This window comes from Tauraco erythrolophus, chromosome 13 (assembly GCF_009769465.1).
Source record: "Tauraco erythrolophus isolate bTauEry1 chromosome 13, bTauEry1.pri, whole genome shotgun sequence".
Lineage (NCBI taxonomy): Eukaryota > Metazoa > Chordata > Aves > Musophagiformes > Musophagidae > Tauraco > Tauraco erythrolophus.
In genome coordinates, this window is record NC_141477.1 from 10,937,016 (window position 1) to 11,044,202 (window position 107,187).

Below are 107,187 nucleotides of genomic sequence, written 5' to 3' on the forward strand. Positions count from 1 at the left end.
TCAAACCTGCTTTTGCTAATGTAAGAAAAGTGAACATGTTTGGGCTTACCAGTTTCGGAAGCTCGTTGCTCTGAAAATAGCCTTGTGCTTGTGTAATTGCTCCTTAACATGGTTCAGTCATAATGATCTATGTTAACTTGAAAACTGGGGCCCCTGCTAGCCATGGTAGTTTCTGAGGTGGTTGTTTGGGAGAGGACATAGGAGCCATTACTCTGGCAGATGTGAGGGGGTGGTGATGAGCAGCTGGGATAATGTCAATGCACAGCTTGCTGAAGCTGGAAAAGGAAGTGAGGGGAATACTGCTTGTGCAGACAACTCTCTCTTTGCTGGGTGAGATTTGCACTCCAGTCGCTAGCTGCGGAGTGTTAATCTCAGATTTGTGAGTGAGTTTATATTGCCTTAAAGTAGGTGCCTGGTGCTTGTGTGTGATGTGTTGGAGAGCAAACAAGTTGTCTTGGCATGAACTTTGTGCTGATGCCAAGGGCTTGCTGAAAGCAGATTGTCTGTCAGTTCACTCCTGAATACATGTCTGGAAATTCCAGGGCTCTGCAGATGCACTTTTGCATTGTCAGTCATCTGCCCGCACAGAGCAAGCGCTGGAGTAATTCTGCCATTTATTTACGAAGTGCTGTTTCCTCTAGAATAGAATAGAAAAGAATAGAACAGAATATTTCAGTTGGCAGGGACCTACAATGATCATCTTGTCCAATCTGCCTGACCAATTCACTGCTGACCAAAAGTTAAAGTATGTTACACAGAGTGTTGTCCAAATGCCTCTCAAACACTAACAGGCATGGGGCATTTACCACCTCTCTAGGAAGCCTATTCCAGTGTTTGACCACCCTGTCAGTAAAGAAATGCTTCCTAATGTCCAGTCTAATGCTCCCCTCATGCAGCTTTGAACCATTCCCACGCATGTCCCATGAAGGACATGGACCAGTTGGAGAGGGTCCAGAGGAGGGCCACGAAGACGATAAGAGGGCTGGAGCACCTTTCCTATGAGGACAGGCTGAAAGAGTTGGGGCTGTTCAGCCTGGAGAAGAGGAGGCTCTGGGGTGACCTTATAGCGGTCTTCCAGTACTTAAAGGGGGCCTACAAGAAAGATGGGGAGAGGCTGTTCAGGAGGGCCTGTTGTGATAGGACAAGGGGTAATGGTTTTAAAATTGAGGGAGGTAGATTCAGGTTGGATATTAGGAAAAAATTTTTTACCATGAGAGTTGTAGAACACTGGAACAGGTTGCCCAGAGAGGTGGTGGATGCTCCATCCCTGGAGACGTTCAAGGCCAGGTTGGACGAGGCCCTGAGCAACCTGATCTAGTTGGAGATATCCCTGTTCCTTGCAGGGGGGTTGGACTAGATGACCTTTGAAGGTCCCTTCCAGCCCTAACCATTCTATGATTCTATGATCCTATCACTGGATACCAGGGAGAAGAGATTGGCACCTCCCTCTCCACTTGGCCTCCTCAGGAAGCTGTGGAGACCAATGAGGTCGCCCCTCATCTAGTCCAGATGATGCAGAGTTTGCTCAGCAGATATCCTTGCACGTCTCGCCTTTCCTCCAGCTGCCAGACAAATGGCCCACTGGAGCCCGAGAGAGACTGAACGCTTTTCCTGCAAGTACTCTGTGCCTTTGTCCTTGTTTAGGCTGGCTGGCAACTAAATACTACACAGCTGCTCACTCACCCTCCTCCACCCCCCTGGGACGGAGAAGAGAATTAAAGGTGAAAAGGGAAAGAGACCCACGTGTTGAGATAAGAACAATTTAATGCTACTACTAATAATATATGAATATATACATATGTATAATGATAATAATATATACAAACAAGTGATGAACAGTGTAATTGCTCACCACCCGTTGACCAAGGCCCGGCCCGTCCTGGACTAATGATCCCAAACCAGATAAGTCTTGACACTGCAATCCCGGATGAGCGAGAGAGAGAGAGAGCACACCAAGAGTCTGAGAGTGAGAGCCCTGGAAGAGTAAAGGCCCTTCTTTCGAGTTAACCCTCATCTTTATGCTGGGCGTGACGTTGCATGATATGGAATACTCCATTGGCCAATTTAGCCCTCAATCCTAAGTCTAAGTACAAACCATAAAGAGAGTTGTGGACCCTCTGTCCTGGCCATGCTCCCTCCTATCCTGTTGTGCTCTTGCACGCTGGCAAGAACATGGCAAGATGCAAAGTCCGCGAGGCCTCGGTGCCAACTACAAACATCAGTGCGCTGCCAGCGTTCTTCTCAGAGCAAGTCCCAGACTAAATCCAAACACGGAGCTCTTCTGGCTGCTGAAAAGAAGAGCTGACTCTGTCCCAGCCGGAACCAGGACAGCCTTTTGGACGACCCGGGCCGCGGGGCCGTGCCGTGGGTGTGCTCGGAGGAGAGCCGCCCCTCGAGCTCCCGCGGCGGGCTGCGCGGGGCGGGGCGCGGTGCTGAAGGGACAGCTCCGCCCGGCCCGGGGCGGCGGCGCCGGCCAGCGGTCCCGCCCGCGCTGCGCGGGCCGGGGGCAGGCAGGGCCCAGCTGTTGGCAGGGCCCTGGGGCACTCGGCAGCCTGCCCCGCCCCCCCCCCCCCCCCCCGCCCCGGTCTTCAGGGAGCAGCACGAAGCACCGCCCCGCGTGGTCGGTCCTGCCAGGCTGGGCCAGGCACATTCGAGCTGGCATGGAGCGATGCCACATCCAGCTGTGGCAGCGTGTGCAGCGACCCCATCGCAGGGGCTTCCGAAGTCTCCTCAGAGGCTCTTTGATACTCCAGGCTGGGTCAGGCTCTCTTCCTTTGCTGCCAGGTGTTCTGGCTGGGGAGCAAGCACGTGTATATCCGTGCCAAGGCCAGGGCACTGTGTTTGCTGTTTGGACAGTGGTTCTCATTAGCCTCTGCCCCTACAGGGAAGCATTTGTAAATTGAAACTGTGCAAGCAGCAAGGTGAGGGAGAGAAAAGCTGCTGCTCTTTCTTCGTGCTGGGGTCAGGGAAGCCATAACATGAGATAATCCAGATTATTTCTATCCAGAACATGGCACTAAATGGCCTACTTCTAGCAGCTATCCCTGAGCTACATGGAAATCCAGCAGCCCACCAAGAGGCTGCTGCCGCCCTCTTCACAGCCAGGGATCTGTCCCGGCAGAGCCTCTTGCTCACATAGCAGCTGCTGGCTGTGCCACGTGGCCATGCCTCAGCTTTCCACCGGACTCCTGGGAAGCAGTAAGTGGGAAGGTCAGTCAAAATCTAGACCAGCTCAAGGTGAGCATGTAGCCACTCCAAAAGATCCCAGGCTTTCAAGCATGGCTGTCCTTGGGTCATCCTTGGAGGCCATCCTCTGTTTGCATTGGCAGTATTGGGTGCTGACCCCAACATTGTCCCTGCTGCAGTGCTTACTGGCTGTCCTTCAGCAGCATCACCAGTCTCAGCTCAGTGACACTGAGAAACCTCCTGCACTTTTTGAGCTTTTAATGCTACACAGGAGTTGGAAATGAGCCAGGTTATCTCACCTGCCAGGTAGTATGCCTTCTGGAGCCAGGCATCGAACAACGTGCTGGCATTCAACAACAAAAATGTCTGGAAAGACTGAGGTATGGGCAAGGGAAAGGTCTGCTTTGCCCCTGGTGTCCTTCCCAAGGCAGGCTTGGCTCCTTCACGAAGGACTTGTTAAAGGCCATTGAGCAAATGAGGACAGGCCATACTGCAGCAGGAGGCCATTGGCACCGCTGCAGAAGTGGCACTTGAAATTGTCTGTTTCTAGGGATTTTGGGTAACATTCTTATGTGCTGAATGGGAGCTCTCAAGGATCTTGGCACGTGTCTGGGAGTTGTCGAAGAGCTTCTGTCCCACATATGTTCTTGCAACATTGAGGAACTTAACTGACATTTTTCAGGCAGTCTCTCATCCTTTCCCCAGGGCAAAGGATGTGCAGTGGCATGTTTCATAAGCTTCTGATGTTCAGCTTGCTTTAAATATTGGTGGTGCTGTGGGTAGAAGTTAGGAAAGGCAAGTCACAGGGATGTGTCTTGCACTTGAAGCAAGGGGTGAAGTTTGTGACTGTTTTTCCTTCTGTCCCATCAGAGTGACTGGGGTGCCTAGCTATTGAAGGTGCTGCAGATATGCCTCAAGGAGGAGTGTGAGATGGGGGACACAGGATTCTGGGGGAGACCTCTGCAGAGTGGAGAACAGATGTGATGGTCTCCATGGTGCTGGGAAGTCTCCTAAGTGTTCCACTCTGTCAGAGAGTCCTAAATGCCGAAGGTTTCATGGCGAAGGTGGCTATAGTTTGCCCAGATGGTGACGAGTGTTGAACAAATGAGGGCAGGGACAGAGCTGCCAGCCAGGGTAACGAGAAGTGTAGGAGACTGAGCTGGAGGGGATGCTGAGGGGTCACTTGGTCAATCCATTTGCCATGTAGCACCCTTAGCAGATATGTATGGGGTGCTTTAACTTTTCCTGGTGTACACTTGACTCTCCTTTCTTAATATGAATGTGCCTCCTACCTAGCACGAAGTTCAATGTCAGGCTGTTCTGACCTTTTTTGCAGTGGCCTTTACATGTTATAAAACTATGTCCTCTGACTTGTCTTGTCTAGATTAGCCCTTTTCCAGGGTTTTGTCCAAGGCTTTTTGGTGATCTTGCTGGTGTCCCATGGCCTCTCTCAGTTGGCCCAAATCTTCTGGGGAGTGAACTGGTTCTCTGGGGGAGCACAGTATAATTACTTGATGTGCCTTTATGAGCTGAAAGGAGAGCAGAGTAATTACCTGATGTGTCTTTATAAGCTGGCCTTTCACACATCCTACTGTATTTGCCTTTTTTTGTGGCAATGACATGCTGGCTCACTTTCAGTTTGTACTCCCCTGTAGCCCTTATGACCCTCCTGGCAGAAATGCGGCTGTCTTTTCTTCTGTAGTCTGTTTGTGCAGTTTTTTACCTCCCAATGACTTACAGTCCTGTCCAACATCTTCAACTCTTTCTCTAGTCTATTGGGAGCATGTCAAATTCCCATCCTGGCCTCTAAATGACTGAGTGTAGTGTGCAGATTTTAAAACATACTCTATTCTGTCATTTAGATCATTCATGGAAAAGCAGAGCAGTAGCAGCAGCAGGGCAGACCTTTCTTAAACCCTACTTGTCCCCTTTCAGTGTAACTGTGAGCCACTGGTAACCATCTATTACTGTAAACCAGCTCTGTGATAGACCTGAAATCCTGGGAGTTGCTCACACAGTGCTTTGAGATGGGGAAACATCTGCCTGTGGCATGGATGGATAACCTAGGGTGTGTCAGAAAGACCCACTGGGCACAATCCGTAGCACATAACCACTAACTTTGTTCTGTAGTATTATCCTCAAGCATCTACCCAGGCCACAAGCATCAGAGGGTGTGAGCCGAGACCTGCTGGCAGAGGGATGCTCTTCAGGAGCCACCAGGTCACATGGAAACAAGCATGTCAGTCCAGTTGTGCTGCACCTTCTGTGCACTTCAGGGTTTCCAGCGGGTTTTCTGCAGCGTTACAGGCTAGGTGAGATAGGACCCGAGGTTGGTGGGAGCAGCAGAGGAGAGCAGCTGCCATAGTGGGGAGCACATCTGGCAGGTGCTGCTGCCTGAGAGCTGAGCATCAGCCTGAGGTCCCAGAGCACAGGCTGGTGGAAACTTTCTCACCCTGGGGAACAGGAGACAGAGCTTTCTCATGCTGCTTGCTGGGTGCATGTATGTGCTGGGGTGTGCAGGCTGGCACCCAGCTACCTCTCACCATGGTACAGTGGGGTCAGATGGTGAGCAGAGCTGCACAAGATAGAGTGAAATGGGACATCCTGTCTGCTTGTTGTCAGGAGATCATCTGTCCATATCATCCATCCATGCCAGCCAGGCGGTTTCAGGTCCTGGTCTGTCCTGGCTCTGGACCACACAGGACATAGAGCCACAGCATCAGTATGCTGAGCTTGGGGTTGAGTCAGCATGAGTGCTCAGGGGCAGGAGGCTGGACCCCTGTGAAGGGTCCAAGACAAGGGCAGGCTGCCTGCTTGCATCTCCTTGGCCGTCTGCCACGGAAGGTGCGGATCCAGCTTGTCTGGCTGGTGTTGAGATGCCTGACTGCGCATCTGCGAGGGAGGCTTCCAGAGGATCCCGCCCACCCAGGTTTCCATGGAGAGTGTCTCCTTGTTGAGGAGGGAGCCGTCTGGCAGACAGTATGGCTGTGGAAATACCGATAGAGCATTTGTTTTCCAAAGCACATGAATGACATCCGTAACAGCTAGCAGCCTCACTTCCTCTGCTTGCTCCACCAGCGGTCTGGCAGAGCGACCTGGGATGCCTGCGGTGTCTTTATTCTCCCAGCTCCTTGCTGTGCACTCGTCTGAGCATACCCAGTTTGGCCGTATCTGCCCAGCCTGGCCCAGTTTCCCTTCCAGTTGGCAGGCTCAGCTCCTTCTGGCACAGGGCTGCAGGGAGGCAGCAGCCATCTTCGCTGGGGGATGCGTTTGGCTTCACTGCTGGAAGGAAGAACAGGAGTGCCGTAGGCAGCAAAACCCGGGGATGTGAGGGGAATCGCTTCCCTGAACGAAATGTCCTTTCTCAGATCTCCTGGTTATTTTGCATGCTTTGAAAGACCAGGGGGAAGCTTAAGAGCTGTTGAGGCAGCAGGCAGCGATGCAAGGCGCATGCAACAGCCCCCAGTGAAGGGGGCCGAGCTCGGGTTTTCATGGCCGTCTGTCAATGTTAAATTAAGGCTAAATTCCCATCCTAAATGTTATGTTAACATGAAGTTACAGCAGAAAGCACAGAGCACAGAACAGCAGTATGAGGGTATAAGATGTGTTACAAGGGTATTATAATAATCCCAAATAAGGCATTTGAAACCCAGGGAATTCCAGATTTAGGGTTTGCATCATTTTGGGGGTTTGTAATTGAAAAGCAGTCCAAATATAGGAAGGCATGTCGCTGAGATTGTTTGGGTGCCTTTATTCTGTGCTGTGGGGACATGGGCAGATGGGGGAAAAAGTCTTTAAAAAATGATAGAACCTAATGTGGAATTACAAATGTTAAAATACCGTGATCTGATTTTTGATCAGCAACATTTGATCAACAACAATTTGAGCGTTAAGGCATTGTGGCTCTCCAGGGTAATGTTAAGAGATGCTGGGTCTTGACTGTGTATCTCCATATCTGGACTAACGTAACTCACCTCTGTGCCTGATGCTTCATAAAATTCATAATTTGAGACAGTTGCAAGTCCCGTAGAATCATTTTATTCAAGTTAAGGATGTGTACTCGGAACTTTAATTCTATCTTAGCTTATGTTTTTTATCTTCAGATTTTCATGGTTTTTAAAAGCTATTAAAAGAACGATGGATGAGGATTAAACAAAAACCCAAAGGAATATCACCAACATAATTCTGAAGAGCTGTAACCAGAAGCTGATTTTTGGCTGTGTTTTGTAAAAAGAGATTCCTTATTGTGCCAGGACAGGTGGCTATGCTGGGTGTGCAGTCACTCTAAGGACACAAAGTGGGTGGTGAATTCAGCCCTAATTTTGCGGTGACTGGTATGCACAGCCCAGCTAAGCAGCTGTGGAGCGGTGCTGCCTGGTGCCATGAAATTGCTTGGCTGGAGGAGTTGGTGGAGCAGCAATGCCCATGGCAGTGTTTGGCCACAACCCCGAGGAAGCTCTTGAGTTGGGAAATCGACTGGTAAGCCACTGCTGGCAGGGCTGTGGTGTTCCTGCGGAGGGAAAATGATGACGAGTCAGTTGAAATGGCTCTGCAGGGAGTTGTGGGCACCATCATAAAGACTGGAAGCTGCCTGTAGCTTCCAGTTGTCCAAATTAGATATGACAGTCATTAATAATTTGGCTTTATCTTAACCTGGGATACCCGAAGGAACCTGAGCCGAAGATTTGCACTGGGCAGTTTGCCTTCCAGCAATATCAGGCAGAGTGGTGGATCTGAAGCATCTTTGAGATCCCACTTGGGAATGCAGCTCTGGGGGCTCCTGGGCCATCATCGCACACCTAGGATATTGCTGCTAGGCAAAGGTCAGTTCTTTGCTGAAGGAGGAGCATTGCTGCAAGCAATATTAGATGGATGATTGTTTTCTTCCGGAGCTGGAGGCAGAGCAAAGCAGCTGAGGCTCTGCACTGCAGAGGCAGCTCCAGCAGTGGTGGGGAAGAACAGAGCTTGGAGTCTCTGGGTGCCTCAGCTGTATTTCTGTCCCTCAATACACCTTTCATTTCTTAGGCTTAGCTGTTTGGGGGATTATGCAGCAGTGTTGCGCTCCTGCTGGGTGTGTTTCTGTCACTGCCTGGTGAGGCAGGAGGAGGTGGAGGTGAATGATGCACGGAGGTGATGGGGGTCAGGGGTAGACCAGGATCAGCCCTGGTCGTGATAGCTCAGCCCTCATGTCATCCCTCTGGATGACAGGGCAGTAGGTGCGACTGCTTCTCCCCATCATTTGTACTACCCTCCTTGTCTGGCATTAGTTGCGGTCCCTCCATGGGTTCTGGAAAGGTGCCTGCATGCCCCGCCCTGCGAGGCCTCACTGCTCGGGCAGGCTGGATGCAGTAACATGATTTTCTGGGCCGTGTTTCTTATTATGCCTGTCATACCCTGATTTCCGAGCCTGCTGTGTTCCTTGGGCATATCAGGAGGGCAGGCATAGCACAGGTCCGTTTCCTTAATGACCAGCAGTGAATTGCCTGCGCATGTGCAGTGTAGATTTGAGGTACCCTCCGTGGTTTTTGGTTTGGGTTTGGGGTTTTTTTGTTTGTTTGTTTTTTTCCTGCGGATTTTCCTCGTTGGACGAGGTGTTCTCCATTCATGGAGTCCCCGCCCAGCTGAGCCTCCACCAGAGCTGCATCCTCCCATCTGCATACAGCCCTTATTTTGTGCTCCAATAATTCCAAGGCAACTCTGCTCCCCTCTGAGCCTGGGAGAGATTTACCGGGTGGGCATGTGAGGATGCTCTGGGGCAAAATGGAGGTGCCTCACCACCGCTGCCATCTCTCCCAGGGTAAGGACACGTGGCTGAGCATCCTCTGACCCACCATCCAACAGTGCCTTTTAGCGGGGACCGGGCTGCAAAGCCGCCTGCCGAGGTGTGGAGCCGGCTGCTCCCGCCCGACTGGGGCGAGGGCGAGCACCGGGTGAGCGCAGCCTCCGCGGCTTCCCTTGCCCAGGTGCCCAGGGAGCGGCGGGGGAAGGCGGGGGGGCCGCTTACATAAGCCCCGACTGCGGCAGGCGGGGCGGGGAGGTGAAGGGCAGAGCGCTGAAGATCGGCGCTGCCTCCAGCAAGGGCTGCCTGGCGCAGGAGCGCTGCTAGCTGGCACATCCGCAGGGCCCCGGCCGCAGCCGCTGCCCGCCCCGCCTGCAGCTCCCTCCCTGCCCCGCGGAGCCCGCGGGCAGCTGCCGCTTCTGCTCGCCCACCTGCCACCAGCCGCAGGGCCACGGGAGCAGGGCTCTGCCTGCTCGGGGCTCGTTCGGCTGGCCGGGAGGCAGCTGGGCAGGGAGGGGAGGCAGGGAGGCTGCGGTGCTGGCACAGGCACAGGCTGCCCAGAAGCGCTCTGGCTGGTCTTGTCCTGCCCACCCAGCAGCCGGGTTGTGCCTGGGGTCTCACCGCTGCCGCCAGCAGCAGGTGGAGGGAGAAAGCTGGCTGGAGTGTGTGGGCGGGCGAGATGGGTGTCTGGGTAAGACACGCGGGTCTGATTTGGTGGTGTCTGAGGTGGGGTGGTGGCACACAGACGGGGGAGCAGTGCTGGGATGGAGCCAAGGTGAGGAGCACAGACTGTGCAGCATGAGAACACAGGTGGCTCCTGCTCAGCCAGGCGGGGAGATGTGCCAGTGGGCTCTTGTGCAGGGGCTGTGCTGGGCAGCAGTGATGCCTGACAGTGGGGAGGGACAGTGGCAGGGAAGTGGCACTGTCCTGTTTATCGTGGCACCTGTAATCTGCTGCCAATACCCTTCTGCAGCATGGCATAAGGGCACTATGCTGCCACACAGGGCGGCTGCCAGGCTCACCCTGGCAGGGCAGGAGCTGGGCTGGTGCCCAAGTGCTAGGGACAGGCTCTGCAGGCATGGACAGATGCAGTCTATGTGTCTGCATGTGCTCTACTTGTGCGGCCCGTGCTTGCCTACTCCCAGAGCAGCCTGCCTGGGCGGTAGCAGAGCCAACGAGCACCCATGGCTGGGAGGGTTTGGCCAGGGATCCTGGCTCCTTCTGCACTGCAGCTCTTCGACTCTTCCCAGAGCAAGTCTGCTGTTAATTCCCTCCATCTCTCCACAGTATCAGCAATCCCCTCTGGGCCAGGCCATTGGAAGGTGGGCAGCAGTGGGCAGCTGGCAGGCTGTGAGAAGTGGTGGCACATCTCCTGCATCTGTGCTCCGACTCGCCTAGCAGAAGGTGTGGCTGGGCTGCGTGCTCCTGACTCCCAGCTCTCCTGCTCCGTCTGTTCCTGGTGGGCAAATCGGAGGCTTGGAGTGATGGGGATGCCCTGAGCCCTCACCCGAGGAGCTTCAGGCCTGGATGTTGGTGCTGCTCCTCCTGGACGATGTGGCTGATACTCTGGAGAAGTCCTCTTTTGCCCCCTGTTCTCCAAGTGCCTGAGCTGGTGGCCGGCTGGGACCTGCGTCTCACCCTCTGGGTCCTGAGCTTCGCCTCAGCGGTCGTGCGGATGGAGGGCCAGGTCTACTCGCCGACTGTCAACACACACTATGGGAAGTTACGGGGGGTGCGTGTGCCCCTTCCCAGTGAGATCCTGGGGCCCGTGGACCAGTACCTGGGGGTGCCCTATGCCGCGGCCCCTATCGGGGAGAAGAGGTTCATGCCCCCTGAGCCGCCGCCATCCTGGTCGGGCATCAGGAATGCTACCCACTTCTCGCCGGTCTGCCCCCAGAACATCCACAATGCCGTTCCTGAGATCATGCTGCCCATCTGGTTTACCTCCAATTTGGATATCGTGGCCACGTACATCCAGGACCCCAACGAGGACTGTCTGTACCTCAACATCTACATTCCCACGGAGGATGGTGAGTCCCCGCCGGGGTGCCTGCAGGAGGGCAGGGAGGGGGCTACTCTGCTCCTCCCCAGCAGTGGTTGGTCTCACCTGGGTGTTGTGTTGGAAGCATGTAGTTGTGGACCCTGCAGCATGCTGTCTGTTTGTGGAAAGCTTTCTCTGGCCACGCAGCTCGTCCTCTTGCCCTCGGCTACCATCTCTGTCTCGCGTGCTCCTGCTCCTCCACGCCTCCTGGCCCCCCCCTCCACCTCCATGGCATCATCACGGGTTCCTCTCTTGTGTTGCAAAATCTGAATCCGACTCTCTGACTGCAGATCCACAGAGCGACAAGCTGGTTTGTGCTCCCCAGGCGCCGAATGCCAGGTTCTGTCTTGAGTGGGTTCGGGTTTGTCGTTCCTTCCCCCTTCCCACCCTCCCCAGGTCCATGCGCTAGTTGTGGGTGTGGGCTGCGGCTGCAGCTGGGAGGAACACTCTCTGCCTCTCCCTGGGGAGATGCTCCAGAAAGGAAGGGACCAAAGAGCCCTTTTCTGGGCCCTGGTACAGATGGAAGGTTGGGGGCACCAGCAGGCACATCGCTTGGCTGCTCCCTCATCTGCCGGTGGGACGATGGCAGAGTGATGAGCCTGGGGTGCCAGGGACCTGCGGGGCACGGTCCTGTTGGGGTGAGGCTGAGTGGCGCTGAGTGCCTCCTTGTCTAACCTTTTCCTTTGTAGGAGATCCCACCTGAACTGTAAGTAGAGGGCAGAGGAGGCAGAGCCTGCCTGCATGCCCACCCCAGCCTCACCGCAACAGGAGCCCTTGGGGATTTTCAGTGGGCTAGAGGGACCCACAGTGGGTCTGCTGCGCTTGGTGGAGCAGCGTGGCCGGCCAGTGGCTTCTCCCAGGCCGGCTGGCTCCACTCCTCTGGCCCTGGGGCCCTTGGCCACGGGCTGCATTGTGCCTTCCTTCCTGCCCAGCACAACTGGCCCAGAGTTTTCCTCCCACAGCGACGCTCCCTCCCCACCTCCTGCGGTCCCGGGGCGGCGGGAGGGTGGCAGTGTGGTTGTGATTGCATGCCCACTCCCGCCAATGGAGCCTCCTGTTATTTTGTAGTCTTTTATTCATTTTACAGTAAAACGGATTTCCAAGGAATGCACCCGAAAGCCCAACAAGAAAATATGTAGGAAAGGAGGTATGTAGCAAGCCGACCGGCAGAGAGGCACAGAGAGGAAAGAGAGAGAGAGTGAGAGGGTGCCTGGCCAGCCCGTGGCATGCTCCTCCGGCACCTCTCTGTGCCACCACTCAGACTGCAGGCCCTCTGAGCAGCCCACCCTGCCGTCTCCCACCTCGCACTCGAGGAGCCCCACGGATTTTTCGGCCACCTCCACTCCCCAGCCAGGGAGGCTGGGAGCGGTGCTGGCTGGGAGCACAGGTCTGGGGTCAGGTCAGAGGAGGATGCTCATGCTGCTCCAGGCCTTTCAGAACAGCTTCTCCCAGGCTGAGCCTGTGCCCCTGCCTTCATCCCACTGGCACCAGCTGCCTCCCAGCCCCTGGGTGTGAGAGGGAGCCTCTGATGGTGGGTAGTACTTAAATGCACCCATCTCTTAGGGGTGCATCCCACATTAGGGGTGTATGGACCTACTCAGGGAAGCACCTGTATGATGGAGGACTGCAGCCCATGCTGCGCTGAGCTCTTCCCTGTTGCATCCCTGGTCATTTTGCATCCAAAGGTCTTTGGTTAAAAGCATAAAACCTCCCCTGGCTGCGTAAATGCTGCCACATTCTGCCTCAGCTCATGGTCCTGCCAAGGCTGCTCCCTGCTGCTCACACCCCCATGCCTCTGCCAGCCCTGCCAGTGAGGATCTGCTCTCCACCTCCTGGCACAGCATGCTCCCTGAGCTCCAGTCACCCCTCAGGCATCCGAGCACCTCCAGTTCAGACACATCTCTGCTTTGCCTTGCCTCCATCCCCAGGACCATGCAGGGCTCATCCTGCTGCACTCTGGGGCAAAGGGAGCATCTCAGCCCCCCTTACCCCAAAGTGATCCTGTGTTCCCAGCCAGCCCCAGTGCCGCAGGCTGAGGAGTGGAGATGTGCAAATGGGAGCTGTCTTGGCTCCTTGTCGCACACGATGCTTTGCCTGTCCCACCGCACAGCCCCCTTGCAGGCAGGGAGAGCCTGGGCTGCTCTGTGCATCCCAAAGTTGGATGTGCAGGCAGTTGGGCAGCCAAGCTCTTCTGAAAGGCTCAGTGCAGGCAGGGAATGTCTGGCAGGAAGGGGATGCCACCCTGGGCATCCCGTGGCAGCGGGGTCCCTGCATCCCATCCTCCACCTCCCTGCGCCCCTGGGGTTGGCGGGGCTGGCACAGCTGGGCTTGGAGGTTTGGGGAGCACTTTCCTTCCAGCCATTTCCCCCAGTCCTGTTGTTGGGTTTCTTTGCTTTGCTTTTCCTGTTGCTGTTCTGGCTATTCACACGCCATCTCTCTGAGTGCCAAGGCTGCCCCTGAAAGGGCTGGCGCATTAGGGAGTCTCCGCACACTGCCTCCGGAGCCGACTGTGCCAGCAATCACCAGCCACTTCAAAGCGCTTCCTCTGCCGGCCCTCCCACTGGCTGCCAGGGCTGGCAGACCCCCGCTACCTCAGCCCTGCAGCTGAGACCAGGAAAGCAGGGTTTGGGTTATGGCTGGAGAAGGGGGACAACATAAGGCACAATGAAACACCTTGGGCGTGCTCGTCTCTTGGTTTTCCCTCCCCACTGGCTCTGCCCATGGGCAGAATTTCTCTGCAGCCCATCTTTGCTTGCCTCTGATCACCTCGTGGAGAGCTGGTGGGGGACGTGCCCTCTGCCCCTGCTGGCCTCTGCTGACTCATGGACCAGCGGATCCCCAGTGCCAGCCATTTGGGCATCTAGGTGTGATGTGCTGGGAATTAAAGCACCCAGACACTGGTGCTGCCCTTTGGTTCCAGTCACGACTCTGGTGCCCATTGGCTTGAATTAATTGAGTCACTTGTGATGAGATACGGAGACTCCTCTGCCCCTTGTCAGGTATCCTGGTTTAGTAATGCTTGGGTTGAGGATAATGTACCTGCAGTGCTGATTTCCTTGTTCTGCATGCCATTAGTACCTTGGCTCATTCTGGAATATTCTTGACTATTATTTCTAAGGCCACATATGAGCAGTGAATAAGCTCTCCTCTTGCAGAGCCGGCAACTGTGCAGTATTTTGGTAGTTCAGAATGCCTCAGCTCCCACCTTATCAGAGTTTTCATGATTTCTGCCACCCTAAGCTCAGTGTATTTCATAGCAGCCAAAGGGCTGAGAATTTACCAGAATTTATCCCTGGGACAGAAAAACGTCCCTGTTTCCCTGCCCAGTTGCCCATGATAATTTCCTGTATGGAAATTTCCTACATGCCAATCTCCTCCATACACATTGGTCCCTTTTCTGGGAGCAAGGCAGCGGTGCTTTGAGAATAATTAGCCATGCATGGTGCTGGGGGAGCTGACAGTGCTAAGGCTCATCTGAGGCTCAGGTTTTGCTGTGAAAATAGTGCTGCCCACCCGAAGAGCATGTACACACACACAGAGTACAGTACCTATGTGCAAAATGCATCTCTGCCCTTTGTTTATGCTGCCAACACTTCCAGCCTGTGCTTGGCTGCAGTGAGTGCTGGGATGCTTTCCCCTTCCCTTCGCCACCAGCCTGGGCAGGCCTTGCTAGAGGGCATAAGGAGGTGGATGTCATTTTCAGAGGGGAAAAGCGTGGCTGCCCTGCATGTAGCAGCCCTCCCCACTTTTTACTAGCAACTGTCCTAATCTCTCTGGCTGGGGCTGTGCAGAGTCCATAATGCTGCAGAGACAAACGTGCCAGTCCAGCGTCTCACTCTGCCACGCGAGGGTGGCTGGAGCTCCCAGCAGCTCCTGGGCTCAGTCCGTGCGTCGGCTCTCTGCAGGAAAAGCATAGTGATTTCTCCACTGCTCTCCAAGAAGCAAACTTGTCTGAGTACCGGCTGAGGCTTCCCTACAGTTGCACGTCTTCTGCAGTGCTCCCTTGCTGGAGGGCTTCTCAGCAGCCTCCTGCAAAGCCTGCTGCTTTTCAGAGCTGGCTGGGAGCAGACCACTGTCCTGATGCTGCACTTCGTCTCCAGGTAGTGATTTGCAAAGGTGAGGGTAGGTGTTTGTGCTGGCGGAGGCAGCAGAGTGTGAGAAGATGCAGTGCTTTTATAGAGGCCACTCAAGGATGGAGACCACTCCCTTGCATCACTCAGGGATAGGGAGGGGCAGGGCAGCACCAAGGTGCACTGCAGTCCTGGAGCAAAGGCTGGTGGCTGGAGGAGCTGCCCGACACAGGTCCCAGGGCAGCTGCCCCTGCCCGTAGGGTTGTGCAGCAGCAGTTTCAATGGCTGTCATCTGTCCTGGTCCTGTTCCTTGTTGCTCCTGGAAAAGGACCTGAGCCCATGTGGCCACCAGCATGTGTGTCTCTGGGTGCATGTGCCATCAGACATGCTGGCAGCACTGCTGTGGGCTTCAGCTCCCTGTGGCATCGCAGCTGCTGCGTGGGAGTAGGTGCCCCGGGGAACTTGCACTGAGGAGATGGTGCTGGGGCTGCCTGCAGCCACCCTGAGCAGATATTTGGATTTGGAAAGGTGTGAGCTTAGGTTCCTGCTCTTCTTTTATCCATGCCATGCTGAGCGTGAGGACTCCAAGGACCAAGGCTCCTCGCCCTCCTTTATCTCTGTTTGCATCGGTGTCAGTGCAGTTGGCATGGTTTACTTAAGATAGCATAAATCTGGCGTGAATGCCCGTTTCAGGAAAAGTGATTTTATTTTTTACTGAACTTGATCTTAAACCTTCCTAGAGCCTTCAGATAACAATGTATGTATCCTTCCTATCGGCCTGAACAATGTCACTTTGCTGTCAGCTTAAAGTGAAGCAGCACAACAGGCATTCACACTGGGTTAATGGAGGGAGTTTCTGATGGATAAGGAGAATAAAAGACACAAGTCCTTTTGGTTTTTCCAGCTGTGAATCCACAAACTTAAACTCATCCTCATGACAGTAGGTACTGTGGGGCTCTGCGTGGTGGCCTTTGCCAGTGTGGAGGAAGATCTCCTAGGATGGGTGTCCTTGAACATGGCATTAACCAGTGGAGGGAGGTAATGGAGTAAAGTGCAAGGGACGGGTGAGGGAAGTGAAGCTGTAAGTGCTCTCATGAGCTGTGGGGCATCGGTGGGTTGTCATGGAGATGAACAACATAGCAAAAAGCCCGCTTGGTCGCAGCAGCCTGTTTTTGCCATAACCCCAGTCACCCTGGCACTTTCCTGCCAATGAGGAGGCTCATGCTTTGCATCTGCCACGCACACATGCCACCACTGTTCCCCTTCCCCCTGGCCTGCATTACTGCACTCCTGCTTTGCTTAGCTTCCCAGTGCCGCTTTCTACCGTCCCTGCTGCAGTGCGTGAAGTTCAGGTTGCTTTAGGCTTGTCCCAGCCATCCCTAACCCCTGGGTTGGCAGCCTCCAGCCAGATCCCCCCCTGCTCAGGCAGGACAGTTGCTCAGATGATAGGGCTGTTGTCCATTGCCCTCTCTTACAGTCTGTCAGCTCCTCATAGCCAGTTCCTCCATCCCTGTCTGCATGGAGACCTTTGTCCCCTGAAGGAAACCAGACTGGAGGGCTGCAGCCCAGCCGGTCCCAGGGCTTTAACAGCATCAGGGCCCTCAGCAGTGGAAAGAGATCTCCAGCTGCCTGTGATCAGCTTCCCAGCTCTGAAACCCAGTGCAGATGAAGCCTTGCTGCCTGTGGTCTCCATTAGAGAAAAATCCCTGTCCCTGAGCAGTACCAAGGAAGTTGGCGCATAGCACCAGTTAGCAAATATTGCATGAGTACTTTGTCGTTTCAGTGCTTTCTGGGCTTACAGCTCTTCCTAATGAAGATGCAGCAGGTCAAGCTTGCAGCCTCCTGCAAACAGGTGGGGCAGCCACACGTGCCCGACTGAGTGTGCAGCTGGCAGATGGGCTGGGGAGGGAGCGCACGGCAAGGATGCAGCAGGAAGTGGGGATGCTGGGGCTGGGGTGAGAGCTGGCAGGGGTGGGAGTGGCATTGGGTGAAAACAGGAGAACAGTATGAGGAGCTCAGGGGATGACTGGGTGATGAAGCAGGAGAGGAGGCAGGGCTGGGGCATGGAGCGGGTAGGTTGGGAGGTGAACTCCGAGTTGGAGAACGTCAGAATGACTCTGGAGACCGCCAATCCATCCCTGCCTCACGCAGGAGCAGCTCTACCTCACCTCTTCCTGTCAATGTGTCCCACTTAGTCTTAAACACCTTCCCAGGCCTCCTTTTCCAGCACTTTCCTACCCTTTCTGCCAGGAAGGTTTTCTTCTCATCCAGCTTCAATCTGCCTCATGTAGCTCTGGAGCTGCTGGTGCTCTGTGCAGTTGAGAGGGAGTTGCTTTTCCACCACGCCACTTTGCAGTGGCCTTTCATGTGTCAGAATTCTGCTGTAGCCCCCATCACTCTTCTGCTCCTGGGATTTGTGTGACCCTGCTTCCTGCAAACTTTTTTTGCTTGCTGGATTTTTCTAGACTTCTGGTTGTTGCTCCTCTGGACTTCTTTGAGCAGGTTGTGGCTGCTTAAGACATTGTGCAAGTCTCTTGCCCTGATGGAGCTGCCCCTCTCACTCCCCCATCACAAATTTCTTTTAAAGTCAAATCCTATCCCTCTCCATGCTGCCATCTCTGTTATCCACTACCTGTGTCACCTGTGGGATCCCACTCCCAGTGTGGCAGTGAGGACAACTCCTTGATTTCGTCTTCCCAGCCAGTTTTGTACTTGCCTTGTCATAGTTTCATCCAGCTGCGGGACTGCCCCTCGCTCATGGAAGCTGTCCTGGAGACTGTGCCAAACCCTCGCTGCGGTGGCAATGGGGCTGGCTGGTGATAGCAGCAGGGCCGAGTGCCTGGCAGGAACTTTGGAGACCTGTATGTGTCGGGGAGGTCACTGGGCAGTGTGGACACAGCATTAGCAGTCCTGCCTGGGGGAGACTCTGATGTCACCTCTGAGGTCACTGTCACCAGGGGAACTTTTTTGGTGCAGGCATTAGGGAGTAGAGGACCGCAGGTGCTGGTCTGCAGCTCTAAGGGGATAAGGAGCACACAGCCTCATCCTGAAATTTGGGGCTGCAGGGCACAGAGATGGCACCATTCGACTTTGTGCCCACAAGGGTAGGCAGCTTTTTGCAGCAGCAGGGCCTTGGTGCAGGTCTGCACTGCTCCCCGTCAGTCCACAGGCCACCTCTCCCGGCTCGTGCTGGCTGCGTGCAGCTCAGCAAGAGCTGCGCTTGGCGCACGCCATCCGCAACAGCATCCCACAGTGCTGGGCTGGGCTTGCTGGCCTGGCCTGTGCCCTGGCACCCTGGATTTGCTAAGGACCATGCAATGACTGGAAGGTGTTCAGGATATTACAGAAAATGATATTTTTTGGGTTCTGCCTTGGTCAGGGCAAGCTGGTCGGTGCCTTCGCAGTCCTCAGCGAACCATGCAACTAGCCTTTTCAGAGTGAGCTGGTACAGGACGGAGCCGAACAGTGCAGGGAAGCACCTGTGGCTCCCTGCAGTGTGCCATGGTGGTCTTGTGCTGTGGCACCAGTGGTTTGTGGCGTAGCAGTTCCAGGTACAACAAGGAGCTGTGCACTGCATGGGGGTGATGGGCAGGACCCCGACTGGTGATCAGTGGCTGCCCAGCGCAACCCTTCATGTGGACTCTGCTGCTGGCCGGGGATGGCTGTCCTCCGTGGCAGCAGAGCTTGGAGCAAGGCTCCTGCTCGCGCCTGGGCGGTAAGAGGGAGCCCTGCCCCAGCACGGGGAGCCAGGAGTGTGCGAGCAGGCAGGGGCCGGGCTGGGCTGCAGGAGCATCGGTGAGTGCTTCGTGAGGCTGATCTGCCACCAGCGCTGATGCTGCCCCAGGCCCACACTCCTCCCCACCACCCTGGCACTCCCTGGGGAGTATCTGGGAAGGGGATCCAGGCAAAGCGGCATCCCAGTGTGGCTCCTGGGGGAGTCCTGCCTGTGCCTTATGCCACCCTGGCTCTGTGAGAGGTGCAGTGTGAGTAGCCAGCAGTGCTGTGGGGTGCAGGCCTGGCCCCACCGTCTCTGCTATCATGCTATTTTTGAATTCTCTTTTGTTTTTTTGTGTTTTTTTTGTTTTGTTTTGTTTCCTTTTGTTTTCCGTTTTGTTCTGTCTCCTCGTGTTTGGTCCCTAGGAGCCAGCGCTAAGAAACAGGGCGAGGACTTAGCGGATAATGACGGGGATGAAGATGAAGGTATTTCTGTGCTCAAGGCTGCCACTGCATGACACGCAAAGCAACTCCGTTTGCCCGCCATCCACTGCCATCCCCAGGGAGCCCCGTGTGTGTCCGTCTGCCACACCGGGCCGCTGCGCGGGGCGGGGGGCAGGCTGGCTGGCTGTGCAGGGCGCCCAGGCCCTTCCCCTCCTCGGGACGGGGAGGGAAGCTCATGGGGGTTTTTCGCTTTAGGAGAAGTTTGCTCCTGCTCCGCTTGAGTGAGGGCAGCGAGGAAGCATGGCAGCTTGGGAGGAGAGGAGCCCTTGGGCACCTGGGCCCATTTCACCCCGAGCCCAGTCACATCCCACCTCCAGCCTCATCCCTCCAGAGTCAGTGTCATGCAGCTGGGAGCCGGTGACCTCCCCCTCCACCTTTTCACAGCCACACCACAGGCACCGCTGCCGGGTGGCTGTGCCAGCAGCTTGGCACCTTTGGCATCCGCAGGGTACCTGGCTGTGCCCAGGTTGGACATGTTTTCTGTTAACTTCTCTTCTTCTCCACCCAACACAAGGGAGGTCTTCCTTGCAAGCAGAGCATCAGCACCAGCCAAGGCAGTGCAAGTGGGCTTTCAAGCAGATGTGATTCTAGATGTGCACCAGGGCTAAGCAAGCTGCAGAATAAGCTATTTTTAGTAAAATTGGGTTGTTCATCTGCAGGGTATGGAGTCGGTATGTTTGGCTGGAGGAATGTAAAGAGGAGGCAGGAGGAAGGGTCAACCCGGGTGCAGCCCTAACGTGTCAAGGACAGTAAAACCTCATGGTGTGCAGGAGTCCCAGGGCAGCTTGAGCATGGCCTGGCAGATGGCGTTTAGGATCTGGGAAACAGATGAAAAGCGTATTCCTTGGCAGTACCAAAACCCCGTTGTTTTCTCCCAATAACCTGTGCCCCAGGATCTCTTGTACCAGGGCGTAAACTGGCATTCAGCGTAAGTGACTTGACTGTGCTAAATCCCTGCACGCTAAAATGGGCTGCCGTGATTAGGAGCCGTTTATTCCCTGATACATCTTTGCACATTGCTGCCATTCTCCCGTGAGGGTGTCCCTTTGTGTGTCGGGGGAACCGTGTGGCAGGGAGGAGAGGACATAGGCACAAGCACCAACGTTCCTACCCTTTGCATTTCAAGCAGGTGGCCCTGGGAACAGTTGTCCCGCAGTAGCTCTGCTGCACGGGCAGTGTCTGTCCCAGAGGAGCTGCGAGTGCTTCTTACTCCCCAGGTCTGTGCGTTTGCCTGGCTGCATCCTAGCAACAGGAAAAGAGCCGGCACAGGTTTTGACATATCCTCATTCTCCTGGAGGGAAGAGGTTTTCTATATGGAAGGGAGACCACCCTTAGCCATGCTGCTGGCCACAGCTGGAGGTGGGGATGGCCAGAGGTACCCGTCAGCCTGCCCTGCAGCCCCCTGCGATGGGCAAGCTGCAGGGAGGAGAGGATGTGGGCAGGGGTTAGGTGGGTGCGAGGGAGCGCGTCTGCCCCAGCTGGGCATCCCCACTGAGTTGGTGTGGCTGTGCCCCCGAAGTCCCAGCCCCACAGGGACCATGGCAGGGGCTCACTGCCAGGATGGCATGGTGCACCGGTGGGGGAAGCAGGCAGAGAGCACCAGCTGGCCAGGGCAGCCGAGGCCAAGCAGCCCCGGCAGCTGATTCCAGCCCACCCAAGCAAGGCGCTGGGTGTGAGTGACCACAAGGGAGGGCAAAGTCCATCGGTGCTGGCTCACCAGTCCAGGAGAGGGCTGGGCACTGCAGGCATGTGGGACCTGGCACTGTCTCCACAATGGGCACCACCACCTCCTCCTTGTGGTGTGGGCGAGATGTACCAGGAGCAGAGCATGGGTGTTCTTCCCTCATACCCAGGCTCGGCTCCATGAGGGATCCCAGGCCAGTGTGGCAGAAGGGGCTGGACAAGGCCAGTCAAGAGAGGGAGCATGGCTGCTCCCTATCCCGTAGGCTCCCACAGTCCTTCTTCCCCGGCCCTTGGGGTCCCATTCCCCATCTTCATTCCATGCCTTATGCCCTGTCCTTGTCTGGATGCTGTGCTCACCTCCTTGAAACACACACACACTCTTTGCCTCATCACCATGTCTATGTCTGGGCATTGGGGTGCCATGGGTTCACATCCAGGCAGCCGGCAGGTTTCTGCTTTCCCAGAGCTATGGGAAGGGAGGGTGGGAGAGTCAGACATTGGAGCACCCATCAGTGTCCCCCCTGCCTTCCAGGTCCTGCACACCCCCCCGTCCCTGCCCCCCCACAATGCCAGCTTCCAGGACTTCCAGAGCTGAGGGCTTGGGTCCAGCCAAAGAAGAGACATTGGGCTGCATCCTGGGGCTGGACTCTGCATCTCCCAGCTGCAGCAGAGATGCCACTGGTCTGGCTCCTGCACACAGCCAGAGCCTGGCTCCAGGGAAAAGCAGCTGGGTCCAGCCAGCATTTCTCCCACATATGCTGAGACCCCCAAGGGGACAGCAGTGTGGGGACTGCACAGCAGCTGCTACCACCCAGAGTGGGGCTGGCAGGGTTGGTTCAGTGGTGATTGGCTTTGGAGGTCCATGCTGTGGGCCCGAAGAGAGCTCTGGGTTTGGCTTCTAAGTGTCCTCCCTGGTCCTGGCAGCTAGCATTGCCCTCATCCTTGGTCTGCCTGTTGGGCAGGGTGCTGTGGCCATTGGCAGGGTCCTGTGTTTAACCACCTCTCCTTCCAGACATCCGGGACAGCGGGGCCAAGCCGGTGATGGTGTATATCCACGGTGGCTCATACATGGAGGGCACGGGGAACATGATAGATGGCAGCGTCCTGGCCAGCTACGGGAACGTGATTGTCATCACCCTGAATTACCGCGTTGGAGTGCTCGGTATGGGCTGGCCAGCGTGGGCTGTGCTGCTAGCATGGCCAGGCAGCGGGATGAGCCCCCACGGCCGACAGGGCTTGAACCAGCTGGGAAGGGAGTGGGGGAGGGCGTGGAGCCCAGCAAGATGGGGGCTGTGCTGTGGGCACTGTTTCTGCCCTCTGCCCTGGCCACTGAGCAGGGTGCCACGTGGAAGTGCCCCCAGTGGGCGGTCACAGAGTGGTCTGGTTCCTGGCACCGGCTCCCCCCCAGGCTAATTTACACAACCTGGCTCAGCTGAAAGCAAATATTGGTCTACTATTAAATAAATAACAAACGTGCTTACCTAGCATTTCCTCCTGAGAGAGCTTGGAGCAGTGAGCTGCCAGTGGGTACTGCCTGGCTGCCCCTGGGGACCCAGCAGCTCTCCCGCGCTGGGCACAGGCTGCCTCCAAGCCGCTTGAGCTGCCCATCATGGCCTGGCTGTCTGCAGAGGGGGGTCATCGAAGGGTGTTGGGTGCCGTATAGAGGAGGGTGGCAGTCCCATTTTCATGAGCACTGGTGACCTAGAGAGGTGAAATGGGGACACAGGGTCAAAAGGCAGTGCGGTACCCTGTCTGCTGCAGCAGAAACCCCTAGGAGGTAGGACACAGGAGATTTGCCTGGAACGGCACTGCTGCCTCCATTAGCAACAGGGAGAAAAAGGGGTGCAGGGGCTTGGGGAGAGCTGCTGGCAGGACCAGCTCTTTTCCCAGCCATCCAGCCTGGCATGACAGTCTCCCTGGGCAGCTGGGATCCCAGCTGGTACCCTCTGGCAGCCTCTGGACCCCAGTCTCTTGGGGAAGATGAAAGTTACCTGGCAGAAAAATGGGCTTTTCAGTACAAAAGAAAGCCTATTCAAGACCTTACAATGTTAAAAAGATGGATAGGTGCAAATTTAAGAGACATAAGTCACAACATGAAATAAGACTTAAAATGGTGCCATCGTCATCTCCATTGAAGTGCTGCAGCGCACCCAGCCAGAGTACCTCTAGTGCTCTGGAGCAGTGCCGGAGCCGTGCCAGCGCCGCTCCCTGCCTGCCAGGGTTACCTGCCTGGATTTTACCTCAGGACCATGGATTTGGCTTCCTGCTTTGAGTCAAAGCAAATGAAACACTGATAGCTTATCTTAGGTGTTCCCTTTGCTATTGAAAGCATTTCTCGGCATCTTCCTCACTGAGAGCCTTTGTATTTTAAGCTTCAGTCAGTTCCCCTCTGCCCAGCCCACCTCCTCACGTTTATAGAGCCTCCTCCTGGCCACACTAGTCCATGGAAGCTCCCCTAGGCCTGGGGAAGGGGGGTGGGAGGTCAGGACACCCCCTGCTTCCTCATCCCTAACCAGGCTCCCCTTGGCCCACAGGATTCCTGAGCACGGGGGACCAGGCTGCCAAGGGCAATTATGGGCTGCTGGACCAGATTCAGGCACTGCGCTGGGTCAGCGAGAACATCGCCTTCTTTGGGGGAGATCCTTTGCGGATCACTGTCTTCGGCTCCGGCATCGGTGCCTCCTGCGTCAGCCTGCTTACCCTCTCCCACCACTCTGAAGGTAGGTGCCAGCTATGCCCAAGGATGCTGCAGCTGCAAGTGAGCACCCTGCTGATGCTGACCTGGGGAAGGGAGCCCACCTGAGTACCACCGGCCACCCTAGCAACGTCAGGGCTACTTCTTAATTAGTCACTGGTGAGAGCTTGACCCAGGGCCAGGAAGCAAAACCTTCTCACCATGGGCAGGGAGAAGCCAACGGCAGAGCATGTGGGAGCCAGGGATGGAGCTGGAGCTCCTGGTGCATGGGACTGCAGTCCAGAGCCAGCACCTGGGCATGGGGAGAAGTGGGGACCCCTCCTGCAGTGCCCTGCTCAGGCACCTGGGCTCACTCATGCAGGTGTGGAGGGAGTGTAGCACATCATGCAGGGCACTGGGAGCACAGATCTCACTCAGTACTAGGAAAGGCATTCATTCTGGAATAGAGGGGAAGCCAGACCTGAGCCTGGGGAGGGATGGAGGGCCCCATCTTGAGAGACCGGGAGAGCTGGAAGTGCTGCGATTAGCAAAACACAGGTGGAAATGATATGATTAGTATCTGTAAATATAGCAGTGTTTACTCTAGATAAAGAAAGGAATTATTTACGCTGAAAGATTGTGTTGGTGTAAGAGCAAATGCATGTAAACCACCTGCAAAGACATTTACATTGAGCATTGGGGGAAAAAAAAATAACCATGGGAGTAGAGGTGTTCTCAATAAACTTCCTAAAGGAAATTGCAGGAGCAAAGCCTAAAATAGATGTGGTCCACAGGGGACCAGCCTGCCAGGGACTTGGTCACAGGGGCTTTGTATGCACTTCCAGTGCTGTGTCCTCAAGCGTGGTGCAGGGGAGAAGGGGATGTGTAGGGGCAGCAGACATAGGCATGAGTCTGCACCTCAGAGACACACACAAAGTTGCACTTGAAGCCATTGGGAAGAGCTGCAGCCCTGATCCACAGCCTGGGAATTGCATAGGAAAGGAGACCTTCAGAACCTCAGCAGGGCTGACGGTGTGGTGGAGGTTGTATGAGAGGAGACTGGCACTGGCCAGGGTGCCGGCAAAGTTGGCAGCCTTCCTCCAGCCCTGGGAGCTGTCAATGGACTTATTGCCCCACTATTCAAAGCAGGAATGATTTCAGCCCAGGCTGCTGCGAAAGTGGCTGCACAAACACCAGCATCATGATGTGCTTGGTAGTATTGGCTGTGGAGGTTTGCAGGTGCTGCAGGCAGCATGAGTCTGACGGTGGCTGCAGTGAGAGGTGGCAGAACCTGTGCTCTTGGTGGGGAGTGAAGGGCAGCACCTCACTGAAGCCAGACCTAGCACAGGGCTCATAGGATGCTGGCAGTTCACCATGGAGTCAAAGGCAAGCCCAAAACAGGTCTCTTCTCCCAGATTTGTCCAGCTGCCCTTTTGGTTAAACTTGCCTTATTCCAGCAAACCACTTGCCCTGCAGTAAGCCCACCCCCATGCAGAGACCCATCACCGTGCTAGGCTCTGCTTCCCATGGTTTAGCCTTCTCCAGGGACAAGAGTGGGGCTGACAGGCTCCCCATGCCTCCACACCCATCTCTGCTGCCCATCAGGGTGCCCAGTGGTCACAGCTGGCTGCCAGCCTCTCCTCAGATGGGCCAGTGAACTGAAGAGAACAGGCTGAGACATGCTGCCATGGCCCATGGGATCAGAGTATGCAGAGGCATTCCAGAGCCTCCTTGATGGTGCAATATCCCAAGTGGGCTCTGGAGCCCACTCATGCCCCATGCTCCCTCTGTGCCAGAGCCTGTGGCACAGCCAGCACCAACCCAGCCTGTGCAGAGTGCTCCTGCTCTCGGGGTGGCTGCTCCCACCACTGGGGTCCCCTTGGTGCCTCAAGGACTAGAGCTCTGGGGGATACTTTGCTCCACAGACCCGATAACAGAGGCGTGTCTGGATCTAGTGGGCAGCTGCTTCTCAAAAGCCGGCAGCTTGGGCGCCCCCACAGTAAGTCCATGGTAGTCCCTGATCTTCCATGACTGCCCGCAGCTTGCTGGCTCTGCTGTCACTGTCGCTGGTGTCCCGCCATGTTTGAGTAAAGCAGGGAGAAACAAAAAGGCAGGTAAAGCTGAAGTGATCCAGCCCTGGCAGCATCTATGGAGCTGCTGTTGCCCACTCAGGTGCTCTGGTCTGGGTAAGCCCCTTTCTCTGCCACCCCAGGGTGCTCAGGACACTTGTGCTTAGTCCATGTTCTTGCCCGAGTGCCTGGTGCCTGAAGTCAGCCCCTCTGTTGTGCTGCTCCCTCTGGGCCAGCTCCTGAGCTAGATGATCCTGGGGCTGTTGCCCCATCCTCTTCAGGTGACTTGGACAAATATTAATGGGTTTTAGACTACTCAAGAACACGGAAAATGTGAGTTATGGCTACAGAGCAGCTGCTGATGTTGCAATGCCAGAGCAGGGCAGGACCAGGGCTGCCCTCATTGCTTTTGAGGCTCCTGGGGGTAGGATTCCTGGCTACCCAGAGTCATGCGGGGCAGGCAGCAGCTCTCTAGCCCGCAGCAGGAGACACTTCTGATGTCTAAAGCCAGAGGATGCTTTGCTTGTGTGAGATGGTAAATTGAGCACTGTGTAGGAAAGGAGCATGGGTAGATATTTGCAGACTTTTCTGAGCACAGGCAGGGCAGGAGATGTTCTGTGGCTGCGGGGACCTGTGCAGGGCTGTGCCATCCCTATGTGGATATCTGGGCAGCGTGGGGCACAGGGATGGAAGTCTTTTACAGGGTGAAAGCTCCTGTGGAAAGAAAAAGGGTTTTCTCTGCCCATATGGAGTGTGAAAGTCCAAGGAGGGGACACTAGGTGTAATGTATTAGTGATGCTTCTTAGCGTGCTCCTCTCCATCACAGCAGTGCCTGGGAGGCAGGTGGCAATCGTGGGGAGGTGCTTTCAGTCCAAGAGTCTCCTCTCTGGGATTGGGTGCTTCTGGCAGGGCAGTCCAAAGGCTGCAGACTGGTTTTTGGGGCCAGATGGTGACACCTCTTTGGAAGCAAGACTGTGTTCTTGGCTGCCCAGGTGGCCCCAACTGTTATATGGGCCCAGGATGGAGGGAGCAGCATGGAGAGAGGCTGGGGATGGATTGGAGGGGCTTCTCTACAACTTTCCAGCTACAAAAAATACTGTCATGCCAGTACAGCACTTTTCAGGTGACACTAGGCTTTCTGTCACTAAGCCCTGCACCTGCATGCCATGTCCTTTGCTGCCCCATCCAGTCTCAGTGCCAGTGGTGTGGCCTTCCCTGCCTTGCAGTGGTGCTGGGTGCCCAGCACCCTCGTTGCTGTGGCAGGGGAGCTGCTGCCGGCTGTAAATGCTGTGAGGCAGGAGGGGAGCGCTCAGTGCTGCATCCAGTGTTGCATCAAAGCAAATGGCCATAAATTGACCTCAAAAAAACCCTGTGCTGGAGCACCCGTCTCCCCAGGGACAGGGCAGCCGGCTCTCGAGCACAATGGGGAAGCTGCGCTAAGACACAGCCTGCAGACCAGGCGGGTTTGTTTTTATCACGTCAAAATAAAACTCATAGTGATCAAGAGCTATTAATTAAGCTGCTAATTTGTGCCTGCTCTGCCAGGCACTGCAAGAGGCAGACGCTGGAGGCTGGTGCAGCGCACACTGTGTCTCACTGCTGGGGAGACCCGCGGCTCCCGTGCCAGCCTCAGCCCTTGTAGGCGGGTGGATTCCTCACCAAGGACCAAAGTGCTGCTTCTCTCCCCAGCTGCCCATTCCAGGGTAGGAGCAGTCGCTGCCAGACAAACCTTTTATGCTTCCTTTGCCCCATCTCCTGCTCCATAGGGGCTGCTGCCCTTCACTGCCTGCTCCGGGGATGCTCAGGCTTCAGCTGAACAAGGCATCCAGCACCCTGCTTTGAGCAGGGCTTGGCCCAGACAACACCAGAGGTGTTTCCAGTCTCAGCTACTGTGCAAAGTGAAGGGGAAATCAAGACCTGATGGCAGCCTGCAGCACCGGGCACCCTGTGACAAAGCCCTGGTCCCACTGCTTGGGTCCGCTGTGCCATGGCAGCCAGTTCTGCAGGATGCAGGGTGCGTTGGGACCCTCACCTCAGAGGGGAACAGTCAGGGAAGGCAGAGCTGCATCTTCCTGCCTGAGACCCAGCAGGCTGGAGGGCTCTGGGGTGAGCTGCAGGGTGATGATGCCTCCCTGGACTGCTTGTCTGGCGTCAGCTGGGTGCTGGCATGGAGTGGGAGGACGTGACAAATCTGGGCTCTCGCAGGCTCCTAGGTCCTCCTGTGTCAGGACGAGACACAGCGAAGGGGATTCCATCAGGGACTTGACCAGCTGTTGGTGACACCAGCTGCCTGTGCTTCCCCAGCCAGGGGTGGGCAGGGACAGAGCCCAGCCCAGTGAGTCTGCCTGGGAAGTGATGCTGCTGGTGGGGAGCAATAGCTGCTGCTGAGATGGCATCTCCTGGGAGCCAGGGAACCCCCATTCTGGCTCTTTGGCACATGGACGAATGCGCAGAGCAAGCAAACCCATGGCCAGTCTCCAACCTGTAGGCTGGGTACAGCTTTCTAGGGCACCGGGAGGTGACAAACAGAACTTGTGACTTCTCTTTGTCCCGGTGCATGGGACTGTACGTCAGGTACTTGGCAGAGTGAGGACTGTGCGTGCAGATAAGAGCGATGGACATGGTGGCTGGGAGCCAGGAGCCTCCAAACACTTCTGCTGTGGGAAGGTGCATGCTCCCCTGCAGAGCAGCATGGCCTTGGCTGCACAGGGCTCTCACACGGGCACTCTGCATATCGGGCAGCCAGGGACAGCCTGTGGCCACCACACTGCTGCACTGGTACTATTTGGGGACCGCCGGAGACACTCCCTCACAGCAAGTGAGCACTGGGGTCTGGCAAGGGCACAGGCAGCACTTGGGGTGCAGGAGGGGGTTGGCTGGAGAGCAGGGACCCCAGGGTGCACCCCGAGCCTGGCTGCCTTTCACCACCCCGGAGGCTCCGCTTCCTCGCCCTTTGTATTCTGAGCACAAGCGCCATTGACATGAGGCTGGAGCGCAGCCACACATTCCTCAGCCTGGGCCAGGGCCTTTGTGGCCCCGTTTTCCAGGGCGAAAGTCCACTCCCTCTGTGCTCCTGGTGGCAGAAAGGCCCTCTTTGTGCCTCTGGCAGCGTGCTCCTGCGGGGCCGGATTGGCACCGAGCAGCCCCAGCTGGGCAGGAAGCAGCAGGGAGGGGGGTGAGGGGGACCCTGACAAAGCGGTGGGCTGGGACATGCAGGGTTAAGTGTCCTCGAGCAGGCGTTAACCCTCTCGATGCTGCCAGCCTGCAGCCCGGCAGCTCTGTGAAGCCGGTGCCACCTGAGCTGGAGGATGGCGCCAAGCTGGGGGCACTGTGTGCCCCTCAGGGGCTCGGGCAGCACATCCTTAGGGTGACAGACAGGATGGGCTGCTCGGGAAGGCCAGGCTGTGATGAAACCATGGCCCCTCAACCCCCGTCACGGGGACAGAGGGATGCCAGGCCATCCCCTGCAATGGGATCCCCAGGGAGCACAGCAGCCCTTGATTGCTGCTGGGAGCACGCACCGCATGCCCAGCTGACACCCTCATGGCAGCCCTGAGCTGAGCCCCTGTGCAAGCCTGGCTTAGCGGGCACCACAGCCCAGGTCAAGGCCAGGAGCAGACTGGAACACTGGGTCCTTGCAGGGGTCCAGAAGCATCGATGCCTTCTCCACGCTGCATCCTGCACTGCAGTGCTGGGGTGTTGGAACAGCATTCACGTTGCTGCAAGCTTCCTCCACTCCTTGCCTGTCTTGCAGGTCTCTTCCAGAGAGCCATCATCCAGAGCGGTTCTGCGCTCTCCAGCTGGGCAGTGAACTACCAGCCTGTGAAGTACACCAGCATGCTGGCTGACAAGGTGGGTTGCAACGTGCTGGACACGGTGGATATGGTGGACTGCCTGCGGCAGAAGAGTGCCAAGGAGCTGGTGGAGCAAGACATCCAGCCAGCTCGCTACCATGTGGCTTTTGGGCCAGTCATTGATGGCGATGTGATCCCGGACGACCCAGAGATCCTCATGGAGCAGGGCGAGTTCCTCAACTATGATATCATGCTGGGAGTCAACCAGGGCGAGGGGCTGAAGTTCGTGGAGGGTGTGGTGGACCCCGAGGATGGCGTCTCGGGCAGTGACTTTGACTACTCAGTCTCCAACTTTGTAGACAACCTGTATGGCTACCCTGAGGGCAAGGACACCTTGCGGGAGACCATCAAGTTCATGTACACAGACTGGGCTGACAGGGACAACCCTGAGACACGTCGCAAGACTCTGGTGGCCCTCTTCACTGACCACCAGTGGGTAGAGCCATCAGTGGTGACAGCCGACCTGCATGCCCGCTATGGCTCCCCCACCTACTTCTACGCCTTCTACCACCACTGCCAGAGCCTGATGAAGCCTGCATGGTCCGATGCTGCCCATGGGGATGAGGTGCCTTATGTGTTCGGGATCCCTATGATTGGCCCCACAGACCTCTTTCCCTGCAACTTCTCCAAGAATGATGTCATGCTCAGCGCTGTGGTGATGACCTACTGGACCAACTTTGCCAAGACAGGGTGAGTGGGGATGGGTGCTGTGCCTGGGGGGTTTGCACTCACTGCAGCTGCACCCCTCGGAACTGTGCGGTGGTGGTGATGGGGTCGTCATGCCTCGTGTGGGACACTGAGCCCCCCGTGCCCAGAGGTCCGTGTGCTGCACCTTCACTGAGGTTGGTCAGGGCATCAACCACACAGTGGGAAGCTGAGAGTGCGGCCAGGCCCCAGGCCAGGCCCCAGCCAAGTGCAGGAGTAGGAAGGTTAGTTGGCCATGGTTATTGTGGGTCAGACTTGACCCAAGGTCGGGGTGCTGCTCAGCCATGCAGGACCTTTCACCAGCCCACCCTGTGCCACCACTGTCAAAGGTCCCCCCAGCCTCAATCCCTGTGTCTGGCTCTCCCTCTCCAGCTTTTCCCAGTGCTAGCTCTGTTTTGCCTGTGTTTTGCAGGGACCCCAACAAGCCCGTCCCCCAGGACACTAAGTTCATCCACACCAAGGCCAACCGGTTTGAGGAGGTGGCCTGGTCCAAGTACAACCCCCGTGACCAGCTGTATCTGCACATCGGGCTGAAGCCACGGGTACGCGACCACTACCGGGCCACCAAGGTGGCTTTCTGGAAGCACCTGGTCCCTCACCTGTACAACCTGCACGATATGTTCCACTACACCTCCACCACCACCAAAGTGCCACCACCTGACACCACACAGAACTCCCACATCACCCGCCGGCCCAACGGCAAGATCTGGACCACCAAGCGCCCTGCCATCTCACCTGCCTACAACAGTGAGAATGGGAAGGAGAAGTGGAGCCCAGAGCAGGAGGCGGGCACCCTGCTTGAGAGCCCCCGTGACTACTCCACGGAGCTGAGTGTCACCATTGCCGTGGGCGCCTCCCTCCTCTTCCTCAATGTGCTGGCCTTCGCCGCCCTCTACTACCGCAAGGACAAGCGCCGACAGGACACGCACCGGCAGCCCAGCCCCCAGCGTGGCACCACCAACGACATCCCCCACGCACCCAATGAGGAGATGCCCTCCTTGCAAGTGAGCCAGGGGCACCATGAGTGTGAGGCTGTGCCGTCCCACGATGCCCTGCGCCTGGCTGCTCTGCCCGACTACACCCTGACCTTGCGCCGCTCTCCAGATGACATCCCGCTCATGACCCCCAACACCATCACCATGATCCCCAACTCGCTGGTGGGGCTGCAGACCCTGCACCCCTACAACACCTTCACCGCTGGCTTCAACAGCACAGGGCTCCCACACTCACACTCCACCACCAGGGTATAGCTGCCCGCTGCCGGCGCACACGCATGCACGCACGCACACGCACGCAGCAGACACTGGCAGAGGGACTGGCAGGGCTGATGGAGCCCCTGGACGGAGGGGCAGCACCCACGGACAGTGTGGCACCGAGCCCGGAGACCTGTGGTGTCCCAGCACGGCTGGATGGCCCGCTCTCCCCCGTCGCTTTTTTTCGTTCCTATCTAACTTTTGAGAAGTGCTTTGACTCTCTCGGCTCCCGGACGGAGGGCCCTGCGGGTTGCCCAGGGCACTGGTGGGGTACAGGGGGTACACGATGTAGCCCCTGTGCCCGTGCACTGGCACGGGCGGGCAGGGGATACCCCGCTGGCAGTGGCCGTGGGGCTCCCCGCACCAGGGCTGTGCCTCCCTGCGGGGTGATTGCATCCCCAGCGCTCTGCCCGCTAAGCACCCGGGGACTGACAAGGAGTTGGGCCAGGCATCCCTCTTGGCTGGTGCCCAGGCATCCCCCAGGCGGCTTGGCATCCCAAGTGCCCTGGAAGAGGCTCCTTCACTGTGTCGAGAAGTGGCCCCAGGCCATGGTGCTATAGGCAGAGGGAGCAGGCAGGGTCCAGAGACCCGACCTCATGCTGGGTGCAGGCTCTGGGGCCGATGCTGGGGCTTGGGGACCCCGAGGACCATGGCAGCGAGTCCCCGGGCTGGAGACTTGGCACCTCTACCCCTCTTTGCGCTGCAGAGAATCTCTTTTGTGTCAGTTGTTTCTCTTTGCAGAGACGTTTTTTAAGCAGATCTTTAGTTCTTTACACACTAACGGAGTCGCCGCGTTTTGTCCTTTGTAAAGATTTTAAAACCAAGTGTTCTTGATATAAAATAAAAGCCAGTTAGAAGCCAGCGTGTGCGCACGGTGCCGGCCCCTTGCAGCCCCCACCTGCCGCAGGTGAGCACCAGGCAGTAGGTGCCTCCTGCACCACGGGGCCGCGCTCTTTTGTATTTTTGATATTCTCCCTCCTCTGTTGCCCGTGCCCACGTATCTCAGCCAACTAGCCTACCCAACGGCCCGCCCGCAAGCACCCCCTGCCCCAGCCCACCTGCTGCCAACACTGGCCAGTGCCACCCACTGCCCCGCGAGGGCATCACCCACTATGAGCACTGTCGGCCCATCCCCATCAACCCAGGGCAGCCCCCCTGGCACCGTGTCCCAGTGCTTCCCACCCTGCCCTACTCCCCCAGGAACATCCCACATCCCCTCACCGCTGCCCCAAGGCCACGCTGTGCCCTCCCTGCTCGCCCTGCTGCCCAAAAGCAGAGCCAGCGTTTTGCAGCCTGTGGCAGGGGTGGGCAGTGCTGTGGCACACCAACAGCGACTGCCTCACACCTCACTCCCGGTGAGGCCATTCCCCTGTTATAGGGTGGCCCCAGCTCCAGCATCGGGGGCGTGCAGCTGGGATAGATGCCTGGGCAGGGGCTGCTCGAGCAGGGCCACTTGGGTTGATGCAGCCCACATGGGGCTGGAAGCTCCTACCCCAGAGCTGCGGCACCCGCTGGACTGATGGTGGCCACCAAACCACACGTGGCTGTGGGTAGCGGAGCTCAAGGTGAGGGGCTTTGGTGCAGCCAGGCGTGGAGAAGGAGCTGCCCAGGAGCCCATGCAGGGCACCCCAGTCTCAGCCTCCCACAGTGGGCACTGGCACCCAGGGCCTGGGGAGGCAGGAGGAAGGGACAGGTCCTTGCAGGGACACCATACCTTGTCCCTGTGCAAGACGGTCCGGCTGGCAGACGCTGCCCGTGCTGGCGGCCGTGACGCACCGGTGCCAGCTGGACCTACTGCCCGGGGCCAGCACCGCCCTGGCCCTGCACCCTGCCACAGCCCCCACCCCGGGCAGGGCTGCAGGTGAGGATGCTTGTTGGAGAATGTATTTATACCGTCACCCGCGCAGAGTAATAAATTCCAAATAAAACAGAAGTGATATTTTTAATAGTGGTGTGTCTTGCCTCTTCTTGGAGTGTGCAGGGGCCAGGGGCTCCCAGGCTGGCTGAGGTGCCCAGTGCTGGTTCAGAGCCACCCTGGCCCTGGCCATGCCTGCTGGCAGAGGGCTGGGACGGTCCCGGTGTCCCTCGCACCCACCTCGTGGGGGCAGCAGAAGGACCCCGGTATCACCCCGTCAGATCAGGGTGCTGAACCCCCAGCGCAGCACACATGCAAACCAGCACTGTATGGCCCGCGGATGCCAACACCAGGTGCCACAGCCTGTGGGCCCCCTCCAGCACTGGCACCCCGTGTGGGACCTCATCTGCCCCACAGACCCCTCTCACCCAGCTCCTCTCCCCACCTTTCCCAGCCCAGCTCCCCTCCTCCAGCTTGCCAACCAGAAAAGCTGCTGGTTTCATTTCTTTTTAATGCAATTTCAACTGGAGTTGCCATGGAAACCAGCCATCAGGCCTGAATGGCCTCCAGGCATCGTGCAGGCAGCAGAGCCAGGGCTGAGGCCCAGCGCCAGGGGGCTGAGGGCAGGTGGGGGACGGGCGAGGGGCTGCACAGGGTGCTGTGGAGGGCTCTGCCCTGCTCTCCTGGGGGCCTCTCGCAGCTGCAGTGCCACTGGCACATGTGACTCCGCCCAGCACTGCGTTCCAGCCCCTGCACCAAACCCCACGTGGCCCCTTGTGTGCCCAATGTGAGGGTGCTGCAGCCCCTGCCAGCCTGTGCCCAGTGTCCTGGAGCTGCAGCACACTGCGGGCAGCATGGGCATGGTCTGGGCACTCCAGCCTGGTATAGCAGCAGGTTCCTCACCATGGGGCAGATGGAAAGGGTGAGGAAGGTGCTGGAGGCAGGCAGCATGCCATGTCATGCCATGCCATGCCATGTTGTTCCATGCTGCCAAGGGTAGGGATGCTGTTGAGTGCCTGGGATAAGTAGCAGCAAATCCAGGCCACAATGGGACTCCAGTGGGCTGATGGGACTCCTGCTCAGGACACAGGGCTGCCTTCCCCTAGGCTTTTCCATGCTGACTGGCAGAGCTGCTTCCTGTGGGCTCAGCTCTCGGGTGGGAGGATGCCTGCCCACCCTGAACCCCAACCCACGGCCCCATCCAGCACTGCCCCAATCCCTGTCCTCTCTGGTCCGACCCATCCAACAGCCCCAGGACTGCAGTCCCAAGGCCCTCCCCCACAGCTGCTGGGTGCCCCTGTTTACTGACCCGCTGCAAGAGGAACCAAGATGAAAACCCACATCAGGCCATGGGGCTAGGTTGCCATGGAAATGACAGTGCTCTGCAGCACAGCTCCAACAGTAGCCACCTCGCTGAGGTGCGAGCAGTGGGGCCAGCCCTGTCTGGTGGCCGGTGGCCCATCCCAGTGATGCTGCCCATGCTGCAGTGCCTAGTGCTCTCTTGAAGGGCAGATGCCTTTCTGCCCTGGAATACGGGCTTGCCCTGCCCTTCTGTCCCCCCTCCTCATCCTTGCACAGCCTCAGCTGCCTGCTATCCCCATGTGCCAGCGCGGCCACTCCAACTAGGACCCCAAGGGCAAGCTGGTGACAGGTGACATGTTGCTATTATGCTACTGCCTTTGCAAAACTCCCAAGTCTGCCGTCTGTCCAGGGTGTCCTTGACCATCAGCAGCGTTTCTTTGGAGACCTGGCAAAGCCCAGGGGACACTGTGTCCCAGAGGGTACGTGCAGTTAACATGTGTGTGACAACCGTGGGACATCCTTAGCTTCAAGGGACATGATTAGGGCTGCTGGCAAAGAGAAGCATAAGGGAATTGAACCGCAAAGTTGTCCCTAGCATAGGGAAGAGATGAGTGACCTGTGCCTGGCCCCTGCTTGCTCCAGCAGCCACAGCCAGCAGGAGGGCAGGGATGCTTCTCTGCACAGTAGCATCACTGGGACCGCGTCCTGGTCCCCACACCTCTGATGCACCCAGGACACAGGACAGCAGACCCACAAGCGGGCAGGACAAGCCGCTGTGCCATGGGCTGCAACCCCCTCCGCCCTGTGCTGCAGCGGCACAAAGGATTTCTGTGCTCACCCACTGCCAATGCCCTTCCCAGCAGAGCTGACTCAAATCAAAGGGTTTTGTCTCTCTGAGGGCAGCAGCCTGGATCCAGGGACGCCTGTGCTGCTGTCACCCTGCACTGCAGTGGCCATCCAGGCTGGCGGTGAGGCTGAGCCATGCATGAGGCCAGCCCTGCCTGGGGCAGGACGGCAGGGGAAAGGAGGCTCCGGGAGTCGGCTCAGCAGCATCCTTTTCCTCCTGGCAGTGGGCAGGTTTTCAGTGATGGCTGGAGCTTGATTTCCTCCATCGCACGGACGCAGACTGATGGGCACGTAGCCGCGGAAACTGTAGTCTGCGGCTGAGCGCTATGTTGAGGTGTTCGGGGCAGCTCCTGCAACCAGAGAAACCCGGGAAAGACCGGAGAGCCCCGCCAGGAGCTGGCAGCTCTCGCGAGGGGCGGAGGATTTAAATCCGCGGGGGATTTAAACGGGCCCCGGCAGCGCGAGCGGCCCAGAGCGCTCCGAGCGGGGCCAGAGTGCGCATGAGGAGAGGGGCCGCCAGTGTTCCCACAGATAAAGCCCTGAGATGTCTGCCCCTGTCACCCGGATGGAACTGGTGAGGCAGGGAACTTCATAGAATCATAGAATCATAGAATGGTTAGGGTTGGAAGGGGACCTTAAAGATCATCTAGTTCCAACCCCCCTGCCATGGTCAGGGAAACCCTCCACTACACCAGGTTGCCCAAAGCCTCGTCCAACCTGGCCTTGAACACTGCCAGCGATGGGGCATCCACAACTTCTCTGGGCAACCTGTTCCAGTGCCTCACCACTCATCACAGAGGGCAGGTTGAAACAAGCTCCCAGACCCTTCTCCTGGAGAGAAGGTGCAAAAAAGATGTGCACAGGTTGATAATCTGCTGGGTCAGGTGGCTGAGTGGCAGGAAACAGTTAAAAGGCCGCACAGTATTAGAGGGGCCAAGGCAGAGATAGGTAAGTGGTTTGAGAACCACGCTCCTGCGGCAGACGCCACAGAGAATGAGGCATCTCGGACCCTGGTGACCCACAAAAGCAGGACTCTTCTTCAGACCCCACCCTCCAGCATTACAACCAAAACCAGGTATGAAGCTTTAACAGTTGTAGACACCTATGAGCAGGGACTGCAAGGAGAAACCATACCAGCAGCACACGGTGGATACCACAAAAAGAAATGGTGAGTGCTTGTAGTGGGTGACTGTTAAGGGGCCCTGAGGTGCCCATCTGCCAGCTTGACAGGATGTCACAGGAAACATGCTGCCTTCCAGGAGCTAAGGTTCAAGATGTTGGCACAGCTTGTCAAGAGCACAGACTACTATCCATTGCTACTCTTTCCTGTGGGCAGAAATGACAACTCAAGTCAGAACCTGGGCAGAATCAAGGAAGACTACAGAGCCCTGGGAGTGCAAGGGAAAAGTATTGGTGCCTAAGTTACCTTTTCTTCCATTTTACCTGTTAGAGGAAAGGGTGCCAGAAATAGATGTATAGTGCAAATCAACTCCTGGCTTCCTGGCTGGTGCTGCCATGACGGTTTTGGCGTTTATGACAAAGGGACATTCTTCAATGACTATAGCCTGTTAGGGAGGGATGGGATCCACTTGTCTCGAAGAGGCAAGGAAATCTTTGGCAGCAGGCCAGCCAACTTTGTGAGGCAGGCTTTAAACTGAAGGACTCGGGGGACAAGGTCTAAAATGGTAACACTCATGCCATTGCATCCAACTGGGGAATAAGCTAGGCTAACTAGAGCAGAGATAAATGATCCTTAGCTGCCTCCCAAGATCAGGACCAGAAGACCAACCACCTCAAGTGTATGTATACCAATGCACACAAGCCTGGGGAACAAACAGGAGGAACTCGAGCTCCGCACCCAGTCAAAAAGTTATGATATCATAAGAAAAACTGAAACATGATGTGACAACTTACATGACTGGAGGACCACAATGAATGGCTATAGGCTGTTTTGTTAAGACAGGCAGGGAAGAAGAGGAGGCAGAGTCATGCTCTATGTTAAGGAAAACCTTGAATGTATAGAGGTCAGCTACAGCGATTGTGGAAGCCGCAGCAAATGCATCTGGGTCAAGATCAGAGGATTCGTCTCCAAGGGGGTTCTTACAGTAGGCATCTGCTACCAACCTTGAAAACAAGACAATAAGGCCAACGAAGCAATATTTAGGTGACTTAAGCAAGCTTGGGGTCAATGGAACCTGGTTCTTATGGGTGACTTCAACTACCCAGACATTCTCTGGAAGAACAATACAGCAGCTCACATGTCATCCATCAAATTCCTGAAACGCATAGAGGACTGCTTCCTTCCTCATGCAAATGTTAGATGTGCCAACCAGGAACGAGGTGGTGCTGGACTTGCTACTCACAAACCAAGAAAACCTGCTTTGTAATATCTCCATTAGTGACAGCCTTGGCTGCAGTGATCATAATACTGTGGAGTTCAGGATCCTGCTGAGCATGCTGAAGGTTAGGGACAAAGATTTTAGATTTCAGAAGACAAAACTTCAGCTCAGTCAGCTCAGTTGGGAGGGATTCTGTGGGAAGCTCCCATGGAGGATAAAGGAGCTAGTGAATGCTGCGAGTTTTTCAAGAACACTCTCCTGAAAGCAGAGAAACACTTCATCCCCTTTAAAGGCAAGGGAAGTAGGGGGAGCAAGAGACCCCCTTGGCTTAACTGTGAGCTTCTAAGTCTGCTGAAAACCAAAAGAGAAACATACCAGACATGGAAGAGTGGATGAATATCTGTTGAGAACTACAAGGACATTGCCAGGGGTGTAGACATGCAGTTAAAAAAGCAAAACGTCAGCTCAAATTGAAATTGGCCAGAGACATCAAAAACTACGAGAAAGAGTTTTTCAGCTACATAAACGACGAGCAGAAACAGAAGAAAATATTGGCCTGCTGTTAAACAGGAGAAGTGAATTAATCACTGACAACGCTGAAAAGGCAGAGATTCTCAACACTTTCTTCACCTCTGTCTTTACCAGCACTGCTGGGCTCCAGGCCTTGGGAACAAAACTGTTGATGCAAACACAGGAGTAATGACTTGACCTCTACAAATTGATGGGCCCTGACAATATCCACCTAAGGGTGTTAAAACAGCTGGCTGATGTCATTGCAAGACTGCTTTTCATAATCTTTGAGATCAGGGGACATCTCAGAAGATTGGAAGAAGGCTAATGCCACCCTCATCTACAAGAAGGGCTTAAAGGAGGATCCAGGAAATTATAGGCCCACCAGTCTTACTTCAGTCCCTGGGAAAGTTATGGAATGAATCCTCCTGGGGGCTATCACAAGTCAAATGAAGCACGTGATTGGGAAAAGCCAGCACAGATTCACCAAGGGCAAATCGTGCTTGACAAACCTGGTTGCCTTCTATGACTAAGTAACCTGCTCAGTTGATAGGGAGCTAGCGGTGGACATTGTCTACCTGGATTTCTCCAAGGCTTTTGATACAGTTTCCCACAGCCTCCTCGTAGAGAAACTGATGTGTTACGGTCTAGACAAGTGGTCTGTGTGGTGAGTGAGGAACTGGCTGATAGGCCACATCCAGAGGGTGGTGGTAACTAGCTCCTTTTCAAACTGGCAACCTGTCACAAGTGGGGTCCCCAGGGATCAATATTGAGCCCAACACTGTTTAATATAGAATCATAGAATTATTTGGGTTGGAAGGGACCTCAAAGATCATCTAGTTCCAACCCCCCTGCCATGGGCAGGGACACCCTCCACTACACCAGGTTGCTCAAAGCCTCATCCAACCTGGCTTTGAACACTTCCAGGGATGGGGCAGCCACAACTTCTCTGGGCAACCTGGTCCACTGCCTCACCATCCTCTGAGTGAAGAATTTCTTCCTTAGATCTAATCGAAATCTGCCCTCTTTCAGTTTAAAGCCATTGCCCCTTGTCCTGTCACTACACGCCCTTGTAAAAAGTCCCTCTCTAGCTTTCCTGTAGGCCCCCTTTAGGTACTGGAAAGCTGCAATAAGATCACTCCGGACCGGACAGAGCCTTCTCTTCTCCAGGCTGAACAGCCCCAACTCTCTCAGCCTGTCTTCATAGGAGAGGTGCTCCAGCCCTTGGATCATCTTCGTGGCCCTCCTCTGGACTCGCTCCAGCAGCTCCATGTCCTTCTTGTGTTGGGGACTCCAGAGCTGAAAGCAGTATTCCAGGTGGGGTCTCAAGAGAGCAGAGTATATAGGCAGAATGCCCTCCCTCGACCTGCTGGCCACGCTGCTTTTGATGCAGCCCAGGATACGGTTGGCTTTCTGGGCTGCCAGCACACATTGCCGACTCATGCTGAGCTTCTCATCCACCAGCACTCCCAAGTCCTTTTCCTCAGGGCTGCTCTCAATCCATTCTCTGCCCAGCATGTACTTGTGCTTGGGATTGCCCTGACCCACATGCAGGACCTTGCAGTTGACCTTGTTGAACTTCATGAGGTTCTCACAGGCCCACCTCTCCAGCCTGTCGAGGTCTCTCGGGATGGCATCCCTTCCCTCCAGTGTGTCCACAACACCACACAACTTGGTGTCATCTGCAAACTTGCTGAGGGTGCACTCAATCCCACTGTCCATGTCACCAACAAAGATGTTAAATAGCACTGGCCCCAGTACTGACCCCTGAGGAACATCACTCATCACTGGCCTCCACTTGGAAATTGAGTCATTGACCACAACTCTTTGAGCGTGACCATCCAGCCAATTCCTTATCCACCGAGTGGTCCATCCATCAAAACCATGTCTCTCCAGTTTGGAGACAAGGATGTCGTGTGGGACAGTATCAAATGCTTTGGATAAGTCTAGGTAGATGATGTCAGTTGCTCTTCCCCTATCCATCGATGCTGTAACCTCATCATAGAAGGCCACTAAATTAGTCAGGCAGGATTTGCCCTTAGTGAAGCCATGTTGGTTGTCACCAATCCCCTTCTTATTTTTTATGTGCCTTAGCATAGTCGCCAGGAGGATCTGCTCCATGATCTTGTCGGGCACGGAGGGGAGACTGACTGATCTGTAGTTCCCTGGGTCTTCTTTTTTCCCCTTTTTAAAGATTGGGGTTATATTTCCCCTTTTCCAGTCATTGGGAACTTCACCAGACTGCCACGACTTCTGAAGTATAATGGATAGCAGCTTAGCAACTTCATCAGCCAGTTCCCTCAGGACCCGCGGATGCACCTCTTCAGGTCCCATGGACTTGTGCACCTTCAGGTTCTTTAGATGGTCTCGAACCAGATCTTCTCCTACCATGGGTGGTTCTTCATTCCCCCAGTTCCTGCCTTTGCCTTCTATGACTTGGGCTGTGCCGCTGGAGCTCTTGCCAGTGAAGACCGAGGCAAAGAAGTCATTGAGAACCTCAGCCTTCTCCATATCCTGGGTAGCCAGGTCCCCCGTTTCCTTTCGGAGAGGGTCTACATTTTCCCTAGATCTCTTTTTATCACTGACATATCTATAGAAGTTTTTCTTGTTGCCCTTCATGTCCCTGGCCAGATTTAACTCTATAAGGGCTTTAGCTTTCCTAACCTGATCCCTGGCTGCTCAGATGATTTCTCTGTATTCTTCCCAGGCTACCTGTCCTTGCTTCCACCCTCTGGAGGCTTCCCTTTTTGTGTCCTAGTTGGTCCAGGAGTTCCTTGTTCATCCATGCAGGCCTCCTGATGTTTTTGCCTGACTTCCTCTTTGTTGGGATGCACCGCTCCTCAGCTTGGAGGAGGCGATCCTTGAATATTATCCAGGTTTCTTGGGCCCCTCTTCCCTCCAGAGCTTCATCCCATTGTACTCTACCAAGGAGATCCCTGAAGAGGCTGAAGTCTGCTCTCCTGAAATCCAGGATAGTGAGCTTACTGTGCACCCTCCTTGCCTCCCTAAGAATCTTGAATTCCACCATTTCATGATCACTGCAACCAAGGCTGCCCTTGAGCATCACGTTCCCCACCAGCCCCTCTTTGTTGGTGAGAACAAGGTCCAGCAAACCAACCTCTCCTCGTTGGTTCCTCTACCACTTGGAGAAGGAAGTTATCATTAATGCATTCCAGGAACCTTCTGGATTGCCTATGCCCTGCTGTGTTGTCCTTCCAACAGATATCAGAGTGGTTGAAGTCCCCCATAAGGATGAGGGTTTGTGAATGTGAGGCTGCTCATATCTGTTTATAGAGGGCCTCATAATTGATCTGGATGCGGGAAGACCTGGATAGGCTGGAAGAGTGGGCTAACAAGAACCTTATGAAGTTCAACAAGGAAAAGTGTAAGGTCTTGCACCTGGAAAAACATCTCCCAGGGGTGCAGCACCGTTGGGGAAGTCTTCTGGCTGCTGTATGGGTTGAATAGAAAGCACATGTATTTCATTAAAACAGGTGCTGTGAGTCACGTTGGTCAGCCGGAAACCACGTGACCCAAGGGTGGTTAAAGGTGGGGCACTCCCTCCTGGGAGGGGGGCATTTCCCTTCAGGACGTTGGAGAGGTAGGAGCCCTTGGAGAGCGGTTGGAAGCCCTCTTGTGGAAAAACCTTCTGAGTGAGATAAAGACTTTCTGATTGTGATATATGAGGTGATCGCAACGGCCCTTTGGGTTGCGACTCGTTACGAGAAGATACCTTCAGTACGTGACAGTCCGCGACACAGCACAGGTTGGGATAGACCCAGCTGGGAAGCAGCTCTGTGGAAAGGGACCTGTGGATCTTGGTGGACAACAAGCTCAATATGAGTGAATGGTGTGCTGCTATGGCAAAGAAACCCAACAGAATACTGGGTTGCATCAACAAGGGCATCACCAGCAAGGATAAAGAAGTCATTAACCCACTCTACTCAGCACTTGTCAGTCCACACGTGGAATACTGTGTTCAGTTTTGGTCCCTGTGATACAAAAAAAGATGTGGACAGGCTGGAGAGGAGCCAGAGAAGGGCCACAAAAATTATCAAAGGACTTGGGAATCTGCCGTATGAGGAAAGGCTGAGAGAACTGGGTTTGTTCAGCCTTGGGAAAAGAAGGCTTAGGGGAGACCTTATCACTATGTTCCACTATTTAAAGGGTGGCTACAAAGATGGAGACTCCCTTTTTACAAGGAGTCACATGGAAAAGACAAGGGGTAATGGGTACAAGTTACTCCTGGGGAGATTCCAATTGAACACAAGAAAAAATTTTCACAATGAGAACAATCAGCCATTGGAATAATCTCTCCAGGGCAGTGGTGGGTTTCACAACATTTTTAAGATTTAACATTTTTAAGATTTTAACATTTTCCCAACATTTCCCAACACTTTTAAGATTCACCTGGACAGGATGCTGGGCCATCTTGTCTAGACCATGATTTTGCCATGAAAGGTTGGACCAGATGATCCACGAGGTCTGTTCCAACCTGGTATTCTACGATCTCTGACCCCAGCAGGGTGCCAGCAGCAGTCTGACCATGTGAACGTTGGCTCAGCCCTGCCCATCTCATTAGCTTGCCTGCGTTTGACATGCCCACGTCCTTGAGCTCTTTGCTGCAACTTCCAACACCAAGCTAACCTGATGATTCATGTCAGGAACAAAGAGCCCATTTCTGGTCCACAGGGTCACGGATGGAGCAGTTTTCTGAGCACTGGAGGCAGCACTGGCTGCAGCTGCTTTGTGCAGCCTGTCCTTGACCGCTGGCTTTTGCACAAGTTTTGCCTGCTGCAAACAGGCAGCGATGCCCGGAGGCCGAATACGGAGGTCAGCGGCAGCCCGGGGCAGGTGAGGGGCCTGTCTGCACTCCTGCCCATTCCCGAGGCTCTTGGTCTTCCCGTCACCTCCCGGTGAGGACATGGGACGGGCACCGGGCTGGACAGCGACGCCCCGCGTTCTTCCTCCCTCTTTCTTGGTTTTTTTTTTTTTTTTTTTTTTTTTTTTTTCTCCATTTATATTACATTTTTTAGGCGGTTTCCCAGGCGTTGAGCCTCACCGGGTGCCGCCGCGGGCGGTTGCGGCCCTGCCGTCCCCCGGCCCGGTCCGGATCGGCCTCGCAGCGCCACCTGCTGCCGTGGCCGGGCGGCGACCACCGCCGCCCCGCTGCCCTCGGCCCCCTGGAGCCCTCCAGTGGCCCCTCCCCCCTCCGGCTCCTGCAGTCCCCCCATTGCTTCTCCCCACTTCGCCCAGCCTACAACTCCCCCGGTGACCACCAATCTGTCCCCCCTGGGACCATTCCCCCCCTCCAAGCCTGATCCCCCCGGCCTGGCCTCAATAGTCCCTTGCCCATACTGCCACCCCAGTCTGTGCCCCGGCACCCCCAAGTGGGGCCTCCATCTGCCCCACCCGCACCCCGCTCCGGGCAGGTCCTCCCGGGCCCCGGGTGCGAGGCCAGGGCGGTGCCGGCGGCTGCGGCCGCTCCCGCTCCCCGCCCGGCGCTGCTGACTCAGCCGGCGGCTTATCGTGGGCCCCGCCCGTCCCGCACACCCGGCGAGCTCCGGCCCCTCACTGCCCACCGCCCCCGCCATGCAGCGGGGGGACCCCTCGTCGCCCTCTGCCGCTCCTCGCCGCCCCACAGTGCCCCCCTGCCATCCTCGTGCGGAGCACAATGGCGCCGCTGCCATCCTCATGCAGGCGATGATGTGCGGGGTCCTGCAGCCGACCCCGGGGCCCCAAAACGCAGGCACGGTGACCACGTCCCGGAACGCTGCGGAGCCACGCGGCGTGCTGGGCGGCAGGACCTTGGAGTGGGCCGTTAACTGGGTTAATCGTTGACAGGCTGTTTACCTTTCCCGGCTGGGCTTTTTACACATGAAATCGGAGTGCTGGTGGCTCCCCCCGGGACCAGTCAGCAGCCTGCAGCAGATCTGGGTGCTCTGGGTGCTGGGGGTGCCCAGAGCTGTTCTCCAGGATGGACACCGGGGTCCCACCATGGTGCATGTGCCCGGCAGGGCACAGGGGATGTAGTGAGGAGGATGCTTACAACAGGGAAGCGTGGCCAGGGGTATCATGGAGCTCCCATGGGGACTATTTTGGGGGGGCTGGCCCTGCCTCAGTGCTGTGGTGGCCCCTGGGCTGTCCCTGGGGGGATGCTTGGCCCTGGCAGTGGGTGCCTTGGGCAGTGTGAGTGCGGGCTGGACACACCTGTGGTGTTTACTTGGCAGGGAGCAAGTCCTGGAAGGAGCAAGGCTGTCGGAGGGGGGGGGGGTGGGTGCTGCGCCAGAGGACAGTATAAAGTCCAGGGTGCTGCACTGGAGGCTGAAGCTGCTGCGGTCCTCCAGAGCTTTCCTGTCCCAGTGCTGAGGTGAGAGCCTGCTGGGCACTGCGCTGCTGCAGGGGTGGCCACATGTCCCCCGGCCAGCGGGCACCGGAGGGTCCAGGGTGGGGGCCACAGAAAGGCTTAGCCTTGGGCCAGGGAGGGCAGAGCCAGGGGTGCTGGCCCACGTGGGGGAAGGGGGGGTGAGGAGCAGAGCGTGGCCTGGACACTGGCCGCCCTCCTTGCACCTTCACTAGAGGTTCTTTGCCCACCACTGTTTCCACAACTCCAGGTGCTTGCACCCTGGGTGAAGGGGTGGAGGTGGCATTTGAGATGGTATTGTTGCACCTGCCACACTGCGGGCCCCCAGCTGGTAGGTTTTACTGGATGTGCTGCTCCCTACCTGAGGCCGTGGACAAAACCTGAGGGACATGGCACCAGCCTCACGGAGACAGGGCACAGTGTGATGGTGTGACTGAGGCACCAGCCTTGAGGGACACGGGCATGGGGGGCATTTGCAAGCACAGGGGCTGTTGCCCTCACCAGCATGTCCAAGCAGTGAGGCAGTGTCAGTGGCCCCTTGTCCCAAGAGAAGAGTGCAGCTCCTGTTAGCACACACTCAGCACCACCCTGGCAGACTCTTTCTCGTGTCTCCAGTGGGACGGAGCATGCACAGGGCAGCTCCAGCACCCTTGCAGCTGTTGCTGCTGGCACCAACCCTCTGGCAGCAGAGCCTCGAGGGCATGGCAGGACTCATGGGGGCTGCACCCCGTGGGTCCCCACAGACTGCTCAGTGCCACACTGAGGAACAGCCAGACCGCAACTCTGGTCATGGTGCCCTGTGCTGACCATGCAGGATGGGCACACAGCTGTGCTCTGCCATGCATGCTAGGGAAAGGACCCCCAGGCACCCTAGGTGGCCGTCCAGCCCCGGCACGGGTCCGGCTGGACGGAACAAGGAGCACCCCATGGCCGGTGGTCGGAGGGGCGGGGCTGCAGCCGTGGTGGGCACGGGGCGGGTGTGGGGCTGGGCAGCGGGAATGCAGCACACAGGCACTTTGTTCGGCTGGGGTGGGCGGAAGTCAGGGCGTTGGATCTGAATGCTAAAGTGTGTTGTTCAGGGGCCGATAAAGGCCCCATTGTATGTAAATAGTTTATAAAGCAGCATATGACTTCCAGTGCAGGGCAGTGGCGGATAGAGACAAGGGCAGGCGGAGCAGAACTCTCCTGTGGGAGACATGAGACCTTAGAGGGGCCATTGGGGGCAGCTCGCGAGGACCCTTCCTCACCGGCAGGTATGCGTCGCCAGGACCCTTCCCACCAGGGGTGGCCAGAGGGCAGGTCCCAGCCCCCAGCTTCATGCTTGGGGTGGGAAGCAGCTCCTGGGGCTGCTCAGTGCCTGTGGGTGGCCTTGATGGGGTGGGGGTCTGTGCTTGGGGTGTGGGGTCACTCCATGCTTCCTAGGCAGGGACGGCTCCAGGGGCAATGCATGGCTGCACAGGGGGTCCTCCCAGCTCAGGGCTCCCTGGCCCCACTCCTATTCTGGCAAGGAATAGGGAAACGAGGGCAGAAAAGCCCATGGAGCTCCTCAGGTTCATCCCTAGCCAAAGAACTCAGTGCTGGGTGTAGACTGGGGGTCCCTGCGGAGGTGTGGGAGCTTCACCTCCATCCTCTGTGGCAGCTGTGTGTCAAGATCCCCGTGGCAGTGTGGGGTGGCAGGGCAGGAGAAGCTGACACTGCAGGGCCAACCGGTCTCCTGCCTGCTCCGGCCAAAACACTGCCCTGAGCCACGTCAGCAGCAGGAGCCATGCTGCCGTCCTGCTGTGCATCCATCCTGCTACCCACCTACTAGGGCTGTGGCAGTCAGTTGCTCCCATGTCCCTGCTGGGGCTGCTGCTACCAGGCCCAGGATGCGGTGGCTCTCAGCCAGGGGCCCTTCCCACTCCTAACACCATCTCTCGCTGCTCTCTCCTGCAGAAGAGAGGAACAATGAACTGGGCTGGACTCTACACGGTGCTGAGTGGGGTGAATCGCCATTCCACTGCCATTGGGCGCATCTGGCTCTCTGTTATCTTCATCTTCCGGATAATGGTGTTGGTGGTGGCAGCTGAGAGTGTCTGGGGGGATGAGAAATCTGCCTTCACCTGCAACACCCAGCAGCCTGGCTGCAACAGTGTCTGCTATGACCACTTCTTCCCCATCTCCCACATACGTTTGTGGGCCCTGCAGCTCATCCTCGTCACCACACCGGCCCTCCTTGTGGCCATGCACGTGGCCTACCAGCAGCACCAGGAGAAGAAGCTGCTGGTGCTGACGGGGCATGGGGACCCCAAGCACATGGAGGAGGTGAAGAAGCACAAGATGCGCATATCAGGTTCGCTGTGGTGGACCTACGTCTGCAGTGTGGTGTTCAGGCTGCTCTTCGAGGCTGTGTTCATGTACATCTTCTACATGCTCTACCCGGGCTACCAGATGGTGCGGCTGGTCAAGTGTGAGGCTTACCCCTGCCCCAACACTGTTGACTGCTTCATCTCCCGGCCCACTGAGAAGACCATCTTCACTGTCTTCATGCTGGTCACCTCAAGCATCTGCATTGTCCTCAACATGGCAGAGCTGGTCTACCTGGTGGTGCGGGCCTGTGCCCGCCGAGGCCAGCACAACTCCAACCCCTCATCAGGGAAGGGCTCCTTCTATGGGCACAAGCTCTCCTCTGAATACAAGCAGAATGAAATCAACCAGCTGCTGACGGAGCAGGATGGCTCCCTCAAGGACATGCTGCGCCGCAACCCCGGGCTGCAGGAGAAGGGAGACCGCTGCTCTGCCTGCTAATGCCAGTGCTGCAGGGGCCCTAGCCCTTGTCCACACCCCACAGCTGCCCCGTGGCCTCTATGGTCTCTGTCCCACGGATAGCATCCCTCAGGGGCCAGTCTGGACCTCCCGGATGGCCAGGAAGGCATCTCGGGCCATTAAATTTTGGTTCTCAGGTGCTGCCTCTCTTCTTTCTGCTCCCGCTGAGATGTGCTAGGGGCTGGGGTGCCAGTGTGGGGTGCCCACCCCTGAACCCCAGCCCAGGTGGGTGCCACCAGGGGCTGTGGGGGCTGCAATGCCTGGGCTGGGCTGGGGCCATGGCTGCGGCACCCTGGCAGCTGGCATACAGAAGCAGTGACCCCTGGGTGGCATTGAGCAGTGTCCAAGGGCTCACGCTCCCCCAGCACCAGCCCCTGCAGCCTCAAATATATTTAGAAAAGTGCCCAAACCAAAAATAGAGGGAAAAAGTTTCCCCAGTGGCCGTTTCATCTGCCAGTCACAAGGAAAGCCAATGGAGCACGCAGCTGCCTCGCGCCCCCATAACCCTGCACCTGCCGTCCAGTCCGGCGCATGGACAGAGGGAGCCGGGCAGACCTGTCTGCACCTAGCTGGGGAGCCGGGATCAGCCAGGGGCCTCACAGCACCCCACACCACCTTGCCGAAAGGCGCTGACAGCGGGGGAGCACCACGCGCTGCCAACGGTGAGGGGTCCCCATGCTGGATCACCACCGTGGTGTCCCCCACGGTGCTTCCAGCGTGCTGGGGCTGCTTTCTACCGGAGGTCTTTGCTCCCGCTGCCCTCCCTGGGACAGATTAGGGGGTCCCATGGGATGCAGGGTGGAGACGCTCTAGGGACAGCCCCGGGTCGGGTCTCTGCATGCCTGCCTGGCCGGGGGTGGGCTGGCGGTTTGGCAGGGGTAGGGTGGCCGTGTCTGGAGGGTGGCTGTCTTGCAGGGCAGTGCAGCGTGTGTCATGGGGGACTGGAGCCTGCTGGGGCGGCTGCTAGAGAGCGCCCAGGAGCACTCTACGGTGGTGGGAAAGGTCTGGCTCACCGTCCTCTTCGTCTTCCGCATCCTGGTGCTGGGGGCGGCTGCTGAGCGGGTCTGGGGCGATGAGCTGTCTGGCTTCTCCTGCGATACACAGCAGCCTGGCTGTCAGAATGCCTGCTACGACAGCACCTTCCCCATCTCCCACCTCCGTTTCTGGGTCCTGCAGATCATCTTCGTCTCTACCCCCAGCCTCGTGTACCTGGGCCACATCCTGCACCTGGTGCATCTGGAGGAGAAGGCACAGCAGCAGGTGGTGGCACGGGCAAGCAGCGGGGCCAGGCGGCAGCGCCCCAGGCAGCCCCGGCTCCCCGTGGGGGACACACGGGGACGGGTCTGCATGCGGGGGGCCATCTTGAGGACATATATCTGCAACGTCGTCTTCAAGGCTCTCTTGGAAGTGGGCTTCATTGTGGGCCAGTATGCCTTGTACGGGTTCCAGCTGAAGCCCCTCTACACCTGCAGCCGCTGGCCCTGCCCCAACACTGTCAACTGCTACATCTCCCGGCCCACTGAGAAGACCATCTTCATCCTCTTCATGCTGGGGGTGGCCTGTGTGTCCCTGCTGCTCAACTTGGTGGAGATCTACCACCTGGGTCTCACCAAGTGCCGGCAGGGTTCAGGCCCCAAGTCCCGCATCTTGCCTAGTCCTGGCGGCCCTGCGGGGCCCCACAGCACCCTGCCTGGCAGTGGCAGCCCTGTGGCTGCTGGAAGAACCCTCCATGGCCTGGCACCCCTGGGGAAGGCAGGTGCATGGCTGGGGGTGGCCAGTGGGTCCCCCGGGAACGCACGAGCAACAGACCTGGCAGTGTGAGCATGTCCTGCTGGGATGCTCAAGGATGGATGATGCACAGGCCACCTGTTTCTGGGCTATGCCAGGCTTACGGCATGCACCCTATGGTCCTCATGAGAGATGGCCATGGCCCCAGGGACATGGCTCAGCTGCTCCCCATGCTCCTGGAAGCAGTGGGGCTGAGAGCAGAGCCAGGCTGGGGCAGGAGCCCATCAGCCCTGGGGGAGCAAATAAACACCCTCTGCACCTCACTTGACTCCTGCTCTGCCCACAGGCACTGTGGCATTGCTCTCTGACCAGTCCATCTCATGGACACACTGTGTGGCCAGGGCAGGGCCACTGCTGGGTTGGGTTGGGCTGCAGCCCTATGGGCAAGGGAGAGGCAGGGAGGAGAGGGGCATGCTGGGCTGACACCAGTGGGCATGGGGTCAGAGGTCATCCCAGCATGCCAGAACTGGCAGCACACCAGGGACCAGACAAGGAAGGAAGCACAGGCAGGCACAGATGGACAGGAGCGTGGCCGCAGTGGGACACTGCCCCTGCTCTCCTGCAGTGCTCACCCTGCCGAAGGTGTGTGGGGGTAGCAAGGGCTGCCAAGTTTTTCGCATCTTTATTTGAAATGAATGGTTTCCAGAGACACAGGGTTAGTCCTACCGCCCTGGCATCACTACAACAAGACTGGTGAGCGGCTCACTCTCCACATGGACACAGAGAACGGATGGCCGCGGGCCAGGGACCAGAACAATATATACAGGCTCAACAGGAGACCCATGTATAGCTCAAGAAAACCGACCAGAACACAGCAAGAGGCAGGAGGCAGCAGGGAGTGGCACAGCTGGAGTCAGGCTCACCCTGGGCAGGGTGCTGGCACCCCGCTGCTTTGGGAGGGAGGAGGAGGCCAGGCTTGCTCTGCCAGCAGCTGCCTGAGCCATGGGCTGGAGCAGAGGGACCCACCGATGGCACCTTGCACCAGTGAGGGGGGTTACACTGGGACGGGAGACAGTGGAGAGAGGGGCAGCATGACACAGGTCCATCTCCATCAGTTTTCCACCGACTCAGAAAACATTGACAAAAATTGAAGGAGGTGGCCCAGCTGCATATGAGGGAAGTGTCTCCACGGTGAAGCCAGGTCTCTGCCCTCACATTCAGGTGCCAGCTCCCTCTGCTTCCCCCAGCCAGCCCAACCTTCTCCCACCCCTGGGAACAAGACTTCCCCCTGATCCAACAGCTCTCAGGCTGCTAGTGGTCCTTCCCCACTGGCTTGAAAACACCAGGCTGCTGCAGCAGCAGAAGTACCATTCCTGCCATGCCACCTGCAGCCTTGCAAGGGGATGGTAAAGGAAGGCGGAATTAAAAGCCTCGGGGCTGCTGGTCCCAGATGGTGTGTTGCCGTATTGTGCAGTTCCTTCCTTGGGGCAGGGGGAAAGGAGGGTATTGTCAGTGCTGAGGGGTGGGGGGGACAGGTCTGGGCAAGAGGAGCTGCCCCGGGGGCTCTGCCACCCCTGTGCTATGGGGACTGGCCCCGGGGAAGACAGCTCACCTGGCAGCCAGTACAGGAGGCAGGGCTGAGCACAGGGACCACGCATGTAGGGGAAGGAGGGGATGTCCAAGTCTGACAACGATGAAGGGATGGCACTGCTGCAGCACCATCCCCTCCTGTGCTGCACAGCCCCTGCCCTGCAGCAGGAGGCAGGGAGAAAAGGCATCCAGGGCTGGAGCACAGCCAGCCTGGCAGCACCTTGCTCTTAGTCCATGTCATCCTCCAGGCCGCTGAGCCGACTGTGCTCCTCGTAGATCTCCCTCACGGCCAGGATGCGGTTCAGCATGCTCTCCAGCATGCTCCGATCCATGGGGATGACTGAGTACCAGAGCGGGGACTCGGCAATGCACGACCGTTCGGGTTGCAGGTAGAAGACATCATTGCGGTTCCGCAGACTCTCGGGACTGTAAAGAGAGAGGAAGGTGAGCCCTGGAATATCAGCAGCTCCAGGGGCTCAGAAAGCCTGTCCTGCCCTCATGGTTATCGAGGGGGAGCTCAAGGCTTGTCACAGCCTCTCATCGTTCAGCAGGATGAGGACACAAACTGAGTCTGCAGCTCCTCACTCTAGGACCAAAGTCCCTAACCAGCCAAGCACCAGGACTCATACTGCACATTCCTACCTGTCTGGAGAGACTCAAGTAATGGAAGGGGCCAGAGAGAAGCATTCTCAACCACAGTCTATATAAGCGGCACAGACCGTGGGCAAAGCTTCACACTCAAATACAAATGCTTGGAGAGCAGCAGACACTCCACAGGGTCCCACCAAAATGGTACACGCCCCTTCTCCAGAGAAAGCCTCACCATTTGGAGAGATAAAACTCATAGAACTTGACTGGGCATCGGAGTGGGTTCATCCTGTTCTCCCGCTGCTCCAGCATTGGTACCTCCTCCTCGCGCTTCCGCTTTCCAGAGCTGCCATCTGCAGATGGACAGAGGGCAAGATCACATCTGGGACCCAATGGGGGAGGCAAGGGGAGGGACAGAGAGATGCTCTGTCAGACCCTACCTCGGCCTTTCTTCTGCTTGGCAGGAGCGTAGTAGCGGATGCTCACCACCTTTGCCAGGCCACGGGCCGTGGTGCACTTGCGGGACTGGCGCACCACGTTGGTGAAGGAAAGCTGCATGTGCTCCTCTGCTGTCTGCAACCCGAAGAACTTGGTATTGAAGAACATGAGGGTGTTGAGGAGCACGAAGGGTGAGTAAACGCCCAGTTGCTTGCACTCCCAGAGATGCTCCTCCTCGACACGTGAGAAAACTGTGTCTGCAATGCACAGAGGAAGAACCAGGTCACAGCAATAGCAGCTTTGTGGCAATCCCTTCACCCTGCCCAGGAAAGCTCACTGCAAAAGACTGATGCTTCACAACATCCCCTTTTCCATGAGGTTGCTTCTCCAGAGCCATTAGCACAGCTAGATGCTGGCTTTGCCCAGCCACGAGCCACCCCAGAGCACAGCCTATACACAGGCCAGAACCCAAACTAATCCTAACCGCTCATCCCTATAGATGGCCACAATGTGAACTCCAGGTCAGTGCTCCACCACACTCAGTGTGAGATAAAGGAAAAGCAGCAGGCAGGACAGACACGGCCAGCTCCTGCCTAGATGCACAGGTCTGGGTCAAACGTCTCTGCCTGGGACAGCCAATATGCAAAGGTGCAGCTGGATCCGTGAACTAACCACTGACACGACACAGCACAGGGAATGCAGCCCAGAGCACAGCATCATGAAAAGCCTTTGCAGAGCTCCAAGTAAGTCTGCTCACAAGGTAGCAGCACAGCAACCCTGGCCAATACTTAGCACAGTGCGCAGGGCTCACCCACAAAGGTGAACACAAAGGCATGGACCAGTATGCCTCCTGGCTTGGTGTCCTCTTTGCCAAAGAGTGGAGACATCACTGTGAAGCGTGGTAAAGATTCAAACTGTCCCAGGACACAAAGCAGCCGTGCTCTGCTCCCAGCTACCCTGACTGTGCAGCAGAAGCTGCTGAGGCATAAAGCAGGCTGACTCTGCTGTTCGTATGGGTCAGTACAACCCCAAGACACAGTGGGACCGTGCTGCCAAGGAAGAGGGTTGAGGCTGAGGGAGCAGAATCAGACGGGAGGATCCAACGCTAAAAGCACCAACTCGGTATATGGGCGGTGACTGAAGGCACGCTGGAGACACATACTATTTGGTAAGATGGTGGGTTGCCAGCCGCTCAAGGATTTGTTCAGCTCCTGCACAAAGGTCAGGTAGTAAAGGTCTGTAAATATATTCACCATACGATTGTTCTCAAGCAGGTACTAGAAAGGACAGAACACAAAGTCAAGAGAGACACAGTAGCACCTGGAACACAAACCCTCCCCAGAGAGCCCAGGGCACACATGCAGAGCATCCCTCTTTGTACAGCCAGAGCTGCAGGGCAGACTCCTAAAACCAGCCACTTCTGAGAGCTGTGAGGAAAATGCTGGGGCACAACAAAGCAAACTTGGTGGTGAAGAAGGGACTGAGTTTGGGGAGATCTCCCAGCCTTCCTCGAGGATGTGCAAGAAGGGTACAACGCTGGGGAATAGCTGCCATCCTACTCGCTGGGCTTGGGAACAAAGACCAAACCAGGTGGGCTGCTGTCCTGAGGTAAGGCACTGAAGGATTGTCCAGTGAGTCTCTCTGGGTTCCCAGAAGGCAAAACAAAAAGTGCAAGCCTCCGTCACCAGCTCTGACCCCCAGGTCTGGCTGTGGAGGACTTGAGGGCCGCAAGCCCTCCCTCACCTGCTGGATGCCAAGGCAGAGGTAATAGATGCTGTCTGGTTCGTAGCGCTCCCCATTGGGCCGTGTTATTTCCTTGACAAACTGGGCCAGGCCATAGTTGAGCTCAGCTGCTGTGCAGGCCAAGATGTCTTCCTTGATCCTCATGGGCTTGGCTGGGGAGACAAATGCGGCAGCCTCAGACAATAGCCTGCAAGGCCAGGAGCATCTCAACACTCTGGCACCCAGCTTCTGGGAGGTTTCTGCCACTCCACCCCATCCAGACAGGGCACTTACGGCCAAAGCGTAGCTCCTCTCCCTTGCTGGTCTCTCCCCCTGCATACTTGGCTTGCACCCAGGACTTCCAGGCATTCACGCCATATGAGTAGTTCAGCACCGTGCAGCTGGGCTGGCTGCTCATTGAGTCCCGGGAACAGCTTTCAGAGAGCACCAGACGCTTCTGCCCCTGCAGAGAGGTGTACTGTGAGACTGAGCACCTACAGATGCAAGAGTCCTGGCCACCCCTCAGACTGCTGACTGCCAGCTCCCTCTCGGTGTGCCTGTGCCAGCAGACTGCCTTCTGCTCACAGCCAAGCCAACCAGGCTCATTGGTTCTGAGGACCACAGGCAGGAAAAGCTCTCACATGACCTGTGGCATTCAAAGCTCCTCCAAAGTGACAGGCAAGTATTTAAGTATTTTCATTCAAGCAGTGACCCACAGGCCAGGCATGCCCTGAAGGAAGAGGGCACAACCTCCCCAGCACACCAAAGCCTCTGGCACACTTCACCTTGTACATCCCAGATGGCAGCTGCCACTCCAAAGCCAAAGAGCTTTAAGCAGGCAGTAACCATGGTGAGCTCACCTTTCGGACAGCACGAGGCAGATCTTGCTCTGTGGACACATCATCTGGTCCCACCAGCCCACAGTCAAAGAGGAAGTCCACACTGGGGTTGATGTCTAGAGGGTCTAAAAGGAAACACAGGCAGAAGGGTTCAGCTCAGACTTCTCATCCTGTCCTCTGTGCTGGCCTGGATCTTGTAGCAAGATGAAAAAGGAACATGCAGCCCAAGGCTTCACACTCTCCACCACTGCCTGGCATGAACTTTTAGCTACTGCCCAACAAAGGAAATACAGCTCTGGCAGATGATGCTAAGCTTTCTCAGACTAACCAGAGCCCCACATTCTCATCCACTTGTGCCAGGCCAGCACTGGGGACAGCCTGACACAGGCATCCCAATTCTCTGTGCTTTGCTGCTAGCATCCTGCCTCAGCACTGCTGTGCTCCTGCAAGTCCCTGCTTGTTTTTCTACCTTATGTCCGCTAATGGACACTGAGCAATTCTGCTGTCTCCCAGGATGTCATGCCCTGTCTAGGTCTGTCTCTTGCCTTGGAGGATCCTCTGGAATCATCATTCAGAAGCACACCAGCGCCATTGCCCTGCTCTTTGTGCTGTTAATATCAGCTTCTCATTCCCTGTTCTCTGCAGACCTGTGTTCACAACAGGTCAGTTAGTCTAGACAAACTCATACTCCTTCAAAAGTGGTGGTTTCCTCACCCCTGCTGCAAGCAGTCACCTGCAAGACTCAGCTCCTGGCCTCAAGCCTGGTCAGTCAGAGGTCATGGGGAGGTAAGTTCACAAGGCTCTTAATGCTGCTGGCAATGATCGGCTGAGGGCAGCAGAAGAACCCTGCTGCAGCATGAGCAGCCCTGCATGCCTGCTTCACCCAGCTCTTACTCTTAGGGAAGTCAGCCTCCAGGTCCTGGCCCGGCTCATCGAGGACATTTGCCATCTTGACAGCCATAGCCAACACATCGTCTCGTGCTGGTCCAAACAGATCACAGTCCTCCAGGAGACCCTCTGCACTCTGGTTACTCACCAGGTCTGCAATGCAAAAGCATATCATAAACCCAACTGCCCAGCTTTCCCTGGATAGCAAGACACTGGATGTTTGTCTTCTCCTCAGCCACAGCCCTGGTCACTGAGGCTTGAGGAATGCAGCCCTCCAAGTAAAAAGACCTGCAAGGTCAGGACTGCTAGTCTTCTGGCTGGGAAGGTGCTTTAGCCAAGAGCCTGAATAGCCACCTGAGTAAACTAACAGTGCTGCACATGTGCCACAAGACTGGCACCCTCGAAAGCGATAGTGGTAGATACTGCTCCCTGCTGCAGCTCTTTTCTCCTGGTACCTCCTCAGCAGAAGTTGAGGACTTGCTTTTTCTGGCTCTCTTTTCAAAGGCTTTGGGGGAACTGCGATCCATGCAGATGCTCTAGCTTCAGGAGCTGGCAAATCCCATTACTGTAGCTGTTGGGCCAGACCAAGCCATGGCAGAACCTACCGCACAGGTCTGAGGAGGCCTTGTCCAGTTCCTCAGCCTCTGCAATCATCTCGGCCATGGCCAGGATGTCAGCCTCCAGGGGATTGGAGGGGATCTTCACCTTCAGCTCCTCAATGGTCTCCACAATCTTATCTGTGCTTTCCAGTGTGGTAGGCAGGAACATTGGCACAGGCACCTGTTGACAGCAGCATACCAGGCAGAAAACTGACACTCAGATGACTGATGTAAAAGGAGAGGCAGGAGAAGAGGACAAACAGAGAAGCAGGGAGGCTGCAGCAAGGCAGGATCAAGACCGTACAAGAACATGAGCATGTGGAGTGTGTCACTTACCGGGACAGGCATGGAGAAAGGCACAGGTACTTTCTGGCAGTACATATGCATAGGCACAGGCACAAAGATCGGGACGGGGATTGGCAACACAATCACCTGGGGCTTCCAGTCAGCGTCTGACAAGAGCAAAAGTATATCAATAAACTTGCTCCCAGCAGCTCTTCCACCCAGCCCCACTACACACCGCCATGTCCCCAGCCATCCAGCACCACAGCCCTTCCAGTCACCAGCTTCTGTGACTCCTGGGCAGAGCTGAAGCAGCCCCAAGCCAAAGAGCCTGTTGAGCCCCTCAACATGAGGGGCTTGTCTTAGCCAGAGGTGCAAGCCCTGCTCTTACGTGGCCCTGCTGAGAGGTCTAGCTGCCTTGCATATGCTAGAGACCACATACACATGCCTGACAGGAGCTACACAGTGGAACCTGCTCAGCAGATAGCCCCTCAGACAAACTGATGATCTCCAGAGCAACAGTTGTCCCACAAGAGGTGGGACCATGCTGCAGTGCTCTCTGCATCTCTCTTTTTGCTACTGATAGACACAGGCTCCCTACCTCCAGCCATGCTGTGTGTGCCCTGCACTGCCCTGAGACTCCTCTGCACAGTACCAAACACGCAGCCACTCTGTACTGCATTTCAAGCTGCATTCAGATTTAGTCTGGAGCAGGGACGTGCCATTTGCCTTTCCAAAATGCTCCTGTAATCCCACAGTTGTGTCTTCTTTTCCTACCTGTCTGACATCCTTTGGACTTCATTTCTATCTTGCAGGAAATGCCTCGGTTCTGCATCAGAGGTTTACACATGGCAGCTTTGTTTTTCCGAGGGGTGGCTGGAACTGGAGGGGGTGCGGGAGGTGGCACGGCTGGAGATATCTGGGCTGAGGAGGTCTTTGCTGACAGCTAGGGAAATGCAGAAAGCAGGAGGTTGGTGTCCACCTAAGGCAGCACTACCTCTTTGCAACCATGGGTAGAGCAGGAGAGACTCCCAAAGCACCTCTTGGAGCCTGGCAGTCCCCAACACACACACACACACACACACACACAGGCGCGCGCGCGCACACATGCTCCCGCAGTCAGACCCAGCCAAGGTACCGCAAAGCTGCGGGTAACAGGCAGCAGGCCTGTGCAGCACCTCGGCAGCAGCCAGCAGGGAGTCTGGCACTGGTCGCTCCTGCCCCACGGGACAGCGGGGAACACAGTGTCACAGCAACTATACCCAGGCACAGGGAAGCGCCATGCCAAGAGGAGCCAGTGCCAGTGGCAGGCTGTTCTGGAGCCCATCATCGATTCTTGGGAAATGGTTATTCTTCCCCCTTGCAGGAGATATGCAGATGCTGCCTTCACCAGCAGCTCTTGACAGCTCTCGCTACCCAGACATCTTAAAATGCACTGGTAGTAGAAGAATGAAATCTCACTGAGCAATAGCAGATCTGTCCTCTCTTTGGGGACAGCCCCTTTGTGCTATCTTGCAAACTCCTACCTCCAACCAGCCTTACCATGTTAGTCTCTGCCTTCTGTGGGGAAGGGGCAGGTGGTTTTGGCTCTGAAGTCTGACCTGTAAGAGAAAGCAATGACTCTAAGTTCAAGAGTTCCTGGGCCAACAGGTCCCACTGCAGGGACTGGAGGTGGCAGCAGCCTGACGGCAGGGACAGGCTCCCAAGAAACTGCTCCTGGCCTCTCCAGGAACAGTTAATGTTTCCACATTCTCTAGCCCTAGCAGCTCAGGAAACACTAACTCCAAAATCAACTCATGTAATTTTGTGCTCCCTTGCAGTCCACGCCATCCCCATCACAGAAGGTCAGGAGAAATCCCAACCCCTTGTAGAGAGATAAATGCAGGGCTCTGTTCCCACCTCTGCCTATTAGCTTGCTGTACCAAGCCATGGCCCCTCCCTGTGCCTCCATCTCCCTGCTACAAATATCTTGGCAAGGTGCTTCGAGATCCCTAGGAAGACAGTGACAGAGCTAGTAGCAGCATTATGAGATATCCCAGAAAGCAGAGAGATAGCTTTGCCACAGTCCTAGGGATGCAGTCCATTCCCCTAGGGCAAGAGGGGATCACCTGCAGGTAAGGGGTGCGTGTGGCAGACAGTCTCAGGTGGTGACAGTATCATCCTGGCTTGGATGATAATTCCAGCTCATTTGCTCTGAAGAGAACCTGCACCCATCTCAAAGGCTAAAGAGCTAAAAGAACACCTTCATTCAAGTGCCCCGTGAGCCCTGGTTACCCATGTGGCTGGGAAAAAGAACTGCCTTCTACAGCACTGACTAACCGTGGGCCATGCACGAAGGAGACACCTGCAAGGAAAGCAGCAGGTCTCAGCACCCAAAGGGAGCGGTGGGTCCATCTGCACTTCCTGTATACAGACAGGCTCTCCAGGAAAGACCCAGACTCCCAAAGGACCAACACACAGGCATGTGCACTGTGCAGATTTCCTCTGTCTCGAGAAAAGGCAGGACAGCTCTTGAGCAACTAGAGGCTCAGCAGGGTCCACTTGTTGATCACTGCAGAGGGATGTATAAATTCCAGTTGGAGGAAGCTCCCTAGCCTGCAGCTGAGCATTCAGCCATAGGATCTGGAACAGTATCAACGGGTTCAAGAACTCCCCCTGACCACCCCAAAGTAGATGGGCAGCAGGTCTAGGTGGAAGACATCAATGGCTTTAATGAGAAAAGACAAGCTATGGAGTATGAGCAGTTTCTGCTGCAGCAGAATCAAAAGCAAAGTAATTGTCCCACAAGCCAATGATTTAGCACTGAGGGAAACAAGATCCTTCTGCACAAAGCTCCATGTGCTACATGTCCAGGCTTCCACGAAAGCTGCAGCTTGTTCTTTACTCTCATCCCAACACCAGTAAGGAGCTGTCAAGGCATTGCCCACACCAAACGTGACTTCTGGCCCTCTGTCCTCTCCAGCTGGATGGCACCGTGCAGAACCAGTTCCCCTTGGAAGTCTTTGGGCACAGTTCTGTGGCAGAAACTCCTCAATCTCTCATTACACAGACTGCTCCCAGCAAACGAATGTCCACTTTTATCATCAGCAAACACTCTTGGGATCATGAGATTGGCAGCAGCCATTGGATCACAGGAATGAATGGTTTTAGGCAACCACTGGCTGCAAGAGAAGAAACAAGTAGTCAGCAACTCTGCTCAAGATGGGCCTGAAATCCAGGTAGTCCCTTGTGAGCTGGCAACACAGCTGCAAGGTCCACAGGAGACCCCGGTGGGACCAGGCAGAAGCTGCTCCTCCCAAAATCTCCTGCACGGCACACTGGGCTAGAAAGCTCTCTGGGTAAGCACACAGCAGGCCCTGGTTCCAGCACCCTTCTTTTGCAAGCTGAGCAGTATGTCGCAGTCCCAGGACAAGGATGTCCACAGCTATCCCACAACTGGCAAGGGTTGGGTGTGCCAGAACACACAGAAGGCCCGGTGCCACTATCAGCATTCACCAAGCATGACAGCTGCAGCTGGGGCAGCCTGGAGCTTGTGCTCAGCCAAGCACTCACCATTGCTGAGGGCAGCCATGGGAAAGCCCATCAGAGTCCTCTGCTTCACAGGGTGCCCGGAGAGGCAGCTGTGGCACGGTGAAGGGTGCCAAACAGCAAAGTTCTTGGGGGCCTCCAGAGATGTGGTGGAGCAGGGAGCTCAGACTCTCGTGGTTGGTGGTGGTAGAGAAGGTACTTCTCAGTCTTGTGGTCCATGGCTCCAAGGAGACAATGGCTAGACGGTGTGAAATATGCTTCCCCCTGGAGGCAGAGCTTGCTCACTGTGCCTGTGTCCCAAAAGCAATGCTGCTGGTCCCTCACAAGGAAGATGCCATGAAAGCAGAGGACAAATGGAACAGCATGGCTAGGTCTGTGGAATCACTTGGTGAGCTACAGGAACCAGCAAGTTTAATGCCTCTTCCTCCCCTGGGCAGCAGGACAGTCTGTGCCCCATCAAGCAGACTCCCCATGGGCACCCTCGTGCCAGCAGAAACCAACAGTTCCTTACCCAGGTTACTCCAGCGTGCTGCCACTTAAGCCGTTGCCTCACAAGGCCTGTTAAGGAACATGATTCTCGGACAGCAGGTTGGGATTCCCCTGGCTGGGGGAACCTCCTGCTTCTGGCAGAGCAGCTCTGCTTTGCTGCCTAAGCAGCACTGACATCCAGGGCTTCCCCATCTTGCAGTCAGCCCGCTGCTACCAGGAGAAGAACCAGGAAGAGTCTGGAGATGGAGGCTGAGGTCTCTTGTAGGAAGGTCCTTGTCTTGGTTTCCTCTCCTTGGTGCACCCCAGTTAGGGTTTTACACCTCATGAAATCCCAGGGAGGGTAGCAAAGCCCTGAGCCGGTGATGCAGGTATCTGTTGAAGCTTGATGCATGGAAGCAAGTCCCACCGTAAGCTGCAGGCATTTTAACTAGATCCCACAGATTACCTAGAAGATCATGGCCTATGGAAGGCCAAGCAGAATGAGACTACGTGAGTGTCCGACGGCCAAGTGATGCCTTGTCACTGTCACCACGAGCACATTCCATCCTGAGGGACCCCAAAGCACTTTCAATCTTCTGTGAGCAACTGGCTCAAGTTAATGATAGGAAATAGGGCAACAGGCAGTGAAAATCTCCTCTCCAGCTGGAACTCCATGGTTGCAGAATGGGGTTATCCAGGACATGGGGCTGGCAACTCCCCAAAGCCAGTCTTTGGGCAAGTGGCAGGACTCCAATCTAACATCGCAAGACAGAGTGCCTCCAGCAGCTCAGTGCTCCCTCAACATTGTTCTAGGTTCAGCTCTGGCTAAGAGCCCACCTACAGCATCATCAATGCCACTTCCTGCAGCACCCTGCATTTCCCTTGAATGTTTCCCATCCAAGCACTGACCTGGCCCAATCCTGATTAGCTTATGAGATCTGAGAAGGTCACAGCTCAGAGGTGGTGTGGGGCTGCAGGTAGATTATCATGCCAAACCATGCTGTCCCCTAACCCTGTAAATCAAGCTCTCCGCTGGCAACATGTGGACGTTAAATCCCTGAGTATCCTCGCTAAGAGTGTGAGCTACAGGCAGCACGCTGGCACCGGCTCCTCCCGTCTGGGCCCTGTGTGTCATAGAACCATAGATGTTAGAGATGGAGAAGCCCCGTTAGGTCCCACTCCGATCTTTCCCCCCCAAGGGCCAGTGCAGGATTGTTCCCTAGCGTCTCATCCAGTCCCGGGCAGGAAGCTTCCACCCCTTGCTGTTCAGTCTTCCCTGTGTCTCTTGGACTGAGCTATGCAGGTCCCCTCCCTCCCTCCTACTCACTGTTCAGCAGGCTCTCGGGCCCCTTCTGCGTGTCCAGGTTGGGCTGGTTCTGTTGATTGTAAAATCGCAGCAGACACTGCTGGTTGCAGAAGTGTTTGATTTGCCCCCGCCAGTGGATGGTTTCCAGCAGCTTCCCCTGACGCTTGCAGGCATGGCACCGAGCTGCCTAAAGCCCGCATCAGCAGGAGAGAAACAACGAGTAACTAACCACACCCCCTCCGAGTGCAACACAACTCTCCAGTGAAAGGTGCACATGGCAAGGCGCTGTGAGCTTCCCCACAGCAGTGCCCTGCCAGTGCCAGCCAGGGACTCCAGCGGTGCAAACTTCTCACAGCAGCACTAGCCACGGATCCAGCACTGTGAGCTTCCTCAGTGCAGTGCTCTGGCAGGATCAGATGGGGACTCCAGCTACGTGAGCTTCCCCGTAGCAGTGTCCCGTCATTGCCAGGCAGGACTCCAGCAGTGCCAGGTTCTCCGCAGCAGTGCCAGCCAGACTCCAGCAGTGCGAACTTCCTCAGTGCAATGCCCACTTATTTGGGTGCCGTGCCCACCACAGCACTTAGCACAAGCTGCCAGTGCCAATACTGACCTTGAAGTACCAGAGCAAGTATTTGCTTTTGCAGTCTTCACTACAGAAGTCCCAGGTGCTGCCCTCCAGCTGCTCGGTGACCGCCCGCTGGCAGGTCTGAGAACAGTAGGTGCAGGTGATGCAGCACAGGCCCAGGTTCTTGGTGAAATCCTGTTTGTAAAGAAGCACACACCCTGCGGAGAAACAATAGGAGTGAAACCTTCCCAGGATGAACTGGGGGCCTCCCTGACCCAAACATGACCACAATCCAGGTCTGCGGAGACAACAGAGCACACGCAACACACTGTAGGGAACAATCCAGCACTGGCCCCTGGGGCTGGGATAAGATGGGACCTCATGGGGACTTGCCATCTCTCACCTCCATGCTTCTAGGAAGAGTCTGACTCCAACCTCCTGTGTGCAGGAACCCAGCAGGCAGGGCAAGGCCAGGTCAGGCCAGCCCAGACGCAAGAGCGTAGAAGTGCATGATGACAGGAGGAGCGGAGCTGCCACCTGCTGTCTCCCCAGCCCCCAGAGAGAGAAAAGCTGTGAGAAAGCCCTCCCCAAGGACACAATGAATGGTAAAGATCTTGCCCTGTGGCCTGGCTGGACAGCAAGCCATCCCCATCACAGTCCTCCCTTCACTGCATGGCAAGGCTCTCGCCCCAGGGCCTGGCTAAGACAGTCTCCCCTCTGTTCCTCTCCATGCTCTCTTCTCTTCCCCCAGCATAGGCTGGCACGGGGGCTCTGCCTCTCCCTTGCCTTCCCCAAGTACCTTCGCTGCAGAAGTTCTTCTCCACTCCAGAGAAGCGGATCTTCTCGTGCAGCAGCTTCTCCTGCTTGCAGTGCTCACACTGAGACACCACCCCACGCAGCCGCTTGAAGTCCTCGCAGCAGTCCTTGCAGCAGAACTGATACACCTTGTCCTGCCAAAGAGACCGCCACGGGGTCAGCCAGCCTGGCAGGAGGTTCCTACACTTCCAGGAGAAGCAAGAGCAAGACTATGGGGCTGAGCCGAGACTACAGCTCTCCTGACACGAGGTTTGGCAGAAGTGGTCTCCTCCTGCCGTTCCGACATCCCGCTGAGCATCAGGAGAGCAGCACTTAGCACACGGTCTCCAGGCACATCTCTGTAGCTAAAGCATTCAGAGCACTGGCACAGAAGGAGCTCTGCTTTGAGCAGGAAGAGGAAGGAGCCCTCCAGTCCTCATCAAGGGTGGCCTCTGCCTTGACATCCCCCCTGGGGAAAGTCCTCACCTGCCAGTCTAGGATCTCCGGCTTCCCACTGAAAAGATTGTGGCAGTAATGGCAGTTGAGGTGGATCCCACCTTCCGGGCTAGTGCGCTGCAGAAGACAGAGACAGTTCATTCAGGGAGAGGCACACAGAGGGCAGTGAGCACCTGCCTTGCACTGCCACCACCTCCTGCCTCCTCCACCGCTCACAGCAGTCCATCTGCCCCTGCTCAGGCCTGCGCTCGCCGTCACTGTCAGTGACTCACAGTCAGTCCATCAGATCATGTCGCAAGCTCCTGGAGAGCAGGTTCTTGAGCAGTTTCACTTTGCTTCCAGTGTACTGGGTCCAGCTCTTCTCAGGAAGGCAAGCTTTCAAGCTGCCACCCTTCTGATTGAAAACATTAAGAGACGGGTGCTCCGCTACCTCTCCTGACAATTTCTCTAAGAAATCTTGAAGCATAGGTGGTTTCTATTTTCAATGTAATGCAACTTCAGAATTCAAGCGGCCGTTCTCATCTCACCTTCCTCTGCTAGATTAAACAGTCATTTAGCACTTGGTGTCTTGTCCACAAGGATATATTTTACAAGGGTGTGTAGTGATAGGACAAGGGGCAATGGATTTAAACTGAAAGAGGGCAGATTTAGGTTAGATATAAGAAAGAAATTCTTCACATTGAGGGTGGTGAGGTACTGGAACAGGTTGCCCAGAGAAGCTGTGGATGTCCCATCCCTGGAGGTGTTCAAGGCCAGGTTGGATGAGGCTTTGGGCAAGCTGGTGTAGTGGAGGATTTCCCTGACCATGGCAGGGGGGTTGGAACTAGATGGTCTTTGAGGTCCCTTCCAACCCTAACCATTCTATGATTCTAAGATTCTATATTTATATAGAATATATAAATAAATATATTATTATTCTATATTTATTAATAAAGTAATCTTCCTGCTTTTCTTTCTGATAACCTCAGACAAGGTGCTCTGCGAGTGCCTCAGTACATGCATTTTTTCAAGCCCAAATATAATTTCTATTTTTTCAGCATACTTCCATTTTTTCTTCAACATTGAAAATAAAGTGGACATTAGATGAACAGTCTTCCTATCTGTGCAACATTCTCTGCTTATATTTGCAATAACTTAATTAATCCTTCCCTCTGTGGCTGCAAACAGATGCTCACACTGAGTGGCTTATCTGCTGTAATCCCAAGGGCTTTTCAAAATCCTTACTTTCTCAGGAGTCACACCCCCACACTACTTGAGTAAGGCTGATACAGGATCTTGCATAGAACTGTGTTTAACTGTGTTTAAGGCCAACTGCAAGGTCCTGCACATGGGTCAGGGCAACTTCAAGCACTAGTACAGGCTGGGCAGAGAATGGATTGAGAGCAGCCCTGAGGAGAAGGACTTGAGGGTGTTGGTTGATGAGAAGCTCAACATGAGCCAGCAATATGCGCTGGCAGCCCAGAAAGCCAACCGTACCCTGGGCTGCATCCAAAGCAGCGTGGCCAGCAGGTTGAGAAAGGGCATTCTGCCCCTCTGCTCTGCTCTCGTGAGACTCCACCTGCAGTGCTGCTTTCAGCTCTGGAGTCCCCAACACAAGAAGGACATGGAGCTGCGGGAACGAGTCCAGAGGAGGGCCACGAAGATGATCCAAGGGCTGGAACACCTCTCCTGCAAAGACAGGCTGAGACAGTTGGGGCTGTTCAGCCTGGAGAAGAGAAGGCTCCGTCCGGGGTGATCTTATAGCAGCTTTCCAGTACTTAAAGGGGGCCTACAGGAAAGCTGGAGAGGGACTTTTTACAAGGGCATGTAGTGATAGGACAAGGGGCAATGGCTTTGAACTGAAAGAGGGCAGATTTCGATTAGATCTAAGGAAGAAATTTTTCACTATGAGTGTTGAGGCACTGGAACAGGTTGCCCAGAGAAGTTGTGGCTGCCCTGTCCCTGGAACTGTTCAAAGCCAGGTGGATGAGGCGTTGGGCAACCTGGTGTCCCTGTCCATTGCAGGGAGGTTGGAACTAGATGCTCTTTAAGGTCCCTTCCAACCCAAACCATTCTATGGTTCTATACATTAGAAGGAGACAGTCTTGTCAAGCAATCCAATGCTTTGCTTTCTATGACTGCCCTGACCTCACCATGAGGGAACACTTCACCAGTTTTTGTTTCATCTGCAAAATTTAATCATGCTTACTTTGACTTTATCGCCAGATGACTGATGAAGATGTTGAACTCCTTGGGCTTAATACTGATCCCAAGAAGCCATCTTGAAACACTCTTTTCAGTAGTTTTTCTTTCATAAATGTGTTCTGAGATCCATCAGCAAGACAGTTCCTAATCCAGGTTATCCATGGGTTCACTCATACATTACAATGCTGATTTTACATGGTAATAACTCATGTTAGGTGAATTAGATGAAGACCCTGGTGACTGGAAAAATGGAAACATTGCACTCAGTTTAAAAAAAGGGTAGAAAGGAGGACCCTAGGAACTACCCACCTGTCAGCCTCACCTCTGTGCGTGGGAAGATCATGGAACAGATCCTCCTAAAAGCTATGCTAAGGCACATGGAGGACAGGGAGGTGATTCGAGACAGACAGCATGGCTTCACCAAGGGCAAGTCTTGCCTGATTGACCTAGTGGCCATCTATGACAGAGTGACTACATCAGCGGGCAACAGAAGAGCCTCAGATGTCATCTACCTGGACTTCCATAAGGCCTCTGACACCGTTCCCCTCAACATCCTTCTCTCTAAGTTGGAGAAATATGGATTTGAATGATGGACTGTTTGGTGCATGAAGAATTGGCTGGATGGGCACACCCAGAGGGTAGTGGTCAACGGCTCAATGTCCAGATGGAGATCAGTGACAAGTGGTGTCCCTCGGAGGTCCATATTGGGACCGGTACTGTTTCATATCTTCATCAATGACATAAGACGGTGGGATCGAGTGCACTCTCAGCAAGTTTGCAGATGACACCAAGCTAAGTCGTGCAGTTGACACACCTGAGGGACAGGATGCTATCTAAGCTCTAGAAGTGGGCCTGTGTGAACCTCAGGAGGGTCAACAAGGCTAAGTGCAAGGTCTCACATATAGGTTGGGGCAACCCCTGGTATCAACACAGGCTGGGGGATGAAAGTATTGAGAGCAGCCCTATGGAGAAGAACATGGGGATACTGGTGGATGAAAAGCCAGACATGAGCCAGCAATGTGCACTTGCAGGCCACAAAGCCAACCATGTCCTGGGCTGCATCACAAGAAGCATGGCCAGCAGGTCAAGGGAGGGGATTCTGCCCCTCTACTCAGCTCTTGTGAGACCCCACCTGCAGTGCTGCATCCAGCTCCGGAGTCCCCAGCACAGGAAAGACATGGACCTGTTGGAGTAGGTCCAGAGGAGGGTCACAAAAATGATCTGAGGGCTGGAACACGTCCTCAATGAAGACAGGCTGAGAGAGTTGGGCTTGTTCAGCCTGGAGAAGAGAAGGCTCCAGGGAGACCTTATTGCAGCCTTTCAATTCTTAAAGTGGACTTTAAGAACAAAGTCCTTGGGGACAAACTTTTTAGCAGTGTCTGTTGCAGCAGGACAAGCGGTAATGGTTTCAAACTAAAAGCAGGTAGATTTAGACTAGATATAAGGACAAATTTTTTTACGATGAGGCTGGTGAAACACTGGAACAGGTTGCCCAGAGAGGTAGTAGATGCCCCAACCCTGGAAACATTCAAGGTCAGATTAGACAGGGCTCTGAGCAACCTGATTAGTTGAAGATGTCCCTGCTCATTGCTGAGGGGTTGGACTAGATGACCTTTAAAGGTCCCTTCCAACCCAAACTGTTCTACGATTCAAGTTTTAGGAAGTTTAACACTGAAAAACTCTACAGCTACCCTGCCAACACCTTTTGTGATCTCAGCGAAGGATTACATCAAGGATTTATTAAAGAACAAACGAACACGCAAAAAAAAAAAAAACCAAAGTAAAAACACAAGAAAAAAGACAAACCCCAAACCCAAATGCTGTGACTGCCAGTAACTAACTCTCTATCTCTGGATTCTCTGTTTCCTCAGTTGCCCAAGGCATGTCATGGCCTAAGTTTCCCAGGTCTTCCTGGCTGTTGCTTTATTCTTTGACAACTGTATAAAACTGATGTTCTTCCAGTTGCCTTTGAATATCACAAATATTTCGCATATGCTGAAACTTAACATCAGAAGATCAAAAACCATCAGTCAAGCCTTTGAGCATTATTAAACATGAGGTACCCAGGCCTGCTGGTTGTAAATTTTTAGACAACACATCCTAGAAGACTTATGTTCTTTGGTGACACCTGGCTCAGAGGGCAGCTCTGCCTCTTTCCACCCCACTACAAGGTGCCCACTGTGCTTCACTAGCTTACTTTACTTTTGCTCATGCCCTCGTAAGGTCACTAAATCCCAAACCACTCATGCAGCACAGCTCTGCACTGTTCTCCTGCTGGGCATAACCTGACGGACAGCAGTGAATCATAGCCCGTCTTATCCCAACAGAGGAAGGGGAAGATAAGGCCAAGACTAAGTTACTGGCAACTACAATCACTGCAACTCTTGTGCTCCAGCAGAGACTTTCTTATTGACCCTCCCTGGGGAGCTTAAGGAAGGTGGAGCCTCTGCTAAGTGTGAAAGGAGGCATGAGCTCTATGGCCCAGCCCAGCATGAAAGATAGTTTCAGTACCTGGAATTTGGTCCAGCAGCTGGGGCTGCAGAACTGGTAGACAACCCGGTCTGTCTTGTTGTAATAGCAGGGTTCAGATAAACTCTTTCTGCAGAAGCTGCAGGGTCTAGGGGGACCTGATGAAACAGATAGGAATTGGTGAGGGCAGCAGCACAGGACATGGGACTGGATTCTGAGGATGGCATGCAAGCTACTCACTCATCCTCAGCCTGTCAAGGATTATCAAAAAGCAAGGAACAAGAACACCAGGAAACTAAGAGCATCAGATTCTGCTAGGACAGAAATGTTAAAACATAGATGGAGAGCAGAGTGGTTCAAGGAAGTGACCCTGGATCTACAGGAATTCGGACAAAACAGGCTGCAGTACCTGCACCAGAGACCATACTCATTCCTGGACACTCTGGTAGTCCATGTAATGGAAAGGACAATGCCAGCACAGTACGGCACTACAACTGCTGCCTGCATTCTCAAGAACAATAATGTACACTACCCCTCAGTATTAAGATGTCTACATGTTGCAAGGGTTCCTCCCTCTCCAAATCTCCTTCCCCTTGTCCCACTGGACTCCTTCTCAGGCAAGCAACAGGCCTTCTTTCCAGTCTCAACCACAAGCAATAAATAGTACTAAGCAAGGAGTTAGAGTGGAGAGGTGACTGATTCCCTGCACATAGGTGCTCTTACCAACCAAGCCTGACTGCTTCACTTTGTGGGAGGTAGTGCAGCAAATGGAGCAGAACAGCCCCATTTTGCCACTGCGATCCACGTTGGGCAGCATGTCGAAGTTCTTGCACAGCGTCTTGCACCACATGCACGGGTAGACTCGAGTGTTCTTCTGCAAACACAGAGCAGAACAGAGCTGCCAGCTTGATCATCAGAGCTGGCAAGGTCTGACCCTCGTATCCCACCCCACTACTGTATCCAACACAGGGCAGCTCTCCTGCAAGGAACACCTGATGCCAGAGCCAGCCTCATAGTCTGCAAAATCAGGTGGTGATAGCAAAAAAGGCTGCCTTCAGCACCTCACCTTCTCATTTCAAGAGTACCCTGGCAGTAATACAGAGCTTGGTGATCCTATCAAGACAGTTAAATGAAGCCTACTCAGGCCACAGGGGAACATATCCAGCCAAGCTTTTTGGGGAGACACCCAGAAGAAGCCAGCCCATCATGCTAACTGCATATACCAGTATCGCTGCACAGTCCAGCTTATCGAGTGCCTGGCCCATGCTCAGGTCCAAGATGGGTCCCATGCAGAATAAATAAATTTTGTTGGCCTACTTCAGTTTCTCCACAGCAATCTCTTAAATGATTTGTCAGCAATAAAAGGCCAATGGGATTCAAGTCACCTGCTATTGCATAAAGTGCCCTGTGCCACATCGAGCAAAGGAGCTGTGTGCCCATGGAGACCCCCCACCTCAGGCAGCTGGCTTCACACACCTTCTTGTAACTGTTAAGACAGGCAGAGTTGCAGAAGCGTTTTTGCTGGCCTTCATGAAAGAGGTACTCCAGCGGCAAGCCCTTGTTGTAGATGTAAAGTCCACAGTAGTCACAGCAGTTAGTTTTCAGCCCCTTGGTGGCCCGGAACTTGGTGAAGCAGGCATCGCTACAGATGCGGTGAACCACGCTCCCATTGCTGACCTCATGCTGGATCTGCAGAGACAACATTGTTGTCACTCCCCCCAGACCACCATGTGCCTCCTTCTGACACACGTGCATCACTACTACCACAGCCCTTGGCATAACAGGCTGTTTCTCTAAAACTCAGGTAAGTGCCATACTGGAAGCTGGTGTGGTCTCAGGCTGGCCTCCTTTGCCAAAAGTCACTGGAGCAATTGGGAGAGTGGAGTGGCAGGAAGCAATGAGCTTCAGGGCAGGGAGAAGCAGAAGCCTTATTTCTTCTGCCAGAACAAGGGCTGGTTCACAGTAACAAGGAAGGACTGGGGAGTGAGCCCAAGCCAGCTCAGAGGCTGAGGATTCACAACACAGGAAACCTGGCAAATGCCCTGTGATGGTCCCAGGCAGGGCCAAGTGCTGCAGGTCACAAGCACCTCACACAGGACATAGGAAGGACAAGGCATTTGTTTACCTCGCCAGGTTTGTGGCAGACGCTGCAGCGGCTGGTGTCAGAGGCATCTGCAAACTGAGGGGCTGGTCTGTGCTGCTGGGCCTCATAGAGGGAGAGGCAGACAGAGGTACAGAACTCATGGAAAGAGCCGCCTGAACCAATCTGGGCAACCACAGAGTCCTTGGTGTTCCAGATCTCCCTGGGGATCAGAAGGGGTTGTGTTAGTGCAGGGACACATCAGTCCTGCCACGAAGGGACAGGATGGCACACTGCAATGCACGGGACTTTCTGGTGTCCCAAAAGCGTGGCAAGAACTGCTTCACAGCAGCTTCTATCCCAGCCCAGAGGGATGGTGCCTGAAAATGGAGCATGTGGAAGGCTGTTTTGAAAGGAGGCTGGGATATGGGGTATTGAGCCTGGGGACAGGCAGGGAAAGGCAATAATGTGAAAGGGGTGTTAGGGTGCATGTGATATGCGGTGTGTGAAGGAAGACATGGGGCAGCAGCTGGCAGTGGGCAGGAGTGATAGGGCTGAATGGGAAGCATGAGGGTCACAGGGATGGAGACTGGCTGGTAGAGGGCTGTGTGGCAGGTGAATGGGGTCACAAGCACAGGAGCATTGAGGAAAGGGGAATGAACACACACTTTTTACAGAAGGTGCATATCTTCTTGCCAGGTGGTTTTTTTGAGAAGGTGGTGAGACAGGAGCTGGAGCAGAAGAGCTGAGGGAGCCCTTTACGCTGGTAGGCAGTTTGGCCCTTCTGCAGTGGGGTTCGGCAGTTGGCACAAGTCATCTTGGTGACAGCAGAGCGGGCAGCCCGCTGTGCCATCTGAGTGCGTAAAGACATGCGAGTTGAGCGCCGGGTACGAAAAGGAACAAAATCCTCATCATTGGGATCATCCACCATTGCATCAGAGTCTTCATCAGAGACTGGAACTGCAAAGCAGCAGAGAAAGATGCACAGAAATCCCACATTAGGAAATGAGACAGAAATCTCTGCCATGAGAGACACGCCGGGGCTTTCTGAGGTCAGGTCCTGGAGTCCCTCTACATGCTTTGTACCTATCTGGGTGGGATGATAAAGGGACCCTTAAAAGATATTCTGTTGGAATTGGAGATGAATCAGGAGGTCTTTAAGCAAACCAGGCTTAAGTACAACTCCTCTCTAGGAAGTCATAATTTGCCAAGGTTGAGCAGAAGCCCAAAGTGTGAACACTTACAGCAGAAAACCCTCCAAGAACCAGTAGACCTTAAAGGGAACAAGCTGTATCACCAGCCTCCAGCACAGGCTGCACAGGCAGACAATGAAGGAGCAATGCACAAATACTAGGGAATGGCGGGGTGACACTCTACATCTCAAAGAACAGAGACCTCACATACTTCTGCAGGAAAATCCAAAAAAAACGCAACCTTCCTTCAGAAGGCCTGCTGCCATAGAGACAAAGGAAGAAAGTTCCTGGCTGAGGAGATAGAAGATGGATTTCCTGGGAACAACCCCGGAGTCTCATCCTATTACTTGGTGCTTGGTGTCCACACACCACTGTAAAAATATTACAACCCTCCCTTCAACCTAAGTGCCCTTGGAAATCAAGGCAAGTACCCCAGGATGAAGACTCATGGGGTGCAGAGACCTGTCTTGTGTAAGTGGAAAGTCTGCACAGAAGTTCCAGAGTTCCAACCATGAACACCATGAACCACCTGCCCACAACGAGTCTGGGCCCCGCTCTCTGGCTGAAAACAGGCATGAGCTACTCCTAGTTACTCACTGCTCTCAGAGGAGTTCACAGTTTCAGGCCTGGCAGTTTCTGATCTTCTGGCTCGTTCACTTCTTTTCTGCTCCTAGAAGACATTCAGCAAATACTTAGGCTAACCATCTGGTAGGACAACAATGGATAAATATCTCAGATCACAATGGAGTTCCAACTTCTGGGATTTGCTTTCCCAATAACTAGGCTGAAAACATAAAACTCCATGGATACCTGGCCAGAGTTGGCAAGATAGGAGAGAGGGGGAAGTAGGTTTATAAGAATGACCTTCCAGCTGGGGGTAGCAGGGACACACTGAAGCCACATTACAGCACAGTGGCAGTGCAGAGATCACTCTGTCACAGAAGACAAGTGAACTCCTTCTCATGGAGTTTGACAACAGCCAGCCACCCTCTATGCTCCTGCAGCATATGTACTTGACTGCACTCTCCTCACCTTCTCAGTTGGCAGCTCGCTTCCCTTCCCAGACAGGCCTTCTCCTAGAATAGAAGCACAGAAGAAGCTTGCATCTAACATCTTGCTTTTCTCCAACAGAAGAAGGTAGGTGCTCTTCAAATGCAGCCACCCTTTGGGTCAGTCTGCACATGAAGCCTCAGACAGTCCTGGCTAAGAAGCACAGTTCTGGTGGTGATCAGACACGGGAAAGTTCCTAAACCCACCATCTATAGTTAGAGATCCAAATACATAGATTGGGAGGAGTTCTGTAAGGGGGAGACCTCCCTGCACGGGTGATGCATGCTGGGCAGTTGCCTCCAACTGCTTCTGACTGAGACTGAGCATCTCCTGAGGACGGTCAGCACAGGCGGAGGGACTTGCCTATTGGAAACACCTTCTGGTGATTCTCAGTTTCAGCAAAGACTCCAGTGATGAAGAGTGTGAGCTAAGCTGATGCACAGCCGCAGCTTTATCAGGGAAGCTCCTAGCTGACACAAACATTGAAAATCAAAGTTAAAGCTATGAAAGCCAGAGCAAGAGCTTGTGTGCACCAAGGGAGCAGCTTCCAGAGCATTACTCCGTGTAAGCAAGATGCTTTTCCCAAATCTAGCCCACCAGTAGCATTGACAATTTCCATAGCAGGGGATGATGGGGTAAGTTGGAGCACAAAACAGACTCCAGCTTCAACAATGTGCAGCAGGATGATCTCCTGAGCAAAACTAAGCCAAGCTCTGCAGAGATAACAACCTACCTGCTGGTGGTGAGGCTTCCTGTGCTTTCAGTACACTACTGTCTTTAAGTGAATTGTTCCTGCTATCATCCCCTTCCTTTGCCTGGTTTTGCTCCCTGGGCTCAGGGGGCAAAGCTGCAGTACTGCTGTCTGGGCTCAGTTCCACCTCTGCTTCCCCTGCTAGCCCTTCCCTCTGCATGGGTGAGCTTTTCCTTGGTGCCTTCAACCTTGTCTTCTTTGTCTGTTTAAGACTGAGTTGTGAGGGCACCACCGGCAGACTTGAGGATTGTGCTGTGATTTCTTCCGAGGCTGGGGCACTGCTGAGGTCCCTGGAATCAGGAAGGAGCTGTTGGGGTGACTGAGGGGCGTTGTCATCAGACAGTGCAGGAATAGCAGCAGCATCATCTTCCTTTAGGTCGCCAGAATAATTTTTTGGTGCATCTTCCCCTTCTTGCCATGTTTCTGGAACAAGGGCTTCTCTAGAGAGGGCAGAGGAGTCCACCAGTCCATCCTCCACACCTTGGGAAGGATGTGCCTTATACAGCCCATCCAGACCCTCCGATTTATCTAGCTCCATCAAGTCAGCAGTCTTATTCAAGTCATCTAAGACCTCAGGTTTCTCCAGCATATCCAAGACACTAGGTTTATCTAGAACAAGGTCGTTTGATTTGTTTAGTTCAGACAGGTTGTCTGCTTTCACTAGAAGGTCCAAGTCCCCATCTGCAGTCATCTGCTTGGATTGATCCCAGTCAGGAGGCTGAAGAACTGAAACTTCCTGGGTAGAAGCTGTTTGGGAGCCCAGGAGATCTTCCCCAAACTCCATGTCAGCAGGGAGATCGCCAATAAGTGGTTTGTCAGGCAAGGACAGGGGGTCCAAAGATCCTGAAAATTCACTGGAATCCATTTAGAAGACGGCAACTGGAAATGAGAGAGAGACTTGCAAGTTAATAAAATGTAGTCTAACACAGTGCATGAATTGCCTACTCTTCTGAATGCTGTTGGAATAAAACAAGGCCCAGCAATACTGCTAGCCATAACCAGGATACCAGCAGGTCAATCACATCCACCTGTGAGGTTACAAAACTCTAAAGCCAAACAGGAGCAGCAATACGCAGGAGGTCAGTATAGCAGACCTTTGGGAAGTCTACAGCCTCCACACACCTCACCATAGCAGGGCAAACAGACTTGCTTTTGGTAAATGACACAGTGGGCTATCAGAAACAACTCAAGCATCAATTCAGGAGGCTTCGCACGGCTGTTCTGTGGTGTGTAATACCCCCTCCCCTGCCTTCCTCTCTATCTCACCAGACCCAAATGATCTGGTCTGTCCTTTCTCCTGTCTGTTCTCATGGAGCTAACAGATCTTTTATTTTTAAAGTGTATTTTATCTTAAACAGAGGCAGAAAGAACTCCTTCACAGCTCTGTAGCCTGTTCCTTGAACAACATACAGGATGACAAGATGCATGAATTTTGTCAGAGGACAGATATAAGCCGTGTTATAGTATAACCACAGCTACAGCATAGCCCCACAAATACGTAGGCTAATATTCAGACGCAGAACAATTGAAACAGCTTAAGTTAGAACTACGAGGAATTCTGAAGATTGGCAAGAAGAAAGATGGTAAACCCCATGATGTTAAAGGCAGTCATAAGAGGAAGAACAAGTAGCAAAGTAGACACAAGCATGCAATGCGGAGTCAGGAAAAAAGACTAGTGTGACTTTGCAGGACAAAGACAGTGCACCTGCACAAGAAGATGTGATGCTTACTGCTAACAAAGGGACAAAGTTACAGCCCTGCTCCTCATGGTCGACATTATCACAAGACAGAAAGGGCAACACTTTGAGATGAGGCAAGTAAGCATTTATATCAATATTGGCTAAAAATGAATTATGCCCCCACAAAGAGATAATGGTTGACAAACCTGAGGAGGGAAAGGGAGAAGGAGGCTGGAGTCTACAAGCAGTGAGGCAGAGTAAGACTTAAGTAGCATTATGTCCCAAAACAGACTGTAAGCAGACACGACAAGGAAGGCACTAGAATCAAAAGATGTGGCACCAACGTATACCCTCATTATGAGAGTCTATCTGTTTCTAAATTTGACACTTTTTTAAGCCCTGAGGCAGAAGATTCGGTATTCCTGTCTATTGGGGCTTACTATGGGCATAACTCATCTATATCAATGAAGGAGGAAGCCTGAAATAATTTCACTGGTGATGGCTGATTAATTTCTTCGCTATATCCTTCCCCTGAAAGGATAATGAAGTCTCACTCACAAATGATTTACTCAGAACTAAATAGGACATATCTGGACAGAGAACGTACCCAACTTCTGAAACTCATTTCAGCAGGAGTTTAGGGAATCATACCCTACAGCTGGAGTTCAAAGCTGTTGCCTCCTTATTTTATCTAAAAACACAGCCACATTTTCTGTTTCACAGTGGCAGATAAACACTGCTCCCACAATCACAAGCAGAAACTACAGAAGATGAAATCTTCAGTGATGCTCAGCAAGTTTCACTGCTAAAGACTTTGGTCGTTCTGTTCACTTTCTTTAGTTACAGAGGAGACAAAGCTTCTAGAATGAGCCAGTTCCAGAGCAATACGATGTAATACCTGTTTTAGAGTGGCTGACAGAAAGAACAACAAAATGAAATAGAAATAAAGACATCTGAAAGAAAGGTCCTAAGGATTTGAAGCAGGCAAGAACCCTCTCAAGATGATATAGACATTTTTTCTGCTGCTCCGAATACAAACAATGCCTCCTCCTCAAAGATGTCCTCCACCCAGATATTCAGACAGCAGACCTTACAACAATAAGCAGCAGAAATGTCAAGCCACCCAGATGAATAAGGAAAGTTTATTTATAGGTATACTTAACAGGACTAACATACTCCTCAAACTCACCTTCAGACACTTTGCACGAGTCTGCAAAGAACCACAGAGGTGATATCCTACACTATTTGCCACTTCCAGCTGGCCTAGTCTTTGCTTCATGGAACTAGACACTGGGAACAATTATGGAGCATAAGAAATCCATTTGGGCATTCCCTCACAGAGGGTAATGCAGGCAACAATTAATCTATGAACTTGCCATGCTACTCATGTGCTCTACAAATAGACTAAAAGCGTCTGGTTTCAGTAATGTATGCCATAACAATGCTTTCAAACTTTGGGTGGGCGCAAAACCAACACAATGCAAGACAAGACTCTGACAAACTTAATGGTGACAACATCGGCCAACAAAATGATCTCAAAGAGAAGAAGTATTCTGCAGATTAAATCAACAGCAAACTATTGGTATGTGGTTGAGATAGACACGCAGACAGACCTTTCTGCAGACCCAAGAAAGTAAGTCAGACCCAAGTCTGCAGTAAGACTACTCACTTGCATGTTCTGGTTGGAAGCACAGTACTTGCCCTGTATGTTCAAGGTCCTGTCCGTTTCCATCAACTCTGTCTGAATCTCCCTGGCAGAACAGCTCACACGTTCTGGCGAACAACCCAAAACTACTTCTTCGATCTGCAAAGCTAAGGACTGCCACGGTTAGTCAAATGAAAGGACCATGTATTAGAATATCTTGTTCATATTCACACCAAGAACGAACACTTGGGGAGAGACTACAAGAAACATAACTAACAGGATGTTCCTCTTCGGCATATCCTCCGATCAAGCAGCAATCAGCTGCTGAAGAACTGCTTGGCTTGAGTTACACTGAGACTGTCACTGTTCAGAGTCTGTACTGGGTAAATCCTCTATGAATCTGCCTAATCCCTCTTTTAACCAATTTACACTTTGGGACTCCAAAAATTCCAGTGGCAATACGTTCTGCAGCCTAACATTTCGTTCTTAAAAGTATTTACCTTTCATTTATTTAAACCTGCTGCAGCAGAGCTCCACGACAAGGTGATACAAAGCAGATGAGTGCTGACTTTTGATGTATCTATAAGAATCTGGAAAAGCTGATGGAGTTAGAGTTGAAGCTAGACCTAAGAAGGTGATGCTGACAAGCAGTCTGAGTGGGAAAGAAAGGAATGTCCCTGCCCATCACTGCAATTCTGTTTCCCTGACAATGAAGTCTTTTCAGTGGCTTTCAACTGCCAGCTGATGAGGATGAAGAGGGCAGCCCTCAGAACAGGAGAGAACAATGCTTTCTAGCTCTGTGAGTTGCTCTGAAGTCAAAGACCACCTGAGGAAATTACAGCTGCCCAGCTGCAGCAGGGTAAGAAATGCTACTTCTTCCGTTTGCCCCAGGCGTTCAGATTCATCTGGGCTTTCTGCTGAGCTTCACAGTGAGCCAAGCTGCCAAATGAATGTGCACTTCGCCTCTGGTAAAGCCTCTTCTCACTTTCTCCAACAGAAGAAAAAGAGCTTATGGTTTCTGGCAGATGCTGAAATGATCCACCACAAGTCATCATTTTTTATTCCAGGACCATCCAATGCACAGCTCAGTCACTGGGCTCTGGCCACTGGTCTGCTTAAAGTCTTCCTCTTTTCCAGTCATATACCTGGCAGCAAGGAGAACACAACTCGGCCAAACAAAGAGGAGGCAGTGCACTGAAACCCTGCGTGTTACAGCAGATACGACAGCTCTATAGGACACTTGGAAACTCCTTACTTAGGACTCAGCACCATCCTCTCTGGAATATTCAGTAACAGATATTCCTGGGAAGATCAAGTTCAAGGAGCGAAGTCCACCATACAACAGTGTGAAGCAGCCTGCTTCTCAGGTAGCATGCAAGAGTTTCCAAAGAAGTGATGGCATAGCAGAGGGTCCTCCCTAAGCGCACAGGACTGGCATAGAAAGCAACATCGACCACCAAATCCAACACGTGTGATTACCAGACCTGACCTGGCCTTTCTGCCAAAGAGGGGGCACATGGATCTCCTCTCAGACCTGGAAGCTCAGAGTGAGACATCTCTGAAAGGACACTCAAGTGCACCACATGACTACCTGGGACTTTATCTAGCTTATTAAAGACATCAGTGGTGCTGTAACTGCACACATCTTCCACATTTTAGTGTCCACAGATAACTATTAGCAGGGGAACATGTGGCCTACCTACAAAAATGAGGCGCTAACATTAAACATTTAATTAAAACCAGACAGTAAGAAAAAATACTGTTGGTACTCCCTCATGATGAAGCGAATACCTCAGAAGTCTCTACTGCCCATGGAAGAGCACAGCCACACAGTGACTGCTTTCCTCTAGCAAAGGAACAGCAACTGCTTGGGTACCTGTCCTAGACTTTTGCTCATTGACATGGATTCAGATTTTCAAGACTTTTGAAGGCTGAAGGATTTATCTTTTTCACTATCAGAGATCATTTGAAATATGAATTTTTGTAGTTACTAGTTAATGCTTTTAAGACACTTCAGTCAACATTCCAGCTAATTCCTACCTACAAGTTCTGTAAGACCTGAGCAAAACCCTGGAGGAAGTTCCTATTTTTTGTCCCAAATTTTAGAATAAACAGTAACACCCAACCTAGTATTTCTTGACAAAAACAACAGTGGTCGATACACATTTCTATCAATAAAACATTAAGAAAATAATATCATGTCCTATCAGCATGGTTTCAGTCAACAGATTGTCATTAACAATATTATACCTTCAGCGACAAATATAGCAAAAGCTAATTTCATTGCTATGACTTATCTGAGTTGATAGCTTTCCAGATTCAAGCAGTGCAAACATCTATTACAGATTGGTTAACTCATTTTAAAGCAAATGAATTTATGAAGAACCACCAGTAAGCTAAGCACACTGCTAGGGACCAGGTTTCAGTCCAGTCAAAATTATCCAGAAAGGAGCAAAAAGGATTTTTTTATTCACTAGTGTTTTGGAGACGCAGCTCTCTGAGTTCCCATCTGGCAGCCTAAACTTGGTCTTCAAAGAGCACAAAGCCCATTGGTGACATTCAAAACAGTGCTGCTTGCACATAGTATCACGTTAGACCATTACTGTCTCATTCTTGGCCAGTGTCTACACTTGATGACAGATACTGGAAGAGCCAAGATGTTATCTGACACAGCAATACAAGAATCTTACTGCTTCAAGAATCAACCATGGTTCAAAAAACACCTTCCAGCAATAAACCTATATAGTTCATTTAAGAGAAATGGAGAGACATGACCCATCTCAAAACAAATACAAGGTAAGAAGATCTACAGCTGAGGACTCAGCAGAGACACAGACAAATACACACAAGGACTTGAAAAGCTGAAAGTCAAAGTTGGATAAACTCAGAATCAGCTATTTCCAGATTAACACTATAGATGATTACTTAAGCAACTAACCCAGGGATATGTAAACCCTCTGTGATTTGGAGATTTCACAACAGCATTCAGTGACTCTCTCCAAGTCAGCTATAGCTACTGCAGATGTCACTGGTCAAGTGCTTCAGCTTGTGCTTTGCAGGCAGGGCTCAGTGAACAGTTCTCATCTCCAAACGTATTACTGGTTCTCTCAATTAGAGTGCAAACAGCAGTAGCTATCACCGTGTCCCCTTCGGGCCAGTCTTCACATGTGACTGGAACCGTCCACATAACAGGAAGTGGCAGATAGGGAAAAGAAGGGCCTTCCCAGAACATCACCAGCAGCCTCAAGACTCCAGCTATGGTTTTCTAACAGTCCCAAAGCCAGGAGGTACCATGACCACCGCTAGATTTTTCTACACCAGGAGCACCAGTTTAGGGTGTAGGCCTCAAACTTCGTATTGGAGTCACCCAGAATCAAGCAAGCCTGAAGCCTCCAACACAGAGCAGATGGTGCTGCAAAACAGGACCATGAGTTCCCTGTTAATTCCTCAAAGGCAGGAACAACCAAACTAGATTTTCAGCTGGCATTCTAGAAACTTCATCTCAGCTTCAAGCAAGCACAAGAGGAAGGGCAAATTTCAGAAGTCTTCTTGCAGAATTGTTTGGCAGTAGGTTTACCAGGAGACTCCTTGCAACACTTCAAAGGTACTTGACAACATTCCTCAGATCTCAGTGCTATTTGCTGCTAACCAAACACCTCTGTACTAGTAGCAAACTCCAAGACAACCAACAGGAGCATGCTCATCCATCTGGAACACCATCCTGGAAGCAGTTTGAAACTACTTGGATACTCTCACATCTTTTCCTATGACCAGGATCCCTCCAAGCACTAAGTGGCAAGGCTTTGCAAGAGAGAAAGGAACAAGTCTAGGTACACTCTAATACAACTTGTTTTGTTTACAAGCGTTAAGACAGAGGTCTTTGCAGCAACGCCTGGTTGTCTAGAGAGCAATTCAGCTTCAAGAACCAACTCCACTCAGAGACCAAGTCAGAGAGAAAACTCTCCTGCTGCTTGTACAGCTTTGTAGCTATAGCACGAATAAACAACATTTCTTCCAAGGCTCACCATTCGCCACGTGACAACATCTGCCAAAGTAGCGTTATACGCAGGGGAAGGGGGTGGGCAGGTAAAAAAGCTTTGGGAGTACTATCTGAAGCACAACAAAAAAGCATGGAGGAGCACAACATGCTCGAGCAGCATCTGTTGAAACTGTCCTGATGATATTAAGACACTGATTAAAAGACAGAAATAGACAGTAGACCTGGAGATGGCCCCCAGGTCTCTACCTGTTGCCCAAATGCTGCAGGAGGGTGTTGGATCACCTAATGCAATGTCCTAGACACCTTCCAGAAGCAGTCACAGCCAGCTGGAGAGGTAAGCTGCAGGGAAAGCAGGTGACTCTCCAAAGGAGAGTGCTACAGCCTGGGAACAGGCCATGGACTCCACGGTCCTGGAGGTCCTCAAAACTCAACTGGACAAAGCCCTGAACAACACGGTCTCAAGTCAGGTCTGCTGTGAGCAGGAGGTCAGTTGGACTAGAGACCTCCAGAGGTCCTTTCCAACCTAAATCTGTCCTTGGTTCTTTGAATAAACCATACTACATGGGGAAGAGAGAGAAGACAAGAGGGCAGAGTTTCAGGGAGGACGTATCTTTGAGGGCAAAACATCTAATTTTCATTAAGTGGCCTTACAGAGCCAAAATACTAGCAGCACAAGGCGAGCTGTCTCCTCAGGCTTGCTGACAGTCCCAGATGCCTCTGCAAGGTGCCTGCTACTGGGACCCTGAAACAGCACCTCAGCACTGGGATGCTTCACCTCACGTGCAGCTGTACGAACTGGCCCCGGGCAATGCTGTGTTGAACAGACCAGTGTGCCACCCAGTCTAGTGACTGACTTCTTTCTCTTTACACTGTCTAGGGCTGAGCCAGTAGAACAGGCTTACAGGAAGCGGCCAGAAGACACCACCAAAGCCCATGGCCAGTAGAACCGGTGAAGATGGTCTCAAGCACTGCCCTTTCCTGACCTGTGCTGCCAGCAGAGGAAGAAGGTTAAACTCAAAACACTCTACCAAGATTAAAACATAATTCCAGTGAAATCCTGCTAGCACAGCTTTTGCTAAGCTAAAAAATTCATTGTCACAGCTGTAGCCTATTCCATACTTCCCTTGGATCACTTTCATCGTAACCCTTCTGCACTAGAGGCTTCTGCTAGCACACCTGTGTCCATCAGGATCACACATCCTAGCATCACTGACAGTTAAACAACCATAAAAGAAATAACACAGGGGTTTGCTCCTAAAGTAAGGCCGTGGGCTCAGCCTCTACCCCTTGCTCCGGCTGCTAGAGCTGTGGAGGAATCTGATGTGACTTACTGCCATCCCCCAAAAAATCCTTCAAAGCAAGGGCACTTGCAGTAAGAGGGATGTAAGCAGATGCGGACAAAAACAGAGATTGTGCAAATACGCGTGCTGGGGCTGTAAGCTGCGCGTTGGCCATTACAGGCAGCAGCTCCATACACTGTGGCTACTCCTTTAGTAAAGCTGAGCTGGCAACGACGACAGACCCACCCTCTTATCACCAGTTTTGATCCCAGGATAGGTAAGGTTAGGTGAGAAAATGCAGATTAAAAGTTTTCTTGAGAAATGCAGCAGCAGTTAAAGGGAAAGATGTTAAAGCCTAGAACAAGAGCCATAGCTGAAGCACAACAGCAGAAGGGAAGAGCACAAACAAAGCAGCTGTCATACTCATGAGAAAGAGATTCCAGAACCATTCCCCAGCACTCAGCTGAGCATTCTGTCCCCCACCATCACCTGACACAGACCATGTCCAGCGCTGCCTCTGCCCACATAAGCGTATTCGACTGCCAGGGCCTTTCCCCATGCCAGGCACACACCACAGACAGCTCCCAGCCCTGCCTGTGCACACCCTCCTGCCTGGGAGGTACTGATGCTCCCCAGGGCAACTCGCAGGCCATAGCCACGCTGCGCACAGGCACCCCAGCCTGGCGAGGCTTCAGCAGATCAGGGCTTTGACTCCTCCAGCAGCACAAGGCAGCTTCATTCCCATGGGGCTGTACTTTTCTCTTACATGGCCTGATCCTCAAGAGCAGCGCATGGCATCCAGGGATCCTCACATCACACTCCGGGCCTCGGGAACACTCCTAAGCCCTGCCCCAGCGCAGACCCACCCCACTCATACTGGGAGAAGGCGGACAGAACGTCTGGCCAGTTCACAGACCATCAGCTGCGTTTTTTGCTACCTCCACAGACTTCATTACTACGTGTGGTGACAGCATCATAAAGGCTGCGGCTGCATGAAGCACCTGCCCAAGACGCAGGGAGAGGCGAGCTGAGAAGGGTGCTGGGGCAGAGCCCCAGGCGCTCAGCAAGCTACGGGCAGCCAAGTGCCAGGGAGAGACCGGGGGCCATTCGCTGCCAATCCCAGTGCAGCTCCCCACAGCAGGGACAGACCCCTCCGGGGTGGGTGCCCCAGCGGCTAGGGTGGTCTCGTGAACCACGAATCCCTGGCCCCAGCCTATGTCCAGGCACCGATACGGCAGAGGGGCAGCCGGCCCCCAGTACCAGGGTGGGGGCCAGCCCAGGGCCTGCCTCTCCCATCCCCCCATGCCAACCGGCACCGGGGCAGGTGCTGCGCGGGGACGGATGTCAGCACGGGGCCTGCCCCGCCACACCGGGGGAGACCTCGACGCGTGTTCTCCCAGCTGGGCGAGGGTCACGCCGCGGCCGCCCCCGTCCCAACCGGCGGGGGCGGGACGAGGCCGCCCCCCCCAGCAGACGCGAGGCCGGTGCCGCATCGGGGTGGGGTCCCCGGGACCCGCCCCCCGCCGTAGGGCGCCCCCAAGCGGTCGCCACGGGGGAGGGGGAGGAGCGGCGCCGGCCCCGCCCCCTCGCGGCGCGGTAGCCCCGCCCCCTTTCGGCACGCGCGCGCCCCGCCCCCCATCCTGTGGGGAAGCCCCACCCGCCCCCTCGGGACCTGCGCCGCACGCGCCTGCCCCGCCCCCACCCACGGGGCCAAGCACGCGCACCTCCCGGGCGGGCGCCTCGAGGCTGCCCCGCGCCGCGCTGCGCCCCACCTGCGCCTCTCGTGCAGCCGCGGGGAGGCGCTCGCGGCCGGTGCCGCTCGTACCTGCCTCCCTGTCGCTGCGCCGCCCGCTCTACTCAGAGCCCGGATTCGGGTCGCGGCCCCTTTAAATGGAGGCGCCGCTCGCAGCCCTCAGCGCGCTGCAGCCCGAGGGGGGGCGGGGGCAGCACCCCATTGGCTGTGCAGAACGAGGGACGCTTTCCCATTGGCCGCAGCGGGGCCTGGGCTCGCGAGACTCGCTTGCAGGCAGCGGCCTCGGAAACACGGAGCGGAGCCCCGCAACAGCCCGGATTCCGCCGGGCGGCCGGAAAGCCCGGAACGGATTCCCGTGGCGGAGTGGGGCCGCGCGAACAGACAGCGCAGAGCCGAATGCGGACAGCCGCCGCACCCTAGTGGGGCACGGCGCGGGGGAGGTGCGCGGCGACGGGCGCGGGCCGGAATGGGCCACCCCAGTCCCCGGTGGGGTCCCCGCGGTCACCCGCAAAGTGCGGAGCGGATCGCGTGGTGTGGGCTTGCCACCCCTCCCCCCCCGCCCTTAACCCTCTCGCTGCTGCCCCGAGGGGTCCAGCCCAGCCGCGCCGCCACAGCCTCTACCTGTGCGCGGTGGACCCGCCCGGCTAGGTCCAGGCGCCGCCACCGCCTCCCTGGAGCTGGAGCGTCTCCCCGGGGCGGTGAGTGACAGCGCGGCCAGGCGGGGCTTCCGCGGGGGCCCGGGACATGGCACCGCCCCCGGGAGGGGCTGCCCCGGCCGGCGCCCGCCGCCCGTACTCCGCCCCCGGCACCCCACCCCCTCTTTGACACCCCCCCACCCAGGCTCCCCAATCCGACCCAGGCCCCGCCCCCTCCGAGTTCCCCCGGCTGCTCTCCCCCACCCGCGCCCCCCCCCCACACCTCCCGGGCTCCCCTCCCCCAACCATGAGAGCCCCCACCCGGGCTACCCTCCCCCACCCGCGGCACCCCCACCCGCGACCCGCCCTCCAACGGGCACCCCTCCCCCATCCATCCCTCCCTCCGTGGGCCCAGCCGTGCCGCCCCGCGCGGTTTCCCCCAGCCAGGCTCGCCCCCCACCCCTCGGGGTTCCCCTCCCGGCGGGACCGCGTTGCCTCCATCCTGGATGAGCACCGTTCTCCCCTTGGCCGCCCCGCTCCCCCGGAGGGCTCCTCCATCCTTCCCCCCGCCCCGGGAGCCAGCCCCCTCGCAGCCAGCGGTTTCGCCTGCCCGCGGGGAACGCGGAGGAGTGCCGGGCTGGGCCCTAGGGGCGCACCGTGTGCGCAGCGCTGGGGCCAGCAGGAGCCGGGGCGACGGAAGGAAAAGCAGGTTTACGGCCGCCAGCGTTGCGGAGAACCGGCCGCACCACCGGCTGTTCCTTGCTCCGAAAGGACTCCCGCACCCGAGGAGCGGGCTGGCCACGGGCTCACGGCACCCCTGCCGGTTACGTGCGACGGGACACGGAGAGGAACGGAAGGTTTTACTGAAAGGCGGTGAACCCAAAGCCCGCCGGAGGCAGTCAGCGACCACGCTCCCGCGGCGCCCGAGCGGACGGTTCCCGGCACCCCGCGGCCGCCGGCGGCAGGGCCCGGCACGGCGTGGCAGGACCCCCCCCGCTCCCGCAGGCCGGTCCCTGTCGCCGAGCCGGCTGCCCTCCCGCGGCGGGCCAGCACCGCCCCGGCGGAGAGGGCTGGCGGGGCGGCGGGAGCCGGGGCCGGCGCACGAGGGGCAGGCACCGGAGCGCCCGCGGCTGCACACGGCAGGAAGCGGGCGCGGGGCTGGGCTGGCGGTCGCCCACAGCTTCTCGAGGAGACCCAAGCGACGTACCGGAACTCCGGTACTCACTGGCCGTAACGGACGGGCAGAGCGGGGGCGGAGAGGCCGCCGCTTCCGCCACTGGCCAGGGCGCGCACGGGGGGATGGGGGGAAGCGGACACCACAGGAGCGGCGTGAGCGCGCGGCGCTGCACGCGCGCAGCCCCTGCAGCTGTCTCTTTAAATCGAACGGCCCGCGCCGCGCCTGTGCGCGTCGTGCGTGTCGTCGTCCGTCCGTCCTCCCCCCCCCCAACCCCGGCACTGCGCCTGCGCCGAGCGCTCCGGCGGCTCGTTGAGCTTCTTTGTCCCTCTCTCGCCTCTCACCCAAGCTTGATCCCTGTGCTACTGATTGGCAGCGCGCGCGCCGCAGTCCGCTGCCGCCGGGCAGCCAATCGGCGGGCTGGCGGGGTGGTTGCTCCCGCTCAGCTACCGTCGGGCTGTGAGTGGCAGCGAGCACGGCCAGTGGCGGCACGGCGCTGGAGGCTGGGCGGCCAATGGGAGCGCGGGTGGTGGGCACCGGGTTAGGTTGCGCGAATTCCGGCCGTGCGCGCGCTCTGCTCCGGGCTGCTGCGGGGCGAGGAGGCCGCGATCCGCCTCGGCGCTGGTGTCCGCCGCTCGGTGAGGCCGCGGCGCGGCGGCTCCGCTCCGCTGGGGTCGGGCGTTCCCGGGCGGTGGTGGCTGCCGCGAGGGCGCTGCCGGTGCCTGCCGCCGTCTGCGCGGCCCGGCCCGCCGCTGCACGCGGCCGCTGAGGCGGGCGGGCCCCTGCGGGGCGGGCCTGGGGGCGGCGGGAGTCACCTGGGGGTTGGGGGCCGCCGGCGGGAGCCCAAGTCGAACTCCGGGCCGCAGCCGACCGGGCGTATCTGCCTCCAGGTGGGGAAGATGCAGGGCAACAAGGGCTTCAGCATGGAGAAGCAGAACCACACTCCGCGGAAGCAGCACCAGCACCAGCAGCACCCGCCGCCGTCCATACCCGCCAACGGGCAGCAGGCCAACAGCCAGAGTGAGTCCCGGGCGCGCCGCGGGGGGCCGCCCGGCCCCGCTTTGGGTAGGCGCTGAGCGATCGCCCTCGCGTTGCGGGGAACTCCGGGTGCTGGTTCGCCGCCGGCTCGTTCGTTTTAGAACAACAAAAACTCCGGTCCTCGAGCAAACAGTGGCTCGCGCTTGCTGTTCGCTTGCAATAGTCAGTTTTTTCCGTTGTTGGAGACGGTGGGTTGTTTCTTGGGATTTTTTGCTCAGCCTCCGCAAAGATGTGTGCGGCTCCCGTAGGTTTGGCTGGGATCTCTTCCTAAGTTTCTTGGGTTCCTGAAGCTGAACAGTGATGTAGAGGATCCTTCTTTGTCTCAAATTCTGAAGGAAAGCTCGCATGAAGAGTTTGGAGGTCTCTGAACCTTTAACAGTGTTTCTGTAAACCTTGCAAATACGAGATAGCCTGTTTTCCGTTGGTGCTGTTTCCTTTTTTTTCCCCCAGCTGTAACAGATGGTTTCTCAACACAGGTTTCCTTATGTACCAGCGAAATAAATTTGCTGTCTGTAGAGACGGAGTTTTAGTAAGAACATTGTTACAGCAGTTTGCAGTCGCTCCTTAAGACTAAATTTTTACATGAGAGAAGGAGGAAATACCCAACTTTACTTAATATTTCAGCATTCAGGTACTAGCTGACATTGATCATGGCTGTTGCTCTAATCGAGTGCGTTTCTGGGTTTGTTCTTAATCAGTGTGGACTGTATCTCTGTAACTCGGGATACAGAGGGGATGCTTCTGAGCTGAGACAAGACGTGTTACTGGTTTCTGGGGCCTTAAGTGCTCTAACTTGGTAGTTTAGATGTACAGCAGCAAGACACTGCTATCAGCGTTTTCAGGGGAGGAAATGCTTTAGTTATATTAGAGTTTTTTTTTTTTTTTTTTTTTTTAGTTTGGACACTTTGGCTGTTCAAAACAAAAGCTTATAGAAGTCATGTACACTTTGCATGATTCCTGTATGTGTTTTGTCTGTCAAAGTTGCAAGTTTAACTATATACACGCATGCAGAGCTACTGGGTTGGTTAAAAAAAAACCCTGCATGCTTTTACTGGGTGGCCCTGTTAAACAGGCTCCTTATCAGCTCATAGGAAATAACAGACAAGGGTGGCAGACCAGTCAGTTTCCAGTCAAGTTGGAAAAAATACACCACAACAACTGTATTGTGTTCTCACAGAGATCAGCTTATAGTTAGTGACTGTATTTCAGATTCCGTTGAGTGGATCCGCCTAAGGCAGAACAGTGATGCTGGTATAACTCTACTCTAAGTCCCTCCTAGGGTATTCACAGGCCTTCCAGTTGGTACCGAAATACTTCTGGTAATGGTGTGAGGAAGTTCACAAGACAAAAGCACTCATGCACCCTTGCTGTATGAAGTAGATAACTTACTCTCACTATTCTTCAGTAGATGTACCGTCAGTTGTCTTTTTTGCCGTGCTTCACAGCCTAAATCAAGCCACTCCTGTTGGTAACTTGTTTCATGTGTTGGCCATGAAGTGTGTCCTCTGCAAAGCAAAAGAATGGCTTTCTATGGCTTGTGTGGGGAAGTTTCATATGCATTTAAGAAAATGGGACACAGGAAGGTAAAGTGGTGATGAAGCCAACCCGTGTCTGGCGTAGAGCAGATCTTCCAGAATCGTGCTGAATTAAGGGTTAAAGATTGTATATGCCTGTGGGGATTTGAGAATGTTTCTACAATCTGTCTTGTCTATTACTGGTAGATATAGCATTACTTACTGAATATAGATTTTTGTTTTTATAACAACTTTGTAGTTTCTTCTGAGGTCTCACCTATATGGCTGGGTTTTGGGGTGTTTTTTTTCACTGTTTTCACCATTCCAGCCTTCTCTTCAGCTCGGAATCCAAGACTCTAGAACCCAAATCCCATCTTGTAGAATGACACTTATCTCAAACGTTATCTGTCTGGGCAAAATTTCCTCTTGTTTGTGTATTTTTCTAGATATCTGGGGTTGTTTATTTTTTTTTTTAATTAAAAATCTAGTTGACCAAACTGTGGCTTTCATATGCTTATTCAGGTTGTAATAGGAAAATCCTGTATTGTGACTATAGTTGATTTTGTTGCAGGCCAGTCGTCTTTACTAGATCTCCAAAAGTTGAGTGAAATCTCTCATGTTATTTCAAGCCGCAGTCTGTTTATAGACTGTCTTTCACAGGTGTTAATGAGGGCTGATGTTCAAGCATGTGTTCTCTTTAAAAAGAACATGGGCCCATTCTGAAATAAAATCCCCTTGTTGCTGGAGAGGTGGCTGGAGAGGTTTGAGATCAGAGTGATAGGTGGTGTTGCCTGTATTGTCCTGTGTCTCTGTGTTCACTGTGATGAAACCTAATAGAATTTATCCCCCCAACTGTAGAGCAGCTGTGTACCTTATTCCCCTCAGATGAAGGCCTGACTATTGACCTGAAGAATTTCCGGAAACCCGGCGAAAAGACCTTCACCCAAAGAAGCCGCCTGTTTGTGGGGAATCTGCCCCCAGATATCACAGAAGAAGAGATGAGAAAGTTGTTTGAGAAATATGGCAAGGCAGGTGAAGTTTTCATACACAAGGACAAAGGCTTTGGCTTTATCAGGCTGGTGAGTGACTTGCTACCTTTGGGGTATTTTCGTGGCAGTGAATCACGCTGGAGGAGTACTGCTGATTGGAAGAAGTAGATTTTCAGATGCTGTGCTAATTAAGCCTGCTGTCGATTTTAGTAACCTGGAATATGGGATCAGCTTCTACAAGTGGTTTGTGTGGAGCTTGTTAGGAGAAGGAATGTGAGTTCAGGCAGCTTTTGGCTGAGATATCTGATAAAGTTATTCTGAAGTCAGCTGGTAGAAAACGAAGAAAACATGAACGTTATAGCCAAGGTGGGCTTCCGTTTTCTGTCTGTGAATGTAAGTTGTCATGCAATATTACTGGGATGATGGATGCTCATGAGGTAGGAGATCTCTAGATGGTCACATTGAAGTGTGGCTAGGAGGGAGGCAGCTACCAAGTAATGGTTCCCAGACTTTATGGGCTCGTATACTACCTTGCTGAGAGACTCGAGGTTAGTGAATGGAGCCTGAGGTTCCCACACCAAAGTTTGGGGCACTATGCTGTACTTGGTAGTAACTTGAATGAGTGGAAAGGTGTGAAACTGGCATAGGATGTCTTTCATGGATTGTCATACAATCAGGATTTCCTTTCATAGTTATCAGACTTGACTAATAGCTGAATCATGATTTTTATTTTTTAATGTATTTATCTTTTAAAAAGAGTTATGCTTTGTAGCCTTAGTATAATTATGTCTGGTAGATAACAATCATGTAATTGTTTGCTTAGTTCGTACTGGCTGTTGGATGAAACTTATGTCTGATCTGTTTTTTACTCCCAAACTCTGCACATGCCTGTTCAGCTGGAATCATTGGTAACAAAGAATGGCTGTGGGTTGTTAGTGTGCTTTTTACCGTGCTATGGGAGGATTATTTGTTCCTCTCCTGTGAAGTACGTGTGCAGGGGAAATAGGCTTGTGATTCCTTTGTGACTTTGACTAGCTGATTCTGTACTGCATTGAGAGTTTTAATGATAACTTTTTTTATCTTCAGGAAACTCGCACTCTGGCAGAGATTGCAAAGGTGGAACTAGACAACATGCCTCTCCGTGGGAAGCAGCTAAGAGTGCGTTTTGCATGCCACAGCGCATCGCTGACAGTCAGGAACCTGCCTCAGTTTGTGTCCAATGAGCTCCTGGAGGAAGCCTTCTCAGTGTTTGGCCAGGTGGAAAGGGCTGTGGTTATTGTGGATGACAGAGGACGATCCTCTGGGAAAGGCATTGTGGAGTTCTCAGGGAAGCCTGCTGCTAGGAAAGCCCTGGATAGATGTAGTGATGGGTCTTTCCTGCTAACTACGTAAGTGTGGAGTGCGAGAAGTGCTGTACTGGCATGTGTGCAGGTTGATGGGTGGCATTGGCTTGTGAGCAATGTTTCCTAACACCAGAGCGGGACAGATGAGATATGGGGCAGAAGGTGGTAGGTGGTTTGCCCAGGGAGAACTTTTGTTCCAACAAGAGTGAGTCTGTGCTGAAACTCAGGTCTGAAAACTTTCTTCTGGGAAGCTGCTAGTGGGGTAAGTGCATAAAACTTCCCAATAAGCTTTTTCTCTGTAAAGCCTTCTTGGGCAATTAAAGTAGCCTTGAAGAAGCAGGAGCTATTTCAGAGACCATCTGTATCATTAACCCTAACCATTCTATGATTCTATGATTTGTTGGAAACGAGACTCAAGCGTGTTAATTGCGTGCGCTAGGTCGCTTCAGAGGGGAGTCATGGGGTGGGACTTCACTCATTCCACGTGAGGTGGAATGCTGACCCACTACTGTGGTTATGGGACGTGTGGGAGAAGCCGGTCAGATAGATGGGATTGCTTGGAGTTCTCACCATAATAAACTGTTTTCCTTGTGCTTGAATATCATAAGGCAATGAAGCGTGTTCTTACACAGTTGCATGAACTTGCTCAAGTAAATTACTAATTCTAGATGTCTTCCACACAGCACAGCTTGTTGCTATTAAGAGGTAGCCATTTTTGATCTCTTGGAAATAAAAATTACTGTATGTTTTGTGTGTATGCACTGAGAATTTGTGAATAGAATACTTCCTGAAATTGGGGCTGTATTGCTAATTCCTGAAGTAAGTAAGTTTTGTGCTCTTTGCTTATCTCTTTTTTTCTTGGAGACCTGCATATGGCACAACCATACGCGAGCACATTCAGTTTCAAAAAACAGGTGGTTTGGTTTTTCAATATCTCTGTTTCTCCCTGAAACCCTTCAGGGATAGCTAGCATAGTGTGTAGCGCTCTGCAGGAGGGTTGCTGTTGGGGTGCTTTTGCTGATTCAGAAGTCTGTATCCTGAAAGAGCCATGAAAACGCAGTTTTAGAAGTGATCCTGCAAAACTAATCGCCAGTGTATAACCGAGAGCACCCGAGGGTCACATTCCATCTTTTTGTAGCCATCAGTGTAGTAGATTCTGATATCAAGGACAGCAAACCAGTATGTTGCTTGTTTCTAGTTATGGTTTGGTTTTGATTAATATTTTTCTGGTTTGTCCTAGTTCATGATAGTAGCAGCTAGATAAACTGATGGGAATTAGTTCAAATTGGAAAACAAGACTATTATAATGGAATATGTCATATAAAAGTGAAAAGCTACGTTGTGGATCTTCAGCTGAGGAGAGAGATTTTAGCCTCTCGTGTTCAAGGCCAGGTTGGATGAGACGTTGAGCAACCTGATGTAGTGGAGGGTGTCCCTGCCCATGGCAGGGTGTTGGAACTAGATGATCCTTGAGGTTCCTTACAACCCAAACCATTCCATGATTCTGTCCTGCCTTCCTGCTGGAGTCTGGGCACAACTTGCCGCTTACCATAGCGCGATCATTTCTCTTCCATTTGCCTCACTCTGCAAATGGGGTTGAGGAGCTAATGGAAGCTGTGGTGCCGCATTGTGCTGAGGATGAGCAGTGTCAGTGCTGTGGTGGGAGCTAACTCAGAGACTGGGAACACTTCTGTTAAATGCTTTCTTCTGCACACAGAAACCAGGAAGACAGAAGCACACCTGTGCAGTGACTGTGTTGTGAAGTGCACAAGTGGATTTCTCGGGGGAGGTCGGGGATTCAGACAGGGCCCAGCAGGCTCTTTCAGAGCACTGCTGCTTGACAGTAATGGCATGTGGTGGTCTCACCAGGAGAGTGTGACTGAATGGTATGGTCAGCAACCTCCAGTGCGGAGCAGTGTAGTTACTCTTCGCTTTAGGAAGCTATAGAAGGGCACACAAGGACTTGTGCAGCCCATAGTTGGCCATGTAGCAAGGGAGGAAAGGGAGAAAAAACAGACTTTAGGGACTACAAGACTTCATGCTGAGTAGATCCTAATAGGGGCTGCCAGATTCCAGTTAAGCTGTCAGTTTGAACCAGTAACTGCAAGTATTCTTCTTTCAGTACAATTTTGGTTTGTAGTCAACAAGGATTTTGTTTAACAGTTCAACTTCTGTTCCAGAAAGAAAGAAAAAAGTGTTCAAAGTGATTTCTGGTTTCACTTTGGTTGAGATCCCCAACTGCTCTGAATTTTTTGGGCAGTGCTAAAAGCAGTATTTTCTAAGTCCAAACACAGTACACTTGCTTTCTTACACTGCAAGCTCATTCTTGAATTTTCTTGAAGCACTTCATCTTTTATTTACAGATTCCCTCGGCCTGTCACTGTGGAGCCCATGGATCAGTATGATGATGAAGAGGGACTGCCAGAGAAACTAGTCATCAAAAACCAGCAATATCACAAGTATGTGCCTGCCGTGCGACAGGAGATTGAGACTACCTGTGGACTAGGACATTCAGTGGTGCCTTAGTCTTAGGAGGGTGGCTCATCAGTGCTACTGAAGGTCCTCTTTTCTGTGAATGTGACCTGACTCTGGAAAGAGAATTGCATACACTGTGTTCTTGCCATGGTTAGCTGAAAGAAAGCAGTGGTTTTGGATCCGCACTGATGGATAAGACTGGCAGCCTCCACTTCTTTTTCTGTTTCAGTTGTTTCAGTTGTTCAGTCTGTTTCAGTTGCTGGGATAAAAAATTGAGATAATGTGAGATCCCCTTGCTCAGGTGGGAATCTGAAGCAAAGACTTCAGTTACTTGCTCTAAGTATTATGGAAAGTCTATAGAGGAAACATATTTGAACCCACAGTGGAAATTTAAGGAATTATGTGAATAGCATTAGGAGATTGTAGAGCTATCCAGGTGTAAGGCCAAGGTCTTTGAAGGCTTCCCAGTGTACATAGGTATCATGTGAGCTGAGCAGTGGGAATTCACAAACCATGTGAGCTCATTAATTTTTCAGGTAAGGAAGATGAGAGCTTCAGGAGCTGGGAGGTTGCCTTAGGAATAGTCACATGCTCCAGATGCAGGGTCTGCAGAGATTAGTGAAATAAATGCACACATTTGGGCAGTGTCTGTCCATAAGACGTGCAGCAGGAGCAAAGACTGTTTCTTTAAAGAATACTTCCGAATTTCTTTACCCAGAATCTTTTGGTGTCTTATGAAAGCAGTGTCATTGTTTTTTATGGAGGAGGATGGTACACAGTTTCCACGTACAACTAATCCTGCAGAAGGATTCTGCCTAGATTTCTCCTTTCAGTAAGGTGGTTCCTGAGGAGCAGACAAACTGCTATCTCAGGCATAGCTATTTGTGAGAAAGTAGAAGCCAAAGTGGTTCCTTAGTTTTTGGGCTAAGAAACACATTTCTAACTGTTAAAAGGATCTGCCATTGCATTTAACACATAAATGTATTTTTCTTGGTTCCTCCTTGCTCTGTTGAAGCATTCACTAGCTCTTCCTCATTTGACAGGGAGCGTGAGCAGCCTCCTCGATTTGCACAGCCTGGCAGCTTTGAGTACGAATATGCCATGCGTTGGAAGGCTTTAATAGAAATGGAGAAGCAGCAGCAAGAACAAGTAGACCGCAACATCAAGGAAGCTCGAGAGAAGCTGGAAATGGAAATGGAAGCAGCTCGCCATGAGCACCAAGTTATGCTCATGCGACAAGGTACCAATCAAAGATAAATACAGTACCAGAACATGACCCTGCCACGTCCAGGGTGGTCGTGGCATCTCAGTCAGCTGGCTAGAGCCCACTGGAGGTGAGCTGTGGTGCAGCTACCTGACTTGTAACCAAGCATGGTAGTGGCAAACGAGTGCAGCAATGTTATTGCATTGCTAGAGGCTCTGTTACCTTGTTCTGTTGTGTGTCGTGGTTCTAGTTTAGCAATTGGTAAGAGGTGGCATGGGAGACGAGTTTGGGGTTTTTATGTTGTCTTTTACAGATTTAATGAGACGCCAGGAAGAGCTGAGGAGAATGGAGGAATTGCATAACCAAGAAGTACAAAAACGTAAACAGTTGGAACTCAGGTAAGGGGGGCAGGTTATGAAATGCTGTGACTCTGTAATATTAATGAATGAAATGCTTCTTCAGTGCACCTAATTGTTTAGGGTGATAATTTAATTACTGCCCAAAGTGTGGCTGTTATGTAGGGCCTTTTTGTTCGTAGGGAGAGTGTACAGTTGGTTTAAAGTGGAAGAGTTAGGAGTTTCTTCCACTGATTAGTATTTGGTTTTTTACAGTTCTGTATCTCAATTTAGCTCAGATAGGAAAAAAAACAGAATAAGGCTTCGGTGCTGCAGGTAGGGAAACCTCATTATAGCATTTATCTTTTCAGATATTTCTCTCAGAGATTTCTCTCTTAATCTCAGAGATTTCTCTCTCTGTTCCACCTCTTCCTTGTCTCTGGGTCTTTTGGAGAAGCTCCAGGAAGACCTCCAGACTGCTTCTGTAGAAGAGGCTTGAGAACTGTCTAGCTCGTATGCATTATATTGCACATAGTCGGCATGTATTTGGGAGCTGCTGTGTACATGGAGTCATTTAGGATGGAAGAGATCTTTAAGATCATTGAATCCAACTGCCAAGTCGACCACTAAACCAGGTCCCTAAGTGCCACATCTAGGCTTTTAAATACCTCCAGGGATGGTGATTCAGCTACTTCCTTGGGCAACCTGTTCCAATGCCATATCCAATCTAAACCTTTCCTGGCGCAATTTGAGGCCGTTTCCTCTTGTCCTGTTACTTGCTATTTGGGAAGAGAGACTGACACCAACCTTGCCGCAACCTCCCTTCAGGTAGTTGTAGAGTGGTCAGATCTGCCCTCAGCCTCTTTTTCTGCAGACTGAATAACCCTGGTTCTCTTAGCCGCTCCTCATGAGATGCACACGTAGGTATGCTCATGTTGGGTTTTGTAATGAACTCCTTAAAATTGAAACTGTTTGAAACGTCTTGGTGTGCATACCCGTTTCTGTTTTCATCATGAGGTATCTAATATTTTACAGCTTCAGCAAAATAATGTTTTTAAAGTTGTAGGTTTGCAAACATGACCCATTAGACAGCACTGCAACACTATGATACAGGTGGTTGGTGTATCTTGTGCTGAGCATCCTTGGGCCTTTTTTGCAGGCAAGAGGAAGAACGCAGGCGTCGTGAGGAGGAAATGAGAAGGCAGCAAGAAGAGATGATGAGACGCCAGCAGGAAGGCTTTAAAGGGAATTTTGCTGATGCGGTATGAGTGCTTCTGCCTTCCTGTTACATCTGGACAGACATTAGGTTTTTGCCCTTCTACAGCACGAGGCTTTCTGTGAATGCTTAACTTGTGTGAGGGACTCTACATCTCTAGGGAGTTTGCGCTAAATTCTTGACTCCCTCAAATCTTAATACAGTTCAGTCTGGAAAATATAACTACTCTGGTTACTGTCGCACTGCTGTTCGTGTAGGACCCTCACTAGCTGTCTTGCTGTTCAGAAAAATATAGGCTAACTAATTTTATTCTAACAGTAACAAGGATGTACTGTCCTGAAGTACTTACTGCTGCAGAGCCCTGTTCTGGTCATATGTCTGACTGTATCCTTAGCCTGCGGTCTGTCTTAGTCACGCTGAGATGAAATGGTCACAACTTGAGGCACTGCTGCAGGCACAATAATTACTTGTACTTAAAGTGAGCTGGTCAAGTATTTTCTTGTGAAATGTGTGATAACCTGCCTTTTAGTAGTAGTATCCATAGTTCTATAAAGAACTGTCTTAGAATTCATTTCCAATCCCAGCAACTTTCTATCGTGGAGGCAGCTGTGGTGCTATTGAGGTGGTATAATGACATCGGTGCAACTGAGTGGCAAGTGTTTATGTATCCTAGTAAAAAATTGGTTCCTAAGCAAAATAGCTAAATATATGCCAAACCAAAGGGCCAAAAGCACATGACTGATTTAAATACGTGAATATTACCCTGTGTAGCAGAACTTCTGATTTCTCTAAATAATAGTGCCTTTGTCTGATAAACAGTGGCACTGAGACTACAGATGAAGTGAAATCTGTTCTTAGTTCCCACTGTGTACTCTCTTCAGTAGTACTCTCACTGAAGTGAGGAGGTGCTCCTAGCTTTGCAGTGAGGGAGATTTGTGGTGTGCCCCCTATGCTCAGTTAATAAAAGAGAAATTGAACTCAGTAACTGGTATTTTAATGCAAGAAACCCAGTGCTGCATCTTTATGTAAGCTTGCATTCCTTTCAGCATAAAAAGCTGCTTAGCTATGCTAAGGAAGTAGCAAAACTAATTCTATTTAATGTGTTACTGCTGCTCAGCAGATCTTTCCATCTAGATATCAGATGCCTCTTTATGCTGCTGTTTGGTAAAATCGGCACACGCAGCTTTGCTGCTGGATGTTTCAGCATGATTGTGAAAAACAGTCTTTCAGAATGAGATTATTTTTAAATAAGACCTGTTTGTTCAGCAGTCATGTGAAGGTAGCTCAGATCTTCTTTCGAAATCTACCCTGGGAATTACTTTTCTACACAGTTTTCAGTAGTAAAACCCCAGAACTCATTGAGTTTGTATAATTATATTTTTAAAAAGCCTGAATTTTTATCATTTTAAATGGATGTCTGTTTTTCCAGAGGGAGCCACCAGACATGAGAATGGGACAGATGGGTATGGGAGGTAAGAGTATTCTGTGGCCATCTTTGTTCCTATGCATGTTCCTTTCCTCCTTTACAAAATCTGTGCATTTTTTAGTGGTCTTAATTTATTGCCTTCTTATTTAGAAACTCAGTCATAGTAATCTAGTTCAGTGACAGGAAGCATTCACGTCACAGGAAACAAAGTTTCGAGTATGAGGCGGTACTGTGTATTTGTGTAAGACTCAGGTCAGTAAGCAGAAGACTCGGTTGAAGTCGCCATCAGGCACATAGTGTGCTTCAGAAGTTTGTGCTGATACAGAAACTGGTGTGACATGTAGTGTTGGACCTTGAGCCCAGGAAGTGATTACTGTATTTCCATATTTAAAGTTTCAGGCCACACGTACAAGAGCAAGTAAATAGTAAATAAATTCTCAGCCTGGAGAAGAGAAGGCTCCGGGGTGATCTTTTAGCAGCTTTCCAGTACCTAAAGGGGGCCTACAGGAAAGCTGGAGAGGGACTTTTTACAAGGGCGTGTAGTGATAGGACAAGGGGCAATGGCTTTGAACTGAAAGAGGGCAGATTTAGGTTAGATATAAGAAAGAAATTCTTTACATTGAGGGTGGTGAGGTACTGGAACAGGTTGCCCAGAGAAGTTGTGGCTGCCCCATCCCTGGAGGTGTTCAAGGCCAGGTTGGATGAGGCTTTGGGCAACCTGGTGTAGTGGAGGATTTCCCTGCCCATGGCAGGGGGGTTGGAACTAGATGATCTTTAAGGTCCCTTCCAACCCTAACCATTCTATGATTCTAGGTGATGAGGTCTTAGTGGTTCATGAAGGTGAGTGTTAGAGCCTGCTGTAGTTTCAGATAAAACTGGGAAGAAAGATGTGTTTGTCTTGACCTAATAGTGCAAAGCTACTTAATAGACTGGGGCTCTGTCCCTGCATATAACACTGCTGGGAACTCACATGGTGATTTGTGTCTCTGGAGCATGAGTAGACCCCAGGCACTCTGTCTGCCAGGACTGTTCTTCAGTTTTCTTTTTCAGGTACCATTGGCATGAACAACAGAGGAGCTATGGGTGGTACTAATGTCCCAGCTGCTGCACCTCCTGCAGCTGGTCCTGGAGCCATGATACCTGATGGAGCCATGGGAATGGTAACTATCTCCCTGTGCTTTTTGTACACACCTTTTAAATGCACATTATGTTGTTTCCATTGCTAAGTGCTATCCTGCTAAAGTTGAAACTTGTTTGTCCACCTTGGCCTGTGCTTAACTCCCGCTGAAATCTTTAGAAGTTAATCTTGCCTTGATACTAGTTGGTAATTTTCAGGAGATAGAGCAAAGTCTCATAAGTACTTTACTTCCAAGATAGCTAGTGCTAAAACGTTTCCTAGAAAGATTTTTAAATGGCAAATGGGAAGCATTTTGTTGAATTGGGAGTGTTTTGAGAGTAGATTCTTGCAGGCTTAAAGCCAAGCTTTCAGGAAGGTTCTGCCCATCACCAGCTTTAAAAACAATTATCTCCTATGCAAACAGGCTAAAATCAGTATGGTAATAGTGTGCTAAAATGAGTTCAGCTGATGTTCTTAGGAGGTGAAGAGCAAAGAATCAATGGAGATTATGCTTATTTATTTGCCAATTTTAATATTTAATTTAGTTTTAAACTTTACTGCAGAGCTTTACAATAGACCATGGATACCGTGGCATGTCATTCCCCTCTGTCATACAAAGGATCAATCCTCTCACAATGTCAGCACTTCAGCCAGCAGCAGGAACAGCAGCATAGTCAAGTTTATCCTGAAAGTTTATCTTTCTGTAGCAGCTTATATCAATCAATCTAATAAATTTTCCCGTAAACTTTCCTACTTAGACTTCTTGATCTATTTTGACTGCTACATCATGGATTTTTTTCATCATAAAAAACAGTTTAATTTGGTTGTAGGCTTTTGTACCTAAGTGATGGAGACAGTGGAGTGGCTGAGGTTAAGGGAATGCATACTACATGAGGAAATTAAGGGGGAACATGAAGAGAGGAATGGAAGGGGAAGGTGAGTTCAGATCAATATGATGAAATAGTACCGTTTAGACCAAAAAGCGGTAAGCCATTTCTCTGATAGCCAGAAACACGTATAGTCTTTTTGGAAACTATTTATTTGTCCTGGCCATGTGCTTGGTTTTAGGAGTTACCGAGCCCATGTATTCCAGCTTTTTATTCATGTAGGGAGCAGTTACTTTGCATGTTTGCTCCAGCTGCTTGGGGTGATTGCAGTGTCCTTCTCTGTGACGTGTCCCACAGGAAAAGTTCATGATTACTCAGAATTTTTCATCTGTAGAGAGGGAAAAAAGTAGGAGGAGTGCTGTGTTACTGCTGGTGCCTCCCCTGCACTGCCAGCAAAGTAAGCACTGAGTCCCTGAGACTTCCCCATTGACAATTTTACTGAAGTTTGGGTCTGTATTCTGTAGAACCAGGCAATACCATGGAGTCGTCTACAGTACTAATACCAACTATGATGTGTATATATGTGTCACGTTACACTGCATATATATGTATCACTGCCATAAACCCGTGGACAAAGAATAAATGGAGCTCAGGAGCCTGGTGTAAAGCAGCTCTGCTCTGTGTAGTCACTTAGCCCCAGTCCAGGGGGGAGGAAGAGAGAGTGGTTGCCTCCAGTACCTTTTCCAAAAGAAGTACCATGTCCACCTTGAGGACATTCAAGCAGTGGAGCAGGTTGCCCAGAGAGGCTGTGCAGGCTTTATCTTTGGAAGTTAACAAGACCTGACTGGATGGAGATGTGACTAACCTAGTCTAGCCTCATGGACGACTATACTTTGAGCAGGAGTTTGAACTATGGACCTCCTGAGGTACCTTCCAAACTGAATTATCGTTTGATCATCTCCTTTCTGCTGGAAGGAAGAGGCTGTGCAATTGCTGTGCAACAGCACCAACCCAACCAGGAGAGGAGAGAACCAAAGGAATGGAAATAACAGGACACAGGGCACAAGACTAGTGTTGCAGACTTGTTTTGGAATCGGAGTATTGTGTACGCCTGGATTGTGATAGCGCTGTAGTAGCGGTATCTGCTCCTCATTTACCTTCAGTTTACGCGAAGGGAGTATGGTGGAAATGAGATGTTCTCCTTTCTCAGACTGCATTACTGACATGCTCCACAGCAGGGCACTAGTCTCTGAGATGGTGCAAGCTGTGTTCCAGTATGTTTGACTACAAGTTACATGAGGAAAAAACTTGGTCCTGCAATGGTCCTGTCAGTCCTGTTTTGGAGCTTTGAAGATATTTTTGGTGGGGTAAAGGTTTGTAGCAAGGTCAGCTGGAATTGTGGAATCCTGGTAGAATTCCAATCAACTGAAATTGCTTTTAACTGTCTTTTGTTTTCCCTTGTTTTTCTTCCTGCCTCTTCTGCATTTCCCCTCATTACCAGACTCCACCACCACCTGCAGATCGCTTTGGTCAGGGCGGTGCAATGGAAGGCCTTGGAGCGATGGGAGGGAACCCACCTGCCTTCAACAGAGGAAATCCAGGGGGTGATTTTGGCCCTAACAAGCGTCGCAGATACTAACGGGATTAAGCTACCCCCTGCACATGCCCCAAAGAGGAATGGAATCTTGGCAGGCCATGCAGAGTTCAGCTGGTGGGTGCAGGGGTGGGGTGGGGGTGGGAGGCATATTAAAAATAGTTAATTAGGGCCTGTTTTGGTAAAGCCACTCTAGGACAAGGGGAGTGCAGTCTGACTGGTAAAGGTTTTAGAAAATTTCATGTGGTGCATTCCTATAATTTCAATGTGAAAAAAGGATTCTGGGAGGCTGCCGTGGTTGTTCAGTAATGGTAAAATCTGGCAAGGACCCTAATGCCTTGACCGTTCTGGGTTTCCTGTTTGTAGCTACAACTGCAGTATGTCTTGGCATTTTTTTAGCGTAGCGTACCTTGCTTAAGAGCACAGGGAAGTCTCTGGAGAACTAGGGCAGCATCTGGGTACTTTGCAGCTCCCATGATTCTGTAAATTTATATAGCTCCAAATGATCCATCATGTAGTGATTGGGGGAGATTTTATGTTCTTTTTTTTTTTTTTTGTCCTCCTAACTTGTAGTTATTATTTTTATTTGGACCATCTGTTTCTTTAAAGTAGTTGACTGTCATGTGCCGCCTGAATGACTGGGAGGCTCTTGTTGGGATGGATTTTTTGATAACGTGTTGTATCACTGTTTATTTTTACTGGTTAGTAAAGTACAATCTCTTGGACAAAGATACTGTATCTCATGCTGAAGATTTAACTGAAACAAATGTTTGTATAATCTTAACCTTGCCTGTCTTTTGTGTAGAAGTACTACAAGTTTTTTCATTTAGTGTAAACTCTTTGAACACAAGCTGTAATTGTCCCACTAACAAGTTTGAGTTTGTCTGAGAAATGTTACAGGAATGCATTATTAAAGTGGATTTTAAGCCTTTTTTATCTGTGTTATCTTTCTGTTTTTTGAATAAAAATGTGTACGTATGGATTGAAGCAAATCAAGCTTCAGATTATGGCACAAAAGTTGTTCTTGCATAGGTCTGTAAAGTGAATGTTCAACCCTGGAGAATTTTCTAACAGTTCTTGTTACAGAAAGAATTTTATTTATGTATTGAAATAAGACCTTCAACTTCAGCATTTCAGAATACAATGTGAGAGCTCCTGATGCACCCAGGAGTATGTATCTGTGTAACAGTATGTATCTGTGTTGTAATGAAGTGAGATGCAAGACTCTCTCGTGTGTCACTGGAAGCTGGAACTGTGTCACTGGGGGTTGGAACTAGATGATCTTTGAGGTCCCTTCCAACCCAAACCGTTCTATGAAGCGTGGAGTTCCGTTTGTGTCTCAGCTGCCAAGTTGTGTTTCTGCCCTGTGTGGCAGTTGCCTCTGGCTGGGATCCAGACCTTCCTGCAGAGCTCGGAGCTGCTGGGACAGAATTTGGAGGAGTGGTAACTGTCAGTGGCAACAGGGACGCTTTAGCTTGTGTGATGCATGAGGGAATTTAGGGACAGGAGCCTTCTGTGAGTTGTGTTTGTGTATTGAAGGGGGAACAGAGAGGGAAGCGTAGAAAGAAATTTAGGTGGGAAAGGGAGGGAGAAAGAGTTACAGCCTAGGAGTATAAGGAGCTGCCTTACAGACTTGTGAAATAATAGGGAAGATGCAAACATTTTCAGATGCCTAATGTTACCACGGCAATAACCTTAAAAAATTAGAGTTTGGTCCTGTTAGGTACTCTCTGAGTAGGGAAAGATGAACTAATCACTCTGGAGGCTTTATGGGTTTAACGCTGTCAATTATGGCTTATAATTAGCCTGGAGTGGGACGATTGGTAAGAAGCAATATGGAAGAGAGGCTGCAGCTGATGCTTTTGTTTCTTTTGCTTGTTTTCTTCTTGCCATGTTTGAAAGCATCAGCACGAGTAGCTGGCTGGCTGAGATGATGCAGCATTTAATGGTGATTATCAGGGTAATTGTGACTTACCTGTATGTACAGTATGAAGAGCTGAGTGATGTTTTTCACCCGGCACATTTGCTAGGATAGCGAAATATTGCGGAATCTTTAGTAGCAGCAGCAGCGGAAGCGTGCTGGGCCCATAACCCAGAGGTCGATGGATGGAAACCATCCTCTGCTAGTAGAGTTTCTTTTCCAGAGGGACCTTGACAGGCTGGTGGGGAAGGCAAAGCTCAAGGGCAGCCTTGGCTGCAGTGATCATGAAATGGTGGAGTTCAAGATTCTTAGGGCGGCAAGGAGAGGCACAGGAAGCTCACTGCCCTGGATTTCAAGAAAGCAGACTTTGGCCTCTTCAGGGATCTGCGTGGTAGAGTACAATGGGAGAAAGCCCTGCTGGGAAGAGGGGCCCAAGAAACCTGGATAATATTCAAGGATCACCTCCTTCAAGCTCAGGAGTGGTGCATCCCAACAAAGAGGAAGTCAGGCAAAAACATCAGGAGGCCTGCATGGATGAACAAGGAACTCCTGGACCAACTCAAACACAAAAAGGGAAGCCTACAGAGGGTGGAAGCAAGGACAGGTAGCCTGGGAGGAATACAGAGAAATTGTCTGAGCAACCAGGAATCAGGTTAGGAAAGCTAAAGCCCTGATAGGGTTAAATCTGGCCAGGGACATGAAGGGCAACAAGAAAAGCTTCTATAGGTACGTCAGTGATAAAAGGAGGACTAGGGAAAATGTGGGCCCTCTCCAGAAGGAAACAGGAAACCTGGTTACCCGGCATATGGAGAAGGCTGAGGTTCTCAATGATTTTTTGCCTCGGTCTTCACTGGCAAGAGCTCCAGCTGCACAGCTCAAGTCACAGAAGGCAAAGGCAGGGACTGGGAGAATGAAGAACCACCCACTGTAGGAGACGATCAGGTTCAAGACAACCCAAAGAACCTGAAGGTGGTCAAGTCCATGGGATCTGGTGAGGTGCATCCGCGGGTCCTGAAGGAACTGGCAGATGAAGTTGCTAAACCATTATCCATCATATTTCAGAAGTCATGGCAATCTAGTGAAATTCCCACTGACTGGAAAAGGGGAAACACAGCCCTCATTTTTTAAAAGGGAAAAAAGGACGACCTGGGGAACCGCAGGCCAGTCAGTCTCACCTCTGTGCTTGGCAAGATCATGGAGCAGATGCTCCTGGCAACCATGCTAAGGCACATGGAAAACAAGGGGGTAATTGTTGACAGCCAACATGGCTTCACTAAGGGCAAATCATGCCTGACTAATTTGGTGGCCTTCTATGATGAGGTTACAGCATTGATGGATAGGGGAAGAGCAACTGACATCATCTGCTTGGACTTGTGCAAAGCATTTGACACTGTCCCACATGACATCCTTGTGTCTAAACTGGAGAGACATGGATTTGACGGATGGACCACTCCGTGGATAAGGAATTGGCTGGATGGTCAAACTCAAAGAGTTGTGGTCAATGACTCAATGTCCAAGTGGAGGCCAGTGATGAGTGGTGTTCCTCAGAGGTCAGTACTGGGGCCAGTGCTATTTAACATCTTTGTCAGTGACATGGACAGTGGGATCGAGTGCACCCTCAGCAAGTTTGCAGATGACACCAAGTTGTGTGCTGTTGTGGACACGCTGGAGGAAAGGGATGCCATCCCGAGGGACCTTGACAGGCTGGAGAGGTGAGCCTGTGAGAACCTCATGAAGTTCAACAAGGCCAAGTGCAAGGTCCTGCATGTGGGTCGGGGCAATCCCAAGCACAAGTACAGGCTGGGCAGAGAATGGATCGAGAGCAGCCCTGAGGAAAAGGACTTGGGAGTGCTGGTGGATGAGAAGCTCAGCGTGAGCCGGCAATGTGCGCTGGCAGCCCAGAAAGCAAATCGTATCCTGGGCTGCATCAAAAGAAGTGTGGCCAGCAGGTCGAGGGAGGTGATTCTCCCTCTCTGCTCTGCTCTCGTGAGACCCCACCTGGAATACTGCTTTCAGCTCTGGAGTCCACAACATCAGAAGGACATGGAGCTGTTGGAGCGAGTCCAGAGGGCCACGAAGATGATCCAAGGGCTGGAGCACCTCTGCTATGAAGACAGGCTGAGAGAGTTGGGGCTGTTCAGCCTGGAGAAGAGAAGGCTCCGGGAAGACCTTATAACAGCCTTCTAGTACCTAATGGGGGTCTACAAGAAAGCTGGAGAGAGACTTTTTACAAGGGCGTGTAGTGACAGGACAAGGGGTAATGGATTTAAACTGAAAGAGGGGAGATTTAGATTAGATCTAAGGAAGAAATTTTTTACATTATGGGTGGTGAAGCACTGGAACAGGTTGTCCAGAGAAGCTGTGGCTGCCCCATCCCTGGAAGTGTTCAAGGCCAGGTTGGATGAGGCTTTTAGCAACCTGATGTTGTGGGAGGTGTCCCTGCTAATGGTAGGGGGGTTGGAACTAGATGGTCTTTGAGGTCCCTTCCAACCCAAACCATTCTGTTATTCTATGGTTACTGCCTTTCCCTGTGAGAAAAGGGATGTAGTAACAAGAGTGTGTAAAATCATGGGGAAGAAGGGATTTATCACTGCTGAAAGTCGATCTGAGAAGACTGGTATGAAGTGAAAATTGAAGCTCCAGTGACAGCAAGGGAATAAAACTAAAACTACACTCTGGTGTGAATGCTGGAGGTAACTATTCTCATTTCCGTTTAAAGAAGGTGACTGAAAACTTGTGACTGAAGTTCTAATAAGGAAACTGTAAAGCGAACTATTAACAAGGTTTTGAGAGGCGTGCAGCAGGAGGAAATGGCACCAGGGACTGTTTGTAGTGCAAAAGCATTTAAGGCTGGGCACAGGAGCAAGCAAGGCTGCCTCACTCCAGGGAAGTTGCAGGTGCTGGAGTCTGCTGAAGCATGGTGAGTTTTGCTGTCAGTGCTTGCAGGGCTTGTTCAAGGTCGCAAGTGCAGCTCCAGCGGCTGGCCTCTGCACGAGTACTGTTGTGGTGTGCTGAGATTCAGCCAGTGTGCAGAAGGTAATGCTTTCCTCTGCCTGCTTTTCCAGATCGCTGGCTATTATGTACTTGCAGACGGATGAAGTGTTTTGACTACCATGAAGAGACACCCTTGCCTTTTGCTGTCATAGCTGATCAGCTTGTTTGAAGTGCACTTGTGCAGTATCCATTCATATCAGACCAAGGACTTGAGCAGTCTGGTTCTTACCACTTTGCTCCTGGCTTTACACCCCTGTCGTTTGTGGGCTTCAGAAGTTAACACCTGTGCTTTATGCAGCTTCTCCTTGAACAACAGTGACTGCAGTTGCAAGAATCAAAGATAAATCTGAAAAATCCTACTGGTACCTGGATAATTTTGTCACATCAAAGCAGTAGACAAACGTTTCCTTTTTTTCTGGCACAGTGCATCTCTCTAGAAGCTGTCATCACAGAAAGCTACGAGTGATGGAATATGCTAACTACTTCTTCAGTGAGCTACCTTTGGGAGCTGAAAGAAGGAAGACGTGATTTCCCATGGCCTCGCTGAAGGGAGCTCTCGTTCCCTCTTCTCTCTTGGTCATGGCTTGGGTACCTGCCTGTCTACCTGGTGAGTCACTTGAGTGCCAGAAGTAGCCAACAGGAGAGGAAGAAAGCAGGGAGCTCAGCCAGGCACAACACTGCCTTTGGGACACTTTCCTTCACTAGAACCTGGCCACTCTGCTCTACCTGAGCTCATAGTGACCATGCTTTAAACCAACAGGACCCTCCAAAGGAAAACCTGTAAAACCCCATGCTCCCTGCCAGTTCAGGCTATTTCGGGCAGCAGGTTTTTATTATCAATGCCAGCTAATGACAAGAAAACTGAGTCTTAGGAGTAGACTGAAATCTTTTCTTTTTGGCCTGGTTCGTGTTGAGGACTGAAGTGCACTTTTTGCATGAGGAATATTGCATGCACTTTCAGAGTGAGCACCAGATTTAACAGGCACCTGTAGCAGCTCAGCTCTGAGGAGATGAAATTATCTCTGGGAGCAAGACTCTGCCTGAACTACAGGGAGAAAATCCTCATCAGCTTGGCAGCTGATTCCAGTTTGAAGATGTAATTGTTCAGTGAGACCAAAGTGTTGGGGCAGTAGCCCCGTAATAATCCATGCTGCAGGAGGGTGGTGTTCTTGAATAGAGAGATTAAGATTGCCCACATCTCCATTTCTGATGGTTTTCTGGTCTTTTTCAAACTTGTTCTCTGAGCTGTCGAGTGCAATCAGTGCGGATCTCTTGGACAACAGCTGGTACGTAACCCCTGAGCAGTGCTGTCAGAAGAGCAGTGATCAGGCAGAACTTCTGCTGTAGAATTGCTTAGCGCATATTCTTATGGGGAAGATTTTATTTCCCAAATAACTAAAACATGAATCCTGCCTACTAGCTTTGTGTAGCATACATAACAGTAATATGTATGTCAGGGATTTTTCTTCTCCTAACCAGCTTTTTGTATGGAGGAACTACTCCATGCTTTAGAAATGCACTCCCTTCCTGCTACCCCAGGTTCCACAGAGCATTCCGAACAACTAAAGGGTCAGGGGTGACCTGAGTTTCTTTCCCCAGAGGCATCCAGCATGTTCTCCCCAGGACTTTGAGGAGTTGTTTTACACTGACCCTGATTGTTCAAGGGCAAACACATTAAGTTGAGTTTGAGAATCATTTGGTCCTTTTATTCCTGCCTCCTTTTTGTTCTGTTATGTATCAAATTAAGTGCACATAAAACAAACAGGCTTTATTTTTAATTCTCAGCTAGCTCTCTCCTTGCAAGCTGTTTCCAAGGTGTTGGTCACGACTGTCCCTGCTCAGCTGGCTCACGCAATGACTTCTGCTTTCCTCCAGGGCAGAGATCCAAGCAGGCCCGAACTCAGGAATGCAGCCCTGTGGCCCAAAAGCAACTGCCAGAAGCCACAGCTTCAAATT

At 53.1% G+C, this 107,187-nt stretch overlaps 5 protein-coding genes across 14 annotated transcripts; 4 read left to right on the forward strand and 1 right to left on the reverse strand.

Moving 5' to 3' along the window:
- The first annotated feature begins 10,517 nt into the window (after positions 1-10,517).
- NLGN3 (neuroligin 3) lies at positions 10,518-31,529 on the forward strand. 8 transcript variants are annotated; one of them, XM_086619420.1, is made up of 9 exons: positions 10,665-10,995; positions 12,094-12,153; positions 19,217-19,276; positions 21,990-22,139; positions 23,512-23,701; positions 25,297-25,304; positions 27,579-27,590; positions 29,475-30,264; positions 30,692-31,529. In XM_086619420.1, exons 1-9 carry the CDS (start codon positions 10,791-10,793, stop codon positions 31,527-31,529), a joined length of 2,313 nt encoding a protein of 770 aa, XP_086475546.1. In that variant the 5' UTR covers positions 10,665-10,790. The 8 variants fall into 8 exon arrangements, with proteins under 8 accessions (XP_086475543.1, XP_086475544.1, XP_086475545.1 ...); XM_086619422.1 differs by lacking the exon at positions 19,217-19,276; XM_086619421.1 differs by lacking the exon at positions 12,094-12,153.
- A 15,166-nt stretch (positions 31,530-46,695) lies between these two features.
- GJB1 (gap junction protein beta 1) lies at positions 46,696-47,535 on the forward strand. Its single transcript, XM_086619585.1, has one exon. It carries the CDS (start codon positions 46,696-46,698, stop codon positions 47,533-47,535), a length of 840 nt encoding a protein of 279 aa, XP_086475711.1.
- Positions 47,536-48,384: 849 nt separating this feature from the next.
- Positions 48,385-49,374, forward strand: LOC147527912 (gap junction alpha-3 protein-like). Its single transcript, XM_086619543.1, has one exon. The coding sequence runs from the start codon at positions 48,487-48,489 to the stop codon at positions 49,372-49,374; it is 888 nt and encodes a 295-aa protein (XP_086475669.1). The 5' UTR covers positions 48,385-48,486.
- A 908-nt stretch (positions 49,375-50,282) lies between these two features.
- Positions 50,283-83,520, reverse strand: ZMYM3 (zinc finger MYM-type containing 3). The gene is made up of 25 exons (XM_086619409.1): positions 83,502-83,520; positions 73,055-73,951; positions 72,304-72,347; positions 71,869-71,941; positions 70,747-71,038; positions 70,124-70,301; positions 69,475-69,687; positions 68,722-68,872; positions 68,041-68,156; positions 63,376-63,462; positions 62,894-63,044; positions 62,140-62,312; positions 61,551-61,716; positions 57,770-57,828; positions 57,005-57,173; positions 56,282-56,397; positions 55,952-56,126; positions 55,353-55,499; positions 54,480-54,583; positions 53,914-54,082; positions 53,641-53,792; positions 53,060-53,174; positions 51,900-52,154; positions 51,695-51,812; positions 50,283-51,297 (listed from the first exon to the last, which is right to left on the reverse strand). The coding sequence occupies exons 2-25, from the start codon at positions 73,935-73,937 to the stop codon at positions 51,099-51,101; spliced, it is 4,305 nt and encodes a 1,434-aa protein (XP_086475535.1). The 5' UTR covers positions 73,938-73,951; positions 83,502-83,520; the 3' UTR covers positions 50,283-51,098.
- Positions 83,521-85,847: 2,327 nt separating this feature from the next.
- NONO (non-POU domain containing octamer binding) lies at positions 85,848-100,440 on the forward strand. Of its 3 annotated transcripts, none has more exons than XM_086619715.1 (11): positions 85,848-85,876; positions 86,129-86,258; positions 88,649-88,869; positions 89,866-90,167; positions 92,486-92,581; positions 93,641-93,837; positions 94,115-94,199; positions 95,296-95,398; positions 96,782-96,824; positions 97,829-97,938; positions 100,224-100,440. In XM_086619715.1, the coding sequence occupies exons 2-11, from the start codon at positions 86,138-86,140 to the stop codon at positions 100,359-100,361; spliced, it is 1,416 nt and encodes a 471-aa protein (XP_086475841.1). In that variant the 5' UTR covers positions 85,848-85,876; positions 86,129-86,137; the 3' UTR covers positions 100,362-100,440. The 3 variants fall into 3 exon arrangements, with proteins under 3 accessions (XP_086475841.1, XP_086475842.1, XP_009979246.1); XM_086619716.1 differs by having other exon boundaries at positions 88,676-88,869; XM_009980944.2 differs by lacking the exon at positions 85,848-85,876.
- The last annotated feature ends 6,747 nt before the right edge of the window (positions 100,441-107,187 follow it).

Excerpts from the sequence above, each read along its gene's own strand:
- NLGN3 (XM_086619417.1), top strand. The coding sequence starts at position 10,518 with ATGTGGCTGATACTCTGGAGAAGTCCTCTTTTGCCCCCTGTTCTCCAA. Across the intron at positions 19,277-21,989 it reads TGACGGGGATGAAGATGAAG|ACATCCGGGACAGCGGGGCC; the intron begins GTATTTCTGTGC and ends CTCTCCTTCCAG. Across the intron at positions 23,698-29,474 it reads CCTCTCCCACCACTCTGAAG|GTCTCTTCCAGAGAGCCATC; the intron begins GTAGGTGCCAGC and ends CCTGTCTTGCAG.
- LOC147527912 (XM_086619543.1), top strand. The coding sequence starts at position 48,487 with ATGGGGGACTGGAGCCTGCTGGGGCGGCTGCTAGAGAGCGCCCAGGAG.
- ZMYM3 (XM_086619409.1), bottom strand. The coding sequence starts at position 73,937 with ATGGATTCCAGTGAATTTTCAGGATCTTTGGACCCCCTGTCCTTGCCT. Across the intron at positions 57,829-61,550 it reads GCCCGAGAGCCTGCTGAACA|GTCAGACTTCAGAGCCAAAA; the intron begins GTGAGTAGGAGG and ends TTTCTCTTACAG. Across the intron at positions 54,584-55,352 it reads GGAGGCTGACTTCCCTAAGA|ACCCTCTAGACATCAACCCC; the intron begins GTAAGAGCTGGG and ends GTTTCCTTTTAG.
- NONO (XM_086619715.1), top strand. The coding sequence starts at position 86,138 with ATGCAGGGCAACAAGGGCTTCAGCATGGAGAAGCAGAACCACACTCCG. Across the intron at positions 93,838-94,114 it reads AGTTATGCTCATGCGACAAG|ATTTAATGAGACGCCAGGAA; the intron begins GTACCAATCAAA and ends TGTCTTTTACAG. Across the intron at positions 94,200-95,295 it reads CGTAAACAGTTGGAACTCAG|GCAAGAGGAAGAACGCAGGC; the intron begins GTAAGGGGGGCA and ends CCTTTTTTGCAG.
- GJB1 (XM_086619585.1), top strand. The coding sequence starts at position 46,696 with ATGAACTGGGCTGGACTCTACACGGTGCTGAGTGGGGTGAATCGCCAT.